General features: G+C 47.6%; 3 protein-coding genes and 1 long non-coding RNA gene across 10 annotated transcripts; 2 read left to right on the top strand and 2 right to left on the bottom strand.

The window, feature by feature from the left end:
* Positions 1-2,305: 2,305 nt before the first annotated feature.
* On the bottom strand, positions 2,306-15,246 carry CCN5 (cellular communication network factor 5). 3 transcript variants are annotated; one of them, XM_045519351.2, is made up of 5 exons: positions 14,911-15,246; positions 14,662-14,776; positions 10,654-10,870; positions 5,347-5,532; positions 2,306-3,298 (listed from the first exon to the last, which is right to left on the bottom strand). In XM_045519351.2, the coding sequence occupies exons 2-5, from the start codon at positions 14,719-14,721 to the stop codon at positions 3,078-3,080; spliced, it is 684 nt and encodes a 227-aa protein (XP_045375307.2). In that variant the 5' UTR covers positions 14,722-14,776; positions 14,911-15,246; the 3' UTR covers positions 2,306-3,077. The 3 variants fall into 3 exon arrangements, with proteins under 3 accessions (XP_045375307.2, XP_010956999.3, XP_010956998.1); XM_010958697.3 differs by having other exon boundaries at positions 5,278-5,532; positions 14,911-15,241; XM_010958696.3 differs by having other exon boundaries at positions 5,278-5,532; positions 14,662-14,754; positions 14,911-15,042.
* Positions 15,247-33,774: 18,528 nt separating this feature from the next.
* On the top strand, positions 33,775-52,748 carry LOC141574054 (uncharacterized). The gene is made up of 4 exons (XR_012500647.1): positions 33,775-36,006; positions 37,689-37,781; positions 39,148-39,310; positions 52,027-52,748. It is a non-coding gene; the product is annotated as an uncharacterized LOC141574054 (long non-coding RNA).
* Positions 52,749-55,478: 2,730 nt separating this feature from the next.
* Positions 55,479-79,698, top strand: ADA (adenosine deaminase). 2 transcript variants are annotated; one of them, XM_010958698.3, is made up of 13 exons: positions 55,479-55,657; positions 61,711-61,865; positions 65,874-65,935; positions 70,464-70,586; positions 72,682-72,825; positions 73,623-73,738; positions 75,233-75,360; positions 76,095-76,166; positions 76,249-76,350; positions 76,596-76,660; positions 78,046-78,175; positions 78,807-78,909; positions 79,367-79,698. In XM_010958698.3, the coding sequence occupies exons 2-13, from the start codon at positions 61,758-61,760 to the stop codon at positions 79,378-79,380; spliced, it is 1,167 nt and encodes a 388-aa protein (XP_010957000.1). In that variant the 5' UTR covers positions 55,479-55,657; positions 61,711-61,757; the 3' UTR covers positions 79,381-79,698. The 2 variants fall into 2 exon arrangements, with proteins under 2 accessions (XP_010957000.1, XP_010957001.1); XM_010958699.3 differs by lacking the exon at positions 61,711-61,865.
* Positions 79,699-80,220: 522 nt separating this feature from the next.
* On the bottom strand, positions 80,221-141,997 carry PKIG (cAMP-dependent protein kinase inhibitor gamma). Of its 4 annotated transcripts, XM_074347326.1 has the most exons (5): positions 104,489-104,769; positions 97,444-97,513; positions 94,502-94,605; positions 84,722-84,895; positions 80,221-80,946 (listed from the first exon to the last, which is right to left on the bottom strand). In XM_074347326.1, exons 4-5 carry the CDS (start codon positions 84,867-84,869, stop codon positions 80,867-80,869), a joined length of 228 nt encoding a protein of 75 aa, XP_074203427.1. In that variant the 5' UTR covers positions 84,870-84,895; positions 94,502-94,605; positions 97,444-97,513; positions 104,489-104,769; the 3' UTR covers positions 80,221-80,866. The 4 variants fall into 4 exon arrangements, with proteins under 4 accessions (XP_074203427.1, XP_074203425.1, XP_010957002.1 ...); XM_074347324.1 differs by lacking the exons at positions 94,502-94,605; positions 104,489-104,769 and adding an exon at positions 141,880-141,997; XM_010958700.3 differs by lacking the exon at positions 94,502-94,605 and having other exon boundaries at positions 104,489-104,753.
* Positions 141,998-142,305: the final 308 nt, after the last annotated feature.

Genomic DNA, 142,305 nt, shown 5'->3' with positions numbered 1-142,305 from the left:
TGGGCTTTTTCCTTAATTGCTCTGTACCTCAGTTTCTCCATCTGTGAAATGGGCATGATTATACTTACTTCAGAGGTTATCATGAGGGTCAAGTGAATCATGTGTAGAAGAGGTTTGGAAGAGTCTGGTATGTGGTTAGCACTCGATAAATGTTAGCTCTTATTTTTATTATTTATGCAATAAGTCTTTACTGAGCACCTGTTGTGTGTAGAGACCGCCATCATACTCAGAGACAATCTGACCTAGGAGAAAGGGCACAGGCCTCGACTCAGAAATTCCACTCCTGGGTGCATATTCCAACAAAAATGTTTACTAATATCCAGCAGAAGACATGTACTAGAATGTTTACAATGCCTTATTCATCATAGCCTCAAACTGGAAATGTCCCAAATGCTCACCAAGAGTAGAATGGATAAATAAAATGTGCTGTATTCACACAATGTTATATTCTACAATGGCAAGAAAAAATGCACTATTGTTACTTGACTATCACGGATGCAACTTACCTATATAATGGGCGTGGCTGGGCTGGGCACCTCTGGCTCTGGGCTTCCGTGGGAGGAGACCAATTTTTACCTGGTGACCTTTGCTCCCAACACCATCCCCTCTTCTCCACAAACAAGAAGATTCCCAGCCTTTTTGCCTTCACATCAGTGTCTGACTGGCAAAGAATTGCTGGGACAGGATGATGGTAATAGCTTACTTTCAAGTGAACATAGAGGAATCACTCACCTGATACAATACCACTATGTGGTGGGTCCTCCCTCAGCACAACAGTCCTATAGGGTGGGCACTACCATTTATGCCCATTTTACAGATGAAAAAGTTAAAGCACTAAGAGGTCAAGATAATAATAACAAAAATTTTGATTTAAATCACATAATACTCTCAACAGCCTTATGTTGAGTCCTGCCACTATCCCCATTTTAGAGAAAAGGAAACTGAGGCACAAAGAAGTGAAGTACCCTCCCTGAGATCACAGCAGGAAACCAGCAGCTGGGACCAAGCAGGCTGGCTGAACCCACAGTTTCTCAATAGTGAGATCACAGGCCTTGCAGCGAACCTGGCCCAGAGGCCAGCAGCACAATCCTTGAGCAACTTATTAATCACTTTGAGTCTCAGTTTACCCATCTCTAAAATGGGAATGTGGGTAGCACTGTCCTTTAGGGATGTTCCAAGGGTGATCATGTGGGTAGAGCTCTTGGCAGAGAGTGCCACGCATGTAGAATAGTTCCATGAAGGTCCCTTGTTCTCATCCTGGTCTCAGGATGTTATCAGAATTGTTCTGGGCAATGTGTGATCAGATCCATAAAACTCTCAAGCCTGTGAGAGAACACCAGCCTTGAGAGTCTGATAAACAGCTTGGACTAAAATCCTACCGCAACTATAAACCAGCTTTTGGACAGAGCATGTCTCCAAGTTGTTTCCTTATCTGGAACCAGAGTTAATTATATTTTGTGAAGATCAAATGGTTCAAATGCTGCCTCAGATTCTCAAACTGGGGTTCCTGGAGGAGGTGGTACCCGAGTGAAGTGCTGGAGGCAGCCGTACTGGGGAGCAGGTTGTTTACCACCTGGAATCGCCCTTCCCCAGCTCTGCTTTGTATTTCAAGGCACTGCATTCCCAGGCTCCCTCACCTTCCCAGTAGGCTGGACCAATGGGGGGCACTACTGGGAACTCGGGGGTAGAAGAAAACTGTCTCCCCATCTCCATCTGCTTTTTGTTAGCTCTGCAAGGCTGCATCTCCACGGTGGCTCCTGCTCCTGGCAGACAGCCCTGTGTGAGTCCACCTTCCACCTTCTGGTCCCAGCTTCTGGGCTCTGCCCTCCCTCCGCCCCTCCACCCTGAGGACTGGTATTGAGGGAAAGACGCCGCTCATTAAAGAACAGCTACTGTATGACTCTACATGACTTATCTATGGTGATAGAAATCAGAATAGTGGTTGCCTTTGGGGGTAGAGGGGATGATGGAGAAGGGGCCAGAGGAACTTTCTGAGATGATGGAAATGTTTTATACCTTGAGTGAGGTGTTGGTTACCAAGGTGTGGATTTTTGAAAAGACTCGCGAAGCCATACGCTTAAGACCTGTGCGTTTAACTGTGTCTGCATCGTCCCTTAATAAAAATTAGTCCAGTAAGAAGAAATCCCTGTTTAAATACCAAGAGTGTTTTCTGATATCCTGGTTAGATCCTGATGAAGACACAGTTTTTATTTTTAAACAAACTCAGGTAGATCACAGAAGAGGATATAACTTTTGTATGTAAGGTTTTTTTTTTAAGCAATAAAACATGAGACTTCAAACGGAATTTCACACATGGGTTGGTTTATTTCAGGCCATGTTTTCCAGTCTTTGGGAGGTATTTTTCATTCTCCCCTGCTTTTCCCTAGTCAAAAATGTTCCGAAGCACCGACCTATATAAAGTGTCTAGCTTGGTGCCTGGCACATTGCAGGGGCTCAAGAAAGGTTAATTGTTACTAATACAGGTTGGGTTTAATGAGTCACTTTAAGGCCTCTTTTCTGAGTTTCTTCAAGACAGTGTGATTTCACCTTGTGATTTTTTTACAAAGCATTCAGCCCCTGAATTCTGCCCAGAGTAAGGAGGGAGGGCTTTCTCAGACAGCATAAGCCTGACATGTAAGTTCATGCATAGGCAGGTATGCAGGGACGTTTTTGCATCCCTCCAGGAAAGGAACCAGGAGATTCAGAATATCTGTGCCCCTCTTCACCATGCCCCTAGAAAAAGAGCCCATCCAGCCTGGCACCTGCCTCAGTCTAATGATTAAGGGCGAGATGGTTGCCCCATGTCCTGTAAAGCTAGCCCGTGCACATCTTTGATAAAGGCTGTGCATGGGCTGGGAATGGACCAGGAGAAACCTGGCCATCTTCCCAGGCTGTGAGTTAGAGGAAGGGGGACTAGGGCATGCATTCCTCTGGATCTCAGAGTTCAGATGGACTTGCTGGCTTGAAACACTCTTTTCCTCCAGGACCCGGAGGGTGGACCCAAGCTGGACTGTTGTCTGCAGCCAAGATTGCCAGCTGGGGGAGGTGGACACCGAGTCTCTGTTCTCAGCCTGGCTCTAAAAGGCACTGTTCCGAGGGCTGCGGACCCTGGTGGGTGGGCAGGGCCTGAGTAGGCACAGACGGCGCTGGGTCTCCAGGCGGCAGAAGTGGTTCTGGTTGGACACTCGGGTGGCCACACCCAGCCCACAGGTGGTTGAGCAGGGGCCCCAGGCTGTGCTCCATTCTGGGCAGGAGATGCCAGGGGGCGGGGGAGCGACAAGGCCAGAAAACTGAGGTCCTAGAGGAGAGAAAGGGGTCAGCATGGCAGAGTTAGGGAGCTAAATCCACCCTCTGGTTTGCGGTACAATCTTGGTCATGTTGCTTACCCTCTCTGGACCTCAGTTTCTTCCTTTGTAAATTTCCTAATAGTTGATTGTTAGGATTGAATAAAACAATGGAGGTGAGGTGCTTAACACAGTGTCTGGTACTTGTAAGCACTTCATAGATATTGGTTATTAGGCAGCTATGATGGTGGGACCATGATGGTCCCTCAGTAAACGGGGGTGTCTCATTTCTGTATCCTCCACAACTCCTGTGATAAGCAGCATCTTACAGGATGGAGGTTGGGGCCTGTGTGTGTGGTGGTGCCGTGACCTGGCGGCAAGGATGCTGGTGGTTGCAAGGCTGTGTCTGGGGCAAGGTAGCAGATCCACCGTGGTCTAGCTTTTCCTCCTCCTCCAGTCTTATTCTGTTCTGTTAATATTTTAGTGTCCTTCCTTCTGGTCCTTTGTAACCAGTGGTTCTTAACGGGACAATTTTACCCCCTGGAGGATACTTGGCAACATCCGGAGACATTTTTAGTGGTCACAACAGGGGGTGGGGGCAACTAGAATCTAGCAGGGGTCCTACACTGCCCAAGGCAGCCCTCACAACGAAGAGTGACCTGACCCAAAGGTCACTAGTGCCCAGGTGGAGAAACCCTGTGTTACACACACGTGTGCAGTATGTATGTGTGTATGTGTTCATGTAGCTGTAGACGCCCATATGCGTACACACTGGAGATCAGATTGCATATACGATGTTCTATCCTGCTTTGTATACATAAGGCAAACACCCTGGCATTCGCCTATGTATTTAAACAGATGTACCGCATGCCAGGGTAGGAATAATAAGCGCTGTGTGCCAAGCACTGTCATGACGGCCTGGCTTGTATTTATTTACTCATCAGTCCTCACCACAGCTCCCCGAGGTCGATGCTCTCATTCTCCTTTTACAGCTGGAGGAACCGAGACACAGAGAAGTTAAGCAACTCTTTCAGAGTCACACAGCTAGGAAGTAGAGGAGCTGGGCTTAGAACCGGGCAGACTCCATGCTTAACCTACTTTGCTCTATGGCCCCTCTGGTGGCCCCATCTTCCAGGGAACAAATGCCCTCTTTTTGGTTGCCTTCAAAAATTCATATTCATATAATAATAGCAATTTTGATGATGTGACAATAACATAATTTCTAGGGGGGAGGGTACATATCACTCAGTGGTAAAGCGCCTGCTTAACGTGCACGAAGTCCTGGGTTCAATCCCCAGTACCTCCATTAAAATAAATAAATAAATACATAAATAAATCTAATCACCTCCCCCTCCAATTTCTTTTTAAAAGTTAAAAAAAAGATAATCTCTAAAACTGAAGGGTTTATACCATGAGGTCACTGTCCTTCCAGCCCAGCCCTAGGCCGACCTCTCAGAGGCAGCTACTTCTGCCTGGTTCGATTTTGAGTTCCTCTTTTGATAAACTCCAATAATGACATATTAATAATATTATATAATAGTTAAATTGTATTATATAAATATACTATTATATTAATATTATATAATACAAGAGTATATAATAATATAAATATCAATATATTATATGCATATTATTAGTATAATAATAGTGTATATTATAATAATACATGCCTATATTATACCCCTGCTATGAAATGTGAGAATTTGGTTCAAGCATCCTAACCCTCCTTTCCCCTCCCACTCTACCACCAATTTTTATTTTTGATTGTTTATGATTTAAAATTATATACGTGTACCGCCGCTTCCTGTTTTGTCAGTTTTAAAGAGGTCTTGTGACTCTCTATTTGCTTACCTGTCTCCTCAGCCACCGCCCCCTCCGAGCTTTAGTCAGTAAAACCTTGGCTTTGATGTGTCCAGATGTCCTGGCACCTAAGAAGCCCTGCCCATCTTCCCACCTCCCACTCTGAGCGGCCCTGGACCAGCCGGGCACTCACCTTGGGCTGGGAGGGGCTGGGCCCCCAGCCCCGCTCCCTGGTCGCACACCCACTCCGGGCAGCACTTGCCTGGGACCTCAACCCTCCTGGGGTGGGGGCAGTCCCAGCTGGGCAGCCGCACATCCTCGCTGCACAGCGGCACACAGGTGAAGCCGCCGTCCTGGCAGTGGCAGCGAACCCTGCAGTGGGGCTGGAAGGTCTCCCCATCCCGGTATACCCGGCCGTTCACCTCACAGCTGCCGTCATCCTCTCCAACTGCAAGGGAGAAACCAGACCCCCATCAGTGACCCCCAGCTTCTCCCTGGGCAAGGCTGTGCCGGCCACATCCTCCACAGGGTCCTCTCTGGTCCAGATCCCACAGGGTGCAGTGCCCTTATGGAATCTGAGTGCTGCCAAGAGGCTCCAGCCCCCAGATTTGCACCCCGCCCCGCGGCCATCCTATCCTGGGCACCTGCAGGAAGAAAGTGCAGCCTCCTGCATCCTGGCTTTGAGGGGAGACTCGCCTGGTTTCAGCTCCTTTATTGGCTATTGACCTTGGCTAAGTGACCTCACTTCTTGCTTTTCCTCACCTGCAAAATGGGTTATGATGGTACTTATCTCACAGGGTGTGGTACAGACAAAGTGAAATGATATTTGTAATGAATACAATATGAAGGCAACCTTCAATAGATCCTAGCTGCTCTGTTGTTCTTGTTAGTATAATTATTATGTATTAATAATCATATCTATTTTTAGATATATACAATATTACCACTATTGTACATACACTGGGATTTCATGCAACAAACGTTCCTTGTCCATCTGCTGTTTTATAGTCATCCCTGTCAGGTCAGAGCTTAACTTGCTGGCTGTGTGACTTCGGGTTAATGACTTCTCTGAGTCTCCCTAACAGTAGCAATGATGAAAACAGTAGTTTGCATCTTCAGTGACATGAAATAACGTGTACACAGCAGCTAGCACAATGCTTGGCATACAGTAGATATTTAAGAAACACTCTTTGGCTGAAGCCCTCAAGATATGGGCATCATTACGACCTCTTCCTCCACTGGACATGAATTCTTTGAGGGCTGGGGCCGAGAGTGTTCATGCTAGGATCCCCCGTGCCAGCTTAGAGTGTAGACGGGATACACAGAACCGCAGGAAATGCCCTTTGCACAAATGCCTGGCACAAGGCTTAGCACGTGAGGGACGCTGATAAAAACACTTCCGACTCCTTATGATTTCAGAGATGTGTACCATGCCCATCCTGTGTGCCAACCACTGTGCCCCTAGACAGGACTAAGGCTCAGTCCTTACCCAGAGGGATTCAAGGGCCAGTGCAGGGGACAGATGTGAATGTCACCATCTCCAAGACAAGAGAAGGTAAGAGCCCTGGGGAGGTGTGTGTGAGCCGCTCAGGAGGTGCAGAGAAGGGAACAATCAGGGCAGTTTCCTGGAGCTGAGGCTGGCGCTTTAGCTGGGTCTGGGGGAGAGGACTCACGGGTAAGCAGGTTGTCCTGGGTCTTTTGAGAAAAACCTCGAAGAGGTCCATATACAGGTAGGAATTTTGGAACCACAAAAATCTGGGTTCAAATCCCAGTTCCCTGCTTGCTAGCTGTGGGACCTGAGGCAAGTTACGTCACCTCTCGGAGCCTCAGTACCCTGCTCACAGGGCCACTGGAGGACCAAATGAGCTCGTGTACTTAAAACATTTCGCCCCAAGCCTGGAACATGGTAGATGTTCACTAAACAGGAGTAGGTGATGCTTTTCCTCTAGGGAAAGCCAGCCCCTTCTCCTTGCTACTTCCAGCCCACAGCCCTGACCAAAAATATCCTGCCCTTTCAGCCTGGACCACGTGGCCACTGGTTTCCAACCCGCAGGGGCAGCTGCACCTTAATCCAGACCCCTCAGCCCGGGTCTCCCAGCCTGACTCCTGGGACCGCAGCCCTGGAGCCTCCTGGTCACTGAGGTGATCTGGTCAACAGAGGAATTGTTCAGGAAAGTCAGCCAGCGGGTGATGATTTTAGCAAGGCTTCCTGACACCTCTCCTGGGTCCCCCAGCTCAGCGCTGGTTGTGGTCGGGGTGGGGAGTAGTGATCCCTGGGTAGCCACTCCCCACCCCGGAGTCTGTGTGTCCAGCCCAGACACCACGAGCCACCTCCAAATGTCTTCGATTTGGGATCCCCCCACCCATACACATATGTGTAGCTACCAAAACCTTACTCCTCCTTCCAGGCCCTCTTAAATGGCCCCCCTTGTCCAGAAGCCTCCCTCAAATAATTTCAGGGCACAATCTATTCATCTGGTGAATTCTGCATCCTTTTCTCCCTCTGAGAGTCCCTTGCAGGAGAAGGAAAAACAGGGTTTTTTTGTTTGTTTGTTTTTACCCTCAGCCACTTGCACACTGTGTGACTTCAGGTAGGTGACTTAACCTCTCTGAGCCCCAGTTCCCTTATCTGCAACATAGGAGTAATAATAGGACCTACCTCATTATTAAGGATAAAATGAAATCATGTTTATAAAGTACCTACTCACATGTTCCATAAATGGTACCCATTACTGCTAGCCCCACTGGAACTGTTTTTTTTATTCATGCATTCAACAATTATTTATTGTGTGCCTACCAAACACTGTTCTAGGCAACTTGTGATACAGCATTGATGAGAACAGGCCAAAATCCTGCCCTCATTGGAGTTTTCATTCTAGGGGAAATGCAGTAAATAGAGTTTGTGATGTCAGATGGTGATTGGTGCTAGAAAAATTAAAAAGGGCAGGATTAAGGAGTGGGTTGTAGTTTTTAAATATAGTGATCAGGGAGGGCCTCACAGACAAGGTGATATTTGTATAGAGATGTGAAGAAGGTGTGGGAACTTGCCATGCAGATATCTGGGGAAAAGAATGCAGGCAGCAGGAAGGGCCAGTGCAAAGGCCCTGAGGTGGGATGATTCCTGGGGACTTTAAGGAGCAGCTGGTGTGGCTGGGGCAGAAGCAGGAGAGAGAGAGGGAGTTAGATGAGGTTAGAGAGAAAACAGGAGCAGGATCCTGCGGGGTCTTGTTGGACCCTGAGATGGCTTTGACTCTTACCCTGAGAAGGTGGGGAGCTGTGGGGGCTTTCAGGCAGAGGAGGGACGTAGTGTGTATTTATGTATTAAGAAGCCCTCAGGCTGCTGAGTTGAGAACAGACCAGGGGCCAGGACAGAAGCAGGGAGACTGTTGTGGGGCTTCTGCCAAATCCTGAGGAGTGACGAGGGGGCTCGCTCAAACCAGGGGTAGCAGCAGAGGGACTGGGCAGTGCTGGATTCTGTAAGGATTGTGGAGACTTTACTGCTGGGAACTGTGTGGGATGTGAACAAAAAACGGGAAGTCAAGAATGACTCCAGAGTTAGAGGCACGGGAAGGAAGGAGATGCCTGTGGCTGAGCCGGGGTAGCTCTGCGGTTCCCGCGTCAGGAGCAGGAGCTCCCGCTAGACACGAACCCAGCTCGGAGGGAGCCCTCAGAGGAGGGCTGTCCCACCAGTCAGAGAGCGGGGAGGTGGGGGCAGCACGTTCCCTCCAGAGCCAGGACCGGGACGCAGCCTCTGTGACGTCTCCAGGTCTCTGGGTCACCTGTGGGCGTCACCAGCTCCCCGCTTCCCAATTTGGTTCCTGTCATTATACATTCCTGAGCACCCACTCACGGTGTCCCCTGACCAGGGCTGGAAGTTGCAGGAAGGAGCAAGGACCAAGTAAATCCTGGCCTCCTAGCATCTGAAGTCTGAATCAAGGTGGAATAAGAAAAGCCCCTTAATAAAGTTAGTGACAATGACAGCCACTATGTACTAATTATCTGCTGAGCATCAGGCAGTAGAGTGATGAAAACAAAGATTGTGGGGGCAGCTCCCTGAATTCAAATCCCAGCTCAGCCTCTTATGAGCTGTGTGACCTTGGGCAAGTAACTTAACCTCTCTGTACCTCTTTTTTTTTTTTCCCATTTACAAAATGGGGATAACATCTGTACCTATCTCATATGGTTGTTGTAAGATTAAAAGAGGTAATATTTGTGAAACCATTAATGCTTGGCATGTGTTGTGTGCTAGACACACGTTCAATAAATAAATTCTGCCAAGTGCCTCACATGTGTTGTGGCTAATCTAACTAACAGCCTTGTCAGCTAAGCGTCACTTGTCTAATTTTTTTCCTTTAGATACTTTTTTTTAAAGCAATCATCTCTAAGTTTATAAAAACGCATCACCCCTTTCTCATTATTATATTCCACTGATCAAAAAAAAAGCATTTAATAGGGATTTACTATTGATAACTTTATAAGTTTTGTTTTTCTTTTTAACAAGGTTTTTTCTTATAGACAGACTTATTGTGGATGATTCATGGGAGTCTCTCTCTCTCGTTCTTTTTTTTTTGTGTGTTATATGCACATAGTTGAGAGTGGTAAATTGCCCTATAAGGCTTATTATTAAAAAAGAGAAAAAAAACCAAACCCACAGCAGTCGCTCCCCTCTCCCCTCTAAAGCAGTTGGGGGTGATTTTGCTCCCCAGGGGACATCTGGCAATAGCTGAACCCAGATTGTCAAGACCTGTGGGTCGGGGTGCTATTGGCATCTTGTGGGTAGAGACCAGGGACGTTGCTAAAAGTCCTACCATGCACAGGACAGCACCCCACAGCAGAGAATTATTCAGTCCCAAATGTCCCTAGAGCAAAGTTGAGAGACCCTGATCCAAAGCACCAGAGGGCACCAAGGCCTAGAGCAGTAAAAGATGTAACATGCTCAAGGTCGCTAGTGAGAAGCAAAGTCAGGGTTCAAGCTATGGTCCAAGGGCTCCCAGTTCCAGAGGAAGACAGAATGGAGTGTTGCTTTAGAGCCTGTTTGACTCAGTCCCCAGCTGGGAAATTTTAAGCATCTCAGTTAGTATTGCTGAGCCTCAGTTTCCTCATCTAGCAAATGGGTCTGAAAGTACTGAGCTCATAGGATTATTGTGAGGATTCTGTGACTTGGGAGATAAGTGCTTAGCACAGTGCCCGACACATGTTATGCCCTAAATAGAGAGTGGTACTTTCATTTTCCCAGGAGTGTTGTGAGGGTCCTGGGAAGGGACAATAACTTCTGGTTTGAAGAACCTGGGAGGGCTTCTCAGGGCGGAGGTGTTGTTTTGAGCTTGGCTTTGAAAGCTGGCTATGATCTGGACAGGTAGGAAAGGGGGAAGGTGGTGTGATCTGAGTAAAGACAAAGGGGGAAGTGGAGAGTGGACCTAGGGAACTGGGTCACCAGGTTTGGCTGGGATGGATGGCCTACCTGAAGGAAAGAGGACAAGTGGTAGAGAGAGGAGGGCTTCTCTTGGGACCCCACATCCTCAACTCCCACCCCAAACACCCCCTCCATCAGTCCCGCAAACCTGCTTACAGAGGCACACGGCCCCCCGGCCGCCAGGGCCCGCCCCGGGCTGGCAGACCAGGCCCTGGCTGGGGTCGCAGACGTGGAGATGGTCGCAGTGCTCCCCCAGCCGCCGTGCACATACCCGGCAGCAGTTGCAGCCGTCCAGCACCAGGGGCACCCCCAGTGGGCATCGGGGTGGTGGCCAGGGACAGGCACATGGTGTTGGGCATAGCTGGGTACACACCTGCCGAGACAGAGACCCCACTCAGCCTCAGCCGCTCATGGTGGGCAGTGAGACCGACCCTCACAACTGGCTCCCTCTCTGCCAGGCTGGGCATGTTGGGTCCACACCTTGGCCCTAGAGTCACACAGACCTGGCCTTGAACCCTGGCGGTCCCACTGCACTCCCTAAGAGGCAACTTGGCATTGTGGTCACGAGCAAGGGCTCTGGACTAGAATTCCAGTCCTAATTCTACTCCTTATTAGCTGAGTGACCTTGAGCAAGTTACTTCAGCTCTCTGAGCCTCAATTTCCTCATCTGTAAAAAGGGGATAATACTATTTAACTCAGAGGATTGTTTTGAGGGGTGCGTGAAATGACACATGTTAAACCTTTAGCACAGGGCCTGGTGCGCAGTAGATGCTCAATGCATTTAGCGATGATGATCATCATTGTGAATTACCATGAAAGGCTTAGGCTCTGCCTTCTAGGAACTTACAGGAAGGCCAAAGCAACAAAACAAAGGATTGAGATAATGGGGTACTATATACATTTTCTAGCAGGTGGACATGGATATTTCTCTTGAGGGCTGAATAAATCAAACAGTATCATGGATGTTTTTGATCTTTGGAACAATCCAAGATATGTTTTTGGATGAGCATCGCATCAGCCAGGAAAGTTGGTAAAATACCGACACCCACACCGCCTCGGGGACTTACCAAATCAGAACTTCTGGGGGAGGGCACCGGAATCTGTAGGTTTAACAAGCTTTCTGGGGGCTTCTGGTGCATAGCCAGGTTACTGGCACCTCTGCTCCAGCCTAACCCCCATCCCCCACCATGTAAAGATGGGGAAACTGAGCTCCAGAGAGAGGAAGGGGTTAGCTGCAGGGCTGGGAGCCTGCTTCCCTACTGAGGACCCAGGGACCCAGGGTGGGGATAGACTTTTCCTGTACTAGGGGAAAACCTGGGCCAGGGACCCACCCCCCCAGGGGCAGGCTCAAGGTATCAACCCAAGTTGATGCCCCTCCCCATTCAGGACCGAGAAACAACCAAACCAGAAACCAGATGCCCTGGGCTCCCCATATGTCCATTGGAAGGTAGGGACCAAGAGGCATGCATAATTCAAGTTGTTGCTGGTGGCCCCGTCTGTGGATCCTTGGAGGGCTGCAGGGTTATATGTAGAGGATGGAAGACTTGCAGTTTAGGAAGATAAAATCAATGATCTCACATATCCTGCGTGTCCCTAAAATAGGCAATGACCTCTTTACGCCAATCCCCACCTTGTCCCGCCCCTAGGACTTCTGTTCTGCAGATCTTTCAGTGGCCTTCAGCTCCCAATCTGACCACCGGTGGGGATCTCAGATTGGGAGGCACTCGCAGGGCCCCCCTTAAGTTGGCGCAGGTGATAATAGATGCAAGTGTGCGTCTCTGAGCCTGGTGCCTCGCAAGGGAGTGAGTTCCCATCTCTGCAGGCATTTCAAGCTGGAGATTGGGTGATACCAGATTCTAGAGAAGATGGCCAAATGAGGTCTGGACCAGCAGCATCAGCAGCCCTGGAAGCTTGTTAGAAATGCAGCATCTAGGGCCCTTTTCTGTGAATCTGAATTTGCCTCTTAATAAATCCAGAGGTGATTCACAGGGAGTTGACCTGAGAAGAAACTGGCTGGACTTCGGGGTTCCCTTCCAAACCAGAGGTTGAGCTCCCTTTGTTGGTTAGGGAAGTTCTGACCAGAGCTGGCTCTTGGCTCCCTCCCTCCTGAAAATGGGGGCATCAGGACATGAGCCCTCTGCTTTGCACCTGGGTTCTAACTTTGAGCTCTCACTACCAGGTAAGCTTGGCAGGGGGTGGATCTACAGGTCCTAACATGCAGGCAGGGCCAGTGATAATATTGTTGCTCGTGACTGATATTCACCAGGCAAACCAAGCGATGAGCGCTTTAATGTGAGAATTTAACCCCCCTGTGTGAGGTACCAGCACTATGTCCATTTTAAAGGTGAGGAAACTGAAGCTTAAAGCAGTGTAGTGACATCACCAGTAAGAGGTAGAGCCAGGATCAGAATCCAAGTTCATGTGAACCCAAGGCCCAGGCCCTTAACTGCCACACCTACCTCTTGTCCTCTGGTGGCTCTGATGCCAGATAAGCCTCTGCCTCAGTTTACCCATTTGTTCAAGAGGGGTGATGACAAGCCAGGGAGGGTGTCTCAGCATAGCCAAAGAGAGATAGGCCCTCTCTGGTCTCCTTCTGTCTCCACGCCCTTTCTAACCAGCCCATCCCAACATTCAAGTTGCTCCATCACACACTTGGTTTCCCCAGACCCCAGGCCAGAGTTGAAATCCAAGTTCTACCACTTGCTGGGTGACTCTGGGAACTTCATGGTTTCATGGGGAAGGAGCTGTTTCTGCCTCAGTAAAACGGGGTGGAGACCACCTATCTTGGAGTCATGACAGTGATTTCATGAGGTCACGGCCAGCTCTCAGTCACTGTGACCTGGATTGTTACCAGGCCTCTGCTCCCTGCCCCTGTCCGCAGGCCTGTACCCAGGAGCTCACAGCCTGCCTGGAAGACTTCGAATTCTCTCTCTGAGGATCGTTGTGGCTTCCCTGTGCATGATGACTCTGTCCCCCTGTTCCGTGCAGGATGCTGCCTGTCTCCCTGGAGCTCGGGAGGACTGGAGGGTGGGGACAGGTGGCCAGTGATTCTAGGATGGCTTCATTTTGGCTTTTCACTTAATCCTAGGTCCAGAACCCCAAGTCCCCTGCTCTAACTACCCGAGTCTGCCTCCCTCGTGTCATTCTTTCTCACCCACTTTGGGAGAACAAACAGCAGGGTTGGTTGCTAACAGCGTTCTCAGCCTTCCTCCAACCACTGCTCGGACCCAGGAAAGAAAAGTCCCTGTGATCCTCAAAGGAGCATGAAAATACAGTGAGATCATGGCTTGTGGTGGGGCCAACCCCCATGACACCAGGAACCCTGGATTTGCTACGGTGATGGCAGGTTCGGCAACTGTGACCTTGGTCCAGGATGGGGATGGAGAGGCACAGACTGAAGTCCCCTCCCTCATACACCCAGTCCTATTCTGGGCTCCACCTCCTCTGTTGCTCTGATGCTGTGTGGTTTGGGGCAAGTTGCTTACCCTCTCTGAGCTTTCCCTGACTGAAAACAGGGATTAATAATTCTTTATGGGATTGTTGGGCAGGTTAAACAAGGTACATGTTCCACAAGCCCTTTGAAAATCTTCCATAAGAGAAGGTCCTTATTCCACAGAGCTGTCTCCCTACCTGACTCCAGCTAAGGTGAGCAGGTCACTCACTGCCTGAGGGCCCCACAGCATTGATACCCTTATAGTATGAGCTTCCTAGTCAGCTAGGCACCAACATCCTTTCAAATCCTGACTCACAGGCAAAGCAGGCTGTGTCTAGCACCTGTCCATTTACACTGAGAATATTCACTTCTGTTTGCAGAGGGTCTACGGGAATTGGGAATAATCATAAAAATCTTCTTTTAAATATTTGCCCTATTCCAGGTCCTGTGCTAAGCAATTCAGATGAACTGTGATAAATGATCTTCCCAAAGGCCTCAGGAACAGTCTACCCATTCAGCTGAAGAAGCAGAGGAGGCTCAGAGAGGAGGGGGGATTTGCCTGAGGTCACACAGCAGAGCTGGCCAGAGGCAGCTGTCTGGGCACCAGGGAGGGAAACTGAACTGAGCCCAGCACAGGAGGAATTCTTCCAGGGGGCCCTTGGCTGTGATTTCACACCTCCCCACCACACCAAGGAAGCCAGCAGTACTTTCGGGGCCCAGGGCTCCCTTACCTTGGAGAGGAGGCAGAGGAGGGCGAAGGCCAGGAGGTGGGTCTGTGGTGTGCCTCTCATGTCACTGTGTCCCCTACAGAGCCAGCTTTGAGCCTGGGAGGGAGGACCTGTAAGACTTAATGTTCCGGCGACTATGAGGTCACTCCCAGGCTCACACACACGCACACACACACACACACACACACACGCTGGCCTTTGCAGTCATCGTTTCTCTCCCATCCACATCCTCCCACAGATGAGCCCATTTACCTGAAGGTGACACCGTGGCAGCCACCCAGGGGTGCTTGCCTGTGCGTGCGTGTGTGCGTGCGTGTGTGCGTGTGTGAGAGCCAGAGCCGTGCCAGCACCAAGAGCCTGTGACAGGCTGGCAGGGGCCTCTCTGGCTCCTCCCAGCCCACAAGGGCCTCACTAAGCCACTGCTGGAGCTGCTGCTCAGCCCTGCCCCCGACCCCCTGCTCGACCCCAGAGGGGGGCTGTTGGTCCAGGCAGTGCTCGGCAGACAGCCCCTTTGCGGAGCTGACCCAAGTCCTCCCGAGCCCTGGACTCCGGGCAGCTTCGGCGGGCCTGCGGTTTCTGGCAGGAAGATTGGCAGCCATCCAGAGGCGGGTGTGACCCACAGCAAAACTTCCCCGGGCGGCCTGTTTGCTTTTGGCAACGAGGGGCCTCCGCACGGCCTGCTTGCTGAGCTCTGGGAGGCGGCCCGCGGTGGGCGAGCCCATGTGGGCTGGACCTCATGTGTGCCCACCCTACCTAGGCGATCCTGGTGACCTAGAAGAACCAAATTCATTTCCTTTAGTTCAACCAACTCTTCTGTGTCTGCAGCAAAGGGCAGATGGGGAGAGAACAGCGGGAGAGGACAGGTGGTGTTCCTAGGGATGCCGAGCAGGGGTCCTTGTTTGGACTGAGGGTGGGGACAGCTTTCTGAAGGAGGTGGCTTCTCAGAGAGCCAAGGCAAGAGGGAGTCACAGAGGGCAGAATGTTCCAGGCAGAGGCAACGGCACATACAGAGGCCTAGAGGGAGAGGATGGCAGGATTGCTGGGCCTGTTCTGGGAGCCCCAGGCCCCCGGAGAGACTGGACCTGACTGTGTGGTAGGGAGCCGTGTTGTCACTGGGGAGTAAGACACACGAACTTCAACCCACCAGTATCCGGGAGCAGCCGCAGTCACTGGCCGGGGATGTAGGGACAGGAGCTCTGATTGTAGAATTTGGCAAAGATAAGAAAAGAGGTGGTGTCAGGTGGTGGCCAGGAAGTCTTCAGCCTCCATCTTTGGGGTCCCCCAGACCCCAAATCTCAAAGTGATGGAACTGGACAATACAGGAGTCCAGAATGGGCAATTGGTGAGGGAGAAGAGTGACTTGACATTGGGTGCCATCCCTGGAAGGGGAGTTGATGGGATGGAGGTTGAAGGTGAAAATGTGGGATTTGATCATTTATGGCTGGAGGAAGTGGCCGGGGGGTGTCCACAGACTTGGAGAGAAGGAGATAGTGTTATTCATTTATGAATGCTTATGTTTTAGTCAGAGGCTTGCCCAGGGTATTTGACACCTAGCGTGGATCACTTCTGAACACCCATCTCCTTCACATACAGCAAAAGCGTTCTCAGTGAGAACTGTGAGATGAAACAAATATATTTCCTGTATGAACTAGAACTGGCCCTCCCCAAGCAAAACCATGAGCCTTTGCAGCTGACACTGTTTCATGTTCTAAATTTTAAACACAAGTCAAAACCCCACAGGGGTCACCTAGAAAGGACTGAACTGCCTGTATCTGTTTTCACCACCACTCTCCATTCATTGTTTCTTTGAATCTACTATTGAGATGCAGAAATATGTAATACCACAGAGCAGGAGACAGGAAGTGCACTTGAAGTGAGCACAAAGATTCCAAACTGCTAGGAACTGACCCTCTTGGTGAATGTGAGTTCCTGAGTCCACGTGGGTTGGGGGCATCTGTATTCCTAGAAATTCTCCAGATTCTTCTTCCATGGAGAAGATGTTTATTAAAGGATAAGACACTTAAATGTGCTCATTTGAAGCTCACCTACATCTTATTAAAATTCAACAGTTACCGCAACAATTGTTTAGAACTTAGACCAATAGAAGACACTTTTAGGATGCAGTCGTTTATGACTGACTTTATTTAGACTTGCCAGCGCCGGGCGATAACAAATGGCAGAATTTTAAAATCATCAATTATATTTCATCTTTAGATTGTCTATGAGCTCTGTACCCCTTTTATTGTCTGTACCCAGGGGAGACCCCTCCCACACCCTATCCTTGCTAGGGTCACTGGTTTTAATAACAACGAAAGTGATTCTGTATTGAGTACCCAGTGGGAGCCAGCCCTGTGCTAAGTACTTTTTATAAAAAGAGTTTCTAATCCTCACAGTCCACACCTCACAAAACAAAAACAAACCAAAAAAAACCAAAAAACAAACAAACAAAAAACCCAATTAAGTTCAGAGAGGTTAAGTAACTTGCCTAAGGTCACACAGCTAGAAAACGGAGCCAGATTTTCAGTGCAGGTCCAAATAACTCCAAAACCCATGTTGTGGGTTTTGTTGTGGTTATTTATTTTTGCTCATTCTCACAGAGCTCTCTGTGGCATATGTTTTTTAAATTGAGGGGTAACATATAAACACAGAGAAATGCTTACAGTGCACTAGTCTTAAGTGTACATCTTGACAACACTTCACATATGGACACACCCATGTAACCACCACCCAGATCAAGATACATTTTCAGAAAGTTCCTTCCAAGACTGTACTCACTGCTCCCAAGGTACTTACTATTCTGACCACTATCACCCTTGATTAGTTTTGGAGGGGAGGAATTGCGAGGCCTGAGGAGGAGGCGGAGAGAGGCACATTGTTCATAACAACACATGACAGAGGAGGAGTCCCTCCCCTACCAGTGATGGGGTGAGGCGGGCGGTGCGTCCCAAGGGGAGTGATGGAGGTATGACAATATTGTCCAGGAGGTGACAAGACATCACTAAAAGTGTTGTCTGGAAGGGCCCCTCTGACTCAGAGCACGTGTTTTTACTTAGCACTTGTTCTCCTAAATAACAGAAGATGGGAGTGTGGATAGCAGGCGGCCCGGGTCTGGCCACTTCAGGAAGCACGTGGGCTGGCAACGAGGCTGTCGGATGATGGGAGTGTGAGTGATGGATGAACCGTCCGTACATGTTCAAAGCACTGGAAGTCTGCAGCAGGAGCTGCCAGTTTGCTGACTAGTTACTGTGGTTCAGGCCCCCAAACTACCAAGTTTGGCACTAGAGGGATGTGACAGTCCAGGGAACCCTTCTGGCTGCTGCCATAGCTCCCTAAATAAGACCCTGGAATGAGCACAATGGTTCTTTGCACAACCAGAAGCAAATTCAGGCTCGTAAGCCAAAAGGTCCACATTTCCAGCCCCGTCTCCCCTACTGACTTACAGCACTGGGACCAGGATGCAGAAAGACAGGTGCCCGAGGAGCAAAATGTAAGGAGCTCTCACCATCAGGTGCTGAGCTTGTGCGAGCAGGACCTGGAGAGTGAGTGCCTCCTTGAGTGAGGCGCCCAGGGCACAAAATGAGTTCATGGTAGGAACTTAGTAGATATTGGCTGACCGGCTAAATGACAATTCCCTATCCAGTGTATTAACCGGAGTACATTAGGCTTTGCTGAGGTCACAGATAAACTCCCAAATGTCAGTGGCTTATCCCAGCAAAGGTTTATTTTTGCTCGTGAGTACTCCAATGAAGTTGGGAGGTCTTCTCCCATCTTGGTGCTGCATCCTCTGGCTCTTCCCTACTCAGATGTGTGCCCTGATGCATCCGCATCATTCAGTTGTTTGTTTGAAATGAAGAATTTCAGACACCACCCCAGAACCATCCCCCACACCCACGTGATCTGTATACACATCGCAGCTTGTGAACCACCATTCTAGACCAGTAGTCTCCAAGGTTACCTTGGAGAGGAGGGGTGGAGAAGGCACACTGGACCTTCACTGCCTCAAACCAGAAATGATGCCACTCGTCTCTTCTGTGCATGTTTTGTTGGCCAGAACTACGGGTTCCCTCCTCCCTCTACCCCAAATGACCTTAGGCATGTCACCTCACCTCTCTGGGTCCCACTTCGCCTGCTATGACATGACAGGGTTGCCCTTTGTGGCCTCTTGGGACCCTTCCAGCCCTGAGGAAGCCCTTGAGTCACATGTGGTTAGCAAAACCCATAGCCATGTGAACATCTGGCCTAGCCTGAGGAGCAAGTTAATTGTTCCCAGTCCCTGTGCATGTCGAGGGGGGAGCACCTTGGTTAGGGGGACTCTGGTTAGGGGCCGCACCCGTGGGGCTCCCAGTCATGGGACGGCAGGATGTGCTGAGAAGGGAGTGAGTCACCAGCCAGTCATCAGCTTGGGCCCCAGGGTCCCCAGGTGCAGGAAGGGGAGCTCCATCCCTGCTCCTTGCTGCCCAGGGTCCCCTTCTCAGGACAGTAGACCCTCATTCAGAACAAAATCCCACATAAAAATAATTAACACACACACAAGGAAAGTTTTTTGGGACAAAGGGGAGGGTGGGAGCCCTGGGCTGGGGTTCTGGGCCCTCCCTCTCCCCTCAGCAGCCCTGAAGCCCTCCTGAGGAGCCCCTTTGAGTTCAAGGAGGGGAGATTGGGACCCAGACGAGGAAGGGATGGACCCAGGGTCACCCAGCATGTTGCCTCACTCCCCTCCTCTCCTGGGCTCTGACACTGCCCTTCCCCAGCCCTGGGCTGGAGAAGAGAGCAAGCACCTCCTCCATCCTCCCCTTCTCCCTGCATCTTTCCCTTCTTCTCTTCTCTCGGGGCCTCCCTCAGCTCAAACGCGAGAGCTTCTCAGTGGTCTCAGAGGAGACGTGGGCCAAATGTGTGCAAGACGCCAGCAGGTTTTGCCTCCATCTCTGGGCCTGTGTCTCCCCAGGTCTTTAGTGGGAAGGCTGGCGAGAGATTAGAAATAACTAGCATTTGTGGAAGGCTTACTATGCATCAAGGCTGAATTTAGTCCTCGTAGCAACCCTCTAGGGGATGCATGATTATTATCCTCATTTCACAGATGGGGAGGCCGAGGCATCAAGAAATTGAATAGCTTGTCCAAGGTCACATAACAGGTAGGAGGCAAAGCTGGGATTTAAACCCAGGCAGCTGGCCCCTGAGTCTGTGCTCTTACCCACTGTGCCATACTGCCTCCTAAGAGATGGCCTGGAGGAAGCACCTTCCAGTCCCTACTGTCTGGGATTCAGATGGTCAGCTGGAAATGGTTCAGAGGGAAGGAGGAGACCTGGTCACGTCTGGCTCTGTCACTTGCTGTGTGACCATGGGCGAGGCACTTCACCTCTCTGGGCCTCAGTTTCCGAGCAGGGTGGCTGTGAGAATTAAAGGGCAGGGGTCGAGTTGCACTCAGGACCCCTGCTCTGGTGATTGACGGTCCTTCAGTCTCCACCCACAGCCCCTTCGCTGCAGCCACACACTCTGGGTGGGGAGAGGTGGTGGCCACGGTTGAGACTTTCCCTTGCATCTCCAAGTGCCTGGCTCTGTCTGCATAAGAAGTTGTTTCCCTAACCTCCCAACCCCTCAGAAAGGACAGATAGGGTCTATTCCGGCCACACCCACTCTCTGGGCTCAGAGCCCAAGACTTGTCCCCTTAGAGGCCAATTTCTCCTTAGACACCCGTGGGCCTATGGGCTGCCCAGGCTGCAGTGAGGGGCTTCCAGGATCCTAAGTGGGACAAGTGGGACAGAGTCCCCAGTGCCCCATCCCAGCAGCCCCACCAGTCCCACCAGCGCCACTAGCCCCACAGCAAAACACTTCATTACTGGAAGCCCAGCCAGGCAGAGGGGGTGGAGGTGGCCATGTTGGAGGAAACCGCGCAGGGCCAGCCAAACCTCGGCCCTCGAAGCCAGCGGCCCATGGACTGACCACGCAGGGCTGGCTCACTGGGGTGTTTACGGAAACGTTGGCCCTGAAGCCGGCCCAGCTGCTGGCCTAGCATCCCTTGAGGCACCCCCAGGCCTCAGAGTGCCAGCTTGGCAGGGGACATCAAAGGCTGCAGCTGAGGCCTTGTTTGCCTCCACAGCCCACCTGGGGAGTAGAAAGCTGAGGAGCCCGGGGGTCAGCAAGTGGTGGAGACGGGCAAGGTCTTCAGACCAGGCCCCTCCTGGACACAGCTGGAAAGTGGCATCAACTCGAGAGAGGCATGGAGTGAGTCACGGGGATTCAAATCCTGGCTGTGCCCCTCACTGGCTATAATGCTCAGGGTAGTTTGCTTAACTTTTCTGTGCCTCAGTTTGCCTATCTGTAAAAGGGGGTGATGACCAGAGTACATACTTGAGAGGGAAAAGGACATGATTTCATGTTTGTAAGGTGCTTAGAACAGTTGCTATCACACACTTAGTGTCGTAAGTGTTTGCTACAGTAATCTTTTCAACTTACGTATGTGCGGAGTCTCCAGACGGTGATTGAGGAGCTAAGGTTATGGAGAGAAATCAGATTTAGATCCTGCTCAGGTGCTTCAAGGTCAAGGTGAGGGGTGGAGGTTGGAGAGTTAGGGGTGATATACCTAATTACAGTCACAGTGGCAGCTAGTGGGTGAACATCTCCCTCCCTGGTCTCCGTTTCTAAGAGCTGTGGCCACATGAGTCCATTCACGGCTCCATCCCCACACCCAGCACAGAGACCAGCTCCAGATGGGCTCCTAAACCTGCTGTGTTATGAGAACACCTGGTACCTTTTTAGCTCTGACCGTGTTGCCAGTACTGAGCCCAGAGTTTCAGTCGCATGGCCCCCTCCAGTCCCTCAGCACAGCGCCCCAAATGGAGAAGGTTGGATCATTCTTTCTGTGTCCAAAGAAGTAAACTGAGGCCCAGAGAGGCTGCCCAACCTCCCACAGCTGGTAAGTCACAGAGCTGGGACTGAACTCACATCCAAGTTCAAAACCCGCCTTTTAGATGCAAGCCACCTTTCGTCTCTTCGTCAAATGCCGAATTTGGTATCAAATTACACAACCACCCTGGGGCCGGGGAGTTCAGAGTCGTGCCCAGCCAGGCCTGAGAAGATCTAGAAGGATCTCAGGGGAAGGAGGACATTCTAGGCGGAGGGGCCCACCTGTGGAAAGGCAGAGAGGCAGGGCCAGCCCTCTGCATTAGTCTCCACGGATAGCCTTGAATGCTGGGAAATATTTAGCTCATCCTGCGGGGAGGGAGTGAATGTCCTGAGTAGGAGGCTCCCATGTGGCCAGGATGAGGGATGAATTACAAAGAAGAGGGTCAGGCCAGGGAGAAAACAAATTTGTACAAATAAAGTTCAGCATCCTCACTGAGCTGTCTCCTCCAGACTGAAACTCACCTGCCCAGGTTCCACTTCATCCAGAGCAGGGTGTGCACCTTGGGGCCCAGGGCCTGGGCATGGAGCACCCAGGCGTAGGGTCCTCGGAGCCCAGAAACATGCCTTCCTCCCCACGCCACCACCGCAGCCCCAGCCCCTGCAATGACTTCCTTTTGGGTTAACCCTCATTTAATAGTGGCTGCCAGCAGAGGGAGGAGGCACAGAGGTAAAGGTGATTGGGATCAAGGGCCCACAAGGCCCTCAGCAGCCAAGCCTTCAGCCCCAAGCCTACCTGGGATTCAGACAAGTAAGGGTTCGGATCTTGGACCTACCATATATTTGGGCTGTGACCCTGACCTGGTGTCTTGGGGTCTTCCTCATTCATAACATAGACAATAATGCATAAGAAAGCTGTTGTGAGGATGATCAAGACCTTGAATGTGACTCGTGTAGCACAGGGCTGGTCCAGAATGAGCACTTAATAAATATGAGCTCAACGTCATTATTATCACAGCCTGAAGGCAGAAGCCACTCTCTGGCCTGGGAAGAACTCAGAAACTGCCTGCTGTGGCTTGATGGGCCCCTCCCCCTGCCCCCAGGTCCCTGGGACCTCACTTAGCTTGGTCTCCTCCAGTGGGCTTTAGGGCCTCTGCCTGGAGCCATCTGCCTGCTCCATTGCATGGGTTGTAGGGTTACACTGTCTTGGTCTATACACCCCTTTGGCCGTCCCCAGCCGTCCATCCTTGGACAAGGTACTTAATATTGAAACTGAAGTGCCTCAGTCTCCTCATTTGCAAAATGGGCACAATCCTAGTTTCCACCTCACAGGGTCATTGCAAAGATAGGAAGAGAGACGGCATTATAAATGCTTAGCACAGTGCCCTGCACCTGGTAAGCATTCGGTAAATATTAGCTATCATTGTTTCCATGCTGCAGGACAGAACAGGGGGATAGGGTATATCTTAAGTGCACAAGATCCTGGTTCAATACCCAAAACCTCCTCTAAATAAACCTAACTACCACCCCCCTAAAAAAAAAACTAAAAAAAAAAAAAAAAAAGAACAGAGACTATAGGACAAGGAAAATACTAGAAATTCATAGTAATGAAATACTGTTAGAAGGAGATAAAAAATAAAAAGGAATGCAATACACACAGGTGGAGGAAGTGATGGAGGTGGTCGAGAGAGATGGGGCCCTGGCTGGGAACCACCCCCCCAGCCATCAATAATAGCAACAATAACTGCATTTCCCAAAGAATGAGCCATGTGCTAGGCACTGTGCTGATGTACTTGGCACAAAATACCTCATTTCCTTTCCAGGACCACCCTGGGAGGTGGGGCTGGGACTAGGGTCCAGGTGTGGCGGTAACCAGGGTGCACAATTTAAGGAGGCACTCACCCTCGGGATCCCACAAGTGCAGGGTCAGCAACCGAGAGCCAGCACCTCCTTAAATGCTGTGCCCTGGTCTCCTGGCTTGCCTCACCCTAGCCTCGGATCTGTGTGAGGTTGGGATAATAAGTGTCCCCATTTGATAGATGTGAAAACCAAGGCTTCCCCAGATTGGGCAACTGTCTGATGTCACACAGGAAGGAAGAGGTGAAGAGGCAGACCCCAGGTTTCTTTGATTTTGAAGCTTGGAGCTCTGTTTACCCTGAGGAACTGCCTCCCAACCTGAGGACAGAAGGTTCCCAGTCCATCTCCCCAGAAGCCCCAGCAACCCGGAGAGCTACCTAGAACCCGCCTCCTCTGGCTGGAGCAACTGGGAACGCTGGCCTGCAGGGTGGAGGCCTAGAGATTCCGCTCCACATTCCTAGGGGTTAAGTCTGGGGACCTAGGCTTCCGGCATCAGCCATCACGTTCCCCAGAAGGAATCTCTACTCATAACAAACCCCAAAGGTCACTCGTCTGGGAAGGAGCTTTCTGTCTCCACCCCAGGGTGGAAGAGAGGGCCCCAGCCTTTACGGAGACCACCTGGGTTCCCAGATGGGGATGCCCTGCTTCTGGTCAGCCTCCCGGTCTCCTCTGTGGGTGGTACCTGGGTGGGATAGGTGGACAGAGAAGATGAAAGAACATCCAATCAAAGGACCCCCTAGAGAGATCTAGGGCAGTGAATGTGTGGACTCTGGACTCAGCCCTGTCTGAACTCAAATTCCTTTCACTATCTCCTAGCTGTGTGGCCTTGGGCAAGTTACTTTCCCTCTCTATGCCTCAGTTTCCTCTTCTGTAAAATGGGGATAATGCTAATACCTAATACTTAGGGTTGCTATGAGGATTAAGTGAGAGTCATTCATTCACCAACTATCTGTTGAAGGTCTACAAGGTTCCAGGCAGTGAGTGATACAGCAGCAAGTGCCAGAGACAAAACTCTCTACCTTCAAGCTTCTAAAGAGAAAATAGCATGATGAAAATGATTTACTTTAGAAAATGCTGGCACCAAGGAAATGAAGCAAATAATAAAATGTTAACAGTTGTTAAATCTAGGTGATGGGCCAACGGCAAATGAATGTTCATTGTTTTCTAGGCTTTTATGTATGTTTTTAAAAAATTTTTATAAATACAGGAAAGGAAATAAATACAAAAGTAAAGAAAGAAAACAAAAAAAAAGAGAAGTGAGATTGAAAAATAGAAAGAAACAAGGAAGGGAGGGAGGGAGAGAGACATCTCTGCCCTTCTGAAACTTACAACCAAGCGGCAGAAATAGACAACAAAGAAATAAATAAAATATGCTGCATCAGTGATGCTAAGTCCTTTGCGAACAAAGAAAGAAGAGGGGTCAGGAATAGGCAACATGGTGGGGGAAGTTCCATTTTAAACCAAGTGGTCAGGGAAGGCCACCCAGGGAAGGTGACATCTGAGAGGAGAGTTTCTCCTGGTTTCCAGGCCTGGGCGCTCCCAGTGTCCACCTCCAACTTCTACCCAGTGAAAGAGTCATGATAAAAGCCCAGAATCCAAGAGTCTTAGGGCTGTGGAATTTTAGAATTATGCATAGCAGGTAAAAATCTCAGTTCAAAATTCTGACGGGCAGGAAAGGTAATCTATTTTGAATTAATTTTTATGATGATACCCTACTTCCTATGTGGGCAGAAAATTAATCTTAATCAATTTGGTTTGCTCCCCATACCCCATCACACACACACACACACACACACACACACACACACACACACACACACACATCTTTCCTGTGGCTGGGTCTCGCTGGGAGGTTGTTTCAGGCCCTTTTGGCTTCAACATACCACATGACCATTTCATCACTCGAGCCTTTCCCCACTCTCTACTTTTGGACTCTTCAAAGCTCTCTGGGGTCATGCTGACCCACAAAATTCAAAACATCCTCGGTCATAGCTTTTTGTCTGGCTCTCTTCCTAGATTTCTTATTTGGGAGGAAGGAGAGAGGGGAGAGGGGAGCCGTGCATCAGTCAGGTTAGGGTGCAGTAACAACCACCCCCAATCTTGTTCCTCAGCCACTCATGCCATGCGTCCACTCAGGTCCGCCAAGGCCCTACTCTGTGTCTCCTCACTCCAGGACCCAGGCTGATTAAACAGCCATCACCCCAAATGTGGTACAGCAGAGGGACAGAAAGGCATCAAATTCCTCCTTTCTCTGATTCAAGAGGTGTTCACTGTGCCCCAAGTTCCTTCAGGAATGGTCTTTTTTGGGAGGAAAGGGTGCTTTTGAGATCCAAAAAACTTGCTCTCTGCTTTTACTGAAATGTCCCTTCCCTGAGTCAGTAGATGCTACACAGTCTACCTGCCTGAATAGGGACCAGGAAACACAAAAGAGGGAAGAAACACACACAGTCTTAGATTCCTAGATTTTTGCATATTGTACAATCTTAGATTGAAATCTGACAAAATGGGATCTGAGAATCTTACAGTCACAGACTTTCAAAATTGTAAGTTCTTTGAATCCAGTATCATTTTTCATGCAGGAATTGCCTCTCACTCCTTCTTCACAGATAACTGCCAGCCTTTGCTGGTGCCCTCACAGCCAGGGAGCACGTCACATCCACATTCTCCATCATGGCTCAAATCGTTCAAACGTTCTGCTTTTTAAAGTAGCCACACTTTCTCTCTCTCAGGCCCTTCCACTCCAGGTCCCAGGGATTTTCCTGGGAGAGCAAGGGTGCAGCCACCACCAGCACAACCTTAGAGATGGGCTGAACTCACAGCCAGCTGGAAGTCATGAGTGACTTCATGGATCCCTGAACCGCCCTGGGAGCCAGATCTATGACTCCTCTGATGCCTGAAGCACCACCATAATAGTCTGTGGGTCTCTGTTAGGGAGGCTTATAAATAGTAGAAAGAATGAAGGCTTGGACTCAGGCCTAGGTTCAAACCCTGACATTTGGACGCTGCCTGTAGGCAAGTCTTATCGCCTCTTTGAGCCATGGTTTTCCCATTTGTCTGATAGGAATAACAACAGCAACAACAATAATAATACCTCCTATGCAGGACTACTTTGTGACTCCAATGGCATAATGTGTCACAACGCCTGACACAATGTCTGGCACATAATAGTTGCTCAGTTAGACCTGGGTTCAAATCCAGGCAGGCAGAGAATCAGGCAACTGTAGATTCATAACACACGGTGGCTCCACCTGAGGAATCTGGGTTCTTAGAACCACCTGGGGACTCTTAGCATATGGCATCTCAGTTGTGTCAGGCCTTGGGGCCTGGGGTGGGGTTGTTCAGGTTGCTTCTCCCTTATCTCCTAGGGGAGGGGAACTTGCAAGGCCATAAGAAGCCAGACTTTAGCTTCTCATTGCCACAACTTCCTAGCCTGGTCCCCTGGACAAGTGAGCCCACCACTCTGAACCTAAACGTTTGCACCCACAAAATGGGGGGGGGGGGGAATTAATTCCTTCCACATAGGGGAAGAGGAAATGAAATAATTGATACAAAGTGTTAAGCAGAAGACTTTGAACCCTGTCAGTGCTCCTTAAATGCTGGCTGCCCTCGTCATTGCTGGAGGGAAGGGTCTACATCCAGATTCTGTCACCAACCCCTCCCCATCCTGCATCTCCATGGGCACTCCTGGAAGAGCTTTCTTTTCCCCAGAGCAGATGTACGGGGTGGAAGCCGGCCCTGGCGGGTGGGTCCTGGCCCTGACTCCTTCTCCAGCCCGGCCAATCTTAGTTTGCCAAGCTTCAGTCTTTCCACCTAGACAATGAGCACAAGCAGCTCCACGCCTCCATCACACAGAATTGTAACAGATTTCAGCGGAGGAAGAGGCAGTAGATCATTTTGCTTCAACAGTCAGACTCAACGGGCACCCAGGACTGCTTTCAAATCCCAGTTCTGGCCTCCTCTCATTTTGTGGCCTTGAAAATGCCACCGATCTAAGGCTTGGGGTGCAGGGGCTTTCAAATGAGATAACACTGGCTCCTACCTCATAGGAAGGATGAAGTGGGACCAGGTATATAAAGTACTCAGCTCTATGCCTGGGACTTGGAAGGGCTCAATTACAAGTAGCAATTATTATGATCATAAGTAGTCTCAAGATTTTGGAAAGTACAGAGAGGGCCACATAGCAAAATGTTCTTAGGTCAGCCTCCAAAAGATACAGATGAGGAGAGTTCCACCCGCACCTTGAGACCCTCTGAGTCCCCTGATCCTCCTGCTCCAAATAGCTCTTCCAGAGCTCACTTCTGATACCTTCTTCCTAGAACTGGAACCACGTGGGAGGCAGCATGGTGCAGGGCTGAGAGTCTGGAGTTCCGAGTTCTAGTCCGGCTTCCACTGCTCTCTGGCTGTGTGACTCTAGGCAAGTATATCACCGTCTCTGAGCCTCCCTAACAATTGCATGTGGCAATGGGACTGCAGGCTCTACCCTAAGGGCCTATTTGCCTATGACATTCACTGACTCCTTCCTCACACCGGCCAGTGGCCAAGGAGGGAGGGTGGGGCTCCCTTGCGGGTTCAGGGTCAGGGTCACTGCTCTGTGTGGAATCTGGTCTCTGCTGCCCAGAACCACCTCTCCTGATGCCTGGAATTCCGCCATTCATGACTCATGCCTTTGGGAAATCATTGCCCTCACCCCACTGAGTAATAACAATAACAGTCCCTCGCGGCTGTTCTTCGCTAGTACTCCTGGGTCTCACTTGGACTCAGCGCGCTGCTGTGAAGTAGGCAGGGACCATAAGGAAAGTGAGACTCAGTTGCAGAACACAATGTGCCCGAAGCGACACAGCAAGTTAGTGATCGAGTCTGACATCCCATCTCCTGGCTTCTTAGTCAGCACCTTTCCCTCTCAAAAACTGTTCAAAAATGCTGCCCCCAATATGTGTGCACCCGTGTTCACAGCAGCATCATTCACAGCAGCCAAAAGGTGCAAGCAAACACAGGCACCCATCGACAGATGAATGGATAAGCCAGATGTGGTCCATACACACAGCAGAATATTATTTAGCCTTTAAAAAGGACATTCTGACACAGGCTACAACATGGATAAGCTCGGAGGACATGATGCTGAATGAAATAAGCCAGTCACAGAAGGACCAATACTGTATGATTCCACATATATGAAGTACCTAGAGCAGCCAAATCAGAGAGAGAGAAGGTAGGAGGGTGGTTGCCAGGGGCTGGGAGGATGAGGACGGATGGGGAGTTAGTGTTTAATGGGCGTAGAGTTTGAGTTTCACAAGATGAAAGTTCTGGAGATGGATGGTGGTGACAGTAGCTCAGCAATGTGAATGTACTTAATACCACTAAACTGTACACTTAGAAATGATCAAGATGGCAAATTTTATGTTACGTGTATTTGGCAAAACTTAAAAATTAAAAACAAATCCTGCTTTTTAGAAGAAGATAAGTCCTAACATTTTGAAGATCATGTAACTTAGTTTACCATGATTTGTATCAGTCAGATAATCTAGGTCACACTGTTGTAACAACAACAAAAAAAAAACCCCCAAATCTCACTCTTGAGTCAAGCACTTAACCACTGCCCCAGACTGCCTCCCACCCTAAACCCTGTATCCCCCAGAACATTCTTCTTTATGGTTGGTCCTAAACCTCTTCTTCCTCTGTCTGCACCCCAGGCTCAAGATAAGGCAATAGCATCACTCAGATTCACCCTTGACTGGCTGTGTGGCTGTGGACAAGCCAGTTAACCTCTCTGAGCCTCGGTTTACTGACCTAGGAAATGGGGCAATCACAGAATGTACCTCAAGGGGAGAATTCAAGAAGCACGGAAAGCATTTAGCATGGCCTAAGTTACGCAGTCAGCCTGTGGGGATATTTAAGCCTCATGCAGAGTTTGGCACCCAGGGAGGAATGGGGTAGGCCTTAGCCTCCTGCCAGCCAGGCCCTCAGTTTGAACAGTCCCAGGAGACACACCTTCTGCCTGCCAGCCCTGCGTCAGGGCCAGGGAATGGGCGGGACTGGAGCCGGCGGCTGCAGAGACAGCCATCTCACGCCTGAAATACTTTTCTCCCCAGTAATCTGTTTTCAATCTCTCGTTGCCTTTTTTCTTTTTCTTTCTCCTTTTTTCAAACCCATCCTGCCAAGGAACAAGCACATACGTGTGCATCAGCTCCCAGCACAGCCAACATCCCACCCTTGGGGAACTTCTGCTTTAAATATGGGGGTGCAGGACCCTTCACTAGACCACGTGTGCTCCAGCCTCCACACCTCTGCACAGGCTGGTTCTCCTCCCTGCGGGCGGTACCCTACGCGTGGGGTCTATTCTGATCCTGTTCCTCATCTGTCAAGGCTCAGCCACAGGGTCCTCTCCTGCAGTGAGCCCCTGCTCGCTGCGCCTCCCCTGTTAACAGGACCCCTCCACCCTCCCCAGGTCTGGGCACATCTTGAATTCTTCTCTCCGCCTGTTACTTAACATCTTTGAGGGCAGGGACAGTGTCATCCACTTCTCTGCCAAGTCTGAGACCCATTTTGCCGATGAGAAAATGGAGGTCCTGAGAGCAGAGGTGAGTGGTCCCACCACTGGGGAATCAGGACCCCTTTCCCTGAGGTCCCTGCTCTCACTAAGCCTCCCTGCTGGGCTGAGGACACAGTAGGCATGTGCCTAACCGTGCATCTGCGGGGGGTGGGCAAGTGTGGCGAGACTGGCAAGCTCTTCCCTGAACCCGTTTCCTCCTCTTCCTGGACACACAGCTGGTCTACATCGCCCAGCTGCCCTCGCAAGGGAAGCAAGGCCTTTTTGGTAGACTGTTTTCACACCTCTTTGCGATGTGACATTGCCCTGGCTCCCCTGTTCAAGGCATGGGTTCTATTTCCCTCAAATATGGGTTGGCCTCCTGTCTCCCTTTGGTCACCAGAATGTGGTGGAAGGAATTTTGTGCTAGTCCTGAGTGAGACTTCAAGAAGCCCTGCTGTTCCTCTCCATCCCTGTCTCTGTCTCTCTCTGTCTCTGCCTCTCTCTGCTTCCCGGAGAACCGGAGGGCACGTGGCATGGAGCCATGTGGCCTTGACCAGCTTTTAGATAACAGACAGTTCTACTGATGCTTTAAGTCACAAACACGTTCTCCACTCAAATTTTAAATGTCCAGTCAAGAGACTTGTGGAAACTGCTAACTTGATCTGGGTTTAGACCTCCCCTCGCTCCCTGACCACAGTGGGAGAGGTGAACGCAAGGTGGGGCTGGGTGCAGGGGGCTCATTCTCCAGTTCTCCTCCCCTCCCCCACAGGAGGGGCCGAGGGGGCTGGGCGGCGATGGCAGCACTGTTGTCAGCTCCATGGAGACAGTCATCTCTGTGGGGATGCCCCCTCCTCCTGGGGGTCCCCTGCCTCTCCTCCTGGGAGTCCAGCATCCAACGCCAGCTTCTTGCCTCTCCAGGAGGTCCTATTGGACCGGACCCAAGATGACCTCCTGCCAATCACCACCCCCACAGCCCCCGTCTGATCCAGAAACCCTCCCAGGTCCCCCAGCCAGACATACAGAAGTGCCACCTCTGCTTCACTGTCTCAGGCAGGAGTCCCTTGGCTGGGAGCTGCAGCTCCTCCTGGACAGCGACTCAGCCAGCCCCCTCCCCCTTTATCTTCTGAGTCCCTGAGGGGTGAGGATGGGAGGCAAGGGAGACAGGTCCCAGTCCACTTCCTTTGTTAGCCTCTTGTACGTGTCACTTCTTTCCTCTCTGTCTTCTGTTTAACATTTTGATATATTTAAACAAATGAGAACGTCCCTTCTATGCTGTTCTTCCCTTGGTGTTTTATTACCCATTATCTCTTGAAGATTTTTTCTCACCTTTCCTTATAGACACCTCACTCTTTAAATGTTTTCATTGCAGTAAAATACACATAATATCAACTTCACCATTTTACTCATTTTTAAGTGTACAGTTAGGTGGTTTTAAGTATGTGCACATGGTTGTACAACCATCACCACCATCCATCTCCAGAACGCTTCCCATCTTCCGAAACTGACTCTTGTACCATTAAGCAGCAACTCCCCATTCCTCGTCCTGCCTGTCCCTGCAACCATCATTCCACTGTCTCTATGAATCTGACCCCTCTAGGTACCTCTTTTAAGTGGAATCATAGAATATTGCTCCTTTTGTGACTGGCTTCTTTCACTTGACATAATGTCCTCCAAGTGTATCCATGTGGGAGCATGTGCCAGAATTTCCTTCCTTTTTAAGGTTGAATAATATCCCCTTCCATGTGCATACCACAGTTTGTTTATCCATTCATCAATCCATGGACACCTACGTTACTCCCACCTTTTGGCTACTGTGAATAATGCTGCTATGAACGTGGGTGTACAAATGTCTGTTCAAGACCCTGCTTTCAGTTCTTTGGAGTACACACCCAGAAGAGGAATTGCTGGGTGATATGGTAATTCTATTTTTAATGTTTTCAGGACCTGCCATACTGTTTTCCATAGCGGCTCCACTACTTTATCACCACCGTATAGTCCTACCAGCTGTGTACAATGATTCCAATCCCTCCACATCATCGCCAACACTGTTCATTTTTGGTTTTTGATAGTAGCCACCCTAATGGGTGTGAGATAGCATGTTTTCAATTGTTTGCTGTGATAAAAACTGCAGCGGATAACCTGGTTCATACATCATTTCATACGTGTGAAAATGTAGCTGTAGTTTTAATTCCTAGCAATGGAATTGCTGGATCAAAGGATATATACATTTGGGGGAGGGCCTTCTTATGGAAGCCTAAAATCTACACAAAGCTGATCACAGATCCCAAGTGTTTAGCTTGGTGAACTTCCACGAAGTGATCACACTCTTGAAACCAGTGACAGATCAACAGAATACTGTCAGCCCCACAGGGGCCCCCATCGTGGCCCACAAAGAGTAGACATCATTCTGACTTCCAGTATCACAGGTTGGTTCTGCCTTTTTTGAGCTTTGTCTAAGTGGAATCCCACCATAGGTACTGTTGTTTGTGCGGCTTCTTTTTGAGTTTCATGCACACTGCTGCAGGAGCTGTTCACTCCTTCTCACTATAGGGTTTCCATTTGAATATACGACAACTTATTTATCCATTGTGCCATTAATGAGCATTCGGGTAGTTCCTAGTTTGGGGATATTTCAAATAGTGCTGCTATGGAAATTCCTAGTACAATGCTGTCCAGTAAAACACACTGGGATCTGTACAAAAGAATCGAAAGCAGGGACTCTAAGAGGTATTCATACACGAATGTTTATGGCAGCATTATTCACAACCGCCGAAAGGTGGAAACAAGCCCAATGTCCATCACCTGAGGAGTGGATAAAGAAAACATAAAAACAATGGACCATCATTCAGCCTTAACAAGGAACGAAATTCTGAAACAGGCTACAATGTGGATGAAACTTGAAGACATTATACTGAGTGAAATAAGCCAGACACAAAAGGACAAATATTGTATGATTCCGTGTATGTAAAATACCTGAGTAGTCAAATTCGTAGAGACAGAAAGCAGAACGGTGGTTCCCTGGGCCTGGGGCGAGGCAGGAACTAGGAGTTATTGTTTAATGGGTGCAGGGTTTCCATTTGGGCTAGTGAAGAATTTCTCGAGATGGCTGGTGGTGATGGTTGCACAACAATGTGAGTGGATTTAATGCCACTGAGCTCTAAAATAATAAATGTGATGTTACGTGCATTTTACCACAATAAAAAATATGAGCCACAAATGCAAACCACGTATGTAATTTAAATTTTCTAGCAGACACATTTTAAAAGTAAAAAGAAACAGGTAGGGTTTAAAAAAACTATTTAACCCAACTATCAAAGTGCCTGCTTGTTGCGGATTTAACACAGGTTTCTCCAATTAAGAGCGAAGTTAAGCATCTTGTTATGTTACAGTCATTGTGTTTCCTTTTCTGTGAACCATTGGCTCGCCTCATTTGAAGGCTGTGTTTTATATTTCTCTGCATACTTCATGCTCCCCAGACCCCACCGGAACTTGGGACTAAATGAGCGCTCAGGTGATTTCTGAATCATGTGTCCGTGGTAGCAGGGTTACTCCCAGCACTGAGGATTCTGTCTGCCAGAGTCTGGGAAGCAGGGTTGATCTTTGAGAGCACACCACCCTCTGCTGGCAAAGCTGACTTTCTCTACCTCAACTTGGACCAGAAGAGGAGGCCGGGTAGCTGGGAACTCAGGAGGTTGCCTCTGGAGTCCGGGTCTGATGGCGCTTCTACCATTTACTGCTGTGTGGCTTTGGGTTAGTAAATTCACCTCTCTGGACTCTACAACTCCTTATCTGCAAAATGGAATTAATAACCATGCCTCTCACAGGCTTGGAGGAATAATCAGGTTGGTGGGATATGAAGGTGCTTAACACAAGGCGTGGCACAAAACAAGGCTTACATAAATAGTAGCTGGGGTTCTTTTTTTTTTTTTTTTTTTTTTTTTTTTTTTGGTAGCTGGAATTCTTGACATTTAGAAAGATTTGGGTGGAAGAGAGAAAGGATGGCCTGGAGTAAAAGAGGCAGCAGGGGTAGCTGGATGTGCATATGTCCACCCTGGCCCACCCAGCTTCCAGACCTCAACTTCCTCTTCTGTAGAATGGCCACCTCACTTCACTGCAGGGACAGGACATGCAGCCATGCCTGGGACTCTCACATCGTATGACCCCACGCCTGACCTGCACAGGGCCCCAGCCCCCCCCCCCCCAACATTATTGGGCTGGGCACACAGAGCAAATCTAGGTTTAATACCCACCAATGCATTTGGACTCTCCTAGCCTGGACTCTCCCTCCCAGGGACCGGCAGACACCCTGGCAGGGAGCAACTGGAGACATTTCTCCCCAAGAAGCACCCCGTTGGAGGGTACCCCTCTGATTGCATCTCCTGAGTGACAGCTTCCTGGGAGTGTGGGCTGAGGGCAGCTTTATGTGAGCCAGTCTGGTCCCCCTGCCACAGGGCCCTGTCTTCTTATCTAAGATTCAACTGCTGCCTAACTGACAGTTACACTCAAGTCCTTCCTCTGCTCTAAAACCTCCCATGGCTCCCCATTGCCTGATTCCTTGCCCTGACATTCAAGGTCACCCATGGCCTAAGTTGAATCTATCTGTGGAGGGCACCCCTAGGCCTCATGAGAAGCATTTGCGAAAATCCTGCCTTCAAGATTGAACTAAATGCCACTTCATTCACTCCTCTATCACCCATTCATTTGTTCAACACAATTTATTAAATGCATTATTTATTTATTAATACATCTTTGTTACCCACTACGTGAAGATGTTATTTTAGGCACTAGAGTAGAAAGAGACAGTGGTCTTAACCAATTGCAATGAAAATGTCTTCATTTTGCAAGATTTATCAAACATGCAATAAACTGCATTGCAGAGCCCCTCCAAAGGTTTTGGAGGCAGATAAAAATCCACCTCTGTGTCCAGCCATGTGGGGCCAGAGCAGGAAGACTTCCTTCACATTGCTTTCTTCCTCCTTCTTCCTTCAAGCTCCAAGATCTTGACTTCTGGCTCTGCCACCAACCAGCTATGTGCCCTTAGAAGGTCATTTTCTCAAGTCTCAGATTATTTATATCAAGTGGTAATAATAATGCCTGCCTCCAGAGAGTTACTGCAGGCATTGCTTTGGATTGTGTAAAAGTGCCTGCACGTGGTCAGTACTCCTTGGGAGGCAACCATCATTAGCAGCAGCAGAAGCAGCTGATGTCAGCAAGGTTGGCTCCCAGCTCCTTGAGGGATCCAGAGGTTTGCTCTCTTTGCCCGCTAGAAGGCACCAGAGATCACAAACTTGACCTCAGTTCTCTGCACCCTGGCAAAGCAGGCTTCTGGAGCTCCCTAAAGGTAAGAGTGAGGGGTTTCCAAGCTCAAAAGAGACCCCCAAGGCCAGCCAAGAGCCTGGCACTTTACCTGTGTTACTGGGTCTGGCTGCCAGAGGTGGGGGCAGGCTGCATCTGGCCCACAGGGCTCTCCAAAACCCTGAGCTCCAATGGATGGAAAGACAGCCATGTCCTCATGCCCAAGTCCATCCCTTGCTGTATCCCATAGTTCAGGACAGCGTGGGCTAAAGAGCTCTGGCTTCTGGACCTGACTGGTCATGTTTCTGTCTGTATGACCTTGGGCAAGTGACTTGACCTCTCTGAGGCTCAGTTTCCTTTTCTATAAAATGGAAATATTACAAATTCCAAAGAAGGGAAAAGCCTCTCTATGCAGAGGGATGGCCATGATTGTGTTGCTTTCCACCCAGTAAATATGCTGCATTGTAATTAGCTTGTCCTGCTGATCACAGATGTAATGTATTGATGAGTCCAAAAGTTTTATTGAGCACATTACCATGAACCTAGCTCTGTGTTGGTTAATGAGATTGGCACAAATGAAGCTAGAGGTTTTGCTAGGGGTGGTGGGACTCTGAATGATAGATTTCCCCCATCTCAGCCCCCCTCTATTCTCCAAACTCTCTGTAATGTTGATGTGTTGCCTTCACAATGATAGAGGAGGATGGGCACCTACTATGCACCAGGTGTTTCCACCTCATCCTTCCTCTAACTCTGCAGGCTCCGTGCAGGCAGGAACCATCTGGCTGGATCACTGCTGTATTTCCCGTGCCTAGCACCATGCCTGGCACATGGTAAGTCCTCAGTAGATACGTGTTTAATGATCAAGAATGACTGGTGCAAAGTGTACAAAGGAGGAACTGAGGTCCAGAGAGGTTATGTGATTTGTCCAAGGTTACCCAGCTAGTGGGACGCAGGGCCAGGATCCCAAAGAAGTTTTTTCTACTCAGTTCCTGTCCCTCCCTCCTCTCCCCGCTCCCACATCCTCACACCCTCTTTGCCCGAAACAGCTTATGTTACAAGTACATACCTAATGTCATACTGGTTAAGCAACAACACTAAGAGGTAGGTGTTCGGATTTCCCGCATTTTATAGACGTGAAAACTGAGGCACTTCTCAGTTAACCAATTTGCCCAGATCACACAGTCAGTAAATGGTAGAACCAGGATTCTAATCCAAAAGGCCTGTTGCTAAAATGCTGGCGGGTGACCACCATGCTATGCTGCTTCCTGGATGGGCTTCCAGTAATGGTCCATAACTGGGTGTGCATCTTGTCTTTTTGACGCCCTGGAGGACCCCGCTCATGCCTTCTTCTGTGCAGCGCCTGGAGTCCCTGGCACAGGGTTGGTCCTGCTGCAGGCCCCAGTTCATGCCCTCTGGCTGGGGTGGGGTGTCCAGCAGTAGAGGCCCCTAAGTCTCTGTAGCCCCATTTGGAAGTTAGTTGGTGGCCCTGGGTTTCTAGTGCAAAGTCATCTCTACCCTTTGAGCCCATAGCCACCTGTCCATGCCCCACCCTTTCCTGTACACACCTGCCAGCAGCGGACGGCACTTTGAGGATGCAGAGAGGAGGCAAGAGTTGGACTCTGGCCCCTTTATCTGTACCTCTTTTCCCGCTCTTAGACAGATGTAGACCTGTGTGCACAAGGGCATATATGTGTGTGTATATATATGCACATGCGCCCACACGTACACACGTGTTCCCATGCACGTGCCTGTGGGTACGAGCAGCCCTGTGTGTCAGTGCACAGGTGTGTCTGTGCGTTCCTGGGAGGGGGCAGGTATGGACTTGAGTGTGAATGTGAGTTTATGTGCTGCTCTGCACGTGTGGGAGGGATGTGGCAGGACAGAGCACCAAAGTGGAAGGGCATCTCCTTGCCCAGCCTCAGTTTCCTCATCTGTAACATTGGGACAGGAATGGTCCCTAACTTGTGAAACAGTGCCAGACAGACAGGAAGTGCCATAATATAAGCTGTTGTTGTTGTTGTTGTTATTGTTATTATTAACCTTCCCAGGGGTTGTATGCAGATGCCATGAAAAATTTTTTGAGTGTCTGGCTCAAGAACTGTTTCTCCTATCAACCTTAGATCAGTAGTTTTTTCTTCCTTCCCTTGGTTTTATCGCAAAGGCAATATAACAACGGTCTAGTTTGGGAAATTGAGGTGGGGAAGGGTGGGGCGCCTGTCACCCAGAGCCCCATCTTCCCCAACACAAGTAGTATTTTCTTATTTTTTATTGAAGTATAGTTGATGTACAATAGTATATGTTACAAGTGTACAATATGGTGAGTCACAATTTTTCAAGGTTATATTCCATGTATAGTTACTTTAAAACATTGGTTATATTCCCCATGTTGTACAATATATCCCTGTAGATATTTTTATTTTATGCCTTAGATAAAATATTTTATACCTAATAGTTTGATTCTCTTAATTGCCTACCCCTATGCTATATTTTTATTTTTGCTATTCCTTTCCAGACTCTGTTCATAAGCAAGCTAGCATGAGGCTTGGCACTAGAATGGTGCTTAAAATACATTTGAATGGATTAACAATTTTTTTTTTCAGCTTAGGTAAGTAAACTGAGTATTTTTTTTATCCCACTTTTGTTCACTTGTAGTGGGCATTTTCCATGTGGCCATCAGTGATTTATAATGACTAGAGATAACAGAAGAAAATCAGAAGCTTCTCAACACCTCCAAACTGGGAAATTGTTTGTGAAATTGCTTTGTAAAAGAACCACTTTAAGAAATGTTGTGAGTTGATAACAGATCTATAAGATTATTTTCTCTTTTTCCATATAAGATCCTTTTCTTTCTTTGGGACCAGTTAGTGTTTCCATATTAAAAATGAGGTGTCCCAGGATTTATCTGTCCCTAAACATGAAGTGGATTCCATTGAAAAAAAATGGGACAATAGCCATCAAGTAAATGCAGATCAAAATTACAGTGGGAGACCTCTACACACCCACTAGGATGGCTTTAATCAAAAAGACAGACAATAACAAGTGTTGGTCATGGTGTGGACAGACAAGAACCTTTGTACACTGCTGGTGGGGATGTACAATGGTGCAGGTACTTGAGAAAACAGACTGGAAATTCCTCAAAAGATTAAAAATAGAGTTATCATATGACCCAGCAGTTCCACTCCTAGGTCTATACCCAAGAGAAATGAAAATATATATCTACACAAACGTTCATAGCAGCATTACTCATAAGAGCCAAAAAGTGAAAACAACCTAAATGTCCATCAACTGATGCATAGATTAAATATAGTCTATCCACACAATAGAGTATTACCTGCGATAAAAAGGAATGAAGTACTGAAGTCTGCTACAACATGGATGGACCTTGAAAACATCATGCAAAGTGAAATAGGCCAGTCACAAAAGATTTCCATTTTGTATGATTCCATTTATATGAACTGTCCAGAAGAGACGAATCCATGGAGACAGAGAGTACATTGGCGGTTGCCTGGGGCTGGGAGGAGAGTGAGATCAGCCATAAGGGCTATGGAACGACTACTGATGGATACAGGGTTTCTTTTGGCGGATGGTGAGAAAGTTCCAAAGTTGATTGTGATGAATATAGTAAAAACCATTGAATTGTATACTTTAAATGGGTAAATTGTATGGCATGGGGATTTCATCTCAATAAAGCTGTTATGGTATTTTTTTAAAAGGATGGACCCAAGATAAAAATGGAAATATACACCATTACTTACTAGGGGCACAGACTATGGGCCAAATACTTGGTAATCGCATTTAACTTTCACAATAACCCTGGTAGGTTATTTTCCCCATTGTACAGATGAGGACACTGAGATTCAGAATTTGAGTAACTGGCCCAAAATCACTCAGCTTTTTAGTGGTCGAGCTGTAATTTGAACCAGTGCTCATTTTGAAGGTCCATGCTCAGTTTGAAGTACTTTCTTTTGGAGGTCCAGTTCAAGATGGCAACATAGGAGGACCCTGAACTCACCTCCTGCCACGGAATCACTGAATCTACGGCTCTGTGTGGAAGTTTCCTCTGAAAAAACTCCAAAAGTAGCTGAATGACTCCTACACATCAGGAGAATGAGAAAAAACCCCACATCCGAGCAGGTAGGGGAGGCTGAGACCCAATCCCGCCGTAAACCCCACCCCGGGCACAGTGATGAACATCTTTGTCCACACATCTTAGTGCATATGTAGTGCATATGCATATGCACAATCGGGAAAGAACTCAGAATCCAGAGCTTCTCCGTGAGGAGTGAAAGGTTTGAACCCCACCTCTGGCACCCCCCCTTTTCAGACCTGCACCTTAAGCACTTCTGTTGCTTTCTTGGAAGGGGCCTGGAAGCTGGTGTACCAGGCCGGCTGGACAGACAGACATGCAGCTTACAGGACATGTGGGGCCCAGGATCGGGGGCTCCTCCCTGCTTTTTATCTGGCCTGGGCAGCCAGAGGTCATGGTCAGGGGTCTTTATCACTCCCTCAAGCCTTCTCTCAGCATCTCCCTGTTTATGGCCCCTTAAGCAGACACCCAGCAAAGGGCTACCCAAGAGGCTCCCGGATAGGTTTGGCAAACAGGTCTGACTCAGGCCTCTCCAAGGCAGCACTCAAGCCTGTGCACTGGGCAGTCCCCACGACTTCCATCTTTACTATAATGGAGATAATACTACATATGCACTAAGATGTGTGGACAAAGATGTTCATCACAGCATTGTTTATAATAGGGGTAACGAGAAAGAATCCAAATGGTCCACACTGGGGGACTGTTACTATGCCACAGAATGTACAGTGGAGTGGTACAGTGCAGCCCTTAGAAGTCTTACAGTAGAAGAATGCTGCCTGACCTAGGACAGGGTTCACACTACGTCACACGAGAGAAGCGGACTCCTGCTAGCCGCCCCCACTCCTCATCACCACCCAGGCCAACCCCAGCCTGTATCCTACCATCTAGCCATATTAAAGCTCTTATGGTACCTCCCTTCCCAAAGCCCCAGGCTTTCCCTCTTTTCAGGTGTTTGCACTTACTGTCTCCTCTGCCTGGAATGTCACTTCTCGTCCCTTCCTGTACCTCTTTCAAACTGGCTAGCTCTGGTTCAGCTATCAGATCTCAGCGGAAATGGCTCTTCCCCTGGGAAGGACCCTAGGGCACTTGGGCTGGGGCAGGACCCCTCTGTTCTCTCACAACCCCTGTGGGTCCCCCAGCATGAGTCGCATTCTCTGTGACTGGACATTCCACTGCCTGCTTCCCATGTTTGTTGCAAGAAGATGAGGATAGACCCGCCTGATTGGCTGTTGTCTTCTCAGTGTCAACTCTCAGAATAGGCACCTTTCAGTGACTTCCTTGGCAATTGGAGTAAAAGCCAGACTCCTTTCCCTGTTGTATGAGGCTTTATGTGGTCTGGCTAGTGCCCACATCTCCAAGTCATCACCTGTAATTCTTCTCACTCACTGTCCTAGATCCAACAAGCCAAATGCATTCCTGCCCCCAGGACCTTTGCATTTGTTCTTTCTTCTGCCTGGAATAAATGACCCAATGATCAAGACCTAATCTTCCACCTCAAGTTGCTCATGGTCCAGTGAGGGAGGTAGACAGATAAACTAGCCTTCCTCTGGCCGTGACTCCTTGCTTATAAAATGGAATAAGTCATCCACCCAGCCTCTCCCTCCCTCCCTCCCTCCCTCCCTCTCTCTCTCTCTCTCTCTCTCTCTCTCTCTCTATCTCTCTATCTCTCTATCTCTCTATCTCTCATCCCCTCCCCTCTCTTACAGGCCATTACGAGGGTCCGGGTCCGATGAGGCCCAGGGTGGAGCCTGGTGGTGAACCGTGCAGGGAGGTAATGATCGTTACTATAATGGGCCAAGAGCTAGGGGCCCAGCTTCCTGATGGATCAGGAGGGATGAGGGCAGGGCAGAGAGGAACACAGGGACAGACTTGTTCCCACTTTATCCCAGCTGCAGCTGGCTAGGTTCCACAGACCTGATCTGGTCATTGCCACCATGTATGGCCTGGCCAGTAGCAGGGACTGGCTGAGGCTGGCCAAGGCCTCCATGGGGTCTGCTGTCTGGGCATTCCCAAGCCAGGAGGGCCCGGCGCAGGCTGTGGGGTTCCATCAGCCCTGGTGACTTTCCCATTGTGAGTCTCTCTCTACCACAAACTTGACTCCTCTCCTCCCAGGAGGAGCCCAGAGGGCAACAGGATGCCAGAGGCTCCGAATAATCCATCCTCAGGGACTCCCCTCTGCTCTTTTGGTCCATTCCTGGCCCCCTTAATGCTTAAAGGGGCAGAGTGTATATCCTTCACCTGGACTCATCTATTGCCCTACAGAGTCCTTCTATGCCTGTTTCCCTAGCGGAGAAGATGCTAACGGACCTTATATTTGTCTAGCAGGTGGCAGTCAGTGAATTAAAGCAGGATGTGAAGTTACCTTAATTGTAATGAGTAGGTTCCTTATTCTCATTTAATGTACAAGGTAACTGAGGCTCAAAATATTGTGACCACATGGATTCGGGGAGAAAAGAGACCAAAAACTCATCAGACACCTGAGATGTTACAGGCACTTTACAATCAGGATCTCATTTAATCCTCACAACAATCCTTTGAGGTAGGTACCCTTGCCTTCACTTAGCATATAAGGAAACTGAGGCTGAGAGAGGTGAAGTGTATTGCCCAAGGTGTTCGCAGAGCCAAGCAGTGGCCAGTCGGGGACTCAAAGTCAAGTTTCGCCAACTGCTAAATCCAGTGCCCTTAATCACAGAGCTTACTGCCCCTGGGCTGCATTTCAGCTGCACAGTCATGCTAAGAGGTAGGTTATTAACTGTATTTCTCAAGGAAGAAAACTGAGGATGAACGCGATTAATAGACTAATCAATATTCCACAACTGGCAAGACCTAGAGATCTGATCATTGGTAGAAGTTCAGGATTAGAAGAAATAATAGGGTGTTCGGAGTCATCCTATCCAGCCCTCTCATTTTACAGCTGAGATCCAGAGGAGAAAAGTGACTTACCAATGTCACAGAGTTAGCAAAATAACACTCAGGGCTCGTTCTCCTGCACTGGAGGAGTTTGATCTTATCGACAGGGAGAGTAGCTCGCCTTCGCCCCCTTTCTTCAGTACTAGGTCAGTCCTCCAGCTCTGCGGGACAATCTCACCATCCCACGAGTACCACATTGGTCCCATTTTTTGATGATACCATGCTAATAGGACTTGGTGATCAGGAGGTATTAGGTATCTTAGACGGGTCAACTTCACAACTCATTATAGGTAGTGTAATAAAATTTTAGGATTATTGTCAAATTTAGAAATACCTCTACCAGGTTTCTTTCATAGAGGAGCTATAAAATTTCAGGACTTTTTTTTTTTAAAGTAAACAAATTTTAATTCGTGTGCACAGATGTTTCATAGAAATGGGACCTAAGAAGTGGCCAAAGCAGGCAGCTGTTACACGTTTTAGACAAAAGAAATAATACATTTGAGAGGAATGAGCAGAACAAAGAAATTTAGGTTTTGGGTACCCAATTAGTGAAGAATCTAAACAGAGTTTGAGCTTGGGGTAGTAAATTAAAGTAACAAGGTTTATTTATATAGGCTTCTTGCCCACATTCACTAACTCTTGTCAATAGGATGTCAGAATTTCAGGGCTTTTTATGTTTCCTTGATCGTTCATCTTTAAAATCCTTTGAATTGATGTCACCTATTACTCAGTTTGTAGCCAGCATCCTCTTTGACAATGCTGTGTTTTGAGTTTTGCTCTTTCCATCGATGCAGCGTTCTGTGACCACTTCCCCTTAGCTAGATCCCCAAAAATGTCACAGCCGCTCCAGTGATACCCGCATTGAGAGGAAGTAGGACTGATGGGGAAGTCAGAGAGGAAAGAGGCAGCATTTTTAATCCATTGCAATTAAACTAGCTTACTTTCACAAGCCCTAGAACAGCAGTGTGACCCTGAGTATGCATTGCTTGGGCCCCTCCCAGCTTCGGAACGCCATGGTAAGCCTGGTAAATCCATTTCTGCCTCCTCCCAGAGCAGAACCTCTACCCCTCCCATCCGTGTTGAATGTGCTTAACAGCTTCTCATCTTGTCAGCCTCTGTCCAAGCCTTGCTTCGTCCAGGAGGCCTCCAGAATAGGTTAGCTGACCCATGAGGCTGGAGACCCATCTGTCTGTCTGGGCTGCCCAGGACCCTCAGTATCCTTTGAGCAGGGCTTGGTACATAGGAGAACCATAGACTTAGAAGGCTGAAATGACCTGCCAAGGTTACCCAGATCGTAACTGCCAGAGCTGGGAATCAACCAGGAAGGAAGGGAGGGAGGGAGGAAGGAACTCCAGCTTCCCAGGCAGGCTGCCAGCCTGAGACAGAGAAATTCATTTCTTGCCAGAACCCCTTCGAAGCCCTAACCAGTGGACTTCCCCTCCTCCATCCTGAGCGGCTGATCAGGAGCCCACAGTGGAGGTCATCTGAGCCCTACAGCAGAAATTTCTCCCCCGGGAACTGTTGTGAAGCTTAGGGAAGAGTGGGAACCTGGGTTTGGATCTCCAGGCCACTCCTTGGCAGCTGTGTAGCTTTGGCCAAGTTGGAATCATCTGTTGATGCTTAGATGTCCTCATTCCTAAAATGAGACTTATGACTGCACCTCCCATCTCCAGGCCTGGAGGACCAGAGATTAGAGGAAGATTAGATTAGAGGAAGTGTTCTGGCCTCGGAGATAGCATCAAGTCACAGCGCCATCTTTGGGAGCAGAAGCCTTTCTTTCTCTCTCCAGTCTGAGCCTGTCTCATGCCCCCATCCCCACCTCAGTTCCCTGGGGTCCTTCCAAGGCTTCTGCTGATGTTCTCCCTATTACACCTTACACCTAGAATTCCCCCTAGGAAGTTATTTTTTCCCGTTCAGGGATGTTTCTCTGTTAAAATGTAACACTATGGCAAATAGGTCTAAAATGTCATCTTAAAAATTAGACACTATTTTCTACCTAGAGGTCAAAACAACTGTGAGCTTTACAAGGGAAGGAATGGGGTTTTTTTGTTGTTGTTCTTCCTGTGTCCTCACTACCTATTACAGGGCCTGGCATGGTGTAGGAATTCACTAGATGTTTGTTGAATGGCTGTATGAATGTGTGAGTAAATGAAAGCAGCCACCTCCCCAGTCATTGGCCTGTTCCTGCAGAATCACAGCTCATTTGGGCAAGATGAGAACCTCTACCCTAGTGGCACAGGCTGATAGTGTGTGGGCTACATGGTTCGTAAGAAGGCTTTGTTTAATCCACATACTATCTTTATAAAAATTTTAATTACTTGCCAATATTTAAAAATTAGAAGGTTTCACATAAAATCCAGGTTTCTAGCTTGTGGCAGAGACTTTCACCAAAAGTCTACCTTTCACCAAATCCACATCCTCTTCTTCCCAACATTTCCCAGCCTTCCTTGCAGTTGTGTGGGATCTTGTGACTACATTCCAGCCAGTGGAATGTGGGCAGAATTAATGTTTACCTCTTCCTGCCTAGTCCCCAAGGCCTCCCTCCCCATCCTCCACAATCTCTTCAGGGCCGATGGGCCAGATACAGAAGATCTCAGGGAGACTCCTAGGCCCTAGGAGATGGCAGAGCCACAAGATGGAAGGGGCTGGGGCCCCTCCTGGCTATGTGGAGCCCCCTGCTGGCCCACATTGGACTATGGTGGGAACAGGAAACACATCTTTATGATATCGAGGCAATGAGCTTTGGAATTGTTTGTTATAGCAGCCTATCCTGCCTAATACAGCTTCTCTTGGAAAATCAGAAATCTGGCAACATTGGACTCACCTTTCCATGTGGCAGTGATGGGCTGGACTTTTGTAGCTGCTGCCCCCTTCAGTCTGGCTTGTATTTTCGACCTCACCTGATCCCTGCTCTTAACCTACCTGGCTTCTAGGGCTATTTGATTTAGTGGCTTCTGTCCAAATTCAGTCTCTCCCTCAAAAATATGAGGGAGTTGAGGCACAAGGAGGACAAGGGACCAGGTCCAGGCCAGTGTGTTGGGGGCAGAGCTGAAACTTGGACTGAAGTCTCCCAACTCCTACGCCAGGGTTCGTCCTTGGGATGTTTCTTACTCATAGGAAGTGAGGAAAGAGGGGGTTGTTCTGAGTCTAGGGCTCTTTTGGGGTGGAGGAGGAGTTGAGTGGCTAAGAGGGGATGGCGGTGCCCCCGATGGTGGAGGGGGTGAGAAGAGGAGGGGAAACCACGACTCCTCTACGACTTTACAGTTTGCATAAGGCTTGGAAATGCCCGACAGGCGTGTCTGGTACGGAAGCCTGACTCCTGCGGTCCCCTCCTCTGTCCCTCTTGGGAAAGGCCCCATGTCTGATTGCCAAAGCTTCACTGACAAGAAGCAGGAACAGATTTTCCCTCCCAGACAATCAAATCCCCAAAGAAATGAGTCTGCAAAGTAACCCCAAGGCGAGGCGGCTGTGCCAGGGATCTGTGTGTCAGGAGGGCCAGGAGGGGGCTCTGTGAGGTGTGGACATGTGCCTCCAGGGGAGGCCAATCTCAGTGGCTGTGCTGGGGTCAGGGCTCGGCCTCCCGCTCTCACAGTCGCTCTGACTCCCTAATACCTTGAGCACCTGTCAAACATGCACCTCCTGGAGAGCTCGGGGAAAACACACCGCTGCTGAGGAACCTTCCCTGCATCCCTCCCACACTCTCCAGCCAGAGTGGCAGCATCTGCTCTGGGGATGTTTGTGGAAGCCCTGGGGCTTCTGAGGAGCCACGAGTCCTCCTCTGGCTCCACCATCTCACTTGTCCAGACCAGTCCCCTGCCTGGAATCCACGGCAACTTTGCCAGAAACGTGCCTTTCTCATGGCTTCTCTGCAGCTTAGGCCCCCTTCCCCTATGAGGGCCAGAAGGCTTCCCCAGCTCAGACTGGGAAAGGCTCTTGGAGACTTGAATTTCATCCCAACCCCCCCACCCTCCTCACCTGCCATCACTACCACCCACCACCACCACCACCTTACTGCAAGGGACAGGGAGAAGTCACTAAATTGCAGGTCTAGGTAGAGAAAGAAGACAAGAAATTGTCCCCTCGGTCTCTGAAGGTTTTTCAGAGCTGTTGGTGCGGAGAGGTTCTCCTAGAAAACTCCATGAACCCAAAGGGGCCTTGAAGCACAAAAGCTGCCCAAGTTGGACCCAAAAGTTGCCCTCAGGAAGTGATTATGAGGCAGTTACACAAGATGTTCATTAAACAATAGAAACACAGGCCCTTACACGGGTCTACAATTCCTTACTCGTACTCTGGGAGCCAAGAAGTTCTGAACAAAATAATTTGTTTGGCACCCAAACTCATTTGGTGGCAAAAACCCAGTGTGAACAATTGTATGGCTAATTCATTCATTATTCTCTGTAGAAATATTAATGTGTTTAATTGTGGTGTGCTAACCCAGACCCCCCACTAGTGTCTTAACATAACATATGACTTGTGCTTCTAAAATCCCCAAACCTCCCAAATTCCAAAATGCATGAGAACCTTGAGACATCAGGGGAGACATTAGATAAGGAATTGGGGCCCATCTACATTCTAAGTGCTTTACATCCATTAACTCACTTAATCCTTGCAATAATCCTATGGGGTAGAACTTATGATTCTTCTTTCCATTTTATAGATGAGGAAACCGAGGCAGAGAGAGGTGAAGTGACTTGCTTCACAGCTGGTGAGCGCTGGGGCTGGCATCCTGGTTCCAGAGCCCACTCACTGCACCCCTCCACCATCTGCCTTGCTAGGCAAGGTGGGGGTGGGGTGGGTGGTAAACAGCAGGAAATAACTATTTTAAGCTGGTTGTGCAACAAGTACACACCCAGGAGGGTGTAGGGGGAGCAAATCTGCTGCTACAGGTGTTCTTGTGGGGTGACCAGCCATCCAGGTGGTCCCGGAACTGTCCTGGATTCAGCCCTTGAACTCCTGCATCCCCCAAAATTCCTCAGGCCCATCCAACCAGGATGCATGCTCACCCTAGTTCTTGGGGACCATGAGCCTCTTCTCCTATGAGGATCACGACCCACTGAGGGGGATTCTAGGGTTTGGGGAGGCGTAGTGTTCACACAACATGGCCTTTTAAACCCAGATCAGGATCTCCTGCAGGCATTTCACCAAGACAGCGGGTGGAAGCCCTGGAGGGAGTGCTGGCCCCCGCAGATTCTCCCAGTGGCAGGGTGTCTGTCTCCACCCTGGCACCTTCCTAAGGGGTCTATAAAAACAAGAGCCCTCTGTCCCACCTTCCCCTTGAGCGTTGACTTTGGGCTCCATTGTAAACACAGTGGGGCTACACCCTGGGGCAGAGCGTTATTCTGATGTTCCAATTTAGAAATGACTGGCTCTCATTCCCAGCTTTTAATTTTAACTCGTTAAAGCCCACACCAGCCTTCTCAGGAATGTGCCACACCAGGGACTCATAGGCATCTGCCACTGGCCTGCCCAGTCTTGTCTAGGTGCCAAGAATGAGGCAAGGCCCCTGCTCTTGAGAAGCAGGTCTGGGGCTGCAGAAGCGAGAGGGCCCCCATGTGCTGAGGGCCCTGCTGGCTCCTGGAGCTAGTGAGGAAGGAGCAGGGTGGGATGGGGAGGCTATACAATCCTTCTACGGCTAAGGACTCCCCTAGTCGAGGACGCAGGCTGGAGGCTGCCAGTTACACATGGCAGACCGAACACCTTTATTTACCTTCACTGTTGTCTGGAATTCCAATATATTGACATAAAGACATTTTTTAAAATACACACCTATCCACTGGGACAAAGAGACCTTATGAGGAGATAACAGCCAATAAGAGGAGTCAACCACATCCTGGAAGCTGGAAAGCAGGTGGTGAGTGGGGACTGGCTTAAGAAACCCGAGAGGTTGAAACCTGTCTGTTCGTAGGGGTGGGGCATTAGGACATAAAACAATTTAAGATCTTCAGAAAGGCTCAGGCGTGGAGGGACCAGGAATCGCCAAAGACCGAGGTACAGAGCAGAATTAAAAACAGAAGGGCTGGTTGGCAACCGTCTGTGGGACAACTGGACTCCTAGGTGTCCTACCCCAGCTGGCGCAGTCGGGACATGACCTCTCCCCACCAGAACAGGGGACTCACTCTTGGGAGAGGCTGGGTGATGATCTAAGAGAGTGTTTGTACAGGGCTCAGAACAGGGCATGGAATATTTTTTTCAGAAAGAGGCTCAAAGGCATATGAGGCAGGACAGGTGAAGTGGGCAGCAGAGGCTAGCTGCCTGGTAACAACCCCTCCATCTATCCACACACCCTCCTCACACACCAGGCTACTTGATGCAGCAGAAATGGCTAGTTGCCTTCTAATATCTACTATTTCCTTCTTCTTCAGTAACAGAATCTCCCTTTGTAGATAGCTACCTCGCTCTTTTGCAGTTAAGCCATGTGACTATATCAATAGTAGTGTTGTGAACAAATCGGGATGTATCTTTATAAGAGAACTGCTCTTCCTCCATTCTGCTCTCTGGGCTGCAGATGTGATGGCCAGTGCTCCAGCAGCCATACTGGAAAATGAGGATAAGGGCCACTGGCTAGGGGTGGCAGAACAGAGAGATGGAAGGAACCATCTTCATGGAGTTGCCATACCAGCCTGCATTGCCCTCCTTTGGACTTCTTTCACACAACAGAGAAATAAACTTCTTTCTTGTTTTGGCTGCTATGATTTTAGGATTTTGTCAGGTGTATCCGATCCTAACCCTTTTGAGTACATTTAAGTTGGGGATAACTCCTCCCATGTCCTCTTTCCTTTTCAGAGATCTTAGAAGGACAGAATCAGCAGAGACCTTAGCTGTTATGGAGGCCTCAGGGCCAGGGACAAAATCTGGCCCACTGATGTTTCCTTCAGCTCAAAGTTTTTAAAATTGGAATCTATTTGAACACATTCTTGAACATTAAAATTGCAGTTCCTGGCTTTTCTTGAATAATTGGAGGATCTGGCAACACTGGATTCATTCAGCAAGTCAGGATTTAGATGGGGCATCTGTTCCCTCACTGCACAATCCTCACTTCTATTGCTAAATAGATATAAAATTCCTATAATACCTTATAGATATTTTATACATATTACATATATAACACTTTATAGATATATAATCCTATATTATATGTAACATATAAAATCCTATGAGCTAGGTATCTATAGGTTACTCTATATGCTAGATCTGTGTATGGGTTACTCTATGATTTAGATATGTGATACGTACACACACACACACACACATATACATACTACACTCTGAGCCTGGTACATATAGGTGTTATCCCCACTCAACAGATGAGTTTGAGGCTCGGAGAGGACTTACCCAGGTCACAGGTCACAGAGCTGGGAGCAGTGGAGCTGAGGCTCCAGACTGCCTGCATTCCACGCTTGCTCTGTCAGCCTCTGAGTTTGCAACCTTTGATGTCCTAATCTCTTGCTTGAAGTTTCTCAGAGGAAGACAAAGGGGCCAAGGAGGAAGAAATACTTAATGACCCTTGTCATCATGTATCAAACTAATGGCACTGGCTCCCCTGCTGCACTATGAGCAAACCAACTAGAGAATGGTTTGATTTTGTTTTTTCTCCATATCCTGTGTCCAGTATGGAGCCAGCTGGGGAACAATGTGCTGGATGAAGGAGGTGACCCACCCTCAGTCACACAGAGCCACATGCAGAGCCGGGATGCAGACCCAGGGCTCTTCCCCCAGCCCCGGCTGCTGCCCAACCTTCCCTGCTTTCTCGGGGATCTTTACAGGGGTCCAGAGCACAGGCTGAGATCTGGCATAGTCACACCCAAATTCTGGCTTCACCTCTCAACACTTTGAGCTTTAGTTTCTCCACCAATGAACGGAGCTGATCACTTCCCTCTCAAGGCCGCTGGGAGGACTAGGTGAGATCATCCGTTACCTTCTCCCGGTGAGCAGCACGTAACAGATGTGCCACGTATTTTGTATGAGTATGTGGGTTGGGGAGGGATTAAAATGCCTATGTCTTGCAATTCTTTCCCTTATGCTTCGACTTGCCCTCCACTAACCCTAGGCAGCCTGAGCCCTGCATCGGGCTGGACACAAGGTCACGATCAGATGAGGGTTTCCCATCTATCTCAGGAGCTTGCGAACAATGACCTGAGTTGCCCACTTACCTTCCATCATTCCAACTTGTACCAAGCTCCTACTCTCCAGCAGGTCCTAGGGCAGGACTGGAGAGCCAGAGGAAGTTGAACGTGTCCTGCCTTTGAAGACTATCGACCTGACTGGTAAGGTTAGACAAGGTCACGTGACTCCAATATGTGGAAGATGATGACAAGTCTTATGGGAAGGAGAGCAAACAGGCTACCTCGAGGAAGACGCCTTCCCACTCCAACAGAGACTGCTAGATGCTCACCCACATCCGGGCTCTTCACTCCTTCCCAGCCTGGACTACATTTCCCAGTCTCCCCTGCAATTCAGTGTGGCCACATGACCCAGTTGTGGTCATTGCACGTGGGCTGAAGCGTATGTCACTTCTGAGCCTACCCTCAAAACCCCAAACACTCCTTAATACTCTCCTCCCCCTCTGAATGGCTAGAATAAAGATGACCTCCAGGGCAACCTTGAGACCCATGTGTTCTAGATTCAGCCTCAGTCCCAGGAGGACTGAGTGAGAGTTTCTGCCCACCTGGAATTGATACATGACCAAGAACTCTACTCCTAGCATATTTGCAGGTATGTGTAACATTCTATGTGTTACAGTAGCTCTGGTTACCCTAATACATCTGCCTTGAAAGCGGGATCTTTTCCGTTATGTAACTTTTCCCCTTCACGACTTTAACTGTTACATTTAGTGCTGTAGCACCAAGTTATCAATGTTATTGTCACAGCTTAATTCTTTGCTTAACTGGAGATAATACTCCTGACCAGTATTGTTTCAGATTGGGATATTCTTATTCATTAGTTCTGTGTTTTCCTTTTTGTTGTTGCTGTTGTTATTCGCTGGAGTTAGATCTTGAACTAGATGTTTCAGAAACATCTGAGAGTTAACAATTGAGAGTTACAATTCCTGTATATTTTCACAAATTAATGATGAACCGTGTGGATAGTGAATTTTGAGGTAGGTATCTTTCTCCATCCCTCCTGCAACTCTGTAGACATTGGTCCACTGGGTATTGACATGACACTGTATCACTGAGGTCCCGGCAGGAACAGGTGACACACACAAACTGAGTAATTGAAGAGAGTTTAATAAAGGAATTATTTACATTCAGTTATAAGAGGAATAAGGTCTGAGGATCTAACGTATAACACGGTGACTATAGTTGATAACGCTATTGTATAATTGACATTTGCTAAGAGAATAGTGCTTAAAATGTTCTCACACCAAAAAAGAGGTAAATACGTCAGGTGATGGATGCATTAGTTAACTTGATAGGGGAAATCCTTTCACAATGTATGCATATATCGAATCATCGCATTGTACACTTTATTTTTTTCCAATTAATTTTTAAATTTTATTTTTATACAATTTTTAAAGGTTACTTTCCATTTACAATTTTTTACAAAACACTGGCTATATTCCCCGTGTTGTACAATACATCCTTGAACCTTACACCTAATAGTTTGTACCTCCCACTCCCCTACCCCTATATTGTACACTTTAAATAACTTGTGATTTTATTTGTCAATTATAGCTCAGTAAAGCTGAAAAGTTACAGAATTTGTAAAAAGGAACTATTTACAAAGAGGTATGCAGGTGTAGCTGTCAGTCCCCTGCCTTCAGTGTCATCTCTACGTGGCAATAGCTACTTACTCCTGATACCTGAGTCGGCCTCTCTTTTCCTCTCTCTCTCTGTCTCTCTCTCTTCTCCAGGTGTTTTCTGGCCATGGGAGCAAGCCTGGTAGGTGTGCTGAGCAAGCTAAGAGCTCCAGGAAGTTAACATCCTGGAGCAGCCCTCCAAAGATGGCAGTGGGCACTGGGTGGATAAACCCGGCAGCTTCCTCACTCCTCAGTTGGGTTACCTCTGGGACACATCATCAGCGTTCTCCTGAGGGACTGAGGGACTGAGCTCCAGGTGTCCTGTCTGGTAATCTGCTTGGACATATTGGCTTCTCTCTCTTCCTGTCTCCTTCTGCCCTCCACTTCCCATGTTTCCTGGGATTGCTTCCTGAATAAACTACCTGCGCTCAAATCTTTGTCTCAAGCTCTGCTTCTGGGGGGTCCCTAACCCAGATTGCAGAGTTTAGGAAAAGCAACAAAGGCCAGTGCAGCAGCCCGGGGAGCAGGAGGGAACCTGGAAAGGGGATGGTGTGGAGAGGGCCACCTGCTGGGAGCCATGGCCTTGGTAGAGAGGCACAGTGGGCCCAGACTAAGCAAGGGTGGAGAGGGGGAATAAACAACCAGATTTCTCCCTCCTTCCACCTTCTGATTTCCTGCAGGTGCCCCCCATCGATGCAAACCAACCAGAAGCCAGAGGGCGAGAGAGCCTATTGGTGTTTCCACAGTGGTCAGGCTGCCTGGCACAGAGTAGGAGGGAAGCGGCAGAAAGTGCATGGGGTTGTGCGTTGGTGGGGGGCAAAGAGGAGATGTGCAGCACACAGATTGATTGTTTCCTTTTGTTTGACCTGCTTGGAAAGCATAAGTTTGATAGTCCTGGATCTGGGAAAAGCCTTTTCCAGATGTCAGGATGGACTAATGTACAGAGACTGGAGAGGCTGGGCTAGGTTAGAGCCAGCATTCCTGTTACCTGCTGCTCCCTGACAATCTACCCCAAGTCTGGCTCCAAATAACAGCCAGTCATTATATATAGCACAATTTTGTAGGTCAGGAACTCGGGCTGGGGTCAGCTGGGTAATTCTTCCATTCCACATGGCATGACTGAAGTCATGTTTTCAGCTGGCAACTGTTCTGGTCTGGAGGATCCAACATGGCTCCATTAGTGTGTTTGGTTTTTGGGTGGAGGTGGTGGAAAGGCTGGTGGACTAAAGTGATTATATATGGATTCTCTAGTGTCATGGTCCCAAGGTAGTTGAACTTCCTACAGAGTGACTCGGGTTTCCCAGAAAGAATGTTCATGAGGCCCCAAGGGAAGCTACAAGGCTTCTTATGACCTAGGCTTAAAGTCCAGGAATGTCACCTCTACCACTTTCTATCAGTCAAACAAGCCACTCAGTCCAGCCCAGGTACAAAAGGAGGAAAATTGGACTCCATCTGGCAATGGGAGGAACAGCAAAGAACTGTGTCACGTTTTACAGAGCAGCAAGTCAGGTTGACTGGTGTTTGGGGAATGTGCTGTGCAGTGATGGGAAGGACTCTGGAGAGGGACTGGACTATCATGACAGGGGCTGGGGAGACAGTCATAAGGTGGAAAGTGAAGGTTCTAGAGTCAGATTCAAATTCAAATCCCAGCTCTGCCACATACAACTCATGTGCCCAGCAGGCTGGTCCTTTCTCTGAGCCTCAGTGTTCTCATCTGTAAAATGAGATCAGTTCCTACTTCATAGTATTGGTGGAGAGATTAAGTGGGATGGTGTTAATCAAGTACTTCCCAGAGTACCTGGCTCCAAGTACATCGCAGTAAATAGGATCAGTTACTAGGTACCTGAGTGACGTGGGGAGCCAGAGAAGGGTCTTACAGAATGTAACAATGTAACATCAACGTATGAGAAGGATCATATTTGACCTGATTTTACTCTCACACTCACATACAACTCAACCCAAGCTCAGCTGGTTTTACCCCCCAAATGTCGCTTGAATCTGATTCTCCCGTCTCCCCCACTGTCACCCATCTCCACCCAGACTGCTGCACTTGCCCCCACCCTGCTCTCTGGCCCCACGGCAATGCCTTTCCCTCATAGCAGCCAGCTCAAGCTTAATCTCCAGATGTACACAAATCACAGGCGGATGGGGTTCAAGTACAGATTCCAGTTCAGGAGGGTTAGGATGGAGTCTGAGAGTCTGCGGTTCTAATCGGCTCCTGGGTGATACCGATGCTGATGATTTCCAGACCGCTCTTTGAGTATCTAGAGTTTTGGGGGGTTTTTTGCAAATAAAATTTGATCCTATCTTGCCTCCTCTTAAAACTGTCCATTGATTTTCCAGCCCTGTTGGGGGAAAGACCAAACCCTTACCACATCCCACAGGCCCCATGTGATCTGGTTCTCGCCTGGCTCTGGCCCCTTGCCCTCTAGTCTTCCACCCCCTTTTCCCCCCTTATTTATTGTTAATTTATTCATACTACAGTGAAAGGAAATGAAACCATTATCCCATCCAAGTACTGGAACATCACCAATAACCCGAATGAACCTGTCGGCTCCTCCCCTCCCTTCCCCTCCCCTCCCTTCCCCTCTCCTCCCTTCCCCCCTCCTCCACTTTCCCGAGATAACCATTCTTCTCAAACTGTGTTTCTCTTTCCTTTGCTTTGCATTTTTTTCCTACAGATGTCTACACATGCATATTTTTGGTTTTGCTTTTATTATACAACCTAAAAGTTGCACAACAGTGTATGTAGTTTTCTGCGACTTTTATTCAACATTGTTTTTGAGATAGATCTGTGTTGTCTGCTGAAGTTCATTCAATTACACTGCTGTATAGTACTCTATTGGTGTGAATGTTCCAGCCTAGCTGCCCACTTGCCCGTGGATGGGTATCTGGGATGTTTCCAATGTTTTTGTTATTAGGAACAGCGCTGGTGTGAAGATTCTTGCAGGCTTCTCTGGCTGCACCGTGGGCGGGTTTCTCAAGAGTAAATGCCTGGGAGGGGATTTGCTGTGTCTCTCCGGCCTCCCTTTCATTCCCTACCTCCCTGAGGTCCCACAGAATGCCCTCTCCACCTGGGCTGCTCTTCCACTCCACTCCCACCCACCCAAACCCTTTCACCTGATAAACTCCTTAAGATCTTCAGAGATGCCTTCCCCGACTTGCAGGCCACGAACGGCTGCTCCCTAGTAAATCTCCCTAATTTTACACTTATGCTGTGTGATTCTGCTATGAGCTCGTGTCTCGCCTGGAGTGCAAGCCCCACGAGGTTTGCGATGCGCACAGGTTCCCAGCTTCCAGCTGGGGCCTGGCACAATGTAGGCGCCCAGGCAGTAGCGTGACAGCTGCTGGAGAGGCCGGGCAGGAGGCAGAGCCCAGCCAGGAGGCTGGAGCCTGAGTCCACAGGTGGCTCCAACCCGCATCCCGGGCTAGAGATTTGGTGCCAGCCAAGGCCCCAGGGTACTCGGGTTTGTCCCCACCGTGGGGCAGGAATTCCAGGAAATGCACAGCACGGGTCGGCGGGGCGGGGCGGGGCGGGAGCTCCGGCGAGGGGGCGGGGAGGGGAGGGGCCCGGGCCGGGGCCGGACCCCGTTAAGAAGAGCGTGGCGGGCCGCGGTCACTGCGGGCCCCCGGGGAAGCAGACCCGCCATCGATCCAGCGGGGACCACCGATCTTCGGCGGAGGGAGCAGCGCCGGACGCACGCTTGGCACCATGGCCAAGACTCCGGCTTTCGACAAGCCCAAAGTAAGCGCGGGCAGGGGTTGGGGTCCAGGGGTCTGCCTGCTTGTCTGGCTGGAGGGCTTAAGGGCATTCACACCCCGGGAGTGAACTGGGGGACCCCTGCAGGTGCTTTCTCTCCTCAGCTCAGGTCCTTGCCCGCCTCCAGGCTATTTAACAAGAAGCAATGAGACAGGAAGGGTTCTGAATCGGGAGGCTCCTCTGGCTAGCCTCCAAGTTCTGTTTCTGCCTCTGATTTGGCCCATCTGAGTCTCAGTTTCACTCTGTGTCAAATGGGCATCCTAGCACCAACCATGCTGAGCAGCCTAGGCACGGGCTTGACCTCTCTGAACCTCAGCTGTAAAATGGGCCCGGTGTCTTCACTTAGTGTTGTGGACAATACATATCGAGTGAATGGAAACAGCATTATACTCCAGCACTATGATGGTTTGGAAACGCCAAGGAGCCCAGGTTTATAGATCTGCCCATGAAAACAGTGAGCCATGCCAGAGAGGGGAGGGAGGGAGCAGGGCACCTCTCTCTTCACGTTAGAGGCAGAGGGGCTGGGTGGGCCTCAGGCCCTGGGCTCTTGTAGGGTTCACTCAAGGCCAAGCCAAGGCCACTAACCTCAAGGGATAAATCCCTGTCCCTCCTCCCTCCAGCTGTGGTGTCCTGGGAATGGTGGGGTCAGGGAGGGTCTGGGCCCACTTGGCGGGCTTCAGAGCACTGAGTTTCGTCCAGGGGAAGGAGGGGTCCTGGAGTCCATTCAGCAGAATGAATCAGCTAGTAGGCTTTGAGACTGCGGGGGGGTAAGGGAAGGAGTGGGCTGCAATCAAACTTAATTTTCTGAGAAACAGGTGTGAGTGATGACGGCAGAGAGCACAAAAGCATTGGTGAGAATCCTGAGCGGGGAGGAGAGCGGGTACTCCAGGGAGGTAAAGCCTGGCCCCCACTGCTGATGCCCCCACCAGAGGGCAAAGGCTCGGCTACTCCCTGCCAGGTGTTGCAAGTACTGAGGTAGCACTCTTGCCACCCGCCCCCCATGCTACCTTCACACCTTGTCTGGATACTCTGTGCCCCATCATTAGGGCTTCTTTCCTTTGAAGGCTTTTTCCCTCCCTTTTTAAAAAAAAAATACTTTTTTGGATTCCCTCTGCCCTAGGACTGGGGACCCATCTTACCTTGATGTGAATCATAAGGCAATAGACAAAGCCCCTTGACTGGAATGCAGTGGGGATTATGGAGCGAAATAATTGGCAACACTTGTGCAGAATTCACTATATGCGCCATTTTGATGCTTCCAACACTCTGTAACAGCCCTATGAGGGAGAAACTATTATTATTCCCTTTTTTTTTGCCTCTCCCAGCCCTCTCTAATTCAAGCTGGCAGGTCATTTCCCCTCCCTGGGCCTCAGTTTCCACACCTGGGAAATGGGCTCCACCCACTATGCAGGTGTCCAAGAGCTAAAAGGCAATGCTTGAGAGGGAAGGTAGACAGTCACCCACTATGCATGTGGGATGTGATAAATTTTATATTATTGTGGGCAGGGAATGTGCCTGAGCTGGCCAGCGAAGCCAGGAACTTGAGTTTAAAAGCCACTGTAACCAGAGCCAGCTCCCTGCCTTCCCAGAGTGGAGCGAGAGTAATGAGAATCACTAGTATTAAGAGCTACAGCTCATTGAGTTGAATTATTGCTCTGTGCCAGGCACCATTCTGAACACATAAACCTTTGTTAATTCATCTGATCCTAGCAATGACTCTGGGAGGTAGCTGGTATCATCCCATTTTATAGATGAACAGAGAGGCACAGAGATGAACTAGGCCCACCATCACACAGCTAGAATGTTGCCACGCTGGGGTTTAAGCCCACAGTGGGCTGGCTTCAAAAATCCCTTACCCTCATCAGCTTTCTTGAGCTGCCTCTGCAGAAGTCTTTAGGGTTGGAGGTGCCAGTGCCCCAGACGCAGACCTCACTAAGACAGGAGCCTCTTCTGGGCTCTTTGGCTTCTCATACCTACCACCAGGTGAGGCTTAGGACTGGCCAGCTTTGAGAAGGCAGAGCAGGGCAGGGCTTTCCAAACTTTAATGTGTACGCACATCACCTGATTTTTGTTAAAACGTTCGGACACTGAATCAGGAGGTCTAGGGTGGGATCTGAGATGCCACACTTCTCACAAGCTCCCAGGAGATGCTAATGCTTCTGGGCCACAGACCACACTTTGAGTAGCAAGACCCTAGGTGGCTGGCTGCCTACCTGCTCTGATTGCGTTATCCCAACGAATAGCTTTCTGAACACCTGCTGGGCACTGGAGGTGGCACAAAGGAGGGCAGAGGGGTGGCCCTCATCAGTCTGTTTCCCGACAAAGCAAGGCTGGAAAATCCCATGGCCCCAGGAGTTCAGTGTCGTGGAGGGTGATGCTGATCACATGCCTGCCATTGTAATGACAGTAACAGTGCTGTCATTTGAGTGTTCGTGGGTACCAGGCACCTTCGGTGATTTATCTCACAGAATCCTCTGGACAGCTTATCAAAGCAGATGTTTTCATCCCCATTTACAGATGAGGAAACTGAGGCCTGGGAGGGGACATGGCTTGTCCAAAGCTACGCAAAATCTGACAGCCTCAAAGCTTTAGGCAGGAGAGTGAGATGGCCCAAGTTGGAATAGGCCCTTTCCTGATGCAGAGGAGAAATGAGCTAAACTGCCAACCAACTTTTTTCTTTTTCATATTTGAATGTTAATTCAGTTTCAGGCACTGTTCTAACCGCTTTGCGTATATTAACTCATTTAATGCTCACAACAGCCCTTTGAAGTAAGTCCTATTATTAGTTTCATAGACATAAAAGGAAACTGCAGTTCAGAGAGGGGAAGGAACTTGCCAAAGTCACACAGGCAGAAAGCAGCAAAGCTAGACTTGAACCCAGATCTACCGAAGACTGAAGCGGACACTGTGAACGGCTTTGCTGATTTACAACCCTCACCCTACTTTGTGGGGGGAGGAGTTGGAATCAGGATGGCCATAGGCTTCGGATAGACTGAGGGTGGCTCCCTGCCTTACCACTTAGCAGTTACAAGAGCTCAGATGGATAATTCCCTGAGCCCCAGCTTTCCTCTCTGTAAAATGGACTGATAAAGCCAAGGACATGGTGCTCCTGGGGGAATGGATGTGCTGGTTGGTGTTTGTGAAGCGCCTTACTGGCACACAGCAGGCCCTCGAGGGTGCATTTCCTCCCTGGGGACCGCAGTGGGGGCTGCGGTGAACTCCACCTGCACTGTCTTTCTCACTCCTGTCTTCTGGCCACAAAGCCCACTGTGTTAGCACTGCTTTGGGCTTTCGGTGCTTTTCTGTTACCAGAGCCACGTGTTAAAACAAAAATGCCCCTGGCTGGGAAGAGCCCTCCTGCCTTACCCGTTACAATTCACGTGGCGGTTGGGAGGGAGGGGGAGAGTGAGATGGGGTTTCAACGAAGCCTTTTGTTTGACAAAGAAGCAAGGACCAGAGAGGGGAAGTGCAGTATCTGTGGTCATACAGCAAGGTGAGGCAGGCCCGCCAGCCTTTTGATTCCACCTGTGACCTCAGGGTGGGCTTGGTCTGGGTGGGAAGGGGCACTGTGAGCTGGGAGAAACATGTCCACCTGCCCTTTTGTTTTAGGGGGTACCTTGGATTTGGACAGGGGAGAAGAGTAGGCCAGGGTGGTCAAGGTGAGGTTCAAGCCTACATTTACCCAGAGTGTCTGGGGCAGGCTCACCCTCACTCCTTAGGGTCCTGAAGCACCAGAGCAGGAAGGTGGGGGAAGAGACAACCTCTGGGGTTCTTGAGTGAGTTGCTTCTCTGTGCCTGTTTCCCCAATTATAAAATGGGAATCATATTCTTATCTCCCCTACATAAAACACCAAGCACAGGCCTGGCTCAGGGAGTGTGCGAATGTTAGCTGCTATTGATCATCAGCCTCGTCATCATGATTAATAGTCCTGTTTAGATTTTACCAGCGTTGACTCAGTACTGATAGGCAGGATGAAGGGAGTGTGTCCTGGTGGTCATGACCTCCCACCTTAGAGCTTCCTGGCGTGGCACTCATTAGTCTGTGCCCTAGGCTTCCTGCGTGGCACTCATTAGTCTGTGCCCTAGGCTTCCTGCGTGGCACTCGTTAGTTTGTGCCCTAAGGTAAGTTCCTTAATCTCTCTGAGCCATAGTCTTCTCACCTATAAAATGGGGGTAACTGCGCTGAGTCCCTAGGGTGTTGTCCCACAGGATGTCCCCTGGCTGACGACGCACCTTGCCTTCCATGAAACCTCTGGGGAAGCTCACAGAGGCAGCAGAGAGCTCGGTTGGGCCCCAAGTCAGCAGGAGGCACTGAGGGACAACAGCTAGGCCCCTTCTGCTCTGTACCTTTCAGCTATAGGAGCCCAGAGGACTTCCTGGAAGAGGAAACAATGTCAGCCCTAGGGCTGCTCTGTCTCCTGGATTCACCCCCCAAGTCAACTGAGAGGTTGGGCGGCACAAGGGCATGGACCGCTGGCTCTGCGCAGTTCAATGTCAAGAGCAGGGCTAAGAAGGGAATTGGGCACCTGTGATTCATCCAGGTTCTGACAGCAGTGCCTGGGTTCTAGGGGCTGGGCAAGCATCCTAGAGACTCTGCCCTACCTGGATCCTCTGGTAGGTCCAAGGGGGTAGGTGACCCCTTCCTTGCCACAGGGAAAGGACACAGCTGTGCTGACACAGGACATTAAATACCTACTAGATCTTCTTGCTGTGTGGGGCACTGTCCTAGGCCCTGAGGGCACAAGCCTGATGGCACAAAGTCCCCACTTTTAGGGAACTAACGGTTGGACACAGACATAGTTAAGTAAGTGAATTGAAAAAAATCAGTAGGATGAAAACAAAACAGGTGTGTTTGGGGGCCTGGGGAGAAGTAGTCTGAGTCGGGTATGCCTTGAAGGTAGACAGACCCGCCAGTTGTGAGCAGGAGTCAGATCTGGGAGCATCTGGCCCTGGAGTCCAAGACCTGGCTCCCTGTCCTGGCTCTGCCACTGACACCTTGGGTGAGTGAATTAGCTCCCTGGACCTCATCTGCCTGGCTGGCATCTCCTGAGAGCAAGGACTCAGCATGTTTCCCCGTGTCCCCAGTGCCTAGCACCTGCGTGGGAGGGGTCAGAGATGGGCAGCTTAGTAAATACTTCTTGGTAACTGGGGATGCTTCCTGTTCAGACCTGGAGGATTTCCTGCAGCTCTGCCAGAGGCTCACTTGTCAGCGTCATAGAACGCAAGTGCAGGGGAGGGGGCTGAGTTTCCCCTCCAGGGCAGCCGAGAGGCCAGGTGCAGGTCTGGAGCAAGCACCAGGGAGGTGGTCTGGCCTGCGGGCAGGACTTGGATTAGAAGTGGAGGGATTTGGGTTCTAACCCAGCTCTGCCACTATGGTCTGTGTGACCCTGGGCAGGTCACTGAATTTCTCTGAGCTCAGCTTGGCAAGTCCATTTACTTCCCCAACTAAACAGAGGCTAATGTGTCTCTTGCCTAGGGGTTAAGATTAAATGAGATAAAGGGTCTGATAATGGTGTATAATTTACATCTGAGTCTAGGCCTGCAGAGAAAGTATAGCAGGAACTCAGGATTCAAACCCGGGTTCAAATCCTAACTCCATCACTGCCTCTGTGACCTTGGATACTTTTTTGAGCCTCAATTTCCTCATGTGTAAAATGGGAGTGAAGTCCCTACCTCCCTGGTTGTAAGGATGAAGTAAGATGATGCATGGAGACGGTCCAGGACACAGTAGATACTCGGTAAGCTAGACGTCCCTGCTGTTCTTTCCCCCGAATGGGGCCAGCAGAGCAGGGTCCCCACCCCAGTTTCTGAGCTTGCACCCCATGGTCATCTGGGGCAGGCTGACGGAGTTCTCCGTGGGTAGTCTGTTTTTCAGAAAGTTCAGTGGGAGGCCAGCCTGAGCTTGGACCGCCTCTGGCGATGGCTCCTGGCCTCCGTTCCTCCCCTAAAACGTGTCTAGGCAGCTTCCCAGGAGGCCCTGAGGAGGGCTGGGAGCTGCAGGGCACGGTGGGCAGCAGGCTCTGCTTTCATTCCCACAGGGCATCTTCCCTCCCACATCCTGCGGGCTCTCCAAGGCCTCCTTTCTATGCTGTGGTGCATCTCCCATCCAGACCACTGCGTCGGCTCTCTGTCCTCTGCTCTGACTTCCCTCCAGCCTGCTCTCCACATGGCAGCCAGAGAAAGCTTTCAAAAGGTGACTCCCCTGTGCGAGACCCTTCATTGGATCCTCCTTCACTGTGACCTGTGAGGTCTCCCTGCCCTCAACCCCTCTGACTCTCCATCCTCATCTCTCCCCACCAAGTCCTGACCCCTTGGCGCATGCAGTTCCCTCTGCCTGGAGACGGCCCTCTCCCTCCTTCTTCCCCTGGCTGACTCCTTTGTCGTCTCCTCCGAATGACCCCCTCCTACCCCCTTAGTGACCTCACATACCTCCTCTCCCTCATCATTTAAAGGTGCCCACATCCTTCCCATTCTAAAAAGAAACACAATTCTCTTGCCCCACACCCACCTCCACTCCTCTCCTAGGCCCTTTCTTCCCCTTCAAGGGTAAAATTTGGGAAGAAATAGTCTAAACTTTCCCCATTTTCTTATCTGACTTCTGCCCCCTTGGACCTCTACAATGGTTCCTCTAGGGTACTGGTTCTCAACCTTGGCTTCATGTTAAGAAGAAAAAGGAAAGATCATTCTTAAAATAAAAGTGCCCAGGCCCACCCACAGGGATAGTGACTGACTTGAAGGTGGGCCCAGGTGCACATACCCTTCCGAAGCTTCCCAGGTGCTCGTTGTGGGCGGCCAGGGTTGAGGGCTGAGGACCACTCCTCTGGGTCCCAGCGCCCTGTGTTCTTCAGCCCAGGGACTGTTTCTGCTCTTCTACTCCTTGGCCTCTAGTAGGACCTGAATGTATTTATTTCCTGTCGCTGCTATAACAAATTACCACCACGGGGTAACTGAAAATAACAGAGATTTGTTTTCTCACAGTTCTGGAGGCCAGAAGTCCAAGATCAAGGTGTTAGCAGGGCCGCATGCCCTCTGAGAGCCCCAGGGGAGAGTCCATTTTTTGCCTCTTCCAGCTTCTAGTGGCTCCAGGCGCCTGTTGGCTTGTGGCCACATCCCTCCCATCGGCCTCTGTGGTCCCTCTGGTGCTGCTTCCTCTTGTGTGTTTCTCTCAAAACTCTCTGCCTCCTTCATAAGGAGACAGGGGATGGGGTGTAGGGCCCACCCAGATCACCCAGGAAAAACTCCTCCTCTCCAGATTTTTAATCCCATCCTTTGCCCTGTATGGTAGTCTATGTTCTGGATGTTAGAATGTAGATGTCTTTTGGAGGGGCCACCATTCAGCCCTCTACGCCGACCTGGGGAGGGGGACACTCCCCTCTTAAAATCTGATCACCTCTTGCCTTCTTCACAGCACGTGCTCCTGTTTCCTCCCCCACCTCTGGTGGCTCTCCTCTAGGCTCACCCACTTCTGTAAGCCACTGGGCGCTGGCATTCCTCCAGTCTTTGACCCCACGCTCTTTCCTCAATGTTCCCTTCCTGGGTGGGCTCATTCAAGACCACAGCCTCAGTCCGCTACACTCCCACTTACATCTCCAGCCTGGGTCTCGGAGAGCTCCAGACTCACACAGCCACTGGCTCCGTCCGTGTGCCTTTGGAGGTCTCAGAGGCATCCCGGCTGCACCTGAGAGCAAAGTGACCCTGCTTCTCTCCCTGCACCCGCACCCCTCCTCACCCCTTGAGCACTTGGCTGCTTCCTGGGCTCTCTGTCTCAGAGCATGAGAATCACTCCCTACCCTGGCCCAGCCTGAAGCATCATCCTTTACCCCACTCTCTGTCCACCTGCTTTGCCACATCTGCACTGCCACCCTGGTCCAAGGTACCACCGTCTCTCATAAACTTGACTGAAGTAGCTGCTAACTGGTCTTGCTACGTACTGTTCTCCTGAGCTTCAAACCTGTCGTGGCTTCTCTGTGCTCAGGTTAAAACCCAGTTCCTCTTGTGCTCCTGCAGTCTCTCCAGTCCTGTAACCGCTCCCCGCTCTGAACCCAGATTTCAGTTCCTCGCCTATGACATGTTCTCCGCCACCGCTCAGCCTTCACACATGCTATTCCCTCTGCCTGGATGCTCTTCCTGCCTCCCTCCTCAGCCCCACCTTTGCCTGCTTTGTTCCTCTTCATCCTTGAGATCTTATTTCAAGCTCTGCTTTCTCTGGGAAGTCATTGTTGGCCCCCTAGCTGGGTGAGTTCTTTTGTTTGTTGCCTCTTGTAAGTCTGGGTTTGTCTCCTAGGAGTTGGGATTGTACATTTATCACTGTGACATTTTATTGTCTCTCCCTTGCTGGACTGTAAGAATCATGGGAGCAGGACTCTGTCCCTTTAGTTTACCTCTCCGTCCCTACTGTGCCCAGCAGGGCCTCAACGATTTGGTGAGTAAAGGATTCTTAGTTGATACCTGTTGAGCGTTTGCTATGGGCTGAGTCCTGGTCTGAAGCACGCACTGCGCATTCACGCATGAAGCTTCACGAAGCCCTAGGAAGAAGGCATGTGATCCTCCGACTGCACAGATGAGGTCATGAGGCCCTGAAAGCAAGTAACTTTCTCCACGTCCCCCAGGGAGTGAGTGGCAGAGCTGGGACTGCAGCTCTAACCCTAGGGCTACCCTGCCTCTGGCTGGATCCTTGCTACAGCCCTGTGAAGGCTAAAGATAACAAAACAGAGGCTCCGAGAGGTGAGGTCAGCTGTCTTAGGTCAAACAGCTGGTCGGCAGTCCCCTGCACTGGAAGCTGCAGTGTTCCCAATGCAGAGCACTTTTTGGGAACCCAATACACATTTGCCTGAGTGGGCACTGAACTCACTTTGTCAGGGAATCCAGCAGCTCACTGGACACCGAGGCTGGATGTGAGGGCTGCTCCGTCCCTTGCACCTGAATGCCTTCTGGAGAGATCTGATTACTCTGACGTCTGCTGACGGGAGGGCATGGTGGCCCTACCCCTGCCCCCACCCCGACCTCCCAGCACGGGCCCCAGGCCGGGTCTCCTCCACAGGAGGCAGCCCACGTGGGCGCTCCCAGGATGCTCTTGGGCCAGCAGCTCCAGGGCCACTCCCCGCCAGCCAGGGCTCCCAATTCCTTGTCCAGGCCCCCAGGTTCCAGAGAAGGCCCCACCCTGGTAGAGATGTCACTTGAGAGTTTTCTGGATGTCCCCCATGACCTGGAACAGGGAGATGGCGCCGGCTTTCCCACTGTCCCCCAGCACCACTGTGCTTCTGTTAACAGCCGGGGGAAAGTGCCCTGGCTGAGAGGCAGGGGTTGTTTCCCGTGGGCCCTACATGTCCACCTACACTGTCTTTTTAAATCCTTAAATTGTTCTTGGACAGGGAGGCATTCTTTGCAGCTGTTTTCAGTTGAGGAAACTGAGGCTCTGCGAAATCGAGTGTCTGGTCTAAGCCAGAGAGGAGGCAGAGCTGGGAGTCAAGCCCGATGAGCGCTCCAAGAAGCCTTGTCCTTAACTCGTGGCTTTGTGTGCAGCGCGTTGTCCGTGGGGCTGAGCACGCAGGAGAGGATCACCAAGATGGCCAAGTGTCTAGTGCCCTCTCTAGAGTCCTGGAAAGATCTCGCTGCCTAACATTGATTGCTGACAAGCTATGCTTAATTTTGAGTAACACCTGCTTTTGAAAATGGAGGCAGACTTTTGAAATATATTGTAGCTATCCACTAGTCCAGAAAGCCTGTGTGGTCAACCCTTGTGAGAGTTGGGTCTTGTTTAGTGAGGTGGCTGAGAGCAGGGTCTGCCTGCGTGGTGGCTCCTATAGGACTGGCCTTGTGTTTAAAGAGCAGAAGATTTGGAATTAGGCCCAGATTAGAATTCCGGTTCTGCCAGTTACCAGCTGTGGTTAAGAACAAAGACAGTGTGTTGGGTTCCTGTTTTCATTGCTTCCTTGCTGTGTGGCCTTGGACATGTTACTTAACCACTCTGAACCTCAGTGTTCTCAACTGTGAAAGAGATAACAATAGCAATTAAACCCACCCTCTAGACAAGGATTAACCAAGATGATGCATATAAAGAGTGTAGTGAAGGGTATGTGGTAAGTGTCTGGTAAGTGGTGACTAATGGTTATCACAGTTAATATTAACAATAACCTTCTGAAAGGTCCTTCAGGCATTCATGGGTGTTTTCTCTCTGTCTTTTCCCTCTGCCCCCTTGCAGGTGGAACTACACGTCCACCTAGATGGAGCCATCAAGCCTGAAACCATCTTATATTATGGCAAGTAAGTCCACAGATAAGGCCTTCCTCCTGCAGGACTGGGTTCTCAGTTTGACCCAGAGCCTCTGGAGAATTCCAGGGTTGCCACTTTTCCCTGTATCCCTGAGGAATCAAGCCAGCCCTCGGCCTAGAAAATGGTGCTCTGTGGGACATGGAGGCCTCAGCTCTGAGCTGGAGACCCACAGCCCAAGTCTTCTGCCTTCTGTGCCTGTGACGTTTGTCTGCTTGCTGCCATGTGAGCCAGGAGGAGCTTACCCCACTTTACACACAGACACGCACACGCACACGCACATGCACACGAGTGAAGGCGGTTCCCAGGGCTGAACCGGTCACTTTTTTTTGACTCAGCTGAGAGCCTGTGGCAGCTGATGCACCCACACGGGATGCTGGTACCACTTGTTGAGCATCTCCTGGTGCTGGGCTGGGCTGAGCCCTCTCCTGAGTCAGTGAATTTAATTCCTCCACAGTTGCAGGAGGAGGGCATTACCGTCCCCATGTCACCAAGGAGAGAGCAGGCTCAGAGAAGTGAACGCAGTTACTCAAGGTCACACAACGAGTAGAGTCAAGAGTTGACACTGGGACATCTGGCCCTCCAAGCTTTTCCTAATCACCATGATAACCTGCTGGGAGCCGTGGAGAAGTGGTGTCCCCTCTCTGCCCAAATCTCTGCGTCTTCCAAAGGAGAACTCACCTCCTGCCTCAGCTCTCATGGATGCTGGTGGGCTGACATGTCCCCAGCACCCCAAGTGAGGGAGGTCCACCTGCCCTCCCAACACTTCACAGCAGTGCAATCCAGCACAGGATGTTGGAGGCTAATGGATTCAGATTCAAATTCAGACACTGTTCCCTTGCTGCGGTCTTGGCCTTTGTAGATTGAGGGTAAGAGCAGGACCTTCCTCCAGAGCTGACCTGGGAGACAGGGGACCCCCTTCCACCCACCCCTCCCTTGGCAGACCTGTTCCTCTTGGGTTTGTTCTACACTCGTTTTGTTTGGAGCTGGAAGGATTCCACCTCTCCTTGTTGCCATGAGCATTTCAGCTCTGGATTCAAATTTGAACCCTCTGCTCCATAAGCCAGAATCCCCTCAGTTATCCAGACACCTGCTCCTTGGAAGAGACCTGGTGATCCTTGCGAGTTTGCCCCTGACTCTCAGAAGCCTCTCTTCCTGAGAGAGTTCAGGCAAGAACACATTGCTCCATCTTGTTGCACTTCCAGAGACCTTTTTGTGCCCTCGGAAGCTGTCATTGATTTGATTTTTATTTAGCTATGTCACGTATGTGTGTTAGCATTTACTCCACGGCCAGCATGGCTCTAAGTGCCGCACTGGGTTGACTTACTGGATTTGGACAGCTTGTGAGGTAGGCGTATTACTGTCCCCGTCTTACTGGTGAGGACACTGAGCCAGGATCGGGGAAGTCACTTGTCTAGTAAACACAGGTGTGACCCCGGGTCCATGCCCCTGACCATTGCTCCTGCCAGCTGGAGGTTCAGGTAAAGTACTGCCCACAAAATGCTGAGCTCAAGGCGGGCACGCTAAGTGCTCCATAAATGTCACTTAATGATAATATTAGTATTATTAATTGTAACCTATGGCTCCGGCTAAGTAGGGTGAAACTGCTTGGCTTATCTCTGCCTGTCCTTTGCCCGTGCTTTGCCGGTGTGAAGTACCAGCCATTGCGCCAGGGCCCCTAATGAGGCCATCGGGGTGGGTTAACTGGGCACCAAGATGGGATCTAATCACGGGCGCTCGGTAAAAGGTCACATAGCGTCATTAGCGGAGCAAGAAGGCCAGAGTGTCCAGAGCAGGGTTCAGGGAGGAGGGAAGAGAGCAGTGCTTGTCGGGTGGCTGGTTGGATTGTCTGTTTTCTCACGTCCCCTTGGTATCTTGGGAATAATGTAGGCACCTCTCTGGGAGTTTGATCCTGTGATCAGCATGCAGGGAAACCAGGGAGGCAGTCAGACTGGGATGTGGACCAAGCATGCCGGAGGATTCCCAGGAGATGGTCGGCTGGGGCTCAGAGGGGAAGGAGGGGATTGTCTGGCCTGTGAGCCCTCCCCAACCCCCAGCCACATCCAGTGGCCTCTTTTCTGCCCATGTGACTTGAGACTCAGTGAACTGTTTTCACCTGTGTCTTCTTACGCCATCTCCTCTGGGGGCTTTAACTTCTTTCTCAATCTCCTTCACAACCCAACCAGCTCTTCTCCAAAGCACGTTCTGAATCTGCCCATTGTCTCCTCCCTGTCACCATCCTGGTCTGAGATCACTTGGGCTATTGCAATGGCCTCCTGACCTGCAATGGACACTGGTATCCAGGCATCCACCCTGGCCTTCCCATCTATTGTCCCCACAGCATTGAAGTCAGAACAGTCATCTTAAAACATAGTGTGATCAGCTCACTTCCTTGCTCAAACCCTCCCACCCTGCTCAGGGTCAAAGCGACAGTCTACACATGGCCCCTAAAGTCCTACAAAGCCTTTTTGACCTCTTCTACTTCTCCTTGCTTAGTTAGTTTATGCCCGTGCTTCTCAAATATGCCAAACCTAGTCAACAGAGAGGTTGGATAAGTTGCCCAAGGTCACACAGCCTTTAAGTAACAGAGCTGGGATTCAAACCCAGGCCATTGGCTTTGGGTCCTGCCATCTTTCCCTGGACACATAAGTAGCCTCATTTGTTCCTCCCTGTACCTTGAAAAGAAAGTACAATTTGCGTTTTACTGATGAGGAGGTGGAGGTCCTCAGAGGGGACAGCTCCCGCCTGGGGTGATTTGGTACCCATAGGAGGAGGATGGACTTTGAACTCCAAAGGCTGTGCTCATCCTCCTCGCTGGGTGTATCGCCCACCATGGAGGGCAGCGCCCAGGGTGTGGCCACTACTGGCTAGGGGAGCAGGGAACTATCTGAGAACTGAGCTTGGCCCCGGCTGCAGCCTTAGCTGCTGTGCGAGGCTGTGGGTGGCAGGAAGAACTAGGGACTGAGGAACAGTTCCTTCCTGTCTCAACCTTGGGTCCCAGATAGGAGATTTATAGCTCAGTCTGAGCAGCTTCCGGAGACCCAGTCCCATGTGAGATGCTGGAGAGAGAGTCCTGTGCCATTTGTCTCCCAGTGGGACCGCTGGTGGGGCTCCATCTTCTGCCTTGGTTTCCCTCCCATCTGTCCTCCATGCTGCAGCCAGGAGGAGCTCTTTAAAAAGCACATCTTTTCATGTTGCTCCCCTGCTTAAAATCCTTCAGTGCCTTCCCCTTGCTTTCAGGATAAGGTCCCATTCTCCTACGAAGCCTCCATTTGACCCTGCCTGCCCTTTGGCTCATCTACCACTGACCCTGCTATGAACTCCAGCCGCCCTGGCCTGGAATTCCTCACTGCTTCTGCCTGAAGCCCTCAGCACTGGCTCTGACCCTGCCTGGAACTCTGCTCCTGCCCCCTCTAGGGAAAAGGACAGAACTGGATGCCTGAACTTCTTGGTTTAATCAGCTAATTTTCTTAATCATTTGCTCCTATTTTTTTAATCTTATTTTCTACTTGCTGGAGGATTTTCTCACCTTATTTTCCATTCCTGTTATTACATCCTGGTGGTTGCAGCCATATTCTTTTAATTTAAATGTCCAAGAGCTCTTTCTTACTCTCTGAATGCCCCCTTTTTAAAAAGGGGCATTCTTGTTTCAAGGACGTCACATTGTCTCATCTCCTTGAAGCTTTTCACTTCAGGGTTTTTAAGTTTTCAGTTCTCTGCATTTTTCTGTTTCCTCAGAATCCTTTTTTCTCTTTTTTGCACCTCATGAAGCATTTCTTGAATGTCTGGTGTTCTTTGCTTGTTCCTTTTATCTTAAAAATGGGTGACCCGTGAGTTGGGGCAGGGCCAGAAGGAGCAGAGGAGGCTGGAGCCTGAGAAGGGGGAAGCCAGCCCAGCCTGGCACCCTGCTGGCCATGGCTGGGAGGAGGCAGAGATGCTAATGGAGAAAAGAAGGCCCCGGGCCAGGAGGACTGTTCTCAGCCAGCCCTTGCGGAGCAGTTGCCGCGGTCTAGCCCTATGTTCAGCTCACCGGGCCCACCCCTGAGCCTGTGCCTGGACGTCTCTCAGGACAATGGACCAGGCCAGCCTCTCTGATGTGCTGGCCAGACGGAGGGTGGGGGAGGGAAGTCCGGCGCCTGCCCCAACCCCGGGCATTGTGTGCTGCAGTCATTGCCCCTGATAACCCCTGACCTGGCACAGGACCAGCTGGCTCTACCGAGGGCCTGCCCTGGCAACAGCCCTGTCCTCAGACATGGGGGTGTGTGTGCATGTGTGTTCCATAGCACAGACTTTAACCCTAGTTGTCCCCCTTGAGATTTGCTGGCTGGTTATGGCCTTGGGGACAGGAGGTCCTAGAAGGATTCAGGTCCCAGTTCCATATGCCCTGGACCTCAGTTTTCCCATCTGTCCAATGGGAGAAGTTGGATGGAGAGATTCCCTGGGTTTCCTGCCTGTGTACCCCTGAGAAGACACTCGGGTCCCACCCTGGGATAGTCCACCCTCCTCATTATTTTGTCCCCAGGAAAAGGGGCATTGCCCTCCCTGCCAACACACCTGAGGAGCTGCAGAACATCATCGGCATGGACAAGCCGCTCAGCCTCCCAGAATTCCTGGCCAAGTTCGACTACTACATGCCTGCCATCGCGTGAGTCATCCCCACCCTCCGGCCCTGGGCAGTGTTGACCCCTGTGCCCACGATGGGCTGCTGGTACCAGGCTGGCACCTACTCTGTGGGGCGGGAGGAGGCGCTGTGACACCCACTCTGTCTCACTGTTGTGTAGACTTGTGCAAATCTCCCCATACTTTTGGGCCTCACTTTTCCCTTCTGGAAACTGGGTGTGATGGACTGAAATTCTTTCAGCTTCTACGGGAAAGTGACAGAAGGTGGCGATTGAGAACACAGATCCTGGTATCAGATTCTTTCCTGAAATAACTGTGACACTGGGCAAATCTATTCTTTTCGGGCCTCAGTTCCCTCATCTAGACAATGGGTTTATGGCCCTCTACCTCCTAGGGCTGGATTTTGGAATGGACACAGCACTGTCTTCAGCAAGCCCCCCCTTACCATGAGGACAACTGCTACCTTTATTGACAGCCAGACATGATGGTTTTATGTTACCTTTCATTCCTTCCATTTTTTAATAGCAGGGTATCTTAGCTATAGAAGAATATCATACGTGGAGAGCTCACAGAACTATCCTTTTTGTAGTTGTCCACAGTCCTGCTTGGTGGACTCCCTCCTCATTTGCAGAGGAGGGAATGAAGGCTCAGGAAAGTGAAGGAACTTGCCGAGGACCATACAGCTGGCCCAGATTCTCACTCTCATGTCACCTTGAGCTTCCTGGCATGTGACAGGCAGGCGAGAATCAGGTTTTGGCAGTCCATGCTGGAAATGTTCAGAGAAGGGAAGAAGTAAAGGGGGCCGGGGGAGTCAGGGAAGGCTGCCTGGAGGAGGAAGCATGGGCCTTGGGATGGAGAGGATGTGATACTATCCAGAGGGCTGGACCTGAGGAAGGGTCTGGAGGATGGGCCCAGTATGAGTTGTTGAAGGACCACTGAGGAAGGTGCATGAGGCAGGTAGAGGCCTTTGGCTGGGTAAGTGGCAGGACAGGTCTGAGGAGTCCTGGGGAAGGGAGGCGTGTGCCAAGGCTGCTGGCTTCTTTCTGGAAGCCTTTGGGCTCAGCCTGGAAGGCATCACCTGCCCTCATCCCAGGCCCCGTCAGCAGATGCTCCGGCACCCATGGTGCCTCTCCTCAGACACCCCCACCAGGACACACGGCCAGGTGGGGGTCCTGTACAGGCTGAGGTGTGTCTGTCTCTCTGGCCACAAGACAGAAGACAGCCAGCTCCCTAAAGCCCAAGCCCGTTTAGATGTGCATTTCCCTGATGATTAGTGATGTCAGGCACCTTTTCTCATGCCTGTTGGCCACCTGTAGGTCTTGTGAGAAATGCCTATTCAGTTCCTTTGCCCATTTTTTAATCAGTTTTTTGTTTATTTTGTTCTGCTATTGAGTTGTAGGTGTTCGTCTATATTTTGGAAATAAGCCCTTACCCAGACAAATGGCTTCTCCCATTCTGTAGGCTGCCTTCACTCTGTTGGCGGTTCCCTTTGCTGTGTAGAAGCTCTTTAGTTTGGTGCAATCCCCCTCATCTATTTTTGCTTTTGTTGCCTATGTGTGTCCTTTTCTCTTATTTCTCCTCCCTGCTGGCTTACATCTATCCCTGGGAACAAGCCTGACTGTTCCCTGGACAGAAAGAAGACCCCGAAGGACTCATGGAGTGAGTGGGGAGGTTGGCAGGGGCCAGACTCTGCAGGCCTTGTGGGCGGGGTCACAGAGTTGATTGTGGGCGGGGTCACAGAGTTGAGACTGACTCTACGAGGTGGGAAGCCATTTGGGTTCTGAGTGGAGGAGCGATAGTCTTTGATCTCCATTTTTACCAAGAAAAGCACCAGCTGCTGTACATGGCAAGCGTGGAGACAGGGAAGCCGGTTAGAGAGATGAGGTGGTTAGAAGCAGGGTGGAGGAGCCAAGAATTGGCAGAGTTTGAAAGTAGAGCTGACAGGACTCTCTGTGCTTCTAGGATTTTCTCCAGCAAAGCCCAGAGCTTAGGGCTGGGTGATGAGAGATTGGGCGCCAGATGTGGGTTTGATCTGCCACGGGTTGAGACAGCTTTGTTACTCCTGGAGTTCCCAAGGGACTTGGGGAAGGTTGTCCCCAACCCCTCTCTTCCTTTCCCAGGGGCTGCCGGGAGGCCATCAAAAGGATTGCCTACGAGTTCATGGAGATGAAGGCCAAGGAGGGCGTGGTGTACGTGGAGGTGCGCTACAGCCCACATCTGCTGGCCAACTCCAAAGTGGAGCCCATCCCCTGGAACCAGGCCGAGTGAGTGATCGCCCAGAGGGCTGTGCTGGGGTGGCCCAACCAGAGACCCGAGGGGCAGAATGTCAGGAGGCCCTGACCCAAGCAAGACTTTGATCTTGCCCCCTGAGCTGGTCCACAGCTTCAGAAAGATGGGCTTGATTCTGTCACAAGGGACGTGGTTCCCATCCCTCACCTGGGCTTGTGTTTTTATCTTGGACAAAAGCGTCTGGCTGTGTCTTGCCATCCCTAGTCCTGGACACAGGCCTGCAGTCTAGGGACCTGAACTTGTTTATCCAGTGACTTCTAGGGGTCCTGTCCTAGCCCTGTAACTGAAGTGAGTCTGGCCCATTTCTGCCCCTCTGCCTGGACCCCAGGGATGTCTAAGTGGTACCACCCAACCACCTTGCCCTTCTTCTAGCCATGACTCTGATACTGATGGACAAGAATCAGACCAGGTGAGCTTAGCTTAGCAGTGCTTTCCACCTAAGATGGGGGAAGGGCAGTCTGACCTCCCCTTCTTCCCAAATTGGGACAGCCTTTCTGGTTTGGAAGTGCCCAGACAGTTCCAAGGAAGCTGGAAGGGCGTGTGCTAAGAGTTGGGGCTGTCTCCCTTGGCCTTTCCTCAGAGGCAATGGGTTAGTGGGGGTGAGGGCTTCTCCTGGAAGATTCCTCTTCCTCCTCTTCCTCCCGTCCCTCCCTTCCTTCTCCTCTTTCCTCTCCCTCCTCCCCACCTCCCTTCCTTCCTCTGTCCCAGTCCCAGGGCTGTCCTTTAGCCCTTCCTTTGTCTCAGGCCCACTCCTGCTCTTCTCTGCACATAGAGGGGATGTCACCCCGGATGAGGTGGTGGCCCTAGTGGACCAGGGCCTGCAGGAGGGAGAGCGAGACTTCGGGGTGAAGGTGCGGTCCATCCTGTGCTGCATGCGCCACCAGCCCAGTGAGTGTGACCTCGGCCCTACCCCGGGCTGCCCATCTGATGCCGCCCCAACCTCCTGGCCCACCACGGGGGCCGTAACTGGTCTCCTCTGTGCCCCCCACCCCGTGGTCTTCCCTGAGCCCATCAGCTGGACCTCAGGGCTTCCTCCCTGGCAGGCTCAGAACTTCCTGCAACAGAGACTTTTATCCCCAGGGAGGCTGGGCCTGAGAGCCATGTGACCTGCAGGAGGCTCAAAACCCAGGGAGCCTGAACAATAGAGAAAAGCCTGAGCCAGGTTCCCCTCAGCCCATGACCCTCCCTGTGACCCTGGGGATCAGGCCTTTCCTGTTGGGGCTGCAGAACCTGGGACTAGGTCTGAGGTCTGAGGGGTCTCCCTGTGACTGGCACTAGTCACGTTCCCAGGGCTTCCCAAATTCCTAACATTACAGCACTAAACAGAAATGTATTACATTTCCATGACAAACAAAAAGAAAAATTCATGAGCCTTCCCCCGCCCCAAAAAAAAACCCCAGGGAGAATCTTAAAAAACTAAATATGGATCTCAGCATTAACAGCTGAACAGAGAAAGGAATTAAAACACTTTAGTTAAAAAAATCACAAGTGGATAATAAAGTACATAGAAACTGAAAATTTACAAAGTATTTAAAACCTGGAATTGCCAACAGTTCGGAAACTACGCAGGGTTTGCGCTTCCAAGGCAGAGCCCTGCTGTGTGGCTCTGAGCAGGTCACGTCACCTCTCTGGACCTCAGACTCGCCTTGTCACAGGAGGTGATCATACTCACCCCGTTCTCTGCTCTAAGGAGGCCAAAGCAAGGGGCCTCCCTGTGCAGAGTGCCTCCGGTGTTTTCGCTAATCCTCGCAGCAGCCCATGGGGTAGGACTACCATTATTTACCCTCGTTTGACAGATGAGGAAACTGAGGCAGAGAGCGGTGAAAGCCCTTGCTCCTCAGTCAAGAAGGCACAAAGCCCACGCTGGAACTCAGGGCCACCTGGTTCCAAAGCCTGTGGTGGTTCATCCTTCTCAGAACACTTTTTGATGACTTCACTAGTTAAGAGCACGTAGTACGTTAGCAGTGTATTTGGTTAACACTAGAGTGAGTTATGCTTTAGGCTGAAACGTTGAACTGTGGCCCTCCATTTCATCTGCTAAGTGGGGGAAGCCCACTTGGAGGGTGGGGTTGAGACAGAGAATTGCCATTTGTCATATACTGAGTCCAAGACCTGCCCTCAGTGCTTTACACACCGGGCCTTGGCAAAGCCTTGCTGCGACCTGGTGCTGCAGCTGGTGGTGTCCCCTCTGAGAGCAGAGGAAATGGGGGCACCGAAGGTCACGTGGTCAGGCCGCGGCAGTCGGGATTTGAAGACAGGACACTGGGCCCTCGGCCTCTCATTGCCCTCGGGTGGGAGGCAAGGGCGAGTGGCAGGGAGGCCTGGGAGAGATCTTTCTCCTCAGTGCTGCTGCCGGAGGCCCAGCTGGCACCTTGCCCACAGGCTGGTCCCCCGAGGTGGTGGAGCTGTGTAAGAAGTACCAGCAGCAGACCGTGGTGGCCATCGACCTGGCTGGGGATGAGACCATCCAAGGCAGCAGCCTCTTCCCAGGACATGTGCAGGCCTACGAGGTGGGTCCCGTGGGAAGGGGGCGGGGAAGAGGGTGGCTCTCGGGGAGCCGTGCAGGGAGCTTGTCTCCACCCCCAGGAAGGAGAAGTCACACGGACTGGGGATCACGAGGCCTCCTGGGTTCCCAAGTGGGTCTGACTCGGGTCTAGGGGCTCTAGAAATTGGGAATCTGGTATAAAGAAAAAAACCGACTTGGTGCGGGGGGGTCCTATATTTGAGGCTTTCTGCCTAATGATTTGCTGTGTGACCTTGGGCGAGACTGTCTCTTCTCTGGGCCTCTTTCATCTGCTGGGATGACTGAGTTGGAGCAGAGGTCTCAAAGCCTCAAATGTGCTTCCCGTGGAAGGGGTGAAGCAGGGGGGTGGAGCAGGGGCTCTGGGGTCCCTGCCCGCTTCAGAGCTTGGCTCCCCACTTCCTGTTTGACTTTGGTCAAGTTACCTCACTTTCCTGAGCTCCAGCTCCCCGGCTGTAAGACAAGTGTCAGAGCAGTTGTGAATGCTGGCTAAGGTATCTGAAACATTCCGCACAGGACCTGACGCGTAATAGCTGTCTAATAAATGAGAGCTACCACTTAAATGATTATAAAACAAAAACCAACCAGACTTCCCTGTCCTGAAGCAGGCCATGTGGCCTGTGGGCGTGGCTCAGCCCCAAGGTGTGGTGAAGGCACGGCCTGCTGGGGCTATCCCCAAGGCTGTCCCCCAGGCCGCCCCTGACCTGGCCCCTGCCCTTCCAGGAGGCCGTGAAGAGCGGCGTTCACCGCACGGTCCATGCCGGGGAGGTGGGCTCGGCAGAGGTGGTGAGAGAGGTGAGTGGGTCTGGCTGGCGGGCGGTGTGGACCCTGCTCCTACCTCCCCGCTGGGCTCCACCTCGCTTCTCCTTCTCTGCAGGCCGTGGACACGCTCAAGACGGAGAGGCTGGGCCACGGCTACCACACCCTGGAGGACGAGGCCCTTTACAACAGGCTGCGGCAGGAAAACATGCACTTCGAGGTGAGGGGCTGGGCAGTGAGGGGACAGAGCTGCAGTGGGAAGTAAGGAGGCTCCAGGAGCTGAAGGCACTGGGTGAGCCGTGGTGGGAGCAGTCAGTGGGTTTTCAAGCTGCTGGGCCGTGGGAGAAAACCAGGACTGCCGGGGCCTGGGATCCAGCTGCAAGGGGCCTGGTGTGACCGGGGCACGGGGAAGGGGGGTTGCCGTGGCCTGGGGGTGTTCGGCCAGCCACGTACCTGCTCTTCCAGGTCTGCCCCTGGTCCAGCTACCTCACCGGCGCCTGGAAGCCGGGCACGGAGCATGCGGTTGTTCGGTGAGGCCTGGTCCCCTGGGGCCCATTCAGTTTCGTACTCGGAAAGCCAAGGGTGGGTCGGGGATGCGTGGACCGGGCTCTGGCCTGTGCTGGGTCTCTTGGGTATGAAATCTCTTCAAATGCTTGGGAAGCGGGCGTTACTGTCCTCACCTTACAAATAAGGAATCCAAAGTTTGGATGTGGTGTAACCTGGCCGAGGTCACCCAGCTATTAAATAGCAGAACTGGGGACCCCTAGCTCATTCAGCTAGAGCAGAATGCCCCGCTATCCCACACTCTAGATTCTGCCTCCCAGGGATCAGGAAGATGAGCATCTGCTGCTCCTGTGGTCTCTGCTCCTGGCACCTCCGGGCGTCCCCCCCACCCCCAGCACCATCCTGAAGTTTCCCCCCCGGAGAGTCTGTCCCACCCCACCTGACCCCAATCCCATCCCACAGTCTTAACTAAGACGCCTCCGCCCTTCTCCAGGCTGTCCTGGGACTGAGCCCTGGGACAGGCCTCAGGAGGGCAAAGCTGACACAAGAGAAGTTCACCAGGAACTTGGGGAGACCATGGTCAGGCCAGCACTGATGGTCTGTCTGCCAAGCTTCTGAGAAGGAAAGCTTGGGCACTGATGTTCTGATCTCAAGGGCTCCTGAGGTCTGCTTTAGGAATGTGGAGTGTGTGGACATCCAAGCTGAAGTTAACGGAGACATGAGGGTATACAGCCTGTGAGCTGGAGAAAGGCTTAAGAGTTGTCTGAACAGATATGGGGGTTGAAGAAGTGACAGCCTTAGGAGATGGAGCAAGAGTGCCTGAACCAAGGACAGTGACAGCAGGGGGACGGCAGAAGGAAAGCCAGAAGCGTGGTGTCTGAGAAATTGAGGGAAAAGGCCAACAGAATAAAATTCTGCTACACAAGTTGAGGGAGGTAACAGCTACGAAATGTCCACTGGATTTAACAAGATGGTGGCCAGGAATTGTGCCAAGAACATTTTCCTGGTATTTAAAGGGTCAGATCCCAGTGGGACCGAGGATGACTGGGGTAGGGTGCAGACCACTCTCCCACAATAGTGGCTGTGAAGGAGGCTACAGAGGGTGGTAGCTGGAGCAGGGGATGTTGCTTTTTTGCCCCTCACGCCCCCATTCCATCTGGCTCATCTTCTGCCTTTGCCTGGCTCTGGCCTGGTTGGATGGGTTTAAGTCTTGAGTTGCTACGTGTTACGTGACCTTGGACAAGTCACCTGGGTTCTCTGAATTTGTTTCTTCCTCTGTACAATGAGAGTTCCCAGGTCTGTCCAAGTGCGCTGAGAGGCTCAAAGGAGGGTAGCCGTCAACGTGCAGTGGCTGTTTATAGAGAAATATCAGGAGGTGCTTCTCCCTCTCCCTCCCTCCCCCGGTATCCAGGTTCAAAAATGACCAGGCGAACTACTCACTCAACACAGATGACCCACTCATCTTCAAGTCTACCCTGGACACAGATTACCAGATGACCAAACAGGACATGGGCTTTACTGAAGAGGAGTTTAAGAGACTGGTGAGTGGGTGTGAACCTTGACTCTTGGCCCGGGGAGTGTGTGAGGCCTGCAAGGCCTGTCCAGGGCCTGGAATCCCTGGAGGAGTGAGTCTGCTCCAACAAGCCAGGCCAAGCCAGACCTGGAGTGTGCTGCCTTTCACAGAGAAGACATCTTTGCTGATAATCCTGACCTAGATCCGGTTTTCTTATCCTTTGCTTGGGTTGAGTGCCCTGAGAGACTCTAAAAGCTGGCAACCATCTCCTCAGAAAGGTGTGCTCAGCTATAAATTCTGCACACAATTTTCAGGCCACTCATAGACCCCTGGCTGAGCCCTTGATTTTAGGGGTTGTGATCGCCTAAGTCTGTCTCTGCAGGAGTGTCTCTCTGGCCCCACACAGCGCACGCTGTCTCTCAAAGGTTTCTCCAGCCTCCTTCCCATATCTCTGTATCACTTCGGGCCACATTAAGAACACAGAACCTCATAGTCTCTGCTCTGGCACTTGCTGCTGTGTGACCTTGGACAAGTCCTTCCCCCTCTGAGCTTAACCAACTGCCCACATTTAATGAAGAGAATGGACTGTGTCACTAGATTGCCAAGGGCTCCCTTCCATGATGTCTGGTTTCACGTTGTCTGCGTGCTGGTCCTTCTAGAACATCAACGCAGCAAAGTCCAGTTTCCTCCCAGAAGATGAGAAGAACGAGCTTCTTGAGCTGCTCTATGAAGCCTATGGGATGACATCTCTGGCCTCTGCAGGTATGTTCCCATCTGAGCTGCTGGGCTGTTGCGCTGCCCTGGCCCCAGCCTGGCTTTCCGTGGGACTTCACACAAGATGCTCTCCCTTCCTCTCTTGGGCTGCACCAAGGATGTGTGATGACTCCCTGGTGACAGGGCCCTGGCTGGTGGCAGACTCTCACTAGATCAGCTTCCCTTCTGTATCATGCTGTCTTGAGGCTGGTCTGGGGAAGAGACTTTCTAAGCCCAGTCCCAAAGGTCCTGGCAGCTTTGGGGAATCTCCATGTCCGCCCAGAGATCGGAGGTCTGTTCCGCTCCTTCCTTCCTTCCAGTGTGTTCTTGGCAGAGCATTCCCTTACTCCAAGCCTCAGTTTCCCCAGGTGTAGAAAGGGGCTCCTCTTTGGCTTTGATGTTCTGTGATTCTTTTTTTTTTTTTTTTAATGTCCTAATCTTTCTGCTTCTCTAACTTGGCAAACAGGGCAGCATGCATGAAGACATGGTGGCCATCTCTCTGAGCCCTCACCCTGTGGATGGATACGTCACTACTCTGGGGTCAAGCGACACGCTCCCCTTTACTTCTTCCAGGGAGACCATGATTTCCAAAATCAGCTACTGATACTCTGAAGCCTGTGTGCCTATTTCTGTACACATGTATACCTCAGCAGGACCAGGTCCCTCCTCGGACTGTGCTCCCAGGCCTGGATCAGGGCCTGGGTCTGGGGTTGGTTGAATCTGAATCTCTCTCCTGTGATGACTTATGATGAAAATCTGGTGCTCAATAAAGAAGCCAATGGCTGGGGTCGTGCAGCACGTGGTGTGTGGTGCTGTGGTCTGGAATGGGCCAACTTAGGTTTGTGAGGAATGGAAGGAGCCCCGGGGCTCCCAGACGCAGACAGCCTGCCCGTGGCAGGGTCCCGAGAAACTGGTGGGGGCTGTGAATGGGAAGCCAGGGCTTCCAATGCTGGAGGCCAAGAGGGGCTAGTAGGCTGCTCCCCCTGACCCCAGAAGAAATAAGACTCCTTTTGAAGAGTTATCTGCTTAAACGCTCCCTGAAATCTTAACCACTCCAACTCTAGGTCCTAAGGAGAAAACTTTCCTTGGAAGTTCTGGAAGCTGTGGACTGGGGTGAGGGAGAGGGTGAGATGAGGAGGACTCATCGGACACCAGGCTGAGGATCTGCACGGCCTCTGCAGGACCCCAGTATCTTCTCAGGTACTTCCTTCCGTGAGAGCCTGGGGAAGCCATGGGTCCCAGCTAACTGAAGACTTGGGGAAACAAGACCCAGCCCCTGCTTTTGCTGTTCAAAGGAGAAACCATCTTAAACCAGTCACATAAATCATCAGCATTTATTTCCTGGGTCGTAGGTGTCACTTATCTTGGTAGAAGGGGCGAAGGGTTGATCAGATAGTTTTGAGCACAGACCCCCTTCTGTAGGAATGGATCTGTGAAGCTCCAGGAGGGAACTCAGAGCTGCAGAGACGGTCAAAGAGTTTAGTTTACCATAGCCTCCCCCACACAAGAAAAGTGAATTGTCAGCTCCTTTCCTCTCTGCTGAAAAAGGTTTAACGTTTTTAAAAAGTTTAAAAGTGCTCTTTAAAAAAGGGATAAGAAGGTCTTGACCCAGAGGCCAGGGTTGGAGGAGAGAGGGCAGAGCTGGGATGTGGTCCCTGCCCAGGCTGCTCACCCAGGTGGGCAGGACCAGCTCCTGAGTCCCGGCGCCCACTGAATAAATAACATCCTGTGGTGACAGTGTCTTGAAAGTGTCCCCAGGTGCAGTGAGGAGGTGGTAGGAGCATGGAGCCTAGGGGTGTGGGCAGAGAGCTTTCCCAGGGTAGGGGCCATGGGAGCCCCTGGGGGCTGCCTTTCAGTCTGGCCTGGCTTGCCTGGAACACAATGCTCAGAAGAGGCTGCTGGGCCAGTGCCAGGGCTCCCCGTCCATAGCGTGTCTCTCTTCCAGCCTCCTTGGGCAAGGTCACATTCAAGATGAGGTGGTCCCATCGCTGCTCTCAGGCTGGTTGCTAGCTTCCTTGTCTGGGGTGCCCACCTCCGCCTGTCCTTCTGCAGCGGAGAGAGAGGAGCGTATACATGGAGGGAAAGCGTTAGGAGAAGGTCTAGAAGGACCTGACCGAAGTGGCAACAGTGGTAAGCCCTGGGGGAGCTGGACAGGAGCTGGATTGGGGTGGGGGTGGCCAAAGGGAACTTTGTAACACTTTGATTTCTACAAAGAAAATTCATGCACTACTACTAGTATAATTAAGGTCAAGTAAAGGCCAGGATTGTGGGTGGATGCTGAGAGCATCAGGCGAAGGGCTGTTGAGGGTCAGGATACATGTGTGGGTTCTGCAGAGGGAGAGGGCAGTGCGGAGTCCCAGCATGTCCCAGTGCTCAGCAGATAACAGTTTTTGTAAGACAGCAAAGGGCACCGGACTAGGCTAGCTTAGGGGAGCAGCAGGGGTGGCCTACAGCAGAGGAAGGGCCCATGGCTGTCCTGTGTCCTCACCAGACCAAACATACACCTCCCTCTGTGGCCTGTGTCTTTGCATCCTTAGGCTAAGCCCTTCACGTGACTAAGGAGAAACCACCTTGCACCCAGCTCCAGAGGCTGCACACAGGCACATACTTTCTATGCAAGTCCACACAGCAGCCTGGAAATGTGATGAGCATCACATTATGGTACAGATGAGAAAACCAATGCTCAGAGAGGTGAACTGATTTGCCTGAGATCACGTGGTGGAGGGAGCAGTGTCCCTGCCACTAAAGCAGCATCCTCTGGGGTTTATTCAGACCTGTTATGGAAGCCGCCTCCTTCTGCCCTAGCAGCCGTCACCGGAAGTGGGTGTTAGTGGTAGCGAGTGGTGTGGGCAGAACTTGGACACCTGCCCTCCACCCCCAGGGTACCTCCTATCCTGGGGCAGTGCCTGTAGCAAAGACTTGATCCTAGAGGGCCCTTCTGGACCACGAGTAGCCCAACAAATTAGACTGCACTTCAGGCAAATTTCCAGCTAGTGATGCCCTATTTGGCCCTGAGCCTCCCGCCCTGGTGAGCAGGAACAGCCTCGTTAGATTCCCGAGGAACTGCTGCTCTGCCATTTCCTTGCTGTGGGACTTGACAATTTAATTAATTTCTTTGAGCCTCTGCTTCCTGATCTATGAAGTGAGGATGGTGACACTTCTGTCCCTTTGTGGTCATCTGGCACATGGGAACAGCTTAGCCAGGGGTTAGGTTTTCTCTGAGCCAGTCCCAGTTCTCTCCTGGCATGGAGAAAAGGTCCCCAAGCACCTTCCTCTCCAAGCAGCACCCCTGGGACTCATTTGGGGCAGAGCGTGATTCAGAAAGTTCACGGTCACATACACCAAGCAGTGCGTTCATATTCCTTCATGCCTTGCTGACTGTTTATCTCTCACTGTTAGGCCAAGTAAGGAAATACTTGTGCTCCCCACGTAAGGAAATATCAGAGGACAAAGCTGTGCACACAGTGTGCTTGGGGAGCATTAAGACACAGGATCTGGGGAGGCTGGCACCTGTCCTTCAGGACAGCCTAAGGCCATGCCCTCTCCCCTGCCCTGGCTGTGCACCCGTCTCCCAAGCTTTAATTTAAGCAAACAGATGCTCCGGGACCTTATCCAGGGTCTGCAGGGTCAGAATCTGTATTCTCTGTATCCCACTCCCTTGGTGAGTCTGCTGGACTGAGCCCGACTTGCAGACCTACCGATGGAAACTGCTCCTGGCAGGGCCTACTGGAAGGCCCCTCAGCCAGTCACATGGCCAGCACTACACCTTCCTCAGGTCCCCTTTTAAACTGTCAGTCACCCTGGCAGGCAAAGACTGGGACACTCGGACACCTCAGGGGTTTTGAATCGGACGGGGTAACAGGCGTTGGAGGGCCTGGGTACGTGGATGAGTGGCTCCAGCTGAAGTTGAGGGAGACAGAAAACAGTTCACCAGAGCAGACTCAGAAGCCCTGGCAGCAGGCCCAGCCTGGCAGCTGGACATGCTGGTCAGTGAACAGCCACTGACTAGGCACCGATACCGTGTACCCAACACTGCCAGGCACTGACGGCACAGGACGCAGATCCCCGGAGGGAGGAGCTCCTGGCCTAATGGAGGGGCACTGCGCTACGTGGGACAGTGGGACAGTGGTGGCGCCCGGAGAAGAGGCGCCTCCTCCTGCCTGAGAGGGGACGGTCAGAGAGGGCCTCTCAGCAGAGCTGTGTGGGTCTCTTAAGAGGAAAAGCAAGCCAGGCAAGGGAAGGAAGAACCAGACAGAGGGAGCAGTCTGGCCCATCAGGAACTTTCAAGAAACATACGTACCCTCCTCGGGCTGGATCAGAGGCACAGGGGAGAAAGATGGGAATAGAGGCTGGAGGTGAGCTGGGTGAGACCCGGGGAGGCTCCCATGCCTGGTGAGGCGTTTAGGCCACAGGCCAAGGGAAGGCTGACAGACCCCTGAGAGGGAAGGTGCAGGGATGGAAGGTGGGGTTCCTCAGGCAGGGTGCTAGAGGCAGTCAAGTTCTCATTCTAACTACATTAACTTGCTGGGCAACCCTGAGCAAGCCATCCAACTTCTCTGGTCCTGCCTGTCCAACTGTACTGGGAGAAGAGTGGGCCAAGCCCCCAGACCAAAAATAGGTCATTTTTGGCCAGCAAGGGCCAAGGGCTTTGGACTGGGGGGCTTCACAGGGAAAACAGGGTCGTGGCCCTCCAAGGACATCTCATGGGAGACACACAGAGAGCCCGACAGTGCAGCATGCTGTGGGAAGCGATGTGACGGACTGACATGGCCTCTGTGTGCTGTGGGGACTGACATGGCCTCTGTGTGCTGTGGGGACAGGGACAGGGACTGACATGGCCTCTGTGTGCTGTGGGGACAGCAGAGCAGTGGGACCAGAGAAGGCTCTTGAAGGAAGGTCCCAGAGTTGACCAGTTAGCTGAACAGAGTCCACTGGAAGGATGGAGGGAGGAGGGTGACCTGGGCACTAAGTTGGGTGGCGGTGCAATTTCCTCCATTCACTCATTCCACCTGTGGCTTCCAAGCACCTGCTATGTGCCAGCAGAACAGAAGGCCCTGCTCTCCGGAAGCTCATTCTAAACACACAAGACCTTATCAGAGAGTGGTGAGGGTCATGGGCTTGGGGAGGGATGACTGGGCTGTCAGGGAAGGCCCCTCTGAGCACCTGGTACCTGACCTTTGGCCTAAGGGAGAGACAACAGCCACAGGACTGGGTGGGGCTGTTCTAGCAGAGGAAATGGCCAGAGATGAAAGGCCCTGAAGGGGGCAGACCTACACCTTGACAGAAACAGACCAAAGGTGTGAGTGGAGGGCAGACAAGGAGGGGAGGGGCAGCACCCGCTGAGGTCTGAGAGGCAGGGCAGGGCCTGGGCCCAGAGTAGGGCACAGGGACGAGTTCGGCTCCACTAGGTAGGTTGCCACTGGGGGATGTGAGGGCAGAAGCAGGATGGGGCGGAAGGCTGGCAGCTGGACTGCAGGAGGACTGGGGTGGGAGGCGGGGAAGAGACTGCTGCAGTGCTGAGTGGCCTGAGCCAGGTGGTGGCTGTGGGGATGGAGAGAAGCAGAGGGGCTGGGGAGGGTCCTGGAGGAGAACTGAGGACTAGTGGATGGACTGGGAGGCTTAGGGAAAGGGGGGACCCGAGAGTCCTCATGGCGTGAAATGCTGCACCCTTCAGCCTAGAGACTGGCTGGACTCTGCCAGGAACCATGGGACTGGGGCCTGATTTAAAAGCAGTTCTTTTCCCTGAGAAAGAGTGGGCAGGCTAGGACTCAGAGGCCAGCCCCTGAGCCCAGAAGAGGGTCGCTCACATGAGGGTTCTGACCTGCCCCCTCGAGGGCTAGCTCGCCCATGTCGCCAGCCAGCTTCCGCACGCTCACGGCCTCGGAGTCTCCCTGGATGTCAGGGACCGCATTCCGACGGCCTGTCCGGTCACAGGAGATGAAGTCCGAGTAGGAGGACTCGACTTCCATCACGCCTGTCGCATCGCTCTTCAGGCCTGTGGGGACAAGAGCAGGAGGGCAGACGTGAAGCCTCTGCGTACTGCAGGAAAGACTCAGCTCTGGGCCCCAGCACTGATGTTTTCCAACAAAATGACAGTTATTGACTTGATCACTGAAGACAAAGCAGAAAGCACAGAAAAGTACAAAGAACAAAATAATTCATCCATAATTTTGTACCCTCCAAAATCACCACCATTTTAAAGAACACCCTTTATCTTTAAGTTAATGATAACCATCTACATGTTTATCCATCTAGACATTTATCCACATCATATGCCAGGCACTGGCTAGGTGCTACAGATGCAGCAATGAACAAGTCAGCCACAGTCCCTGCTCTCGGGGAGCTTACAGTCTACTGGGGAATTTAGGGTAATTACCTAATACTTAAGTAATTATGCAGTGTTCAGGGCTTCCAGGGGGGAAGGCAGGGTGCTGGAGTGACTACCAGGGCCTGACCCAGGCCAGGAGTCGGGAAGTGACATTTCACCTGAGATCAAGGAGGAATAGGCATTAGACAAGGACTGAGGAGCGAAGGGCACGGTGGGCTGGAAGAACTGTAAGAGCCGTGGGCTGCAGTGTGCGGGAGATGGGCCGAGACCCTAAGGACGCTGCTGAGCTGGGCAGGGGCCCCATTACACCTCGTGAAGGATCAGATCAGCATTTTCAAAGATGACTCTGCCACCTGGGGTTGAGCAGGGCCCGGAAGGGGGCCAGCAATGGGGGCTCCTGCACAAGTTCAGGTGTGAGACGCTGGTGGGTGGACCAAGGAGGTGGTGATAGACAGGTTCTGGATGTCATTTGGAGGAAGGATCAACAGGACTTGGTGTTTGACTGATGCGAAAGTGACATTTCTGACATAAATAAGCAGGTGAATAGCAGTGTGGTTTGAGATGGGGAGTGAAGGCGGGGTGGAGATTGAGTTCATTCTGTCATGTTATCCTTGAGATGCCTGTGAGGACCCCTAACCCCCAGGCAGAGGTAGAGTAGGTACACAGTTAGGGGGCTGGAGCTCAGAAGAGACGGGGGATGGGATGGGGAGGAGAGACAGGAAATGAGGAGTTATTGCTACAGAGATGGTGATTAACAGCCCTGATGGCTGATTTTACAGCCGAGAGAGAGAAGAGAACCACATATATAAATAAGAGCCATATACATGTAAACAATTATTTGGAGATCAAGTTATTTTATAGCTTACCCTGGAACAAGCCATTAAGGGATCTCTCTAGATGATTTTTGTACACATGTACTTGGATGTACCATCATTTATTTCACTGGTTCCATAAAAATGAACATGGAGGTGATTTCCAACTTTCCACCATTAGACACGGCACTAGGTCTTTATATAAATATTTGTGCCTATCTCTAGTTATTTCCTTAGAGCATATTCCTAGAGGTAGAATTGCTGAGCTAAAGGGAAATGGGGAAATAAATTTTAAGACATTGATTTGACACATTTCCAAGTTGCCCTCCTGAATGGCATAGTGTGGTGTTTATAATTTTAAAAAATTAGGAAATAAAACATATAAATTCAGTTCTGTTCCTGTTTATATTCCCACCAGCAGCCCATGAGATTGTCCATTTATCTGCACCCTTGTCAACAATGGTTATTACTATCATGTACTTTTTTTAAAAGGCTAATCTGCTAGGGCAATACAAACACCTCTCTTTAAGTACCTATGATTTTCTCAAGGCAATCAAATCACACAGTCACCACATGGACTCTGGCCACTTGGCAGACCCTGAGTTAGGAAGTGGGAGAGGGGGAGGTCTAAGCCACTGCCTGGCTGTCAAAGTTCTCAGTCCTCCCGGGTGAGATGGGCCCAGCAATTCCCAGTTCTAGACACACGCATGCAATTCCAATGCTCTCTGTTGTGTGTGGATGTTTACTGCAGTCAGTGATAGGGAAGCTCCCAAGTGTCCCTCAGAAGGCCAGGCATTACATGAGCTATAAAGTTATTCATGAAAAAGAGCTGCACCAGATGGATGTGTACTGGCACAGCAAAGTGTCTCAGTTAACTGAAAAATGCAGGTTGCAAAACACCACCTTAAAGAAAACCCAGTTGCTATGGGGAAAGACATCACATAAAAGGAAAAAACCTTGCCGAGTATGGTTCTTTGCGACTAAGGGGAACTTTCACTTCTAAGATTATATGTTTATAATGCTAGGAGTTTTTATAAGCCCAAGTGATTGTGCAATGCTTTCAGAAAGTAACTGACATTGGCAGGAAGTGCGCGGAAAGCACCCAGGGTGGGGCTCAGTAAGTGCTCTGTGCTCTGTGTGTGTCGGGGCGGGGGGTGGTGGTGAAAGGAAGAGAGGCTGGCCAGTATGAAGGGCTGGACCCTCGTCTCCCTACGACACCAAGCCCAGAAGAGACACCTAAAGAATAAATTAGGGGCATTCAAAGGTCAGACAAGGGAGACAGGGAGGTGTCCTGTAGTAGAAAGAGAAAAGAACAAGAGACATGACCCTGTGTTATGAACTTGGCTCCGGTCTCACCAGACTTGGAGCAAGACTCCCTTTCTGGGCCTCTGTTACCCCGGCTATAAAACAGAATAAAAGCGGGGCCAGAATTCTAAGGCCATCCCTCCCATCTCCAGCAGAGGGCGCACCCAGACTATTTTTCTTAGCTGCCTTGAGAGAAAGTTGCCCTAGTTACGCTTTGGCTCCTCCTTAGCAAAAAAAAAAAAAAAAAAAAAAAAAAAAAAAACCAAAACCAAAACAAAACAAAAAAACCCGAACTCTCTGAAGTCCCAGAGGTGGTTCTTCTGTAGGTCACACAAGTTTCACTCCTACACTCCCTCTGGGGAAACTGCTCAAAGCTTCAGAACAGGGGAATAGCCTGTTGCAATAACAGTAGTAACACAAAATAAAAATGATGACGGTTCTAACAATAATAGTAAAGGCAACATTTACCAAGCCACTATGTTTTCTATACCTCACTGACTAAATTGACACGATAGCCTCTGAGGTCAGCAGGGTGAGTTTATAACCATGACTTAGTAAGGTCTCAGGAGGACCCACATCTGCTGGTGGGAGGGAAAAGAGCCTGGGCAGGCCACACCAGCTCCCCGAGTCCCATCTCCTCAGCCCTTGTCCTCCAACCAGAATGTTGACTCCAAGGGAAATGGTGTTTGTTTCTGTCTGGATTTCCACCAGGCCAGACTGAAAGGCCTAATCCTGGCAGCTGGAACACATGCTCTGGCTGCTCCATCCTCAGATACTCAACCAGGGCCTGGCAGAGAGTAGGTGCTCAATAAACACTGTCGAATTAAATTTGAATTGTCTGCCTGCCTGCCTTCCCTCCATCCCTCTTTCCCTGTCTGTGGGGATGACTAGCCCTTGTTGGGGCTGGTGGAAAAGCCTCCATCCACTGTAGACGGCTGTGCTGATGTTCTGGCCCGGGATTCCTAGCATCTGACACTGTGGCATAGAGTTAAAGGCTCCATCTACAAGACTAGCTTCCTGCTGGAACAGACACCCTGGGGCTTTGGATCCTGCCCTTGTCTGGCTGATCTTACTTACAAGCTGCCCAGGGCAGAAAGCTAGCTTTCCTGGCTCAGAGAGGGAAGTGTGCCAAGCTCAGAGCCCTATCCTGGAAGATGCTAACTGAGGCCAATGAGGTCCCAATGCCCCAACTCCATCCCCCCAGAATTATTTCCCAATTGATGAACTTCAGAGTTGTTCCTGTAAAAGCATAACTGCCATATTAAAGGATATGTGAATTTTTTTTTAACTGAATAGATGGGGCCAAATTTTCCTCCACAGAGGGTACTCCCATCGGGCATATGTGAGGAGAGCTCTGTTTCACCAGCACGGTCCTCGCCCCGCCCTCCAACCTGAAAGATGATGACAGTACCTGGCTGTTTCAGCTTGTACTGCTCCTGTGTGGGAAACTGAGTTTCTTTCCACGTGTTCTTCCTTTTCTGCACACTGTTTTTTCAACTCCTGATGCCCATTTTTTTCCTAGTGGATTGCAGCCCTTTTTCTTACTGATTTTTTGGAGTTCTTTATATACTAAGACAATTGGTCTTTTACCTTAAGAGGCATTACATGTAGTTTTTACTTGTTATTTGTTCTGTTTTTGACATTTTTCCATGCACACATTTTTTTCTATTTATGGAGTCATATAGATATTTTATTTTATGATTTCTGGACTCTGGATTATATTTAGAAATAAATGTCTTCCTCACTGTCAGATTAGTAAAGAATTCTCCCTTATTTCTTATACTTTCACGGCTTTATTTTTCATACTTAAAATCTTTGATTGATCTGGAATTCATCTGCATCAGGTATGAGTTAGAGATCTACCTTAATTTTTTCCATTTATCTCAAAACCATCTGTGGAATCATCAGACTGAAAGGGCTTCCCGAGCTCAGCCAGACAAGCCTCTCATTAACAGCTTGGGAAACCGAGGTTCAGAAAGGGAAAAGTGACTTGCCCGAAGTTCCTGATTCAGTGATCCAACCTCCTGGTCCAGAGCTCTTTCTCCCACACCTCCCTGCACCCCTGGGACACCTCCCTGCACCCCTGGGAGCCCCCAGTGACATGACACATCTCTGAGGGGGTGTGTGTTTGGTAGATGCCCAGTGCTGGCATGCAGCCCAGTGTCCCTGTTTACTAGCTCGGAGACCTTGGACAACTCCTTTCACTCTTCTGGATCCCAGTTTCCTCCTTAGCAACATGGAGAGAAAATAACACCCTGCTGCTCAGGGGCTGTTGTGAAGCCAATGAGACAACGCGCACGTAAAGAGTCTGATAGGATGTGTGGAAGGTAAGACGAATTAATAAGTCATTACTGCGGTCCAGTTTCACTGCAAGACTATCAGTAAAAGTATCTTTGTGACGTTTTCTTTCAACTCCTTTGTTTTCACTCTATGTTTAGTGATGCACAGAGGGCAAAACCATCACTTCCTGCTTTTATGCTTTACGGAGCTGAGTGGAACATGGTGCCCTGGCTGGCACATGTATCGCTATATCCGAAAGGCCGAGCTAATAGTTGAATTGAAGCTCAATGGATATTTCATGAATGAGTGAATAACAGAAGATGGTCTAGATCCAGGGTAGAAAGAGTGCAGGGTGTGCAGCCCTGCACTGCAACAGCAGCCAAAGGTCTGGCTCCATCTCCTTGCAGCAAGGTGACCTCCGATGGGTCTCTTCCTCTCTCCCAGCTTCCTTCCCCTATCTGAATAATGAAGGTTGAAATAATGATCTCTGAATCTCTTCCAGCCCTAACATTTCTGTATTTCTTTCATTCATTCAGTGTTTACTGAGCACTTTTTATATGCTAAGGCACTGTGTCACGTATGGGGTATACACTGGGGACTAAAAAGATACAACATGATAAAGAGGAAAAGGCACTGAACAGGTAAATGAATCCATCATCACAGATTGTCATAAGTGCTGTGGAAGAAGAGAACAGGATTCTCTGTGGATGGATGGCTCAGTTAAAGGTTGTATAATCAGGGAAGGCCTCCTAAGGCTGTGACCTTGGGCTGAGATCTGCAGAAATGTTAGCAGGTGATCCTGGCAGAGTCAACCACAGCCAATCTGGGTCTACAGCGATGTAGCATCTCCTATCTCAGCTGGAGCCCTACGGGATGCTCAAGAGTGATGCTCTTTTGCCTTTCCTCATCTTCGAGAGGATTGGGGAGCCTTCCTGGGATGAGGCATTTGACCCCAAATCCCAAGAGGGAAAGGAAGAGCCCTTGTGCGCCCAGACCCTGGCGGCTCTGGGGTCAGAGGCTGCACTCTGGCAGGTGCTCCCTCTGGGCACCGCTGGGTTCCCTGTGGGAAGCCATCTCTCCCTTTGGTTTCTCATTCTCCCCCCTGCTCTGTAGAGTGAAGAGGCCCCAGGCTCCGCCAAGAGCTACACGGTCTGTTCCAAGTCTGCAGCTATTGGTCCTCGATGCTCAGGCACATTCCATTACAGCTCCAAATTGTTTCCCAAATATACCAGAAAGGTCATTTCCTGTTATTTTTCTCTTTTTTAAAAATTAAATATTTGCAGAGACCGTACAAATACGAAAGCAGACCATTTTGCAGTGGACACAGTACAGAGTGGGACTTGGTCCCCTGGGATAGGCCTCCTCCGGGGTGGGGAAAATGCTTTCTAAGGCTTCTCTGAGGGAAGAAAGGGCCATGGAAACCCAATAAATACCAGGGCCTCCTGAGCTGGCATTCCTCAAGTTCAGAGGGAGCGGCTTTCCACTGTGATGGACAGCCAGAACCAGAGTCACTGAGGTCCGCAAAAAGACAGGGCCCCAAACTGAACACACTCCCAGAACCTGGGAAAGGGCAGGTCAGCTGGTTCTAGCCACGTGCAGCCTGCTGGCCACTGGCCCCAAACTCTGTCTAGTGCCTGAGGGACACACACAGAGTGGAGTCGCCAGAAAGGAGCCGGCACCCATTCAAAGAGCCCCCAGTGAGGCAGCGGGCGGGGCCTCTGGCCTCTGCACCCAGAGGGCCACAGCCTTGCAGCCCCCGGGGCCAGGGGAGGAGAGGCCTGCTTCGGGTGGAGGCCGCATGGTGAGGAGGAAAGGGCAGGGTGCTGGAGTCACACGAGGTCCCCATGGGTACCCTTCTCAGATCATGCCTCTCCAGGGGCCTCCCTCCAACCTGTCAGGCCACTTCTCAACCTCCTCCACGCAGGTGCCTCCTCTGTAAGGGACCTTTGTGTTAGAGGCCCTCCAGCCCCAGGACCAGGCCTGAGTTCTCTTCTCTATGTGACCTAGGGGTTCTCACCCTTTCCCTTAACAGTTTGTGCCAAGGACTCCCAAAGAGCCCCAGGCCTCTCTTAACAGCTCTAGATTTGCAGTCTAACTGCCTGCTTCTCCTGGCCCTGGGACAACTCCCCAGCATTTCAGGATTCAAGCGTGCAGCCACAAGCGTGCTCCCTCCAGCCTCCCTCAGCTCAAGATGCTCAGGCTGGGGCCAGCCTGGGTGGATGGAGGCTCCTCCTTCTTCACTCATGTCCAGTCTGTCACCAAGTCCTGTCATTTCTACTTGCAAAACAGGTCCTGAATTTGCTCCCTCTCTCCTCCAAGCCCCCACCTGGTAGCTATCATTTCTCAGCGGCACCTCACCCCCACCGTGGTACCTCCTCACCACCTCCCTGCTCTCCACTTGCCCTCGCCCCAAGTCTGTGTTCTGCACAAAGGCCACGGGGATATCTGCAAATCAGACACTGGGTCATGTGATTCCCCTGCTTCATTCAATTTTCGAAGCTTTTCCACTCCAAAGCTGGCAAAACCCAAACTCTTCACAGCAGCCCCTGACGTCCTGCACTGATCTGGCCCTGCCTTCCTCTGTGACCTTTTGTCTCATTTCCATTTTCTTCTTGGCCCATTTTGGTCCTTAGTTCCTCAAAGCAGCTCTTCCTGACCTTGGGGCCTTCATGAGACTGTTTACTCTGCCTGGAACATTCTCTGTCACTCTGCTCTTTACGGAGCCTCTCAAGTGGATTCCCGGCCCTGCCTTTTCAAACTCCCCGGCTCTGAGACCCTGACACGGGGCACCCTGTGGGTTGTGAGGCCTCCAGAGTCCCTGTGCCCGCAACTCCGGCATGTCTGGAAGGCCCGGCTGAGCGCCTGGAGTCTAGTGCGGTGTGGTGAGCACAGCAAGGGCCTGGGGTCGCTCAGATTCTGCTCCTAGGGCTGGGTACCTCACTGACCACAGACTCCTCTTCTGTAAAGTGGGTGTGGAGCAACTGCTTGGAAAGGCGTTGTGGGGAATAATCCGAGCCAGCAAGTCAGACCACTAAGCATCTTACAGGCATTATCTCACTGGATCTTACAGCAACTCTCTGGGGGAGAGAGCAACATGAACTCTGTCCTACAGAAGAGGAGGCTGAGGCACGGAGCGGCTAAGTACTTGCCCAAGTCATACACCTGCTGAGTGCGGCGCAAGACTGAGCCTGTGCCATGGGGCCAGGAAGCATGGAACGAACTAGCATCACGCCTGGCACACAGTAAGGGTTTGTTAAAAACTGTCCATTCCCTTGTTCTTCATTTTTTCTCCTCTGTCCCCAACTTCAAAGTAAGGCATTTCTGAAGGAAGGACAAGAAAGCACCAAGTCCCAGGAAAACATTCTACAACGCTGACCAAGCCGTACGCCTAGGCGTGTTCTACTCACACTGAAGGAACAGTCTACTTAGAATTTTCAGCTGGAGTTCTAAAGTCTTCAGAATCTTTTCAGTGATGTTGGATTGAGTCTCTGAATTCTGCCACCAAAACAGTTATTTGGGGGGTACACATCTTAAGATCTCCCCATGTGGCAGGGCAGTGTTTGCACTTTACGGAGGGCTAGGGCTGGGAATTGGGACAATGACACAAACTCTTCAATCCATGGAAGTCTGTGCTCCTGTGGGGTCTTTGGAAAGGGGCCGAACAGACTCAAAAAATTACTGCCTGGGAACCAGGCTCACTGAGTCTCCCCGGGCCTTCTGTTATTCACACATCATGTAAACTTGGTGAGGGCTCAGCTAAAACACAAGGTCCCCAGAGACTGGCAGTCTTGGTCAAAACGTGGAGGGAGGGCAGGAAGGGAAAGTGAGGTCACGTCCCAGCAGGCTGGCCAAAGGTCCAGGGCCTGGACTGAGCTCTAGCTCTGCTGATGTCAAGCTGGGCGCCTCTGGGCAAGGTTCCTCCCCCTCAAACTTGGGGTCTCAAGTGTGGCACGACAGGGTAAGCTGGGCATCTCTTGGCTATTTTTTTTTCTTTGAAGTATAGTTGATTTATAATGTTGTGTTAGTTTCTGGTGTACAGCACAGTAACTCAGTTATACATATGCCCCAAATCCACCGTGGAGAATGAAAAGAAACAACATACTATCTCTATAATATTAATTCATTCGTCTATTCATTCAGCGAAGTTTTACTGATTACTCAACGTGTACCAGGCTTGGCTAGATGCCAGAGACACAAAATAGTAAGACACCAGGTGCCCTGGAGGGACATGCAAGACCTAGCTAGGGAGGGCGACTCATACACCCATAGTTCTTAACCAGTGGTTGGGGGGTGGGTGTGCATGTATCGGAATCCCAGAATCTCTGGGGAACAGGTTCAAACTCGACCTTTCACCTCCCCTCAGGGATTCTAACAATCTAGCCGCGATCACTGCCCTGACCAGCCTCTGTTACAGATGAGACAGTGTCACAGCCCACACATGTGACGAAAGAGAAAAGAGTTTAGGGACCACTTCTGTATATAATCTTAAAACTTTCAGAATCTTTAAAAAGCTTGATCGTTAAGAGCTGCAACAAGAAGATGTCTAAGGCAGGGTGTGGGCTCAGGGGTCCAGTTATTACACACAGTCATACTAACAAACAGAATAAGCATTGGGGGCAAAAGTGATGGGGAGAAAACTAAAGCAGGGCAAGGAGATGAGATTTTTCTATGAGTGGAACCAGTTAGTGACTGAACCAGGCCTTGAACCTGAGTTTCTCCACTCCTGATTCTGCGCACATCCTTTAGGATGGTGCCTTCTAGTGATGGGTTTGTCTTGGTGTGGATGAGATGCATCTGCCTCATCCCCATCAGAGAACTGTTCTGTACCAAACTCCCTGGCCCTTGGGCTTGTCTCAGGGCCAACAGCTCTACCCACCTGGGTCAAAGGCCCCGCGCTGTAATAATGGGGAGAAGGAGCTTTCAGAGTGACTGACGAGCAGCTACCACAGTGCCGGCGGCGCAGTGCCTAAGAAATGTTTTCTAAAAAAACGAATGAATGGATGAGTCAGGAGAGATACACAAGGGATCTGCTAATGTAAAACAGTTCGAGAGAGCATGCATTTGTACATCCGCCGAGTGCCTGACGGGGTCCTGTCTCCTGAACTTCAATGAGTGACCGGCCTGTACACGAGTGCCTTTCACTTGACAACTACAGCCCGGCAGAGAGAGACACCAAGCCAGGGATTCAGATGACAGAAAAAAGATCGCGTGCTGAACTCCCACGGGTCCTGATGCCAGTGGAGAATCGGCCCCACGAAACCATCACCGGTTACAGCCGCTTACTGAGAAGAGCCTACCTGACAGGTGACGCTGACAAGGGGAAATTACTCAGAAGAAAACTTGCCTCTTGCCTATGTCAACCCTAAATTTGAGCATATCAAAGCCATGCTTGTAGCTTCTTGGCTAATAAAGCCATTTAAAAAATACATTAGAGTCAAATTTCATTTGTCTCATTATTCCTCAGGGAATGACTCACTCCAGATCACAAGATTCCCACACTGTTACTCCTGTAAATCCCAATTCCTTATCTGAAGGCAGAAAGCAGCTTAGTGGTTGCCTAGGACTGGGGAGGGGTGGGGGGCTGGGAGGGTGATGAGTTAAGGGTGTGGGGTTTCTCTGGGGGATAATGAAAATGTTCTGAACCTGATCACGGTGACAGGTGCACAACTCTGAATATACCAAACACCACTAAATTGTATACTTTAAATGCATGAATTGTGTGGTAGGTGAATTATATCTCAATACAGCTGTGAAAAAAACTCTTTTATCTCAATTATAATGGAGAGAAATTCTTCCCAGGTATTGCACTAGTGCATTAGTGTATCACCCAGTAATCTTAATGACTTAAGATCACTGCTGTGTGCAGTTTTTCATATCTGGTATAACATGGCAATGTTCTCAGTGTCATTAGATACAGGGCAGTTTGCCCTCCAATAAACAGCCCCACATTTTTTCCGCTTACTTAATTTTTTTCTACAAATGCCCTTTACTTTCACCATAAAGCTCTGTGGTTAGGCTCATATGCCTTGGCCATGTATCACTTACTGACTTACTGGCTGTGTGATCTCTGGTGAGTCATGAGATCACTTGGTGCCTCGGTTTCTCCATTTGTAAAATAACAGTACCAACCTCACAGAGGGTGTGGGGACTGAGTAAGATAGGGTATAGAAAGCACTTTGCGCTGTTGGTGGTGGTGGTAAGCCAGACTGACACTTAGCTACCAACACTATTCTCACTTGTCAGTGTAGCTACTGGAGCAGCCCTTCTGAGTTACAGACTCAGAAATCAGAAAACCCATATAGTGTGTTCAGTGAGATGTAACAGGGGCTGGGGGTGCAATTTCATGATTAGACTTAGAGAATCCCATGGGATGGCGCCGAGCTTCAGTGGCATTATCTAATTTGTCCCAGTTCACCCCTAAACAGAAAAACCTAGGGGCCTAGTGAGGTCACTCAAGATACCCTGGCATCTGGGAGGCTGTGTCCCTTTGGGACACAGTGGCTCACAACTGGAGGCTCTCTCTAGAACAATGGTTCTGAAAATTCAGAGGTCACAGACACATTTGAGAGTCCAAGGAAAGCTGCAGACATTTTGCCTAGAAAAGTGTGTGTGTGTGTATACATACAAAACTGTACCATTGTTTATAGGGAAATCTTGAATCCCAGAAGCCAACGATAAACCCCTGGTTTAAAACCCTGTTATAGACTTCATACAGCCTCAGCGTCCTCCAGGTTCAGTAGCTCTGTGCCCCAGTGCTCCCACGGCAACTAGAACAGAAGGCCCTCTGACCCTGGCCAGATAAACAGTCCTGGGAGCTGACTGTCACATCCCAGTCACTGCAAACATCTGTGTCCAGGGGATTCCCAGCGGCACTGAGTCACAACAGGACACAGGCCTGGTGGCTTGGGAAGCTACTGTAGGGCAAGGCCCAAAAGCCTTGCTGACAAGCAGCTGGGGAGTTCCAACCACAGCGCAGCTGCCTACCAGATTCTTGCTGTGCCAACAAAGAGGAATCTTAGGAGAGGTGCGAGAGGCAGGCCAGGCCATGAGAGGGAATTTGAAGGAGCTGGAAATCCCCCACACTCCCGGGACTACCAGGACCTGGACGGAGAAATCAGGGCTGGAGATTCTGCCCTAAGTGCAAGGAGATGGAGCTGGAAGAGGGTGGGCGAGTTGGGGGCAGGGGAGGTGGGTGAACCACGGACCAGAGGCTGTTAAAAATTAGTGACTTACGCCAGAAACATTCAGTACCATAAAAATATGAACATGGACCCTTGGTGGCCAAACTTCCAGACAGGCCATTCATGTTCTATGAATTGCATTTTTCTTCCCACTGGAAGGGACCTGTGTCTCCTCTCACCATCAGATCACTGGGCTACACTTGTTTCTTTGGGCTGGGTTTTGCTTGTTTTCACTCCTGCAGCACAGTACTAGAATTCCCATAACGCGCCCTGGTCTTTATGAAAATACCTTTACCACAAACAACTGATGGACAGGAAAGCTGGCATCACGCCCAGATTTGCTAATAACTCCTGCGTATGAGTCCATCTGCTCAAGTAGGTGGCTGATGAAACCCATTCTCTTCTAAGCCATCAGAGGTAAACTGTCTTTCCGATGCTATAAAGAAACAGTGTAAATGGAATCATGATTGAAATTGCAGTGTGACCTGAAAAGGGCCATCTTGCCTTTTTTTCATGGGTCCCAAACTCCTCTCTAATTTCATGTGGAACCATTTCTTTTCTTTCATCAAAGGGAAATAACAGATTTAGGCAAACACTGGTGATGCTATGGTAGAGTGGTGTGAATGTGACTACCCACCTGGTTTAGTTTCTTTCTCCTGCTCGCATCTCTTCAGACTTTCCACTGTGGACTAATCAATGTGGAAATTCTAAGGAATCACAAGAAAAACAAAAATTAGAGCCAGACATACTGTAGGGCTGTAAACTGAAACAACCTTTTGGGAATATAAGTAAACAGTATCTATTAACATATTAACTGTGCACATCCTTTGGATCAGCCAAAAATCTAGGAATTTATACTATAAATATGTTCACATAAGTAAAAGAATGTTCAGTAAAATACATTGTGTGAAAGCAAAAAAAAAAAAGGGGAAACAACTTAAGTGTCTGTTAATAGAAAAAGAGTTAAATTACAGTGTATCAGTATGATGAGAAACCACACAGTCATGACAAAGAATGAGGGAGATTTCATTATACTTTCATGGAAAAATGTACATGCTGTTTGTTGAAAGTAGTGTAAAATTGTATATATTATCACTTTTAAGTATTTTATTATCATACTTTAAAAGTATGAACATGACTGTTTATGCTTAGGAAAAATACAGCATTTCTGTACATACACAATTTTTGTATCTACACAGAAGAAGGCAAAGAGCAAACTATAAACAGTGGCTCTTCCTGGAACTCAGAAATTGGGGGAAAAGGAATGAAAGACTTTCACTTTTTATACTAACTATTTCTGTTTTAGCTGAAAACTTTTAAGGAGGCGTACATAACTTTCATAATCACTGCACACGCTATCTATCTAAAATTCTAAAATATCAAGAGTGAGGGCAAAAGACACTTTCAGGCAAAGATTGAGCAAGTTTACCATTCACAAAGTCCCCAGAATATTCTCCAACAGAAGAGAAACTGCACATAGAAAGTAAGTGAGATTTTTAAAATCAACAGTGAGCAAAATTAGTAAGTATATTAGCGAATTTAAAGAAGTACTGATTGGGTGAAACAAAGCTAAATGAGGAGGTAAAAGCAAATTTGATAATATTACATATTTGACAAAAATAACACTGAAGATATCACTTTTTTTTTTTTTTTTTGCAGTCAAGTGGAATAGATCTTCCAGCCTATCATTTTAAAAGCTAGAAGACAAATTTTTTTAAAGCTTCATGAAGGGGGCAAAAAAGGGCAATTTACTTCCTAAGCATTTATCCTTTATTTTAAAAGGGGAAAATTTTTTTTCACTTAAAAAACAAAGTCCCCATTTAAAATCCAAAAGCAAGCCTAAAGCTTTGGCCTAAAACTGCCCTGCTTAGGTGGTGTGTGGGCTGGTTCTGCGCTGCTATTTTCTGTGGCTCTGTGCCCTTGATTGCCTTCCTCCTTCAATCCAATTAAATACACTCCCGGGCGCCTATGTCTGCTGGGAACCAAAGCCCAGTAAACCGCAGCATCTCCCCTCACAAGGCTCTTGGCCTCCAAGCAGATGCTCTGGCTTCTATGCCAAATGGGTCCTGGAATCTGGAGGAGTGAAACGGATTGTTTTGTAAACCATTCTGATGGAAGGAGAAAGGAGAGGAAATGGTTTGTCCCATTGGATGAAATGATAGAGAAAAGAGGAACAGCGTTCACAGCAAGCTCCTGGAGAGCCAGCCACGCTGACTCCGCGCCTCAGGGCTACCGGGAAGGTTTGCTCTGCCCTTCCCGGGTGGAAGGCTTTACGTTTAACTTCTGTTATTTTATTTCATTGAAATAATAATGATACCTCCTATGTCTACAGCACTTCATATTTTACACAGCACTTGAAGATGCCTTATATTCTTTGATCTTCACAATGACCCTGGGATCTGAACAGCATCACTCCCACTTACAGAAGAAAACGAGGCCCAGAGAAGTTAAGGTCACACAAGTTGGTAACAGTTGCAATACAAACTCGGGTCTCCAAACCCCAAGTCCAGTAGGGAGCTCAGGTTTGAAATCACAGAGAGAAAGGGGGAACTAGAGACAAGCCAACAAATAAAAACAGGCTCTTGGGAGTAACAGAGTCTTCCTGCCCCTTATGAAAAAAATTATAGAGTAGGAGGACTGTTCTGTGCTGCCTCAGAGAGAAACTGCTCACATACTGGAATACAGCTGCTGAGTAAGGGAAGAAAATTCCCCTGCATCACCAGGCCCCTCCCTCATTTTCTTAACCTGCCCCCGATCCTAACCTTCCCTCACTTCTCTCTTCCTTTCCCCTCTGTGCTTTTAGTCACACTGGCATCCCTTCAGTTTCTTCAACATCCCACACGCTCTCCCGCCTTGGGCCTTTCACATGTGTGCCTCTCTCTACTGGGAGTATTCTTTCCCGTCCCTCCACACCCCGCTCCCCCTGAAACCCACCTTAGCTCTTGGCACAACTGACTCCTCATCTTGGTTTAAACAGCATCTCTTCAAGCCAACCTGTCCTGATCATGCTCTCCTCCGCATCCATCACTCACCCTCTTTGTTTTGTAACACCACTATCAGTCCTTGTAAGTAAGCACCATGTGAGGAAGGACCATGCCTGTTTTTTGAAATAGGTTATTACAAGGTATTGAATATAGTGCCCTGTGCTATATACAGTAGGACCTTGTTGTTTATCTATTTTGAACCATGCTAGTTTTATGTAGCACTGTCCACTTATCACCTTGCCCAGTGCCTGGCAGATATCAGGGACTCAGTGAATATTGGCTGAATACATGAAAAATTTATTGAAGGCTTGGCTCAAATGCTACTGTTTCTCCACTTTCTCAGGCTTTCCACAGCTCTGTCCCTCTCTTGGGGCACATAATCACATGTGTTAGAGTCATCGAGTCTTTTTTTCCATCAGGCTGCGAGCTACTTATAAGCCTTAGTTACCTTGGTATTCCCCATAGCACCATGCATAATGCTAAACACATAAAGCGTTCTTAACCGCTAATGAATTCACACATACATTCAGGAAAATACAATGAAGCTGCAGCCCCTGACCAACCACAGCAGTGGCTTCTCCCACCCAGGGGACCACAACACAGAACTCGAGCACCTTTGAGACATGTAAATAGAGACTCTGCCCAGGGAGAAATTAAAACGAGCTAAACTCAAGATGCAGAGTGTATAGGTGAGGGGATGGGGGAAGGTGAATAGCAGGATTGCTAATGGGAGCTTACATAGGCAGAAACTTTCTGGGGGCAAACTGGAGATGTGTATCAGAGATCTACAAAAGATTATGCCCTTTGACCTCGCCATGCCTTATTAAAAAAATTAGAGCAGTGAAATCACTGGATGATGATTTAAGTATGTTTTTCTGTACTGTCTAGCTTTTCTCTCCATGAATACATTCTAATTTTGTAATCTGAAAAAAAAAAGGCATAATGTTATAAAAAACAAACCAACAACCAAACCTAGTGATTTCAGACTATAAAATCACCCATCCCTATGATTCCTTACTAAACGTGGGTTAGCAGATTCAGGGTCTCTAAGGTGGGGCCGCTACATCTTACAAAGAGTTCCTTCCTTTCTTTCATCTGAAGCCCTGGGAGATAGGGAGGTGTTGGAAGTGACAACTTTGGCAGGAGAAGCTCTCATTTCTCCCTAATGCAAATGCTGGCAAAGCTCTGAGAGTCAGGAGATGGAGGGGAAGTGTGTGAGTGATCAACACAGCTCAAGATCAGGACCTCCATCCACCTGATGCTGATCTGCTGTAATTATTCGCTCACCTGCCCGTCGTCCTCCATGCACTGAGAACCGCACTGGCGCCTCGTTCTTAGTACCCATCAGCCCTCAGCACGGTTTAGTGAATGCCAGAGACCACAACTAGAAAGTACTTAACATGATAAATGACCTAGGTCCTGGGACATAATAGAGCACATTAGCAATCAAATATTTCATTTCTTTAGTGCCCTGAAGGTCCATTATTCAGTTCAGAAAAGCCAAGTTGAAGACCAGCAATTTCTTGGAAGATTAGAGACTTCTCTTAAAGTTAGGAAATGCTGGCTTCCTCCAGCAGAAGCGGATGCATTTTCATCTGTGATTCGGAATCACTTAGCGTTGCAGTGACTGCAACTTCCAAAGAAACCATTCCTTGAAGAGCAGTACTCAGTTTTCATAAGGCACTTCTGAAAGATTTCCAGGCGGTAGTGAGCTCAGCCTTGGGTTGTGATTAATGACTTGTTTCCCAGAACTTTAGATTTTCCACGTCTGTCTCCACTTAGGAATCACTTCTGGCCCCTTGTGAGTGACTCGGCAGAGTTAATTGGGCGAGCTCAGCTTCTGGTCACACTCAGGAAGTAACACCTGCCACCAGCTCTTTCTTTAAGCAGCTGGACCAGGGATTTCTGGTCCCAGGAGAACAGCACCCACTTCAGCTTTTGACCTCAGCACTTCACACAAACGCCATCCTATGACTGAGGAGGCAGGTGCCTGTATTCGCTGGTGAACATTCTCTTTCGGAAACCATAAAGCAGCTAATCCTGAGCACACATTTTTGTGCCAATAAGCACGATATGAGCTTTCTCCTGCTCTGTCCTCATGGAACCCCTTGGAGGTAGGTGTAACTGTGACCCCCACTTTCAGAAGAGAAGTGCACTCTGTGGGGGGAGGGAGCCTGTCCAAGGTGGCTCCACTTCTCATTGAACCCCAGACTACCTAAAATGACAAGGGCTGTGGACACCAGCCACCCAGGGGGCACAAATGCAAATGCTCACAGGGCCCAAGAGCAGGCAGGAGACTAGAGAGCGAGACAGACTGGGCAGGGAAACAGCGCAGACGGTAATAAACTGGAGAGCACGTCACCTAAAGGCATTCACAGTCAAACAAAAATAAACATCAAAACCGGTACCTTCCTTCCAGAATATCACTTCCTCACCACCATCTGAGGAAGAAGAACAATTCCTTTAATCAGCCAAGGTCTCGAGATCCTGGGGCCTTGGGACCCTGGATGAGGCAGGGACGGAGGCCTGGGCCCTCCCACTGCCCACGCCCAGGGGTGGTGGCCAACGGTCCACCTTCAAAGGGCTCAGCTGCTCGGGGAGATACGCCGCAGCTCTCACATATGCCGAGGGGTGATACTAATCCAAACAGTTTTAAATACTGCATCTTCCTGAGGGTTAGGATCTCTGATGGCCTTAAAGATAAAAATCCCTTAAACTGCCAAGACCTGGAACCTTGGAAACTCAAAGTCCAAGATCTGACAACCTCCTTTGCTTTTCTTTGTACTTTGGCTCTGGCCATCGTTTCCTTGCAGGCATGGAGGCCGTGTCTGGCTGAAAGAGGAGGGGAGGCAAGTAAAGACTTCCTCTCCTGTTCTCCCTCTCTTTTGCCAATCTAGGGAGTAGGACAGTGGGCTTTAGGTTAAAATTGAGTATGAAGTGTCTCCTCTGTGCCTATGTGCCAAGCTTTCTACTAGGCAATGGGGTACAGAGACAGAGGAGACAGGCTCACAAGAGAGGGTGTACATGGTCTAGCAGGAACACAGTGAGAAGTTAACACCAATAATCATGTACACACAGCTCAGGTAAAGCGAGGAAGGAGTTCAGCAGAGTATGGGAACAGGCGTGGAGATCCGCCCTGTCAGTGGAGTTAGGGAATAATGGTATTGACTGCCTTGCACAGCATGGGACCGGGCACTTACCAGGTGCTCAAGACCCTGAGTTCTTTTTTTCTCCTCCCTCCCCAATGTGTGCGGTGCACACTGCACACTGAGACTTTCTCCTTCTTCAGGAACACCAACCTGACAAAAAGTTAAACTCAGAAGTAACTTAATGTTGCCTGGTTTATGCCCTCCTGCAATCCTCCTAGAGGCACCAGCTTTCAGCCACTCTGGATACTGAAAACCAAGGGCACTTTGCTCCTCAAGCCCAAGGTTCTCCTCAAAGGGGAAAGAGATTTTGGGTGGTTCATTTCAAGCTGAATTTGGAAACAAGAGTTGACCCCTGAGCAGCATGGGGGTGAGGGATACAATTCTCCATGCAGTCAAAAATCCACGCATAACTAGTCGACCCTCCACATCTGTATTCACTGATTCGGTCAACCATATATCGTGTATTCTGTTGTACATATTTGTTGGAAAAAATCTGCAAGGCCGTGGACCCACTCGGTTTAAAGCCGTGTTATTCAAGGCCCAACTCTACAGTGATCATCTAGTTTTGCCCCCTCAATTAGGCACAAATGAGGAAACTGAGGCCCAGAGAGTGAAACACCTGCCTGGGGTCACACGGTTTCCTTGGGCAGCCGTTCTAATATATGGCAGCTCTTTGTTTTTTTAAAGCTGAAGGCTTTCTTCTTTAATTGCGGTTTTTCAATGATTTGTACCTGTTAGGGGTGTAGCTGGGTCATGCACAGCACCTGCAAGCCTTGTACCTCAAGCCATCTGAGAACCCTCAGCTCAGTACCCACGGGTCTAGGGGTCCCCTCCCTTCCTCTCTGTACAGAGTGGCTCCCTCAGTTTAAAATCCTGCAAACAGAACCCAACAAATAAAATGCCCAAGGACTTACATGCTCTGTTTGTTTTCTGGGAATTAACAATACATTTTTAAAAGGAAGCAATAAAAAGATCACAGAGCCAAAGTTAAAGATTTCCATCTTGGAGTTGCCTACTCAGGCACTGGCATCGAGGCACATGTGATGTGCTAGCTTCATGAAAGCTAATCATATCTGTATCTAAAATTAAAAAAAAAATCAGTGTTATATTCACGAGGGGAAGATTATAAGGAATTTTCATTTTCAGAGACATTTCTCCCTGGAATGTTTAAAGGTTTCTGTATCACTTTTATAATTAGAAAAATAAATTAATAAAGGTTTACAAACACCAGTTTCTAAGGGAGGATTTATTTCCTCACCTACATTTGGGAAAAGGAGCTACTTTTAGAGCTCCAGATACTCCGTCAACGTTCTTTGGGTAACAAAGTAAAACAGTATTTGACTGGAGCCCATCTGTGAGCCTTGAGGTTCAGACTCTAGCCCTAGGCAGTTTCAGACAAAGCCATAATTTTCAGCAATAATATATCATAATATAAAAATAGACACTTTGTGACCAACAGGCTGGAAAGCAAGCTCTCCAGAGAGCCCTGCCTTTGAGCCTGCTTCTCCCTGGGGGTGGAGGCAGCGGCGGAGAAGAAAGTTCTACTTACAAGACCGGAGAGTTCTTCAAAGTCCAGCGGTCCTCAGCAGAAAGGAAGGTCGCGTTTAAGAAAGCAGGTTTCAAAACGCCTCCCTTCTGAGGGTAAGCAAGATTAGCAGACGGGCCAGCGGGTGCAGGCAGAATCTCTCGTGCCCTCTCTCTCTTCCTGTCTCTCTCCTAAATGAAATGCACTTCGAGGTTTTAGTGGGTGTTTCCCACGTCTCAGGCCAAGTAAGTCCCCATTTGTTGTAACCCAATGCTCAGCCTGATGATGTCAACCACTCAGCTCCTTTGCTCAGTTTCCACCTCTCCGTCCACAGGAGAGATCCATTTCCTCTGGACAATGCGCTGGTGGGGGGGGGGGGCTGTAACTGCATCCCAGGCCGTCACGTTTGCCTAACATCCTTCCTTCCATTTTTAACACTGCAGCCTTAGTGACAAAAGGCTTCCTATCCGCCCACTGGGCCAGGGCTCCTGGTCTAAGTCCCTTTGCCTCTTAGTCACTGCTTACTGTGGGCTTATCTAGTTTGTTGTGCTGTGGTGTAATTCATGTCTTTGATATATAAAACACTAGTTGGGGTGGAGAGCAATACCCCAACTCCACCCCACCCCCGTCTCTTTCTTCCTGCACAATTTTCCAAGTTATTTAATTTCTCCCCTAAAGTTTCCTAGGTGTACAAATTTGTCCTTCACTTGGGGAGATGCCACGTACCCATGTGAAAGGCTGAGAAAGACTGCTGGTCCGCTGCCTGGGGAACTGGGTTCTGGTCCTGGTCACACTCCTAACAGAATGAATGGCCTCAAGCAAGTCTCCTCTCTCCCTGGACCTCAGTTTCCCATCAATAAAATGAGGGCTTGGTGTCTTCTAAAATTCAGTGACGGAGGAGCTTATCAACAAATTCAACGTAAGGACTTTTCCTACAAGCCAGCTGACTGCACGCCTGAAGGAGGGAGGGGAGAGCCCTGGAGGGGTTGGAGGCCACTGTTCAAGATGCCAGGCTCAGCTCAGGCTCCTTCAACCCCCTTTCTGGTGGAGCTGAACTGTTTCTCTGGGAGAAAACCCCCAAGAATTCACTGAACACATCCTGGGGGACATGGAAAGAGGCAGCATAAACTACTAGATAAGATAAAGCAAGAGAATTTGACTGTCCTAAGGGACTAACACAGAACCGCAGTGGTTACAAGACAAGCATCCATCTCCTGTACTTGTAGAGTGTTTGATAGGGAGGACACCCGAAGCCTTTCTGCTTTTGTGCACAGTGGGAAGCAATGTGACAAGTGCAGTGATTATGAGCATCGACTTGGGAGCCAGAGATGAAGATCTGAATCCTGTGTGACTTAACTTCTCTTAACTTCGTGTTTTTTTTGTTTTTTTTAACTGAAAAATAGGATACTAGGACTTCCATTTTAGGACAGTGAGAATTAAATAACACATGTAAGGAAACTCAAAGTATTTGGCACATGAGTGATGTTAGATGGTAGCTCTCACTGTTGTACCTAATCTCCTTTGATTCTCATTTTAGGAGAACTAGGTACCCATGAGCTGCATTATTAATCTCCTTTTCCTGGATAAGAAAATGAAACACAGAGAAGTTAAGTGACATACCCAAGGTCACACAGCTCAAGATGAAAGAGCTGGATTTGGACACTGAGTCTTTTAATTCCGACTCAGGCCAGCAGACATGCCACACAACTGCCAATGCGACTTCTCAAAATGGTTACTCCACTGAGCCTGGCCTTTATTTCTAAAGTGGGATCATCTTCACTTAGGAAACAAGGTAAACTTATTAAAACAAGTGGGGAAGGGGTGGGTGGGAGAGTTTTCCTGGGTTCAGCCAGGCCTGGGATGGGGAAAGGCAGTCAATCTGTTGCCCACAGGAAACACTTCTGGCCACTAGGTAAGAGGGGTGCTTACTTGCTTTCCTATCAAAATCCTGTGTGGCCTGAGCAAGTCTGGGCTTCAATTGCCCCTCCCCTCAAACAGGCAGATCTGATTTGCCTTAAAGCAACATAGGACTTAGAGCTCTGCTGGGAAAGAAGCTATTTGTAGGTGGGGGGTAAGGCTGTGGCAGTTTGTGACTTAACAAGAATTTTAATTAGTTCTCAGAAAACTCTGAAGTTAACCAGAAAAGGTCAAAGCAAACAGGCCATGTCTAGGAGGGAGTTTGCCATTCTGAAGGCTCTCCCACAGCTGGTGTGGGACTGTAGTGGATAGAAAGAACACTGGCCTGGTCACCCATGGAGAGCAGCAGTCAACAGCCTGAAAGACCTGTTCCTTCCTGTCCCTAGATCTTCTACCTGCACAGGACCCTGGGCAAGGTAACAACTTTGTGCCTTGGTTTCCCAACGCAAAATGTGAATAATACACCATTCACCCTTCAAGGTTCGTGTGTGGATTAAGTGCCTGCCACACACTGCAAGTTAAAAAATACTTGCAAAAATCAGCTGTGACATCTTAAGACATTATTTTCTAATTCTGACTCAGTGTCATCACCCTGTGTCCTGAGGATGATGTGACAGTGAATGAATAAGGTTAAGAATGTCGGGAAGCTGGAAGGGCCTGTGTTTCTCTAGAGCGTCAGGGTGAGTAAGGAACAAAGTCTCTGAGCTGTCAGGCGCCTGGGGGCGGGGCGCTGTCTGGCTGAGCCTTTATTCCTGAAGTCCCAGTGGGTGTCAGGAAACAAAGCCCGGCTCTTGACAGGTCAGTTACTGACATCACCCTCAGTGCTCTGAAGCCAGTTTTGTTACTTACACAAAACTACTAGGAAGGAGCCCATTCATAAAAACAAAGGTAGCTGTTCCTTCCACAACGCGTAGTTTGCAACACTTGCCCTGCAGACTAACTGTCCAATTGTGACAGAAGCCACGAAGAGGGACCGTGACACCAGCACACTCATTCTTTCCCCGCACTGACCGTGGGAGATGGTACACTGTGGACAGGGCCACGCTCGGTGCTGTAAACACCGCTGTGCGTCATCCTCACACGGACAGGCTACAGGATGTGTCACTCGTGTCCTCCTTCGCTTGTGGAAGGCGATGCAGGCAGAGGCTGACGGGCCTGCTCAAAGGGTTCCCGGAGTAAAGGACGGAGCCTGTGCTCCAAGGCCGGGCTGTCTGGGGCCAGGCCTGTCCTCTTAGGTCCCTGACTCTACTGCCTTTGAAATGTTTCCCTGCAGGAAACCTGTCAGTTCCTCACAGCCAGCACAACCGTAGCACAGGGCTGGGCGGAAGGGCTCAGACAGCCCCTTTGCCACAAAGCTGCCTTTAATTTCCACCCTCTCATCCCCAGGCTGGAAGGGGGCCCTCCCTCTGAATGTCCTTAGTACTTTATCTATTTCTCTCTTAAGAAACTTATCCTTTTCTCCTTTGAGGCATATTTATTTCTGGGCTGATCTTATTCTGCTGCTAGAATTTGAGCTTCTTAAGGAAAAGATCTGGGTCTAATTCATAAGCATTTTGTATATATTATGAGATACTCATTAAAATAAGGAAATCCATAAATAACAAAAACTTGTACTGAATTTTTATCATATACCAGATAATATTCTAACTGCTCAACATAAACTACCTCATTTAATCTCAACAAGGATCCTATGAGGTAGGTATATTTTTATTATCCCTGCTTGACATAAGAGGAAATTGCAGAAACAGATCAACTGAGTAACTTGTTCAGCTGGTAACTAACAGACATCTGTTGAAAGGAGTGTATGAATGAATAAATTCTGGCCACCATTACCCAACTTTTAGTCCGAATACCTGCTGTAAAATGCAATTAACTTTTCACCCTATCAAAGGCGGGTTTCAGCTGTCACGCTATTTCAAACTCACTTATTCCCTATGTCACACAGCTGGAAGCTCCCCATTTTTCCTAGCCATAACTAACTGAGAAACATATGGACTGAGACTTAATCCAAAGCAGATTTTTTCTTTCCAATTAGAATCATATTTGCTTATTGTAAAAAATAGGAACATAGAAAAGAGCAGGAAAAAAGGAAGGGAAGTCATCCATCTCTTACCACCAGAAACAAACCATTAACCAACTGGGGTGTGGAGAGAATCAACCTTACAAAGGATGACAAAGAAATGTTTGATGTATTTTTTTGGTTTTGGAGTACACCTGGTGTTTTCTCTAAAGAGTCTGATGTTCTGAGGCTCCACCCCCTGGACTGCTGCCGATGGGGTATGTGCTGTGCCCGCTGGAGAGCTGGCAGGGGAAGGGAAACCTGATCCCATTGAGTGTGCACCTGGGAAGAGGGGAGGCTCTCAGGATACTGCTCAGCCCCTCCCTTTCCCAGCCTTCTTTACACCTGATATCCAACAGCAACAGACAGGTCTTAGATTGGGGCAGTAATGGGAAAGACAGATCTCTTCTCTTCAGTTAATTTTAAATAATCTTAGATTTGATTTTTACAGCTGAAAAGAGCATGTGGTCTCATTTTTGAGATGAGAAATGCCCAGCCCCAGAAGGCAGGGGATTCCCTGAAGCTGCACAGCCTGGTGCTCTAGCAGTAGGAAGACCTGGTTTAAGGCTCTCTTGACACTGCACTTTGAAATACAAATCTAACTGGCTCCTCCCTCTTGGTTTGGTTAACTCCTACTGGGCCAGCAGATGGCCATAATAAGGTCTTCCTTGTGGAGGCCTTCCCGGAGCTAAGTTAGCTCCCCCAGGTGTAGGCGTCCAAGGCACCCTCTGTCTCTCCTCTCATGACCCCTAACATATGTTATTGTAAGTACATGTTATACATACCATAGGCTCTGTGAGATCAACATCATGTCTCCCTTGTTCACTGGTACAAAGCAGGAAATTCAACAAATATTTTCTAAACACACACATACCCTAGACAGTCCAGGCTTGAGGTAAAGTAATTTTTGCTTTAAAAAAGTATCATGTCTTCTAAACTACAAATCAGGCTTTCCCCCTTGGCGAGGTAAGATCATTAGAGAACAAGAACATTGGATTTCACTCCGAATAACTTCTAAAAATGTTCAGAGTAGCATGACGACAGACAGCAGGTGAAGTCCAGAGCACAGGGACAGGAAAGCACCAGTGGAAATGTGGAAGCCCAGGGAGGCTCTGAGCCAGGAGACGGCAAGCGTCAAGAGGATCTAGGAAGAGGGCTGAAATTAGGGGACCCACTGAACATCCTGTGCCCATCAGCTGCCCACCCCATGCCTACAGCACATGGGGGGTCGGGAACCTCTGCAGGACCCCAGGCAGACAGGAGAGGGGTCTCTGAACAAATTGATCTGAGCAGGGTGAGCTAGGGCTTCTAGTAAGAGAACGGGCATCCTTATTTTAACCTTTGAAGGACCCTTTGTCTAACTGCTGCTCAGGTGCCCTAAAGCAAAGCACACCCTTCAGCATGCTACAGAGAGCTTCCAGCAACTTCCTAGGCAGGGGTGAGGTCTGTGGGGCAAAAAGACAACCAATTCCAGAAGAAATCAAAGCCTGGCTCCTAAAAGGAAGCTTTTATTATTAATTACAAATGTCAGAAAAAAAAAAAAACAGTATCACATGGTGTCTGAGGAAAACCAACAGCACGACAGGGATTCAAATAAAGAGAAAATGGGCTCAAACATGGGAAAAAAGACTCAGACAAATGAAAAGCTTTAAAGAAAAATTCTTAATGTCTTCTAAAAGATTCTGATGATACTGTGTCCATAAGACATAAAATAAGCTGACAAACCTGGGCTCTTAGAAATTAACATTATGAATGCTGAAATCAACAATTCAGGAGGACTGGAAAATAAGAAAAGGAAATCTTTCTAAATATAGGAAAAAAATATTCACAGGATAAAAAACGATCTTGATATAAAACAACAATCCAGGAAGTTCAATGTCAGATTAAATAGAAATTCCAGAAAAAAAAAAAACCAAAATAGAAAGGAAAGTACAATAGGAAGTTATCTAAGATATGATGGGAGAAATTTTCCAGAGCCAAAGAAAGACTACCTCTTCAAACTGAAAAGCTTAAAATGCTGGGAGGCGGAAAAGAGACCACACCTAGGTATGGTGTCTTGACTTTTCAGAATTCAAAAGAAAAAATGCTACAAGTTTCTAGAGAGACAAACAGATTATTTCAAAAGAAAAGAATCAGACTGGTATCAGACTTCTTGCCAGAAAGGCTGGGTGCCTGAAAACAAAGGAGCAATGCTTTCCAAGGGAAAAGTTCTGAAAGAAAATGGTTTGGGACCTAGAATTTATACTCAGTCTAGACAAAATAAAGACATATTTAGACTTGCAAAGACTTAGAACAATTTATCGCTCATGTACTGTTTTCTCAGTAAACTTCTGGAGAAGAAATTCACCTAAATGAGGATTTAACCTAAAAAGTAAGGTTTTGAAAAACAAGGATGTAACAAGAGAGGAGAAAGGAACGTCAAAGATGATGATGAAGGTGATGGTGATGATGGTGGCATCTCCAGGACCTCGGCTGACTCTTAAAGAGCGTCAGTCTGATTGGAGCAGGAGGGTGGGAGCTCCAGGAACAGAAATGACGGGACTTCTTGTCAGGTCTGCTGAAAACTGAACTGAAAGTCTATAGGAAAGCGTGGAAAGACTTAGCAAGATGGAACAAGGAAAACTGAACATATTAAAGCAAAAGCTATAATATGCTTCCCAGGAAAACAGACAGAAAGGAAAAATAATGAGAATGTTACCGGCTCAGCGGTAAACAATATTTATGATGCCATAACACTTAATACGGATTTAACCAAAAAACTGTACTGTTGAGGGAAAATGGTAAGGGAGAAAAGAGTGTGAGCAGAACTGTGATGTTTGTAAAAAAGCTAAGGCTTCCTGTGCCATCCTAGGAGGTCAACAGGCAACGTCAAAAACTTACAAATGAAGAAAGAGCAGTATGTTTGTGTGTGGTCCTTGTTTGGATCTGAGGAAAATAAATATTTTAAGTTAACATCAGATCTTTGCCAGTAAAAGGGATTATTACTTATTTTATTGTGTAATAATGCTAGTGTTAAAAAAAAAAAGGTAGTCCTTATTTTCTGAGATACATACTGATGTAGCTATTGATGAAATGTTGTCTAGAATTTCCTTCAGAATTATCCAGGAGCAGGGGGAAAATGGATGAAGCGTGACTGGTCATGATGCTTGATGCTGGGGAGCGGTGGCACATGATGATTCATTAGGCTACTCTCTTGGGCACTGGATGTTTGAAAATTCCCATAATTTTTAAAGGGAGATAGCTGTATAGGCACATTATTTAGCTATGTGGAGATACGTACTAGAACAAACAGCTAATGGATCAAAAGTATGTGCTCTTAGCAGGACAGGAGGGAAGAAAAAGAAGGGGTGGGGCAGGGGCCAGCTGTTTTCTAGTGTAAATTTAGAATGATATTTGACCTTAAAAAGAACAAAGCAAACCTATGTGCATGTGCCACTTTGACAAGAATAAAATTAATGTAAAAAAGAAATAGAGGTAATATTATTTAGAGAAACGGGGTGACCACCAGAAGAGCTAAAAGCAGAAAAACTGAAACGATTACCTCAGGTGAGGGGGTAAGGAGGAGAATGAGGCCCCTCCAGGCTGGATTTTTTTTTTTTAATGATGTTCATGATCACTTTTACATTTTAAAATTTTATCTATTTTTATCATTGCCATGAGCTTTTAGCAGGGCCTTTCAGTAATAGCGACATCTACAAACTCAATCTGTTCCTCCAGGTAAAGAATCCTAAATCACCCACAGTATCTCCACATGAAATGTAACAATAACTATGATTGCTATTTAACTACTATCTAGCATTTGTCAGAGCTTTACATACGTTATTTATAATCTTCACAACACTCCTGCAAGGTGGGTACTGATAATCCCATTTTACAGATAAGAAGACAGAGGTGGGGAGACACTAGCCATTTGCTTGAGGTCACAGAGGAGAAGGCCAGGCTTGGGAGACCCCTTAAACTTTCCCACCTCTCCTTTACAGTCAGTCCACTGGCTCGGCACAGTCCAGGAAGTACCGTTACCTCCATTTTCTCATCAACTCCACGAAACAGGAGCGATGGGATTATCCTCACTTGACAGATGAAGAACTAAAGCAAAGAAAAGTTGGCTAACTTCCCAAGAATCCAGGTTTCCTAATCCTAACCCAGTACTTTCTATCATCCCTGTCCTCTCAACAACAAAATGTCACGTTCCCCACAACCTCCTCATGGGCATTTGACGTAAGAGTCACTGTAGATGAGTGAGGCTGAAGCAGGAATTGTATGAGAGAGAGACTTATTTTTTCCAAAGGAAATATAGTAATAAACCGTGGAATGTCCTCAGTTGCTCTGCTGGCAGCGTTTTGCTTGAGTCCTCAAGCAGGCTTCTGAAATGTCAGCAGCCAGCCTGCCTGCATCCGCACAGGCCCCGCCTGCAGCAGCTCCGACCACCCTGCCACTCTTCTTGGCTCCAACAGAAAGGAATGAATCGTGTGTGCTTCTGCCCTGAAAAGAGTGTGTCTGTGTCTCCTAAATCCACTTCAGTCCGCAGCCAGGTGGCCCCAGGGCTTTGGAGAGCTGCCGGGAAACCCAGCTCTGTGCTTCTCTAGAGCGCAGGCCCGTCTGTGAGCCTGTACAACAAACCTGGCTGGGTGGGAGCTGAAGGTGGGAACTGAAGGGCCTGAGGACCTGGCCCCCGGCCATCTCCCGCCCTGGGCACCTGCGGAGCCCATGACGGCGGCGGCCTAAGAACAGGGCACACGTGTGTGGGTGAGATGCTGTTCTGGCATGGGAACAATGGCCAAGCGGCAGCTGGGGGGAAGAAGCTGTTTACTTGAGTTCAAACTATTTATAGCACCAGCAATCTGCACATATTTGGATGACAAATCTCTGGGCTTCAAGTGAGCGGTGCTTTGCTCCTGGACAATTTTACCAAACACATTCCCTCCCCACGCCACCCCCAGACACCCTCGTTAACACATGTTGCCCTCGGGATGTTTTATTTAAGGTTGCTGAGTTAAAAAAGATTATAAAAAGAAATCACATTTTAAGAACAAGTGACTTTTCCTCCATTTGTCTATGAATTTAAGCTCCATAGTATTATTTTCTTAAGGCTTGAATCAGACATTAAATTCTAATACATGTGCGTGCAATAAAAATATACAACTGAAATAAAAATAGTACCTGAATAAGGTCTGTAATTTAACATGTGTTATATCACTGTAATGATGCTGGGCCAAGCTCAAGACCTACAAAGAGAAGGTGTCTTATGACACAGTTTACGTAGGATGATAAAGGGCTTTACAGAATGGATCCACAAACAATATGTAATCCATACACGCATGCCAAACAAACAAAAGACATCTTATTACCCACCGATTCTGGGGCAGAAGCAGTTGGGTCCAGAGCTCAGCAAGACCCCCTTCCCCCTACTGCATGCCATAGAGGGGAGGGGTCTGACCGTAACAAAAAGATGTGCAGAGCCTGTGAGTTTTAACTCACAGAAGGTATTAAACCCTTGCCAACAAATTCGTTTGGAAAAACCAGCTTATCTTTAAAAGCTGCCTTGTTTTTATAGTAAAAGCACTGCAGATCAGCCATCTCCCCTGAGCCAGGCACTGCCTAATTCCAAAGGGGAAAAGTGGTTGTTACCAACAAGCATATTGGCTAAAAGGTTGGCAGCTTCCAGTCCTATCACACAATGCAGGCAGGAACTGGCACTCAGAAAAAGGGCAGCAAATGAGAAGAAAGGTTCATAGTATAAGGGTGATGCTGGACAATTAATTTAGGGGGAGGGAGCACAAGGGATTCTTCAAAGAGACTCACTTATTTCTTATCTTTTCTCCCTGCCTAAGAAGCTTTTTAGAAGACAAACAGAAAGGTCTCCAAGATCATCTTTCCATTAACTCCACTTGCTAAAATCAGGAGAAAACCACTGGTTGAGGCTGAAGGAAAGAAACATGCCTAGACACAGAGGAACTATAAATCATTTTAGAATTGTTTTGCAGGTCAATTTGTCAATATTTGGTCAATATATGACCCAAAATTTTAATGCATGTAATTTTGATCCCTCAATTCTACTCCTGGGAATTTAAAGAGAATCCTCCTCATTCAGACCTTATCTAAAATATCACCTCTTAAGGACTTCCCCAACTGACCCAACCTATCTACCTAGAATATCATTTTCTTTTTAACTGTCTGCACAGCACTGCTATTTTTCTTGTTCATTAATTTGTTTACTGCCAGTCTTTCATGGCTTCCTCCCCAACATCCACATTAAAATGCCAGCTTTGTAAGAGCAGGGACTGGTCTGTCTAACACACTGCCCTTCCTCTGTGTGGATACAAGCCAGGGTTATTCCACACATCATCTCATTTAATCCTCAGCCCTATGAGCTTTCTGTTTTCATTCCCATTTAACATAGGGGCAAACTAAGGCACAAGTCCAGTAAGTGGCCAGCAAGTAGCAGTGAGAACGTGAACACTGGTGTGTATGACAGCAAAGCCCATGCTCTTAACTACCGCGCTCCAAGGGAACCAAAGTTTCAATGTGCAAAATTTTTGATCAAGTAATTCTACTTTTGGAAATTTATCACATGGAGATAATCAGACAAGGACACATAGATAGATCTTTATTTATTACAGCTATGGGAACAAATATTAGAAATATGTTTAGGTAAGTTGCCAGTAAGCTGTAAGCCTCAAGTTTACTTTTTGGTAAACAGGAGCTCCATCTCAGAGACACTGTGAGGATTTAATGAGACAATGCACAGTACCTGGCTTGTAATCACTGTTTCACTGTTGTTATTAAATGCCTTTAACTCCCTAAAAAGATATACAATATACCAAATTATTAATAGAGGCTATCTCTGGACAGCAGGATTACAGGTTTCATTAACTAAATGATATACTTTCATGTTACTCAAATTTTTATAAAATGTATATTAGTGTTATAATCATCAAAAATAAGTATATTACTATTTTTTTTAAAAGGTGGGGAAAATAAATTTGGAGGAACTTAAACAGAAGAAGAAATTCAGATTATCGGACAGAGGGAAACCAGTTTAGTAGATCTCAAAATAAAAACGTTCCTCCTCTTTTGTTCTTCATAAGAACAGGATCTTCAATGTGCTTACAGGTCCTATCCCACTGCCAGGGCCTACATTCACAGCGAAGTGAAAGTGATTCTTAATAAGGATATAGACCTACAGAATTTGTTTATTAAGATAAGATTAAGATAATTTGAGATGTTGAAACATATATACAAAAAGGAAGAAAAGTCTTCATAACGACATCTGCTTTCTAAAGAGAAAGGCGCCTGTGAAATGGAAGGTCCTAATGGCTGCTGATTATCTTTTTGGGTTCAGCCATGCAAAAAAATAACAGAAATAAAAGCTGAAAGTTACCAACTAGCTCTGCACAGAACAAAAGAAGAAAAAAATCAGTTTAATGATGACAGAAGTTAAGTATCTGGCTTTAAAGTGCCCTATGAAAGATTTCTTTTTAATGATAATACTCAGTGTTGTGGAGATATGGGAAAATGTAGGTAAGAACGGAAAATGGCATAATATTCCTATCAGGCAATTTGACAACACATACTGAAATCCTTAAAACTGTACACGCACAGCATCGGAGGATGGGGTTGACAGAGGAAACACATGAAAACGCTCTATACTTTCTGCTCAATTTTGCTTGAACCTAAAACTGGTCTAAAAAAGTAAAGTTTATTACTTAAAAAAAAATACATAACCTTTGACCCACTCATCTCACTTCTAAGAATTTATCTTAGAGAAGGCATGATGGATGTGTGCAGACTTGTCTCAAGGTTGTTTACTTCAGTACTGCTGGGAATAGTGAAAAACTGAAAAAAATCCTAAAAGCCCACAATTAGGGAATGGCTAAATAAACTATGGTACACCTATAGAATGGAACATTATGCAGTTGTTAGTGATGCTACAGAAGAATCTCTAATGACATGAAAAGGGGAGGGAGGATGTAGCTCAGCAGCAGAGTGTGTGTCTAGCATGCACAAGGTCCTGGGTTCAATTCCCAGTGCCTCCATCAAAAATAAATACCTAATTACCTCACCTCCAAAAAACATTAAAATAAAAAAACATTCCAATGAGTTCTAATGACATGAAAAGAGCCTCAAATGAATGTTAAGGTGTATGTAGTAGAGGCTGTGTTTGTAAAAGGGGAAACAGTGTTTTGCATGAAAATGGTGAAACTATTAGTAAGTAACACTGCAGATAATTTTTATTTTCTTCTTTCAGTTTATTGGCATTTTAAATTTTTCCTGCAAAGCATTATTTTTATAATAACAATATAGTATTATTTCTATAAAAAGAAAAATATGAAAAGTTATTTTTAAGCTCCTTTGGACAATACATATCAACTGCTACCAATACATACACACCCTAACTTATAAGTGAGAGAGACATTGATCTCAGTTATTTATAGTAGTGAAAAAATGGAAAACAGTCAAAATATCAAACACACTGGCCACTGCAAATAATGGAGAGAGATAGGAGCCACATGCTGGAGGGCCCTGCTCCCGCCCTCTGCTCCCCTGGCTGGTCCCAGCAGGTGGGCTGGAGGCCTGGGCCTGGTAGAGGAGCCGTTTCCACATATGGAGGATGCACAAAAAACACAAGCCGGACCAAGGCCTGTATGAGGAGAAGGGAGAGAAGCACTGACGCTGTACCTGAAGGTGGGAAGAAAGTCTCCAAGCTCTGTCCAGGTGCCTCGGCCTGGATCCAGGCCACCAGATGACAGTATGATCGTGACAAGCATAAGGATGGAGAAAGGAAAAGGAGAAAGAATGGAGGCAAGGTAGTCCTGGGAAAAGAAAAGAAAACAGGCAAAGAAAAAGGAGTTTTAGAAAGTGAGATGGAGATGACACAGCATGAGGCAGGACCTGTAAGACAGAAGTGCCCTGAGCTCCTCAGCCAGAGCCCTGCTCCAGAAGCTTTGGTGAGACAGAATCACAGAAAGGACCCCAGAGCTTTCTTCGCATTTCCCATGACTGATAGTATTGCTCCTGGCAGCTAGATGACACATACATCCAGTGGATTTTAGTGCAATGAAAGATTAGATCAAGGACACGAGTATCAGTCCTTAGAACTAAAGGTAACTTCAAACTAACGTGCGCCAATGCCAAGATTTATAACAGAGACTGTTTATTAAAGAGCTGCAAAGAAGCTATCATGTTCACAGATGAAAATTCTTAGCCAGGAAAAAATTCCAGGCCTGAAGCAGTGCAGTCTTTAAGAGAGTGCAGACTTGCAAAAGATCAAAAGGACTCCGCCCCGCCCCCGCCCCTGCCCGGGGAGGACAAAAGCTGTTGGCAGAGAGATAAGAAGACTCTGTAGATACTTATGTTGAAGTTTTTAAAAATCCCAATAAGGAAAACAAAAAGAAAGATGATACACTGGAAGATAAATTTATTGCTTTTAAATTAGAAAGAGAATAAAAGCAGACTGGCTGCTTCTGTGAGAGGAACTAGAGGAAGCTGACCAAAAAGCTCGTTAATAGTCATTTTGAATTAGAAATGAAATTCAGATGGGATAGTAAGATGGGGGCTTTTCATCGTGTGGATCCCAGTCTACTGCCTTGTAAGATGGCGAATAAGACCAGAAGACTTCAGTGTGGACTGAATATAGTACATATGGTCAAAGGAGAACAAAGTTCATGGTCCGTACAATTCTTCTGCACCCAACTATTAACTCCATGTTTGCAAATATCAGCAAGAATGAGTCTGATTTAACGGACTTAAGATACAGGAAAGATTGATCTTCCAAGTACTCTTCAGCATCCATTAGTTTCTGGCCACATCCCAAGATTATCCCCATGTTATGGCAGAGAGTTTCCTGGACTTCTAACAGTAGAATCTTCCATGAGCTGAAGACACTGTTGTCTGAAGCTGAGGACTAGAAGGAACATGTAACAGAGCAAAGGGTAAAAATAAAATAAGACATATTTAAATTACAGAAATAGAGTCAACAGTTTCTTTGGACTCCAGCTATCAAGACAGGCTTGCAACACTGAATGCATAAATAAACGCTAGCACCCAGTTAAGGTTTTTGACGAAAGGGGCTAATGTCCCAAAGGAACCTTGATGAGGTCATCATGTTACTTAGGGAGCTTCAAGAGGCCCAGGATGTCTGAGCACTGACGGCCCATCTCCGTCTTTTAGGAGCCCCTTGCACATAAAATATCTTCTTGAACAAGTAACCAATAATCTTAAAGAACTCGCACAGCAAGCAACTCCTGCAGCAACTACTGGACTCTGATGTCGTGCAAAAGCAGCCACAATGTGCAGACAAATGAACACGGCTGTGTTACGATAAAACTTTACTTATCAAAACAAATGGCAGGCCAGATTTGACCTGCAGGCCATAGTTTGCCAATTCCTCATTAGAGGATGGGATGCTGGCAGTCAGTGGCATGCAATGTTGAAAGAGTCTTAAAAATAATCACCTATGGTCATCGCAAGTGAAGTCCATACTGAAGGCAAAGCTATTTCAAACTCAGTCACCGCTGCTATTGACCAATGAAAGGCACGAGGGATACAAAGATCATGAACTGGGCTAAGTGCATCAAACTGCACCAAGGACCTTAAAGAAAATGATCAACTCATGTTATAGGGCTGTTCTGAGGGCACAGTTTCTGATGTCCAGCATCTAATGCCACTTGTACTGAAGAAGTGAGTCAAGGCAGCAGTGGTGTTTTCTATAAACAGTCCTCCTTAGTGTGGTTGGGCACTTATATAGAAACACTGTCCCTTACTGCTTTATTTCCATCTGTGTAACATTCAACATATCAACTTCCTGGAGACTGTAAGCTACTTCTGCTTAAACCAGCTAGATTGGATTCTGTGGTTTGCTAGTAAAAATCCTGACTGACACATGCCCCCAGTAAGCTGCTCTACTGTAGTTCCCAGCATAGTACATTACAATTACTTGTTATATTTCTGTCTCCCTTAGTAGATAGAAGATGTATTTTACTCAACTCTGTAGCCCCAGTACCCAACACAATGCCTGATGAACAGAAGGCACCTATTAAATGAATATAGATGAAGAGAGACATCAGAAAAAACACAAACACATGAAAACTATTGCTTTAGTTAGAGTGGAGAGGTAAGTCATTTTTAAATAATGTTTTAATGTATTTTCTTGAGTGCCTAGGTCAAAGTTAGTATCATTCATTCAAGACCACAGGGCATAGTAATATTCATAGTAGGGACTAAAAGTCTTAATGATGGGAAATGATTGCCAATTCTCTTTATTTCCATTGGTAAGTCTGAAGTGAGTTTCAAAGGTTTGAAAGGTTTGTACATTTATGACCAGAACAATGACAGAAATGTGAAATCATGCTCAGGGAGATGGGCTTCCTCCCGTGCTCACAACCTGTCTGATAATATAATAAGTGGATGGACAATTAAAGAAGGTTAAGGAAAGATCACTGGATGAGATGGACTTGGGATCAGGCAAACAAAATCAGAAAAGAGAGCCCTCTGAAACTGATGATCATAAAAATAATGGCTGGAATTCACTGTAACTCCTGCCACATCACAATTCAGAGAGTGCTTATAAATGACATGAAGCTGCGTCCTTTCATAACATCAGAAAACAGCCACTTTAAAATGGTACAAAAATGAGATCAAAATCATAAGATGTCATGAGGCCTATGGTACTGCAGTAATAGAAAGTTTTGAGAAATGAAAAGAAACATTGAAAAAGGACTCATTTTAAAACAGACGATTTTCCCCACCTGCTGTGGGGAAGAGGGAGCTCTGACTTCAAATACCTCAAATGATGATCAAGACTCTCTTACCACATCCCCTCTCCCCCATAGTCAAAATTAATCTCCCCATCTGTCTGAGAAAGGTGAGGTTTAAGCAGAGTCTTATATCTCACACCAAAAATAGTCCTGGTGGATCTACAGATTTAAATGCAAAAATATCAAACCATGTAAGTACTAGAAAAATACACAGCATAGCATTTTATAACCTCACAATGGGGGAGGTCTTTGCAAGTAAAAAACCCAGTAGTCATTAAAGAAAAAACTGGTAAGTTTGACAATGTATATGAATAAAAATAATCTGCATGGCAAAAAAACATGATCAGCAAAAAAAAAAAAAAAAAAAAAAAAGTCAAACCAGGAAAAGCTGTATTTCATATCATGAATAGCCTGTTTCCTTAACCTATAAAGAGGTTAACTCAGAAATTGATAAGACAAAGACCAACAACCCAAGGAGAAAAGAAGCTCGGAATATAAACAGAGAATTTACAGAAAAGGAAATACATTTGGCTCTGAATATATGAAAAACTCAACCTTACTGTATTTTTCATCTACCATTGGAGAATATTAGAAAGTCTGACAACACACTTTGATGTCAGAAAACAGGAATTCTCATCCACTGCTGATGCAGTCATGCATTGGTGGAACATCATTTGGCAAGCAATATTAAAAAATGCACAGATCTGCCTCGGCAAATTCACTTTTAGGAATCTATCATAAAGCACAGTTTTACAAGGGTGAAATATGTATTCATTGTGGCAAGACAAGAAATCATCTAAATAGCCATCAATAAGGGATAGGTTAAATAAATCAAGGTACTTCCAAGCAACAGAAGCCTATGCAGCCATTACAATTTAGATAGACAATGATAGCTATATAGTGACACAAAAGCATTTCCAAAATGTATATGTTTTTAAAAGCCTGATGTGGAATAATATGAACAACATACTGTTAAATTTGTAATAAGGAAAGAAAAAAATACAGTTACTTTTATGTTCATCAAATAGCTCTAGAAAGATACATGAGAAACTGAAAACAGTGGTAGGTGTCTCCAGGCTAGCTGAAGAGTAAGAATAAATGGAAGGTTTTTCTTTTTTCTTTTGTAGATATAGGATCCAATCAAAACCACACTTTGAAATTGATTGTTTTATTTCTTAAATTTCTTCTGCTCTAGAATAGTACCCCCATCTCTTGTAAAGAACTGGTATCTTTACAGTAGTGAGTTTTCTAATATTTGCAACATGACCTATCCCTACTTTTATTTGGATGTTCTTTAATATCTTTCAACAGTTTTATGATTTTCTCCATAGGAACCTGCTACTTTTGATGTTGTTATAGAGATTATCTTCTAAAATTTAATTTTCTATTTGTAGTTGGTGTGTAGAAATATAATTGACTTGGTGTTCAACTTGAAAAAAATAACTTTAGTGATGTATATACAGAAGTCTTTTGCAATTTCTATATAAACAATCATGTCATGTGTAAACAGTAAGCTACTAATTCTTCTTTTTCAATATTTAAAACATTTCATTTTTCTTGTCTCATTGCAATTGCTAGAACTTCCCCCCCAAAATGGAACAGACATGATGAAAATGGACAGCTCTGATTCCTGATCTCAAAGTGGAAATTTCTTCAAAGTGACAATTTAACATTAAGTGTGATGTTTCCTGTACATGTTTTATAGCTACTTCTTCACCAAATTAAGAAAGCTCCCTTCTATTCCTAGGTGGCTAAAAGTTGTTGTTTTAATCAGCAATGGATGCTGAATTTTGTCATACAATCATAATTTTTCTCTTGTAGTCTGTTAGTAGGGGGAGGGTATAGCTCAGTGGTAGAGTGCGTGCTTAGCATGCATGAGGTCCTGGGTTCAATCTCCAGTACCTCCATTAAAATAAGAGAGGCTTATTGAGCCTGCTACTTCAAGGTCCTGTCTTGGTCCTGACCCATTTCCCAGATTTTGTCCTACATCCCTCCAGTGCATCCCGTGCTTCTGTTACTCAAAGCAGAAAGGTTTGTAACTAATACAGCTATGAAGTCATTTAAAAGAATTAAATGGATATGCACAAGATGATCTCATTTATACAATTTTAAAGCAACCAATAAATCTAATATTCCTGCTCAGATATGCAGAATTTCTGAAAAAATAATCCTGGAAATTTTTATAATGGTTACTTCTATGAAATGAGAATGGGGACTTGGGGGAAGAACTCTTACTTATACCATTCAGTACTTTTTAAAAATTATTTTTATTTTTATAAAGTTTATTTTAAAAAGGAAAACAAAAGCCAGATGAGATGGGCTGTTCTGAAGCTGAGATACACTGAAATCTCTAAGTGCTTATTCTTAATGAGGGCTGTTCAAAGACAAAGCCCATTATCATTCTTTAGGTGATATGTGAAAAGAAATCACTGAAATACTTTAAATGGCAGAATGACATGTGCAAAGTAGGATTTGGATATAACTTTGGCAGAAGGAACCCTACCAGGAGGATGGACTGAGTAAAGAGAGGCTGGAAAAAAGGCAGACTAATTACATTTGAAGAAATATGAACTTGGACTGGAGAGTTGGCAGTAGGAAAGGAATAGAAGGGACTATTGCAAAAGACAAGATTATCTTATATCTCACACAATTATTTATTACTCAAATACTTACTGAATGTCTACTATGGAGTGCCAGCCATAGGGCAAATGGTATCTGAACTTTACCACAACGAACCAACCGAACAAATGATATGGTCTACTTAAGTCTCAGTTTTCTTATTTATAAAGTGGAAAGAATAAAACACCCAATTCATAGGATTGTTATAAGGATTAAAGGAAACTATATATAAAACATGCTAAATCTTCCATAAATGTTAACTACTACTACTACTACTATTATTATTACTGCTACTTCAGTGATGAGGATGACAATTTAAATAGCAAAAGTAATACCCAAGTAGCCAATCTTTCAGAAACATATCTACATTATAGAATGGGGTGTTACATATTCATTCTGCTGCATTAAAAATACTGTGGTCATTTAAAGACTGAAAGTTTTATTCCTAATGACTTGTGGCTTAATAAATTGCAGAAAGCCAATCAACTGTGAAAAAACAGAGAAGTTCCTAGCCCCTTTGTTATGCAAAGGATCCCTCCCAAGTTCTCTCCCAGACATGGAAAAGTCTTGGGAATCCAAAGGAGCACCAAGTGTCATATTTCCACTGTATACTCCAACCCAGTTCTTTAAGACCAAAGTATAAAGGTATAGCTTCTTTTAAATATTTACTGTTCAGGAAAGTATAATTATGGTTAATTTTAACTTTTGGTTGTCACATATAAAGTATTTATCAACTGAATTTGTAAACTTGGAAATTCAGCTAAATAAGGACAAAAAAATAAAAAGATAATTTTAGGCGATAAATGTTTTAGTTGTTAACAGTAACCAATCAGCAATAAACCTTTTAAGTGGAGGAGGTCTCTAAAATTCTTTCCAAATCCTGAGTTCTATGAGTTGGATTTCACATGCAAAAAGTATTTTCTTGTTAAATACACACACACACAGAGACACACACACACACACACATATATTATAAAACATAAGCAAAATGGCAGAAAAGGAGTGTTCTTTTGTCTTCTCTCTAAAAAAACACCAATTTTGATAATCTCTATAGGCAAGAATACTTCCGTGGAAAGCCAGGAGTCCAACAAAGAATTTTCAGCATACAGTTGGAGCAAAAACAAAATCTGAGACTGGACTCATTGAAGAAGGTAAGAAGAGTTTCACTTTATCCCAGTCACCCCTCCCACCAGGTGGCACAGCTCAGAGCCAGGAAAGACCTTCTTAGCCCAAGATTTCTCCCAAGGGGAAAACTGAGAGCATATGAGTGAGAGCCTGACTGCCTTTAGTCATGTAGGTCACTGTCAAGAGGTCCACTTCTTTCTCACCCCATCCAGAATACAGAGGTATTCTGCATGACTAGGGGGTAGAGAGGGACTAGGGGAACAGCAGCCAGGGCTCTTGGAGGGCATCAAAGGGACACAGGTCCTACTATAGCCCCTTCATGGGCTCCATCAGGAAGCCCACACACAATCTACCAAGATTGCCTTGCAGGAACATCCCCCCAGTTTGCTCCCACAATGCTCCATGTGCCTCACCCACACACCCACATTCCATAGCTGACTCCTTGTGTGCACCCTGAGGGCAGTGAGTGTGAGCCTTTGCAGAAAGCTAGTGAGCACATGCAGAGAACTCGTTCAACTCCGCAGGGCTGGGAGAAAGCACACAAACTTTAGCACTCAGACCACCCAAGGAAAAGCAAACAGGAGGCTGTCAGCACCTAACCTGTCTTTGCAAGATCAAGAGAAGGCATACAATCTTAAGAATTCCTCCTCAAGAGGGAACAAGAAGTGTGGAGCAGGTGTATCCATAGAAAAGGTCTGAGAAAGCCTCAGAATCCCTAGAAGGGTGAACAGTGGGTATTTCTCTCCAGAGGCCAGTCAGTAAAGGCTAGAGGAGGTGACCTCCTCTTGAAATGTGAAGACAGCAATACAATACTTCAAAGAACATGGAAAATCAAGGAAGCATGACATCGCTAAAAAAAAACAAAGTAACTTTCCAGTAACTGACCCCCCACAAATAGAGGAAGATTTAAGATTTTCCCAATGAAGAATTCAAAATAGTTATTTTAAGGAAACTTAGTGAGCTACAAGAAAACACAGAAAGAAAGGAAGACACTGACAGTAAGAAAATAATAGTACAGGACTTTAACACCCTACTTACATCAATGGACAGATCATCCAGGCAGAAAATCAATAAGCAAACACTGGCCTTAAGTGACACACGAGTCACATCAGACCAGATGAACTTAATAGATACAGATAGATCATCCCATCCAAAAACAGCATAACACACATTCTTTTTAGTGCACGTGGAACATTTTCCAGGATATATCACATGAGAGGCCATAAAATAAACTTCAGTAAATTTAAGAAAATTGAAATCATATTAAGCATCTTGTCTGATCCAAATGCTGTAAGACTAGAAATCAACTACAAGAAAAAAAAACTGAAACACATGGAGGCTGAACAATATGATACTAAACAACCAACGGATCCTTAAAGATATCAAACGAGAAATCAAAAAATACCTAGAGACAAAAAAAACACAACAATCCTCCAAAATCTATGGGATGCAGCAAGAGCAGTTCTAAGAGGGAAGTTTACAGCAATACAAGCTTACCTCAGAAATCAAGAAAAATCTCAAATAAACAATCTAACCATATACCTAAAGAAACTAGTAAAAGAAGAATGAACAAAACCCAAGGTTAGTAGAAGGAAAGAGATCATAAAGATCAGAGCAGAAATAAACTAGAGACTAAAAAAAAAAAAAAAAAAAAAAAAAAAAAGAATCAATGAAACTAAAAGCTGGTTCTTTGAAAAGATAAGTGTTAAAATATACAAAAGCAGCTCATTTAAATTCTGCGACAACTCCCTAAATATAATAGCAGGTGGAACCCCTACAAATGTTGCAGCACTAATGAAAAGATAAACACCCATCAGTTATGGACAGAAACTCTGTCTACTGTTAGGAAGCTGCCAGGAGATGCAGGAAGATGCAGCTGGGTAGTATGAGGAAAGCACAGGCTTTGTAAGGATGCAGATCTGGGATCATACCCCTGCTAGGACCCTGAATTTCCCTTGCACAGCAGGACAAGTCAATCTAACAAGAACACTAATGATGTCTCTCCCAGGATTGCTGCAATAACACCTAGTATGTAGTAGGTGCAGAATAAATGTGTATCTTCCTCTTCTGGGGGTAAAACATCCCAGCACCATTTGTTGAAGACTATCCCTTTTCCACTGAGTGGTCTTAGCACCCCTGTCTAAGATCATTTGATTGTGTACTCAAGGTTTTATTTCTAGACTCTCTATTTTGTTCCAGTGGTCTACATGTCTAATTATGCCAGAACCATACCATTTTGATTACTATAACTTGGTAATGTTTTGAAACCAGGACATGTGAGTCCTCCAACTTTATCCTTTTTTTTTTTTCCAAAAGTATTTTGGCTGTTTGGGGTCCCTTGAGATTTCATATGAATTTTAGGATGAATTTTTCTACTTCTGCAAAAAAAATGCCATTGGAATTTTGATAGGGATTGGACTAAATGATCTTTGAGGTTCCTTGTGATATTAAAATAATTGAAATATAGTAATATGTGTATCACTAAAGTAGAAATTTAGCTCTGGTGAATTCCAACACAAACATTTAAAGAATTAACACCAATCCTTCTCAAACTCTTTACAAAAACTAAAGAGGAAGGAAATTTCCAAATCATTTTACAAGACCAGCATTACTGTCCTACCAAAGCCGGGCAAGAACACTCTTCTTGCCTTTCAGAAAAGAAAATTACAGGCCAATATTCCCAATGAATACAAATGCAAAAACCTTCAACAAAATACTAGCAAACTTAATACAAGAGCACATTAAAAGATCATTCAAGTGATCAAATTGAATTTATCCCTGGGATACAAGAATGGTTCAACATATACACATCAATACATGTGATATACCACATTAACAAAAACAAAGGAGAAAAATCATATGACCATCACAGTAGATGCAGAAAAAGCATTTGACAAAAATCAACACCCTCTCATGATAAAAACTCTCAACCAATTAGGTGCAGAAGAAATGCACCTCAATATAATAAAGACCGTGTATGACAAGCCCACAGCTAACATACTCAACAGTGAAAACCTGAAAACTTTTCCTCTAAGATCAGGAACCAGAGAAGGATGCCCCATTCTTGCCACTTCTATCCAACACAGCACTGGGAATCCCAGTCAGAGCACAGTGACACGTTCAGTGATTTCTGGCACCACATCAAAACCCTCAAATATTCAAACAGTCGGAGCACTTAAAAGATATAAGCTTCAGTAAATCCCTAAACCCAAAACTATTACAATATTTTTTAACACCCTACTCTTAGAAAAGAAAAATGTCACATGTACTGTAGGTAATAAAAAAAATTCAATAAGGCGATTATTTTCCTTTGTTTCATCAGTGAAGTTGGGAGGTACTGCCTCTGTAGCCAGGCAGGCTTTCAGGAGGCTTTTTTCAAGATGCAGGCAGCCTGGGAGTCTTTCCAGGAAGACATTGAAAAAAAAAACAGTCTTCTGCACTCTCTGTAGACACTTCAACCCTACAAAGCATGTAGGGGTTTGTCCTCTGGTAAAAACATCTTAGGAATACAGAGATCCTGGACCCTTCCCAAGCTGGGTTCCCCACCCACCTGCAAACCACCATCTATTCCTGTTCCGTCCTGCTGGTGCCCCTCCCACCTCAGAAGGTTCTAAGCTAGCAAGCAGACAGCATCAAGTCTGGGCCCTACTCAAAACCCGTTCCTCCCATTGCTGTCAGTATCAAAAGTCCTTACCCAAAATGGGGGGTGGGTTGCAAGGGTGTATGTACTTTTCATGAGCACTTCACTGTTTGTAAAATTTGCCCCAGTTGAAAAAAAATTTTTTTTAATTAATAAACTGATCTACAATGCTCTGTATGATCTGGTCCTGCCAGCTTCTCCAAATTTAGCTTGTGCCAGACTTCTCCCTCACTTGACTGTCCTCTGGTCACTCTGGAACTTATTTCAGTTCCTCCATGAGCAACCTCCTTCTCACCTCAAGGCCTTCACACATGTGGCCCTTTCTGCCAGGAATCTCAGCAGCCATCCTGCCCCATCCTACCCCCTTTCTTCCAGGTAAGTCCTATGCATCCAGCCAGTCTCAACTGGGGTGTCTCTTCCTCCAGAAGTCTTCCTTCCTCCCTTCATCCTCACGTACTAGCGTGTGCTCACATGAGCAGGTCAAGGCACTTCTCTGCTCCCTAGCATCCTCTACTTCCACCACAGCGTTTACTACAAACACACATTAGAAGAAAAGGCCCATGACAGCAGGCACCATGTTTTTATTATTCTCTGTTGCAGCCCTAGCACCTGGCATGTCACAGATGATCAGTAAATATTCACTTAATGAATGTCAAATGAAGGCATAAGGACACTAGTCATTCTGATCTATTTCCTTCCTTCCCCATTTTACTGATTCTAATGTGCTGTCTGAATTCTGTCTGTCATCTCAAATCCAACTGTTAAGGCATCACAGGTCTGGCTCTAATCCTGCTCTGGTTTCCTATCTCAGAAGAAGAAAATTTCTAGGTTCAACAGAATTTAAGTTGACAACATGTGTTTAGTTGATTAACGTGTACATTTCAGGCACTGGTCCAATCTCTCAGCCAACAGGATTGGTTTGTCTAGACAAGATTTTTTAAGAGACGTTTGGCTACCTGGCATTGGTCATCCTGGCCATTCCAAGGCAGCATAGGCTTTATAGCCTTTCCTGAGATGGAATTAATGGCGTGACACTTTCACGCTTTCAATTTTGGAAAGTAAAAAAAAAAAAGAAAGAAAAGTAACCCGACTAAATTCCCTAAAAATTCTCTCCCCTGCAAGGCTGTTATGAGGGGTAGGAAGGAAAATGAGAGGGATGAGTCAGTGTGAGTCAGTGTTAAGAAAAAAAACTGCTTCTGGTAAACAGTTTGCTCTTTTACAGACAGGATTAGGATTACCCGACTCCCACTGCTAAAAATACACAAATAACAGGTGGTATATATTATATAAGTAGTTCCAAAACAGAGACTCAGATCATTGACTCTAAAAAGGGAACAGTTAATCAGTGATGGGCCAGACCTTCCCCTGGGCCTGTTTCTTCTTGGAGAGGCCCCAAGACTAAGTAAGTGTTTCCCTTAAGACAATGAAGATCCTAAATACATCTACTGCTAACTCAAGTGACGTTAAAATAGTCCTACTATGTGCTGGTAACGGTGCCTGGCACTTCATATAATTCATCTTTAAACTTACAACAATCCTCTAGGATGGATATTATTATCAATGTTTTCTAGATAAAGAACTTGGAGTTTACAGAGGTTAAGTGATTCACCCACTGCACAGTGGCAGAGTATGACTTACATCTGACTTGGAAGTGCCTGTTTTCCTGGATCTCAAACTCAATTCAGAAATATGCATGAATCACCATACACAAGGCAATGTACCAGGCACTACAGGGGATGCAAGGGAACAAGAGGCACTCCAATTATCAGGAAAGCAAAAGTAAGAATCAAATAGGATTATCTAGGAGAGATTCATCTCTAGTTCCAGAATCTTGAACAAGGTCTGCCATGGAGGAGCTGCCTGGGGAATTATGACGGAAATATTTGTAGGAGATACGGGAAACACACAATCAAACGTAATGCAGGGCAGTCTGTGGTTAGTGTCACGAGAAAGAATGTGTTACGGGGGTTTAGACTATATCTTGCAGGGCTCAGTGAGATCTACAAACGACATGACATTTGAGGTAAGCTTGACAAATGGACTTTGCCAGGCAACACTGAAAAGTAGAGACTGGTGTAGTTCAGGGAGCTGCAGAGTTGGGATAAATCTTCCCGTGCCTCCAGCAAAATCAAGGGAAATAAAGCTGGGAAAGTAAACTGAGTGAGCCCTGAGTCAGCTTCAAGTCCCATTCTATGGAAAAGCACAAGAATTACAAATCATTAGAAGATACACTTAATGGTTAAATAAATCAAGAACTATCATACAGCCTTTCTGGAGCAAAATGGTGGTAGTGGTAGTGGGGGCATAACTGAATAAATGAATATATGTATACAAATCCGGAATGAAAGGAGCACTACAGGCAAGTTGGACCACCTCCTTCCCCTCAACACTGAACTATTACAGTACGGGTTCTGTGACGGAGCATTTTCTTTTAATTTAAACTACAGCTCTCTCCTGAGGGGACTAGTCAGTCAATGACTCTCAGCAGGCCAAGTAGCTGCAGGGCCTTCTGGAAATGGGGGAGGAAGGGAGGGCATTTTTGGTTGTCACAATATTTGATTGCTTCTCACTCAAATGGGTATTTAATAGGTGAGGACCAGGATGTTAAAAGTCCAGCAAATTGTCAGGCAGTCTTAGAGAAACATAAATTGCTCTTACCCTGCGTGCCTTTCAAATACCAGGAGATTCATGTAAGCAGAAAGACTATTTATAATTATCTGAGCCTAGAACAAAACTCCTTTTTACATCTAACAAAGTACTTTTACATGGAGGCAATGTATTTCCCAAAAATGCACAGGGAAGGAAGGGTGTAAATATCATGTGAAAGGAAGATAACACTCCTTTTTGTATTCAGGGGTGAATTATCATATCTGTAACATACTTTCAAAGAGTTCCATAAAAATTGAAAAACATACATATATGGAGATAAAAGCAAATGCAGCAAAATGTTAACACTGATTTAGGCATCTGACACAGGTGTGCACTGTACTCTAATTTTTTTCTCTATATGTTTGAAATTTTTTGTAATAAAAAGCTGGGGAAAATCCATCTAGCCCTCATTAAGTAAGTGGTCATATTAGAAGCTAAAAGCACAGATTCTAGATCTTTCCTTCCCCATGCGTCAGTTTTCCTATCTGTAACATGAGGAATAATAGTCTCAACCTCACAGAGCTGTTAAAAAGGATTAAATAAGTTAATGGAAGATGCTAAGACCAGAGCCTGGCACAGAGCAGCCACTCCTGAAGTTACAGCAATTACCATCAAACCCTAGTGAACAGTCACCCACCCACACACCTGCCCATCTCTCCATCCTGATTATTTGTACAAGTAGAAAGGTGGGAAAGTCTTGACCAAGAGTCATTTTCACACCATTTCCTTCCAATCAGATCCTTTCTCTCTCTTCTCCTTCTTGAATCTGCTCCAGACAGACAGATCCTACTAGCCTCTGACACTCCAGCCCATTTTTTTCCTAACATCTCTTGACCTTATTCTCTCCCCATCCTACCTGAACACCCTTCCTTCTTCCTTCCCCAAATTCCTACTCATCCTTCAGGGCTGTGGTCCTTTAGGCTGGCAAAGCAAGGAAAAGGAAAGCATCATCGCAGACCAGGACTTTGGTCCCAGCATGAGAGCAGAATTCCAGTGAGCTAAGCTGGACCTGTCATTCATAGTGTTCCTTCGCTTAGAACCTTTCAGTACCTCCCACTGTACCTAGAATGAGATCCAGACTCCTCATCACGGTCTACAAAGCCTGAGGTGACCCGGGCTCTACTGTGAAACTGTCCCACTCTCGCTGTCACTGCCTATCCTCCAGCATCATGGTTCTATCTGTCCTTCAAACAGGACAAACTCACCTCTATTTTAAGCCCTTTGTGCCTGTGGCTTCAAGACACAGTTCTACTAATTACGACTAGGTGATCACAGATAAGCTACTCAGTCACTTTGAAATGCAGCTTGCTCATCCACAAAATTTAGTCATTCAGAAAATAGTTATCAAGTGCCTACTACGTGTATGTTCTACTCTAGGCACAGGAGACAAAGCAATGAATAGAACAGACAAGGTTTCCACTCTCTTCAGTTCACCTTCTACTGGACAAAAGTCAACTAAACAAACAAATTTCAGACAGAAGCAAATTCTATGAAGAAAGTTAAACAGAGTATGGGGACAGGTGAACAAAAGCAGGTGGTCAGGGAAGGATGCCTTGAGGAGGTGGCATTTGAGCTGATACTTATTATTAAAGGAAACTGGATAAAGGGTATATGGGATCTCTCTGTATCTTTTACAACAGCATGTGAATCTATAATTATCTCAAAAAGTTAAAAAAAATCACCCTGGCTACTATGCAGAGATGTATCTATATACTTACATACATACATATAGATGTATCTATATACTTACATACATATATATTATGTATATAATATATATACATACATAAAAAACTTTTAACTTTAATGATCTGTTTTATTTAACCCAGTATTTCTGAAACATCATCATTTCAACATGTAATCAATGTAAAAATTATTGACATATTCTTTATCTTTGTACTAAGTCTTTGAAATACCTTGTGTATAATATAGCTCAGACCAGCCACATTTCATAATTATGAAAATCCAAAGTTTTTCACATCAACTCTCCCAATTTAAATTTTAATTAGAAGTGGCATATCTTCTAAGACAACATTGGCTGGATGACTACCAGAGATGATGTGTGTTGGATTCTCAGAAAAGAAATATCACCAAAATATACTGGAATCCCAGGAAAAAGAATCAAGTAAAGAGACTGTGTAATAAAACGTTTTACTAGAACAGTCTGTGGGAACTAAAGCAAAGAGATCATATGTCATTGGTTCAAAGAGTGGAATTAGGGTCTTGCTCTTTTTGAGATAAAGCTGCATTTTATATTTATTTGTTTTTGTTATTTGGAGATATGGAGTGGGGGTTTAGTTTGTTTGAATGAAGAAGTTTATAAAAGTCCAACTTGCCATAAACCACAAATGGCAAGGCCAAGTTTTTACTAAGTGAAAGAATAAAAATCAGACTTTTAAAAAGTCAAACCTAATGGCAAGTGGTAGTTTGAAAAGGGAGTATCTTCCTGAGAATTAAGTTTAGGGCACTGACTTTCTGCCCTCGACTTACGTAACTCTTATAGCCAGGAGACATGACAGTTGATTGTCCTGTCCAAACAAACATTGCAGAAATTTATTATAACCATCAGGGATATTCCATTTCTCTTCCCACAGTATCTACTAATTCTTATCTCAGACAGATGTGTGTGTGTGTGTGTGTGTGTGTGTGTGTTCTTTGGATGAATGTTCTGCATGATTAGAATTCTTTGCAGTACTGAGCAGAAAGCAAAGTGTTTAAAACTTCGTCTTCATTTAAAAGAAAACTGACTTTTTAAAGAGGAATTCTGGCTTTTGGAAAGCTATTTTAAATTAGGAGTTGAGCAAAGTGTTACAAGAAAAATACAGACAAATGAAGATACTGTTTATATTTCAAAGATGGTGAAACAGATTCTGCCACAAAATTTTTCCAACATTAATCCCCAGCAAACTGTTCCTTAGGAAAACTATTTTTATCCCTTTATCAACTTGGTTGATAAGTATTTCATTTCCAGTGCAAATACGGACAAGCTATATAAAGCGAAACTGTTTTCTCATGCCTTAGAAATAAACATTTTGCAAATAGAAATGAAGCTTATTGTGCTATAATATTTATTTGCTAGGCTGACAAATGACTTTGGGGCCCACGGATAACAGGAAGTCTTAGAATGAGAGTCGATGCAAGGAACAGGCTTGACTTCCAAAAAACACAGTCCCTCTGGACCAGAACACCACTCCAGAAAATTGTGATTAATGTTAATGAAGCCAGAACATATTTACATGCATTATTCCACTGCCTTGTGTGGTAGAGAAGATGCTAATATCATTCTTATTTTTCAGATAAAGAAAATGCAGCTCAGAAAGTTTGATGTCCAAGGTTACCAAGTTAGTTAGTGCCACGGCCACCCAATTCAGCTCCCTCAAGCTATGGGGTAGTGACAGTAATGGCAATGACAGTAATGGCGGTGGTGGTGGCAGCATGTCAGCTGCACTCACCATGTGCGGGGCATTGTTCACTGTTCATGTGTCAACTCATGAAACCTTCATAACAACCCCATGAGGGAGGCAGGCAGGTCTGTCTTCGGGCCACTGGCTTCCTCTTTCTCCACCCCGCCTGTCACTCACACCCTGCTTCTTTCTCCATAAAATGGGAAGTCTTAATGTTCCCTCTACCCTAACCCAAAATTGGCTCTAAAATGTTAATTGTTGCAGCTAGATGATGTGTAATGGGGGTTTCTTTACACTATTCCCTCTATCTTTGTTTATGTTAGAAAATTACTTTATAAACATTTAACATTTTTTGCTCTAACATGGAATCTGACCTACTGAAGGGGCTGGAAGACTATCCACTAACAATGAATTTGAAGGAAATGTTACGAAAGATGGCTATGTGATAACAGAAAGGGGCAGTGATTTATTCATTCATTCCATGAACATAAGCTGAGGGCCCACGTGTTAGGATATGTAAAAGTCCAGTGAAGAACTGCTGTCCTCAACAAACTAAAAGTCTAGTAGCAGACACAAAATGAATGCAAAAATAATTATAAAGGAGGACTATTTATGAGAAATGCTATAAAAAGAAAAGTTCAAACAAAGTGCTATGTGAATTGGAAAAAGAAGCCACATCAGGACAAATTCCATTACACCGATTTTTTAGGACAGTCCAAACTTTTTGGTGCATTAAATACTAAATATTGTATCTAAAATCAGCAAGTGGCCCGCAAGAAGAAATAGAACTAAATCCTAAAACAAAATTTGGGCTGAAATGCCCACATGCCCTCTTTTATTGTATTTTAATGATTTCCAGACTGAAATCCAGGCCTCTTCGTGAAGAGGGGTCAAAAATTTCTCCCAAGTCCTTGGATTAAAACATAGTGACCTGGGGAGGGTATAGCTCAAGTGGTGGAGCACATGCTTAGCATATACAAGGTCCTAGGTTCAATCCCCAGCACCTCCGCTAAAACAAACAAAAAAGGGAAACAAATAAACCTAATTACCTCCCTCCCCCCCAAAAAAAACTTAAATAAATTTTTTTTTAAAATCTAGTACAACTGTGACCCTCATTTTACAAATAAGAAAATTGAGACATGGTGAAGTTAAGTGACTTGCCTGAGATCATACAACTAGTAAATGGCAGAGTGAGAATTCAAACCCAGGCAGTCTGGTTCCCGCCAGGCTGGGGACTCCAACCACTAAAACTCCATGAAACCAAAAAGGTGGGAGCTGCAGTGTGCCGGTGCTCCAGAGCAGTGCTGTCCCACACAAGTTTCTCTAGTGATGGAAATGTTTTATACCTGGGCTGTGAATACAGTAATCACTAGTCATATGTGGCTACTGAGATTGAGAAACTGGATTTTTAGTTTAATTTTAATTAACTAAAATTTAAACAGCAACATGTGGGTAGTAGCTATCATACTGGATAGCATAGTAGAGTTGTCTACTAGTCAAGAACATTCAGAGGGCCGTGGGAATTAAACACTAAGTTTTCTAGTGAGAATGGAGAGGGTCTGTCAGCATCCATTAAGTGGAGACTGATTAAAAAGCTTCTACTGTATAGTAACTGACATGAAAAGATACTCATGATGTGGTTAAATGGAAAATATGAATTATAAAACATATAAAGTATGAGCTCATAATCTGATTAAACAACCATGAACAGAAAGACAGTGAACACATACGAAACTGTGCTTTCCTCCACGCGGAGGGCATGGAGGACACTGAGGACTGCCTTCCGTGGTGGGCACTGCATGTTGTCAGACCTGTAGCCATTTTCCCTCCCTCTCTTGTTGGGAACAGCGATGTGTTCAGCTAAGAAACCTCATTCACCAGCCTCCCTCCAGATACAAACAATTAATGAGATGTAAACTGTACGTGTTGGCGGGGACTTCTGGAACTTTAAAGGGTGTCTTTTGCCCTCCCCTCTCCTACTTCTTCCTGCATCAAGGAAGGACTGTTTGGTTAGCGAGCCAGAAGCCCACTTGTGACCACAAGGTGACCAAAGAGTGCCAACTATGTGACAAGAATGATGGAGCAGAAAGAAAGAAAGATCTAGGCTGTGGCAGTGTGGAACTGCCATGCCAGCAACAGACTGCCAATTTTGGACTTAACGCTTTTTTTGGGGTTGGGGGGAGTAAGTTTTTTTTTTAAGTGGCAGTACTGGGGATTGAACCCAGGACCTCCTGCATGCTAAGCATGCCCTCTACCACTACCCTCCTCCATAATGCTTTTTTTAAAGAACAATAAATAACTTGTCTTATTTAAAGCCCTGTTATTAGCAACCAACACAGTTCCTAGCTGACCAATCTACTCAGTGTCTGTTCTCCTACTTACAGAAAAACTTCCTTTCCAACAGAAATAAAAGTCTGTTCCATTAAAAAAAAATATTCTAGAACTCCTCTCCCAAATAACTTCCTCAACCTACTAATTGCCAGCCAACTAGGTAGTAACCTACAGTTTGAAAAGCACTGATATAGCCAGCCCCTTGCAGTGCAGTTTTGCCAACACATAAAACCAATCCAGGAAAGCAATGTTGTAACTAACTAGTATTGGACAGAGCACACAGGCTGTTTTCTTAAAAAAAAAAAAAAAATATATATATATACATATTAAGCTGAATTATTAACTGAGGGGATTTCCTCCACCTACCAGGGGGGAAAATACATAACAGCTGTGCAAAGGCTGCTTTAAATCAGGAGACAGTAGGATTTAACAGAGCACATGACTTGGCGTCAGAAAACCTGGATTCATCTGCAACCCCTAATAAAATAATAGATCAAGGCAATGATTAATAGCTGGTAAAAACCATTCTGTGAAAGGCTGATGAGAAACTTATAATGGATGGATCATGCTAACAAACACCTGAACCCAATGATCAATTCCAGTATCACAAAAAGTGAGAGAATTAGACTTTACTGGCTGCCAGTGTGATGCACAGCAGCACCCACAAAGCATAATGGCCAAAAAAATAAAGGGACTCAAGGAACACATTAAAGGAATCTAATCAGCCAAATCCAGAATGTGAGCAGTTGTACAGGACAAATGACCTGATTTTTCAACAAATAAAAGGGGGTGGGGTGGGAAGAGAAACTGCCATAGATTCAGACACTTAAGAGACTATCACCCAGGTGAAATAGGTGGTCCTTGTCTGGATTCTGATTCAAACAAACCAATTGTAAAAAGACATTTATGAGATAATTGAGGAAACTGAATACCAGATAGATATTTGGTAATATTTAGGAATTACCACTGTTCATTTCCTTAGGTGTGATAATATTGTGATTATGGGGGGGGGGGGGGAGGAGAAAAAATCCTTATCTCTTAGATGCATATTAAAGTCTTTATAGATGAAATGATACAATGTCTAGGATTTGCTTTAAAATAATGCAAGGTGGGGAGGGAGGAGGGCATATAGATCAAATAAAACTGACCATATGTTAGTATCTTTTGAAGCTGGAGTATGAGTATAAGGTATTTATTATACTATCTTTTCTACTTTTGTATATGTTAAGAACTTTCCATAATAATAAGCTATAATATAAAATGAAAATAAGAAAACCCAGATTCAAACTCCAGAATTTATTAGATGTAGGAGCTGGGAGGTTTCTTAAATCATCTGATCTTCAATTTCCTCATCCAAAAATAGGACTGATAATCCCTGTCTCACAGAATTATTGGGAAGAATGAAATGAGATCATGGGTTCACATCTTTGGGATATGCAGCTCTTATAAACTGCAGAACGCTTACAATTGTCAGCACAACAGTTAGTTTCCTCTGTGATGCTCTGGAAGCAGAGAGAGATCATAGTTTTTTGAGCAGAAATGGGTAGTAAGCTGAATCCATTTGGACTCTTAAGATTTTTTGTTTTGCAGTAGCCCCTTAGTAAGACACTGTTTACTTCTTTATTGGGCCCTTTCTACTCAAAGGAGAGTGTCAAAGATATCTGCAATAAATTGAAGGTCTCTAACCTGAGTTGTTTATATTTCTTGTTTACCTTCCCAATTATATTTCCCCTGCTAAAGGCAGAGAGGATATTTACAGGAGACTGTGTTGTTAAAATAAAACTGAACACGATTAGGGATCAATATAATCCAAATAGGACTTTGTTTAAAATACTCCAGGTGCTTTTAGAAGAATAAATATGTGTCTTTCAGCACTAATGCTTCATCTCAAATAAAAGGAAGTTAACAGAGGTTCAAGTCTAAGTAACACAAAGGGAAATTTGGCACAATCTGGCTTCAGCTTGCAGAATGAGTTGGCGGGAGCCAAAAGTGACCTTTCTATAATGCGAATCTGATTAAGTCATTTCCCTTCTTTTCAATGGTTTCCCTCTGCTTTCAGGAAGGGTTCAAACTCCTGAACAAAAAGGCTCAGGTGGCTCTCCCAGCCTTATTTTCTCCCTCCTCCCCTAGTCTAAGCCTCTTCTCCCCACAGGCCTCCGTTTCATTCTCCACTCCTTACTTCCTTAACTCTTGGTTGTCAAGTCCTATTGATTCTCCTGAAATGTCTCTCAAATCTGCCCACTCCGTTCCATTCCTGCTGCCGCTGCCCTAGATCAGGTCTTTTTCTTTTTTCTTTTTTACCTTTACTCCCGCATCTCCCCAATAGGATATATCCTTATTGCTTTTCTGATTATGAAAGCAATTTACACTCATAAAAAAAAAGGCAATAAGGAAAGGAATAAAAGTCTCCATGATCTCATGACACAGACATAAAGAACTTATTTTTCTGGCCCACATATGTTCACAGCAGCATTATTCACAATAGTCAAAAGAGGGAAGCAACCCAAATATCCTTCTATGGAATGGATAAACAAAATGTGTTCATACATACAATAGAATATTATTTAGCCTTCAAAAGGAAGGAAATTCTGACACATGCTACAACACAGGCAAACCTTGAGGACATTATACTAAGTGAAATAAACCAATCACAAAAGACAAATACTGCATGATTCCACTTATATGAAATATCCAGAATAGTCAAATTCATAGAAACAGAAATGGTAGTTATAATGGTGGTTGCCATGGGCTAGGGTGAGGCGGGAATGTGGAGTTGTGCTTCTAACTGGTATAAAGTTTGTTCTGCAAGATTAAAAAGTTCTGGAGGTTGATTGCACAACAGTGTGAATATCTTTAACACTACTGAAATACACTACACTTAAAACACTACTAACTTAAAAATGGTTATGATAAAAAATGGTTACGATAAATTTTATGTTATGGGTATTTTACCACAGTAAAAATAATGTTTCAAACAACTCATCTTCCTAGACATTTTTCCTATAAGTATGTATGTATACACTTAAAAAAAACAAAAATAGAAACCTACTGTAATCTGCTTTTCACACCTAACCATATAAAGTAAACATCTTTCCATATATATAGCTCCCACCTCATTCTTTTTTAATGGCTGATAGTACCCACATATGACCGCACCCTAATTTAACCAGTCTGTTTTCAATTTTTCAATATTATAAAAACATCACAGTCAACATCTTTGCATATATTCTCCTTATGTCTCATAATAGACATCTGTTTTGTTTGTTTTTTACATGCCCTTTTTCTGCTATCAATACCCCAATTTTCCCAAAGGAAAAAAAAAACCAATAAACCTCCACCTCCCCCCTCCAGCCCACTCATTCTTTTGGCTAGTATGGACACATTTAAACTTTATTCCTAGGTATTTATTTTTCATGTTGCAATTGTCATTTCTCCTACAATTCCATTTTCTGAATATTACTGTTGGTATGAAGCAATTGCTTTTTGTCTATCCCGTAGCTGCTGGTTCACTTAACCTTATTCTATCTAATTATTTTTTATGCAATTCTTTTGTATTTTCTTGGGAGATAATCATATCGTAGGTAGACAATCATATCATTTAGGGAGTGATTAAAAGCAAAAGCTCTAGGCTCAGGCTGACCTGGATTCAAATCCGGTGTGACCTTGGCTAAGCATTTTTACCTCCATTTCCTCATCCGTAAGCTGGGAATTATACTAGAGGCTATCTCCAAGGGTTGTTGTAAAGATCACATTATGGAAAGTCCTAAACGCAGTATTAGTTCAATAAGTGTCTGCTATTTCACGAGAATGAAGACTTAACTTTCTCTCCACATTTGCATCTTTCATTTATTTTTTCTGTTACGCAGCTGCACTCCTTTTCTGCAATTACCTTGCTTCCCACTTCTTCAAAAAAGTACACACCACCAGACTCTTCAAAGGGTCTGTCCTGTGGATCTCATCCACTGTCACGTCCTCTGCAAAGCTGTGTCACTGATTTATCTTTCCATCTCCTGTATTTTCTCTGCCTCTCCCTCACTACTGGCTCTTTGCCGTCAGCCTCTAAATCTGCTCAGCCTTTAAATCTGCTCGTGTCTCTCTCCTGCTTAAAGACTTCACCTGATTCCCAATCACTCTCCAGCTTCTCTGGCGTCTCTTCACAGCCAGACTTCTTGGAGCTGCCTACACTTTGTCTTTACTTTCTCACATCCCACTCTCTCCTCATCCCACTGACATATTACATTGAACCTTTGGAAGCTGCCTGTATTACAGATTCCACCCCCATCATTTCACCAAATTTGCCCAATTAGGTCCTCAGTGACCTCTATATTTATTTATCCAAAAGGCACATTTTAACATTTAACTTATTTTACTTGAAATCCGAGCAGCATCCAGCAATGTTGACCTCTTCCTTGGGTTTTTATTACTACACTCTCCTAGCTTTCCTCCCATTCTCTGGCCATTTCTTCCTGGTGTAGTCTAAATGAATGGTTCTGCCGAGCGTGTGCAACACACTGGTCTTGCATGATCTGGGCCTTAAAAAAAAAAATCTCACTGCTTGGGTCTCTTCTAATACTGATTAAGTTCCAGTTGTACTAAACTGCTTTTTTTCTCCACAAATGTACCTTTGAATATGTCTGGAATACATGCCATGAGGAAAGGAACCTGATTCTTTACTACCTACACAGTGCCTGGCACGCAGCTGATGCTTAATAGATATTTTTTGAATGGCCATAAATGAATAGCTACAATGTGAGAAACAGACTGGAGGAGTCATGAGACCAAGAGACGAGAACAACAACAACAAAAAACCCCAGGCTTTGGAAAACATACTGCTGATCAAACATACACAACACACACTCACTGCCTGCTTTAAATCCTTTGATGCTCCCCACTAACCCCCACGATAAAGTCCAAACTCCTCAAAATTTATAAGGAGATACAAGGTAAGTCCTTCAGAAGGGCACCTGCTTAGCTGTCAAACACATCTAGCCAGACTACTTCCACTTCCCAGAATCTGTCTCTTAACAGGCTGTGAAATCCCTCAAATGCCCAAGAAGACGGCACTCTCTCTCCAGGATCCTGCGCTGGCTGTTCTGTCTAGAACACTGTGCACTCCACCAGCTTCATCTTCTGCCAATACAAAGGCAGTCTTCATGTCTCATTTTGGAAGTCCTCTTCTTTTGAAACCTCTCTTTGACCATCCTCCCCAACCTCGTCTCCGGAAATCTGGGTTAACCGCTTTCTCTGTGCATTCACAGTCCCCTGTATGCCCCAAATCATAGCTGGAACCGCAATGAATTCCTATTTATACAGTAAAACTGTGGAGTTCCCAGAGGACAAGATGTTTCATTGACTTTTTTATCCCTGGCAATCAGCCCAGGCCCTGGCACACGGTACAGGCTCACTGATGGACCTCCCTGTAGTAGCAGTAGTAATAATAAAAGCTCTCAAGCATTGAGGACTTACCTGCAAAGACTTGAAATATAAATTTATTTTGTAATAACCTTCTAAAACAGGTGCTATCATTATCCCCATTCTGCAGATGGAAAAACTGATGTACAAAGAAGTCAATCCCCTCTGGCCCCAGAAGAGTCGCACAGACGTACATTTTCTGCAGTTTAGAGTTATTCCTCGACTCCCAAATAAGATGGGCTTTTTTTTTAAAAAGAAACTTTCGCATCAGGCCAGTGGTCCACAAACATAATCAACAGCCCAAAGCGAACTCCATGCCAGCGACAGGCGGGGGTAAAGGCCACGAGGGGGCGCCGCCCCGGCGCCTATGGGCGGGGAATAAAGGTCAGGCCCCCGTCTCCTTCCTGGGGGTCCCCCCGTGGCCCAGCCCCTCGACCGCTGCGACAAGTCGACGCCGCGAGCCGTGCCTTTGGGCCGCCACTGCCCGCCCGGCCCCTGCTCACCTGCCGTCCCGCCACCAGCCGATCCGGGCCGCCGGCCCGCAGCGCCTCCCCCGGGCTGCCTGGCGCCCGCCGCGCGCAGCGGAGACCGTTGCCTTGGCGACCGGAGCTGCCGAACTCCCGCGGCTCGCGCTACGGCGGCTCGGAGGGGACCAGGAGGCGTCACGTCCCCTTCCGCAGCCCCCGAGCGGGCGGAGGGGTGAAATCGGGTGGCAGTCGTAGTCCTGGGCGGTGAGGGACCCGGCTGGGGATTGGCAGCTTGGAACTTGGCCCCGAAGGAAGAAAGAAGGAAACGTTTCGGGGAAAGGGGGGCACAAGGCCGGAGGAAGACTTGTGCTTCGAAGCCTGCACGTGCGTGTCTCAGTTTCTCTCTCGGGTCACCTGAGATGGAGTCCATGCTGGGAGATGACGGAGGCGCAGGCAGAAGCT

The sequence above is a fragment of the Camelus bactrianus genome, chromosome 19, assembly GCF_048773025.1.
Source record: "Camelus bactrianus isolate YW-2024 breed Bactrian camel chromosome 19, ASM4877302v1, whole genome shotgun sequence".
NCBI classification, from domain to species: domain Eukaryota; kingdom Metazoa; phylum Chordata; class Mammalia; order Artiodactyla; family Camelidae; genus Camelus; species Camelus bactrianus.
This window is presented reverse-complemented; position numbering and strand designations above follow the sequence as displayed.

What these genes read in the sequence shown, in the direction of transcription:
- CCN5 (XM_010958697.3), bottom strand. Translation starts at nt 14,721, where the DNA reads ATGAGAGGCACACCACAGACCCACCTCCTGGCCTTCGCCCTCCTCTGC. An exon ending in TCCTCTGCCTCCTCTCCAAG is followed by an intron (nt 10,871 to 14,661) that starts GTAAGGGAGCCC and finishes CTGTCTCGGCAG; the next exon opens with GTGTGTACCCAGCTATGCCC. An exon ending in CCGGGGGGCCGTGTGCCTCT is followed by an intron (nt 5,533 to 10,653) that starts GTAAGCAGGTTT and finishes TCTCCCTTGCAG; the next exon opens with TTGGAGAGGATGACGGCAGC.
- ADA (XM_010958698.3), top strand. Translation starts at nt 61,758, where the DNA reads ATGCTGTGGTGCATCTCCCATCCAGACCACTGCGTCGGCTCTCTGTCC. An exon ending in TACTACATGCCTGCCATCGC is followed by an intron (nt 70,587 to 72,681) that starts GTGAGTCATCCC and finishes TTCCTTTCCCAG; the next exon opens with GGGCTGCCGGGAGGCCATCA. An exon ending in ATCCCCTGGAACCAGGCCGA is followed by an intron (nt 72,826 to 73,622) that starts GTGAGTGATCGC and finishes CTCTGCACATAG; the next exon opens with AGGGGATGTCACCCCGGATG.
- PKIG (XM_074347324.1), bottom strand. Translation starts at nt 84,869, where the DNA reads ATGGAAGTCGAGTCCTCCTACTCGGACTTCATCTCCTGTGACCGGACA. An exon ending in GCTAGCCCTCGAGGGGGCAG is followed by an intron (nt 80,947 to 84,721) that starts GTCAGAACCCTC and finishes TCTCCGCTGCAG; the next exon opens with AAGGACAGGCGGAGGTGGGC.